Here is a 103,914-nt window from a genome sequence, read left to right as displayed (position 1 = left end):
TATCAAAAGCCCAAATCTGCCACTTGCCTAAGTTTATTTTTTTTTCCAGCCTTTTTTTTAAAGGTTCTGGATCTTAAGTATTTAAAATTCCCATCTCTCCCTCCCTCCCATGTGAAGTGCATTTTTGGATGTGGTGCCTTGCTCTTTTATTTTAAAGATATGTGAAGCTTCAACTTCAGAAGCTGTGAACAGCAATATCCATCTACCCTGAGATAACAAGAGACAAGACTTGATTAGCAGCAGATTAAATCCTCTTCCAAAATAGCTGTATGACACAAAATTTACATTCTAACATGGAAGCTTTAGATCAATACTTCCCTTTTCATAACATTAAGATCTACTTGCAACCTAAAACACAGAAATTGTTTTAACCTTCACTCTATTCCTTCAAAAACTTGTTTGACTCACTTTTCAGCTTGTTAAGTTACAGCAGACTCTTTCGTGTTTTATCCTGGTTACCTTCTCTAAAGAAGATACATCCAAAGTAACATTATATAGACTAATATAAGTTCCCCCCCCCCTGATTCTTTTAAAAATCAAAATTAGTCTCCACATCTGTAAATCTACATGATTGTTTTTCAGTCTGGCTGGTTTTAACAAGGTGGATTTACAGGTGCAAGAGGACAATTTTGATCTTTAAAGGAATCAGATATGATTTACTTTAGTTGATGTGTTAGTCACAATATCATCCTCTACCCTTTCCAAATTTCTTTCCTTGGAGAAAGGAGTTTCCACTGCCACTTATATTCTTACAAAGATACAAGTGGATTTTTTTTTCTTATTTGACCCTAAATTAAACTAAAATCCATAGAGGTTGGCTTACTATACACTGAAAACTAGTTTTCAGTAAAGGTCACATAATATGCTTTAACCATTTTCTTAAATGTTTTGTGCCTCACTCACTAAAACAATATGAAGTAACTTGTGCTGCATAGAAAATAGAGAATTCCCCCATTTCAAGGAGAGCCCCTAAACATAGCTTTTTAAAAGCCAAATTACAGTGATCTACATAAATGCAAAATATAAAGCGCTGCCAAATATTGAATGGGTTGCTTGATTTAGATGTATTTTGAGGCTAAACAAAAAAAAAAAACCCACCACCCTGATTTTAAGATTTGCCATAAAACACAAATTCCACTTGAAAATCCATTTTACATTGAAAGTAGCATTGTGCACAATTATTTGAGTGTTCGGATGTGGAAGATCACCAGGGCCTACAAGATCTCACATACTTCACCCCTATTTAGACATGCATCAGGACCTAATATTGTTTAGCAGGTTAAGGACTATGCGCCAAATTTAGGCACCAAAAAGAAATGCTAGCTCTCCCAGTTCCTAATTTTAGGCCAAGAGAAGTACTTCAAAGGGATTGTAAAATGTTTGTTAGAATGCTGTTTTGACTCTCAACCAGCCGCTTCTGATTACATTCTCAAAAAGTACCCCCTCCTCCCAAAAATTCTGACCATGGACCAGTAGTTAAAAACTTAATTCTTCAGAGGAAGAATTGATCTCAGGATTCTCTTTGTATCAAAACAAACCAAATTAGAAAGCAAAATCTTCAGAATGGACCAATTCAAGAAGCCAGTGAAGGAAGTGAACCAAAATCTAGAAGCTGTAGTTAATGGGCCAGTCAGGCCAATAACAAAGGGAAAAAGATAGTAGCGCTTGCCTGTTATTGATTACTGCAATTGCAGCAGCCATATCAATGGAGTAGAAAGAGTTCTTCCAAATTCATACAAAACCTATAAAGCTCTGAAAAGCATTGGTAAAATTGGAATGTGGTAGCAGAAAAAGAATTCCAATCTGACCATAAATACTGTACACTCTGCCAAGAGATAGGAAACGTGAGGTATGCTGCAAAAGAGTCATGGCCCTAAACTTGATGACAGTACCCAAAAATTGAAATCAGGACTCCTCAACTTCAACTTAAATCCAGTTTCAAGGCTCCTGATTATCCTTCTGACAGGTAAAGAAAAACTAAACTATGCAGCAGAGTTTAATATTCTGGTCTCTGACAAGCCCTTTTAAAAATCAGAAAGTATTGCACGGTGTCTGAAAGACACCTGGATAAAAAGTATTTAAGTAACTGCCTCTAAAAAGCAGAGAAGTTGCACTCAGCTCCAACATCTTCTACTAAGAACGTCTCTCTTTTCCCACTGCCCATGTCATCTTCAATGCAAATGGAGGGGAAAAAAAGAGAACCAACTAATATGGTTCTTCCTGCTATCATCAAAGCTACCTCAAGAACAGCTCTGATGACAAAAAGTCCTTCAGCAAACGAAAGAGTTGGGGATGGGGTGGAAATCTTCACTAGTACCGTTGATTATTTCTCCAATTATATCTCATTAGAGATCCAAGATTTGTTTTTAACCAAATTATGTTTGCCTATTGTAAACTGGAAGAATAGTTGAACTGCACAAGCTGATCTAAGAACCTCAAGTGGTGTGGAAACTCGTTACTTTAGACTCAGAAGTATACAAATCCTAGACAAGTTGATCCATGAATAACCAACCAATAGGAAATTACTGTATTAACCCCACAGGGGAAAAAAATGCAGCCTCTTTTAAATAAATCACATCCAGAAGATGTCCTTTCTTATGTACTTCAGCCCTTGTAGAAGATCTCGGACAATGAGAACCATGGCTCGCGCCTTATAAGTCACCCACTTCTCAGTCAGCAAATTTTCTGTGGAAGGGGTGAATCCAAACATGATGTGGTCATTCCTTTGGACAGGCATAGTTGGCAATCCAATGAAGATCAGCCACCACTCCCCAGTGAAGATAGAGTATACTGACCACCACCAGCACGTGCATAATCTGATGGCTGTTGAACCAATAGTCAAAACTGCCTGGCTTCCAGCGCTCAGGCACTCGTGAGATGTTGATGACGCCCCCAAGAAAGGCCAGACCGTCCATAATGAGGTATGAACGCAGAGAGGTGGGGTGGCCGGTGCCTAATCCCACCCACCGCAAATAGAAGAAGAAGAAGCGGAACAGAGCCTGCCAGGCAAAGGCTCGTAAGCGCCGGACACTGGAGCGAGCAGTCACTGCACAAAAGATACCATAGCTTGACAAGCCTGTGTAGGCCAGCAGGGCAATAGAACGAAGAAGTGGGGAGCAGGCCAGCGTGCAGTAGATGATTGGAAGAGCACCTGTGTGGAAAGAGACAGTCAGTCCACCAAGAAATTAAGGATAAAAACAGTAGCAATCAGCTTACATGGTCAATTCACTACGGGTAGTCTCCAACTACAACGGAGCCTCACTGCGGCATAAATCGAGGCATCGTGTGATCAGAGTCAGTTTTACAACCTTTTTTAAAAAAAACGATCATAAAAGGAGAAAAATGCAGATGTTCCAAGCGAACCACCTGGTCGTTACGTGAACCACCTGGTCATTAAGCAAATCCAGCATATCCAGTGGGCATTTTTTTGCTGGGAAATGGCAAAACTGTTGCAAATTGCGATCACCTGACTGCGGGACATTGCAACCAGTCACAAATGCTCGGTTGCAAGTGCCTGAAATGAGATCACATGACCTCAGAAGGGTGGGTGCAGTAGTCCTAACTTTGAGAATGGGTCATACCTTTTTTTGAAGTCTATTGTAAACAGTTGTTAAGGAAGGACTTCATGTAGCGCTCTTGAAATATTTCAGCTTCCTTCAGCTTCTCAGAACAAACAGTCTTGTATTTACAACAAGCCCCCTTTTCCCCAAATAATCTTTACAATGCAAGGATCATTCATTGAAAATGTGTTCTTCATTGTTTTAAATTCAGTTTCTTTTAAGTCAGCATGAGTATTTCCTTTCCAAGCATAACCGGAGCTGCTCAATTCCACAGCCTTTTTACCTCCACTTCGTTCTTGAGATTTTACCCAAGATGGCCTCTGCCATCACATAAAAAGATTGGCTCTTCAAGTACCCAAAGCCAACACAATTTGACTCATATACCCTCTACACAACCTGCTCCCAGCTCCAATACCACTTTCAGCCCTCCTGCGTTCTCAGTACGCATTGCAGTTTTGTCCCTTTTGTGTTCCTCCTATCCAGTAAGTCATCCATGGATAACAGGGGTGTGCTTGAACTCACCCAGAGTGTTGACCATGCATACCCCACACATATCAAGGGTGAGCAAGGTATGGTAAACAGCAGGGCCTCCCTCATGATTCATGAAGAGATGGTAAAGCACACTGCCCAGCTGTGGAAAAATGCAAGCCAAATAGTGCACGACTCCCAGCCATGATTGTGAAAGTCGAGCCCATGGAATGGTCAGCGGCATCACGAAGAGAAACCCCAGCAGAGGGATACCTGAAAGAAGAGGAAAGAAGGAACTGAGAGAGAGGAGGACTACATCCCTGCCTTTTTTCCAACCCTGTCAGCCTTTCCTGCATCTTATCCCAGGGCTTTTCAACCAGTGGTACGGGTACCACCTGTGGTACATTGGCACCTGGCAGGTGGTACGCGACCATCCTAGAAAAGTGGTAGCTGGGGAGGGGAATGAGCTGAACCGGTGGCAGCACCGCACAAGCCTGAGCGAGAGACGGCTGGAGCTGCAGGGCTGTCAGGGCTCAGCAGAAACGCCAGGATCAGTGCTTCTTCGGGGCTGTCAGGGCTCAGCGGAAGCGCCAGGATCAGCGCCAGGCTCCAACTGGAGCTCGGCGCTGATCCTGGCGCTTCTGCTGAGCCCAGAAGAAGCGCCGATCAGCTGGAATGTTGCAGCATCTCCAGGGTCTTGTGATTTACATTCAGATGCTTGGCAACTGATTCATATTTATGATGGTCACAGTGTCCCAGGGTCATGTGAAGTGACCAAAACCTGCTGCAACCACCCAGCAGACGGGGGGGAATAAAACCAAACACCTCCCACCTCCGCTGCCAATCCTCAACAGAAATGTTCACAACAATGAAAACCTCGGACATGAAGAAGAGCACGGCCGGGCGGGCAGGCAGGTGTCTTGCTCGGCTGTGGCTTGGGAGGCACTTTTTTCAGTGCCATTGTAACTTCGAACAGTCAAGTGAACTGTTGTAAGTCGAGGACTACCTGTACTTCATCACTTTTTTCCTTTTTTTTTTTTTGGTCATCAAGTTTTTGACACCTTGCTAGGCGACTGGTGGTAATCAGACATTGCCATATCCTAAAAGTGATACAATGGGTGAAAAGGTTGAAAAGCCCTGCCTTGTCCCAACCAAACATGTGTTTGTCCCAAGCAGCATCCTTTGTTGATCAGCTATCACAGACCAACGATGAAAGAACTTTCACGGACCCAGCATTTTTGTGTAGAGACACTCAACCTATGGGTCCTCTTTTTAAGAGATACATTTTTTCCTAAGCCTTCCACAGCTTGGTGGCTTCCTAATGTGTTGGGATTCCATACAAGTTGGGAATTCAGGGGGGTTGAAATCCCAACATATCTGAAAGATACAGGCTGGAGGAAGCTGGTTTATTGATTTCCTTTCGTTTAGTTCAGGTGAGGAAACTTTCAGCAGCACTCAAAAATGTCTGTGGAGACACACAGTCATTCCAGGTCATGGTTGTCCCAAGAAATGAAGAAACGTCTTGGATGAGAAGTGAAACGTCTTTCCAGAAAAAAAAAAAGTCCAGCTGCTTTTTGAAAAAGCACCTTTGGGAGAACACTCAAAGATACAGTATTAGCGGATGGGAGATTAAAGAAACGGCATCCTTGTCCCAGTCGCTAGAAAATGCTTACTGTGAATGATATTGAGGATTCCTCAGAAGAAAGCACAAAACCCAAAGAGAAAAGTTTAGAATTAAAAACTTGCAGATCTCTAAGTTTGTGATTTGCTCAATCTACGCTATTAGGTTCTCTGAGCGTTATATCCCTTTTTATGAAGTTTTGCATGATTTGGGGGGAGGGAGGGGAGACTATGAAGGTAGTCCTCTACTTATGACCACAATTGAGCCCAACATTTCTGCTGCTAACCAAGATAGTTGTTAAGTGAGTTGCTGCCCATTTTACAACCTCTCTTGCCACGGTTCTTAAGTGAATCAACACAGTTGTTAAAGTTAGAAATACGGTTGTAAACAGAATCTGCTTCCCCAGTGACTTTGCCTGTCAGAAAGTCACAAAAGGTGAACCATACGACCCCAGGTTACTGCAACTGTCATAAATACATGTCAGTTGGGGTGTGGTTGTGATGATGCAACCTATTATCATATATGGTGGACTTGTACAAAAGTTAAAGCTTTTTGGGTTAAAATTTGGTGGAACATGCAGAAGATATTTAAGAAAAAGATAAGGTTTTCTCCACAGTTATTTCTGTTGGGTATTATTACAGATTGCCTTGCCTATTTAACTTATATGCAGAGCACATCATGAGAAAGGCAGGGGTAGATGAATCAAAAGTTGGAATTAAGATTGCCGGAAGAAACATCAACAACCTAAGATATGCAGATGATACCACTCTAATGGCAGAAAGTGAAGAGGAACTAAAGAGCTTCTTGTTGCGAGTGAAGAAGGAGAGTGCAAAATGTGGGTTGAAACTAAACATTAAGAAAACCAAGATCATGACATCTGGCCCTCTCAATTCCTGGCAAATAGATGGGGAAGAAATGGAGGTAGTGACAGATTTTATTTTCCTGGGCTCCAAGATCACTGCAGATGGGGACTGTAGCCAAGAAATTAAAAGACGCTTGCTCCTTGGAAGGAAAGCCATGGGAAATCTAGACAGCACACTAAAAAGCAGAGACATCACCCTGTCAACAAAAGTGCGTATAGTCAAGGCTATGGTCTTCCCAGTTGCAATGTATGGCAGTGAAAGCTGGACCATAAGAAAGGCTGAGCGCCAAAGAATTGAAGCCTTTGAACTCTGGTGCTGGAGAAGACTCCTGCGAGTTCTTGGACTGCAAGGCGATCAAACCGGTCAGTCCTAGAGGAGATCAACCCTGACTGCTCTTTAGAAGGCCAGATCCTGAAGCTAAAACTCAAATACTTTGGCCACCTAATGAGAAGGAAGGACTCACTGGAGAAGAGCCTAATGCTGGGAAAGATTGAGGGCAAGAGAAGAAGGGAACGACAGAGAATGAGGTGTCTGGATGGAGTCACTGAAGCAGTAGGCGTGAGCTTAAATGGACTCCAGAAGATGGTAGAGGACAGGAAGGCCTGGAGAAACATTGTCCATAGGGTCGCGATGAGTCGGACACAACTTCGCAACTAACAACAACAACATTATTACAGATTGTACTGTTATAGATACTAAATTGATGTTGAATTTAACTATGGCCAGCAAGACTCTTGGTAGCGCAATACTGGAAGAAGGAGGAACTGCCTACTATAGAAGAGTGGACTTTAAAAGTTTCAAACCTGGCGGAAATGGCAAAGATTTCAGCATATTTGAAAGAATAATCACAACAGAGATATATTTTGGAATGGAGAAGATGGATCGATTATATTCATAATAAATATGGGACCAAAAAGTTTCATTTAGCATATGAATAAATATTAGTATTATACGATGTATTATTAGTTAGTTATTATTATTTAGTTATTTAGTTATGCTTAAGAGGAGTTAAAGTGCGATAGAATTTAAAGTGTTTTTTTTTAGTTAGTTAGCATATTTTAGCTTAAGTTGGTAAAAGTTAATACTCTGTATTCATCTCTGGGAAGTCGGGGGGGGAGGGAGGGGAAGTGGGGGGGAGGGGGAGTGAGTGAGTTTATGTTTTTAAAATGTATTATACAACTTTTCAATTAAAAAAAAAATTACATGTCAGTTGCCAAGCGTCCGAATTTTGATCAGGTGACCACAGGGATGCTGCAAAAGTTGTACATGAAAATAAGTTACCCTTTTTCAGTGCCACTGTAACTTGGAATGGTCACTCAAACAAATGGTTGTAAGTCGAGGACTTACCCTGTGCATTAGCTATCCAGATCTCCAGGTTCTGGCATTTAGTGGTTGCAGGGAAAGATCTCAAAAAGTGCTATCAGAATAGCAGATGCAGCCTACTTTCCTTTAAGCTCTCAGAGCAGAGAGAGATAAAAACGTTGCATTACTTCATGTCCCTCTGTACAGAATTTTACAGGACTTCCCCATTCTGAAACCATTTCCGTATATTCCTTCCTACAATCACCAAGTGCTGGGACCTGAATAGCTCCTAAAGTTAATGCACTGCACTAACTTGCCCCAAGATGCAAATGTCCACGAACTGAATTGCTGGTAGAGGATCTGAACTCTACAGAATAGCATCCTCCTATCGCAATAAGGACAGAACTGTCCCTATTGTGCTGTTTGCTGCCCAACGTAACTATTAAAACTCATATGGCATTCTTTGATAGATTTTTTCCTTCCAAAAAAAACAAAACCTCGCAGTTATGGGGAATCTTCACACTTGTTTGATACCAATTCATCATTCTCAAGGATTCCAGCCCTGATGATTCCTAAAAAATGATTCTGAGGGGAAAAATGGTACGCTATTGTTATAATCTGGAGTAGATTTTCTTTTCACGCCAAGTGCAATGAATTTCAACCATTTCTGACTTGCACATCCTGCTGTCTGTGCTTGACCTTATCCTTCTTTTGTTCTCCTCTCCTGTTTCCCCAGAGGTCGCAGCTTTACACAAACAGATTAGGTCTCCTTGAGCCCAATTACTGTGCTAATTTGAGGCTGCCTGAAGCCAGATCTCAATTAGGAAGATGATAAACACCCCCTTTGAAGTTCATTAAGGGCCAACCATTCTACTTGTGGCAGGCCCAAGAGAAGATTCTACAAGTGAGGGACTCAACAAGTAAAACTCAGGAGGCCTACCACTAGACTAGAGAGCGGTTGTTGTTGTTGTTAGTTGCGAAGTCGTGTCCGACCCATCGCGACCCTATGGACAATGTTCCTCCAGGCCTTCCTGTCCTCTACCATCTTCTGGAGTCCATTTAAGCTCACGCCTACTGCTTCTGTGACTCCATCCAGACACCTCATTCTCTGTCGTCCCCTTCTTCTATTGCCCTCAATCTTTCCCAGCATTAGGCTCTTCTCCAGTGAGTCCTTCCTTCTCATTAGGTGGCCAAAGTATTTGAGTTTTAGCTTCAGGATCTGGCCTTCTAAAGAGCAGTCAGGGTTGATCTCCTCTAGGACTGACCGGTTTGATCGCCTTGCAGACCAAGAACTCGCAGGAGTCTTCTCCAGCACCATAGTTCAAAGGCCTCAATTCTTTGGCGCTCAGCCTTTCTTATGGTCCAGCTTTCACTGCCATACATTGCAACTGGGAAGACCATAGCCTTGACTATACACACTTTTGTTGACAGGGTGATATCTCTGCTTTTTAGTGTGCTGTCTAGATTTGCCATGGCTTTCCTCCCCAAGAGCATGCGTCTTTTAATTTCTTGGCTACAGTCCCCATCTGCAGTGATCTTGGAACCCAGGAAAATAAAATCTGTCACTACCTCCATTTCTTCCACATCTATTTGCCAGGAATTGAGAGGGCCAGATGCCATGATCTTGGTTTTCTTAATGTTTAGTTTCAACCCAAGTTTTGCACTCTCCTTCTTCACTCGCAACAAGAAGCTCTTTAGTTCCTCTTCACTTTCTGCCATTAGAGTGGTATCATCTGCATATCTTAGGTTGTTGATGTTTCTTCCGGCAATCTTAATTCCAACTTTTGATTCATCTAGCCCTGCCTTTCTCATGATGTGCTCTGCATACAAGTTAAATAGGCAAGGCGACAGTATACAGCCTTGCCGGACTCCTTTCCCAATTTTAAACCAATCAGTGGTTCCGTGTCCAGTTCTCACTGTTGCTTCTTGGCCCGCATATAGGTTTCTCAAGAGACAAATAAGATGGTCTGGTATGCACATCTCTTTAAGGACTTGCCAGAGTTTGTTATGATCCACACAATCAAAGGCTTTAGCATAGTCAATGAAGCAGAAGTAGATGTTTTTCTGGAACTCTCTAGCTTTCTCCATGATCCAGTGTATGTTAGCAATTTGATCTTTAGTTCCTCTGCCTCTTCGAAATCCTGCCTGTACTTCTGGTAGTTCTCGATCCACATACTGCTGGAGTCTAGCTTGTAGAATTTTAAGCATAACTTTACTAGCATGTGAATTGAGTGCAATGGTGCGATAGTTTGAACATTCTTTGGCACTGCCTTTCTTTGGAATTGGAATGTAAACTGATCTTTTCCAATCCTGTGGCCACTGTTGAGTTTTCCAAATTTGCTGGCAAATTGAGTGTAGCACTTTTACTGCATCGTCTTTTAAGATTTTGAATAGCTCAGCTGGAATACTGTCACCTCTACTGGCTTTGTTGTTGCTCAGCTTTCCTAAGGCCCACTTCACTTCACATTCTAGGATGTCTGGCTCGAGGTCAGTGACCACCTCATTGTGATTATCAGGGATGTTAAGCTCATTCTTGTATAGTTCTTCTGTGTAATTTTGCCACCTCTTCTTAATCTCTTCTGCCTCTGTTAGGTCCCTGCCATTTTGGTCCTTTATCATGCCCATTTTTGCATGAAACGTTCCTTTCATCTCTCCAATTTTCTTGAAAAGATCTCTGGTCTTCCCTATTCTATTGTTTTCTTCTATTTCTTTGCATTGTTCATTTAAGAAGGCATTCTTATCTCTTCTAGCTATTCTTTGGAATTCTGCATTTAATTGAACATATCTTTTTTTTCTCCCTTGCCTTTCGCTTCCCTCCTTTCCTCAGCTATTTGCAAAGCTTCCTCAGACAGCCATTTTGCTTTCTTGCATTTCTTTTTCTTTGGGATGGTTTTGGTTGCTACCTGTTGTACAATGTTGCGAACCTCTGTCCATAGTTCTTCAGGCACTCTGTCTATCAGATCTAATTCCTTAAATCTATTTGTCACCTCTACTGTATATTCTTCAGGGATATGATTTAGTTCATACCTGAGTGGCCTAGTGCTTTTCCCTATTTTCTTCAGTTTAAGCCTAAAGTTTGCAACGAGAAGCTCGTGGTCTGAGCCACAGTCAGCTCTTGGTCTTGTTTTTACTGACTGTATAGAGCTTCTCCATCTTTGGCTGCAGAGCACATAGTCAATCTGATATCTGTGTTGACCATCTGGTGATGTCCATGTGTAGAGCCGTCTCTTGGGTTGTTGGAAAAGAGTGTTTGCTATGACCATCGTATTCTCTTGACAAAATTCTATCAGCCTGTGCCCTGCTTCATTTTGTACTCCAAGGCCAAATTTGCCTGTTATTCCGGTTATCTTTTGGCTTCCTACTTTAGCATTCCAATCCCCCATGATGATAAGGACATCATTTTTTGGTGTTAGTTCTATAAGGTGCTGTAGGGCTTCGTAGAACCGGTCAATTTCATCCTCTTCAGCACCGGTGGTTGGGGCATAGACTTGGACTACTGTGATATTGAATGGTTTGCCTTGGATTCGAACTGAGATCATTCTGTCATTTTAAGGATTGTATCCCAGTATTGTTTTTCCTACTTTTTTATTGACTATGAAGGCTACTCCATTTCTTCTGAGGGATTCTTGCCCGCAGTAGTATACCTGATGGTCATCTGAATTAAATTCACCCATTCCTGTCCATTTTAGTTCGCTGATTCCTAAGATGTCGATGTTTAGTCTTGTCATGTCTTGTTTGACCACGTCCAGCTTTCCTTGATTCATGGATCTTACATTCCACATTCCTATGGAGAAAAAATCTTTACAGCATCGGACTTTCCTTTCACCACCAGACATATCCACAGCTGAGCGTCCTTTCGGCTTTGGCCCAGTCGCTTCATTCTTTCTGGTGCTACTAGTACTAGCCCTCTGCTCTTCCCCAGTAGCATACTGGATGCCTTCCGACCTGAGGGGCTCATCTTCCAGCGTCATATCGTTTTGCCTTTTGGTACTGTCCATAGGGTTTTCATGGCAAAGATACTGGAGTGGGTTGCCATTTCCTTCTCCAGTGGATCACGTTTTGTCAGAACTCTCTGCTATGACCTTTCCGTCTTGGGTGGCCCTGCACGGCATAGCTCATAGCTTCATTGAATTACGCAAGCCCCTTCACCACGACAAGGCAGTAATCCATGAAGGGGAGAGAGCGGTAGGGTCACAAATTGGCTGGTAAGCAGAAAGCTTGTGGCCAAACTTAGTTTGCTAACAGGACTTCTGTGGCTTTAACAACAGTATAAAAACCAGTTCTAATTGGAGCCACTCCCCCACTTCCAAATTATTTTAATCCTTGCCAAAAAAAAAAGATGTACTTCTTTCAGCTTTTGTCCAACATATATCAAGAGCACTGGGCAGTAGTCAGGAGATTAAAAATGCAAAAAAGGGGTGGGAACTGATTTATTTAACTTACATGTTGCCCATCTCACCATAAGCAATTCTAGACAGCTTATAGTCATTCAATTAAAGTGCAGTATAAAACATTTTTTAAAAAAAATAATAGGGATCTTTAAATTTAAATTTAAAATTCAGTTAAAGTAAAATTGACCAGAATGGAGAGGGTGGGAGCAAAGGGAGGGAAAGAAGAGTATTTAGGAAGAAAAACCTGAGTCTCTTAAAACATCCCAAGAGTGCTACTTTCATCATGAGAAAGCTCACCAAGAACTGACAACCTTGGTAGATAGAGTAGGTTACTTTATCTTTGTAATGCAAAGAGAAAGCTCCACTTTTTAAAACTGACAAAAGTTCCATCCACAAAAGGAGAGGCAAAGTTTTATTCCAAACATTCCTCTAAGTTCAGCACTGTCTAAAACAGTGGTTCTCAACCTGTGGTCCGCAGACTTCTGGGCGGGGGGGGGGCTGCAGTGTCATCACAGGAGCTTAAAGAAATGTAATGATTTAACTCTTAAGTCTTGGGAATCTGTAGCCATGGTCTGTGGCCACAAAAGGTATGTAAAGAGGGTCCTGAGAAAGAAAAGGTTGAGAACCACTGGTCTAAAGTAACAATTCCCCAAATCTGGGCTCTCCTACAGCCCATAATACAAAGCAGCACATCTATGACTGTGACAATCAGAATTGTAGGCAACCATATCTTCCAGGTTAAGGAAAATTGACATAACTTTTCCTACCTGACCTTAACATTGGAACCTGAATATTTTAAGATCCAGTCCTTGACTTACAACAGTTCGTTTAGAGATCATTCAAAATTATAATGGCACTGAAAAAAAGTGACTTATCACCGTTTTTCACACTTAGGACCATTGCAGCATCCCCATGGCCACGGGATCAACATTCAGACGCTTGGCAACTGACTCATATTTATGATGCTTGCAGTGTCCCGGAGTCATGTGATCACCTTTTGCAACCTTCTGACAAGCAAAGTCAATGGGGAAGCCGCATTGACTTCACAATCGCGTTGCTATCTTAACAACCGCAGTGATTCATTTAACAACTGTCGCAAGAAAGGTCGTAAAATGGGGCAAAACTCACTTAACAAATGCCTCACTTAGCAACAGAAATGTTGGGCTCCACTGAGAGTCGTAAGTCATGGACTACCTGTATCTTCCTACCAAGCTATGGTTCCACTGTCTTATTTATTTATTTATTTATTTTTATTTTTATTACATTTATATCCCGCCCTTCTCCGAAGACTCAGGGAGGCTTACAAGCTTAGCAGTAGCCTTCATTCTATGTATATGCCTGCTTATTAGGGCTTTCACACACACACACCCCAAGCGGCATTATTACAAAGTCAGCTTAATTGCCCCCAACAATCTGGGTCCTCATTTTACCTACCTCGGAAGGATGGAAGGCTGAGTCAACCTTGAGCCTGGTGGGACTCGAGCCTGCACTAATTGCAGGCAGCTGGTGTTACTTAAGGAGGCATTAGCCCACTGCTCCACCAAGGCTCTTTTTAAGTCTTCAAGAATGTTCCCACTGAAAGGAAGGATTATGGGCTTGGAATCTAAAACTCTGCATTTAAGGATCAAAGAAATGGTGACGATGATGATATTAACCAAGCCACTGAAGTCAGTACAGTACCAGGTACTTCAATGAAGAGATACCTAAGTGTTTTTTTACCTTAGTTCTCACCGGTGCCTGGAAACTCCACCAGATGGGATGACAGCCTCAAGGACAACAGGGATGGTGTGTCAGCAGATAAACTGCAACTGTACATTTTGCTGACAGCAGAAATTTGGTACCCAAGCTCTAACTGTACAACAGCAAATGCCTCCAAAATGCAGCCAAACCAATTAAACAAGCTATGCAGCAACTTAGTTTCCTGAAGGAGGATGTTTTCACTTTAGAGGAAAAACATAACCAAGCTGCTGTCATTTCTCTCACATCCCCAGCCTCAGAGCACCAAGGAACCTGATTTCCAACCTCGGAGAAGAAAGGTAACAAAACCTGAACTAAAACATCCCAAAAGATGCCAAGAAACTTGAAAGCAGCTGAAAATTGGTTTTAAAAATTGGCTGGGGAAATTAGTTTTAGAAATTGGGGGAGACTGTGTGGGTAATAATACTTGAAATTGTATCTGAATGTCTTAACTACTACTACTACTACTACTACTACTACTACTACTACTACTACTAATAATAATAATAATAATAATAATAATAATAATAATAATAATAATAATAATGAAGAAGAAGAAGAAGAAGAAGAAGAAGAAGAAGAAGAAGAAGAAGAAGAAGAAGAAGAAGAAGAAGAAGAAGAAGAAGAAGAAGTTGGAAGGGACCTTGGAGGTCATCTAGTCCAACCCCCTACTCAGGCAGGAAACCCTATACCATTTCAGACAAATGGCTGGCCAGTCTCTTCTTAAAAACTTCCAGTGTTGGAGCATTCACCGCTTCTGGAGGCAGGTTGTTCCACTGGTTAATTGTTCTAACTGTCAGGAAGTTTCTCCTTAGTTCTAGGTTGCTTCTCTCCTTGACTAGTTTCCATCCATTGCTTCTTGTCCTGCTTTCAGGTGCTTTGGAGAATAGCTTGACTCCCTCTTCTTTGTGGCAGCCCCTGAGATATTGGAACACTGCTACCATGTCACCCCTCACCCTTCTCTTCATTAAACTACACATACCCAATTCCATCAACTGTTCCCTATATGTTTTAGCCTCCAGTCCCCCAATCATCTTTGTTGCTCTTCTCTGTACTCTTTCTAGAGTCTCGACATCATAGATTTAGGCTGAGAAGGCAAAAATCACTGCCCTTAAATGGGAAGGTTCTAGGTATTTACTGTAGTCTGGAATTCCAGTTCTGTACCAGACGTTGAAGAGGCAAGGATGCAAATCTACAGATAGCCATAAAACACAGTGGTGGTCTTGGGAAGTCATCGTGTACTTAGGCTTTCCTGCAGGATCTCTCTCTCTCTTGAGGGACACAAGGTATAAATAAATCTAACAACCTGAAGGACTGCACAGAATGTTAGAGGCTAGGTAGGAAGTAAGTGGCCTTCGACTCCAATCTCCAGGTTCAAGAAACAGCAGCTAACTGGAGGTTTCCAATTGTATCTTATCTTTCCAGTCAGTGCCTCTCTTGACATTTCTCTTTGCTCCTGCACACATCCTGAATTTGCTTGCTTCCCTCAAGGTTGCACCACAGATGGAATTCTGGACTCAAGAGGCATCATGGCAATATTGTTGTTGTTAGCTGAGAAATCGTGTCCGACCTATCGCGACCCTATGGACAACGTTCCTCCAGGCCTTCCTGTCCTCTACCATCTTCTGGAGTCCATTTAAGCTCATGCCTACTGCTTCTGTGACTCCATCCAGACACCTCATTCTCTGTCGTCCCCTTCTATTGCCCTCAATCTTTCCCAGCATTAGGCTCTTCTCCAGTGAGTCCTTCCTTCTCATTAGGTGGCCAAAGTATTTGAGTTTTAGCTTCAGGATCTGGCCTTCTAAAGAGCAGTCAGGGTTGATCTCCTCTAGGACTGACCGGTTTGATCGCCTTGCAGTCCAAGGGACTCGCAGGAGTCTTCTCCAACACCAGAGTTCAAAGGCCTCAATTCTTTAGCGCTCAGCCTTTCTTATGGTCCAACTTTCACTGCCATACATTGCAACCATAGCCTTGACTATACGCACTTTTGTTGACAGGGTGATGTCTCTGCTTTTTAGTGTGCTGTCTAGATTTGCCATGGCTTTCCTCCCGAGGAGCAGGCGTCTTTTAATTTCTTGGCTACAGTCCCCATCTGCAGTGATCTTGGAGCCCAGGAAAATAAAATCTGTCACTACCTCCATTTCTTCCACATCTATTTGCCAGGAATTGAGAGGGCCAGATGCCATGATCTTGGTTTTCTTAACATGGCAATATAGTACTAATCAATAATAGTGGTACTCCCCAAGCCGTACAGTCTTGGCCAAGGGAAAATACGCTGCACCATTGCTACCGTTTGAGATTCCCTAAAAGAAGCATTTGGGGGGGGAAAATTCCCCTGCTTTCCACCCACCGTCCCCCACTCTCATGAATCAATACACACTCCCTTTGCTCTTTACACCTAATCTTTTCCTGGCTACAAGACAAATCTCACTTATTACTGTGCGTTGTCATTTATACGCACATAAAACACATGCAGCACAGAGGAGCAGGCAGAGCAGGCTTGCTGAGGGGAATGGGGCATGCGTAAGTCATTAAAAAAATCCTTTAGGGGCTAAACAGAAAGCTAACCGCTCTCTCTTGAGCACTAGGAGAGAGAATAAAAATTCCATGCCCCCTCCAGCAAACTTGTAAGCAAAATTAGATATCCCACAGGTAAAGGAAAACAGTGGGGCTATGCCACAATATAGGCTGAATGCAGGCTGAGCAACTGAGGGTTATATGCAGGATACACAGGTCTCTGCTGCCAGCTGATAATGATCTAGATTCTGACTGAAGGAACAGCAGAAAGAAGAGACCACAGCGAAAGCAAGAATAAATGGGTTGTGTGTGAATGTAAATGCACGTGTACATATACAGTGCAGTATACATTATATACATATAATGCAAAAGGCATTATACAACACCAGCACTTTTGCGCTGAAACACCCAAAACACCTTTGCAAGAGTTCGTATTGGCTTCTCCTTGCCACCTACACAGTCAGCTGCTAAAGTGTAAACTGCTTAGATCAGAAACTACTATTTTGACATATCTGGGATAGGATGTGTCTACTTTCCCACAGGACCTGTGACACTGGGACCTCTGGTTGGAAAGAAGCAGGAAGGAGGGAGAGAGGAAGGACGAGAGAAAAGAGCTGAGCCTATAACAGGATCACCATTAACTATTTGGAAAGAAAGAGATAGGAAGATAAATAGCAGGTGGATAATTCTTTCATATGTTGGGAGTATTTCAAGATGAGCTCAGGAAAAGAGCACAGGGCTTAGTGTTAAGCCTTCCATGTGGTAGGACAAAGTTAAGAGTAATTATGGTTCCAAAGTCACAAAAGAATTGAGAATACCGTAATTGTCATAATTTGGGGTTCTCAAAAATTTATAGAGTCTTAACAATGTAAACTGATGAGCTGTTTCTGCAAGCTACAAAAAATGTGTGTGTGTGTGTGTGTGTGTGTGTGTGCGCGTGCGTGTGATGAAAAAGGATCTCCTGTCCTCAGTTTAATTATTAGTTTTTTTAAGGATATTGTGCAAAATCTACACTAAATAAATCTATCAATGGTTTTAGCTAAGCCCAGGCTGGTGTCCTCCAAAACCAGAATTCTCTTAATTTGTAAGGGAATTCCAATGAAACAGATCTGGAGCACCCTAAACAGCTTATTACACACCAGGGTCTTTGCACTTGGCTTCAAACAGGGATGGATGTCCTCCCCCTCCACTCTCCTCTTTCAGGCTGCTTCTGCCAATGCCTTGAAGATCCACTGTCTCAGACAAACTGCAGAATTTTGGCTAGACAGAGCAAGACAATTCAGAGTCAGCTTTTTGCAATCTCCTATTTCTGATGGCCAATGGGTAACTTTTCCCGAGAAGGCCTTCTCTGGGTAAGGTAAAGGTAAAGGTTCCCCCGCACATGTATGCTAGTCGTTTCCGACTCTAGGGGCCGGTGCTCATCTCCATTTCAAAGCCGAAGAGCCAGCGCTTGTCCAAGGACGTCTCCGTGGTCATGTGGCCAGCATGACTAGACGCCAAAGACGCACGGAACGCTGTTACCTTCCCACCATAGTGGTCCCTATTTTTCAACTTGCATTTTTACGTGCTTTCAAACTGCTAGGTTGGCAGAAGCTGGGACGAGTAACAGGCACTCACTCTGTTATTCGGCACTCGGGATTCGACCCGCCAAACTGCCGACCTTCTGATCAAAAAGGCTCAGTGTCCTAACCCACTGAGCCACCGTGTCCCTTCTCTGGGACAGCACCACAATTATGAAACTCCATTTGTAAGCATATTTGCCTGGCACAATCGCCTTTCAGATACCAGGTGCAGTTTATCCTGTTCTCTTCAGCCTTAAACAGCAATTAATATTGATCTTCTTCTCTTTTTTTTAGCTACTGTTGACCCATTTACTGTATTTGTTCTTGGAATGTATTATTTAATTTTCCAGGCTCAGTGAATCCATCTTATTCAATTGGGATGTTTTTCAAATGTTTGTGAGCCATCAAAAGGCAGATTTAAAATTTCTAAATAATAATGCATTCAGATTTTACCACTCCCATCGCCCATAAACTCCTGGCTGAATCCCAAGCCGACTGCCTCAATTCTCTATCTGTGAAAGGAGTGTCAAAACTTTCTTCACTACATAAAGGATTCAGAATTGCAGCAGACTGCAAGGGATGTATTGGTTCTCTCATCCTGTTTGGATAGAATCCCCAAGCCAAAAGGAAGGAAGGATGAACAATCTTCTTTTAGCCACGTGCAGCATTAAAGAGACGGGGAAGCCCAGGTCTGTGTCCTCTTCCTACCTCATGGCTACACAATGTCATTTAATTTCTCCAAGCATGGACTCACCAAATCATGAGGCCTCTGATTCCTGACTTCAAAAATCAACATGAGCTCACTGAAAAACTGACATGACGGGGTTAGTATGATAGAACAGGAATGGGGAACTATGGCCCTTTTATGACTTGTGGACTTCAACTCCTAGAATTCTTGAACCAACATGGCTGCCTCAGGAATTCTGGGAGTTGAAGTCCACAAGTCATAAAGGGGGCATAGTTTTCCACCTCTGCAATAGATGGATGTTTACTGCATCAGACCTTGCGCTCACCTGGCTCTATAGAAACTTTACACCAATCTTCCCAAATCTGGATGTCCCCCAGATGTGTGCATTTCAATTCCCAGAATTCTTAACAATGCTATGCTGCTTGTGGAATTCTGGGATGTAGCTCACTCATCCAAATGGAACCCGGATAAGCGATGCTGCTCTATTTTGACCAGAGATTTTGCAGCTCCAACCACAGCAGCAAAGGATTGATTCTGGGTATTTTAACCTGCAAAATACAGTATGCTTTGACACTTTGGGGTCTGGGTTTTCTGGAGAAGCTACCTGTTAAGGTGGTTACTGAGTATATTATGTAACTAACTTCAAAATATACAAGTCACATCATCTGGCACACAAACATACTGTATACCCTAGCCCATATCTGTGCCACGGTCCTTTGTTTTACAGCGCGAAACAAAAGAGTCAAGACCAGTAGTATCTATGACTCTTTGCTGTAGAGTCTGCAGCATATAGTATCTCCAATGGCTATCATATAGTATGAAGCCTATGGAAATTAGAATGATCTCTAGACAAGAGTAAAGAGATATGGAAAGTGCTGCCTCTTTGCTGTATCTGGCCGATGGGATTTTGCAGCTCAAATATGGTAATCATATCCTGCCCTTATCCTGTAGTATTGGACAAAGATTATGAAATATTTAAACAAGGTTTTTTCTCCAATTCAGAAGCAGGCCCTTCTATGTTTCTAAACATAATTCCTTCTCACCTCCCAGCAGGACTTCTCAATTCTACAAGAGATGAAAACTAAGCTAGACTGAACTGGAAAGAAAGCTCTCCATGGACAGATTAAACTTCTATATATTGAGCTGCACAACAAGCCAATTAGATGACTTGATAGCTGGAACAAGCAAAGTCCAGTGGTCATCTAGTCCAATCTGCTCTTTGGGGTAGATCTATAGTGCAGCATAGGAAAGAAAAGGAAAAAATCAAAATAAACCACAATGGTCTAAGAATAGCATGGCTTATTCTAACTGCCAGTAGCATTATAAAGCATCAAACAGAATCTACTCCTGCTCATGATATGATATTCTTTAATCAGAAATTACATTATGCATGGCACAGTGCTGGTCAAAATCAAGCAAAGGTCCCCCCACAAGCAATGGCTAATAGTTAGAACTAATAAAATCCCCACATGTAAAAGGCAGTGTAGCTTAGAGAATTGCCTAAGGACAAAGAACAGATGAGTAACATTTACATGTTCTACCTCTAAGCTTCTCAGAAGTTTCGGGTTAGTCATCACTAGAAAAAGAACGCTAGATCGGATCAATGCTTAGCTTAAGTCATGTTTTTACTCCACCCTTGATTCTTCCTTTTGCATTCTTGGGCCACAGCCCTAAGAAGTGCACTGACAAACCAACGCCAGGCATCTGGTACAGGCCGCTCCCTGGAGATCTCCACCCTTGTAACGCTAAAATAATCAATAGCAGCGTAAGACATTTTTCCTGGGAAGTGAGTATAGGCAAGCATGCAAACACACACACCTAGTTCCACTTGACTCAACAGCTTTCGTGGCTCAGGGATCTTATCTGAACCTTAGCTTTTTGCTGGAAGAATTAGATTTGCAAAAGAAGTTACTGCAATTAACTTGCTGTTACTGAATTTCTACCTTAGCATTGCCATTGCTTTCTCCCCTGCGCGCACGCGTGCACACACACCATTTTTTAGGATCATCTTCCCTAACTTGAGACCCTCCAGCTGTGAGGGGCTATAACTTCCAGAACTCTCAGCCTCCTTTTGGCCAAGCTGGCTGAAATTCTGAAATTTAGGCCATTCCCCAAGAAATCCGGAGATGCAAATTGTTTGTGAGGGATGGAATAATCTGGATAAAAAGATTGCACGTCCACCGTTATCCAGCATGCCTCAGAACTCCCCCTTCCCAGAATCCTTTGCAATATGCACAGATTCCTTAGCAGGCAGGCTGGCATTGCCTTGACAAAGAAAACAATGTAGAAGGAAGTCTTTCCATTTGGGAACTTGGACACTAATAATGCACTAAGCCAGGACAGGTTTTTTTTTCTTATTATAGGAAAGAAAACTAAATATCCGTCTTCTCTGTAAGACAATGATTCATTAAACAACGTGCACCAACACACCCATCCTCAGGGATATCTCCAGTGTTTCTCAACCTTAGCTGCTTTAAGAGGGGTGGACTTCAACTCCCAGAATTCCCCCAGTCAGCTGGCTGGGGGAATTCTGGGAGTTGAAGTCCACCTCTCTTAAAGCAGCTAAACACTGCCCAGGGTATTTTCTGAGAACTTTGGAAGTTGCTACATATATTGTTCAAAGTCATCTAGACAGCAAATGCTTACTGCTGTATTCTTACCAATGTAGACGCCATTCAACATGCTTAGGCAACTACAACTGCTCCTCTGTTCTCTTGTTCTTCCCTGCCCTCATTTGACATCCGCGGACTGAGAACAATGCCTTTTCTCATTATGATGCTCTTGCTGACCAGCCCAGGAACATCAAGGAAAAGCTTATTATTCAAGGACACTATTAGAGCAATTGATATGCCGTTTTTACAAAAGAGTGCAGGCTAACCAGCTTCCTACATTCTGGTTTGTTGAACATTTCCGATGACCAATGAAAATGATGAAAAATGCACTTTGGGATTGGTGGGGAAGGTAGCATGGACTCCATTGAAATGGGTCGATTTAAACAAAGTGTAAATAGGGGGGAAATGTTAACTCTGGAAGCTTTTTCAGGGAGGATTCAGCTTCAACCCACAGATTCTTTTAATATACACCATTTAGGTTTTAGATATGATAGGAGGAGAGCTGGTTAGTCTGTGGTGGCCATAAAATCAGGAGTTTGGTAGGATCTTTTCCAAACAATGCATTTTTAAATATGTGTTGCAGTTCACAAGAGCTGATACCTCTTAGTATATTCTGTTAGGTGGAAAAGGTCCTATCACACCCCTGATTTCTTTGACACAAGTAGACTGGAAGCTTTTGCAGCCCCAATCTTGTAAAATACCTAAGAGAAATTGTGGTGGCCCCAGAAGTCAAACATCTCTTAATCCATGAAAAATAACTCTCAATACATCAATTAACTCAACAAAAGAATGAACCCATACTATCCTTACAAAAATGGAGAACCTCTAAGCCAACGTTTCCCAAGGTGGCATTCTCCAAATCAGTGTTTCTCAACCTCAGCTGTGTGGACTTAAAATCCCAGAACTGAGCTCCACCCATCTTAAAACTGCTGAGGTTGAGAAACACTTTTTTTTGCTCCCAGTGATCTGGTAGGGTGAGGGGAACAAAGGAGCTCTAGTCTCCATGTTGGAAGGGAGCCATAATGGGGAAAGCTATTTCCACAAGAAAACAGTTTAAGAAAGGAAGCGTTCTGCTTCCTTCTTTCCCCACAATGAGCAACAATTAGCAGCAACTTTGCACAACTTTCCTGAGCACCTTGGTTGGTTAGGCATAAGAGGTCAGGAAGAGCTGCCCTCAATGGTTGACTTACCAGAACAGCTAGCAAAAGGAAATTTGCAAGGTCCTGAGACAATTTGTTCCAACTATGCTTATGCCCTTTTCACTCCTTTATTATTCCAGACTAATGTATTTGCCCACAGCGGAAACACAGTTCTTCTCATTTTCTCACAGGAAATAACGAAACAACAAAAAAAGGCATTAGTTTCCTACATAATCTTAGCCCACTGGCTGCTGTTTAAAGAAGACTGCAGAAGTTCAGTTCTTGGAGGCACCTGTCTTAATTTCTTTATTTCATGCTATTCATTGATTAGATTTTTGTCTAACAAATGTATCTAACTCCCTGCCTTTTTTCCCAAGGAATTTAGGGTAAGTACACACACATCCAATGTTTCTCACTACAGATTATGGAAAATAGGTTGGGCTGAGAGAACATGACAGATTTTAAGTGATTTGGGGAACTTTTGTCTTTGAAGAGGACAAATACCTAGTATCACAAGTCCAACAACTTAGGTACTGCCCTGTATAAATGTGATATATTGACAGTCTACCTCTTTTACATAACAAAAAGCAAAATCACATACACAGGATCCTCAAACAATTCCTAAAGGATGGTGGCTGCATCCATTAGGAAAATAGGTATTATTTCTTTACATGCTCAAGTTAAAAGCTAGATTTTGAAATTAGATCACAACTTTTGTAGTAAGAAGGGCCAAGTATTTGAAGATAAAATGAGAATTCATCTAAAAATAGCTTACACAAATCTTTTAACATACATTGATTTTATTTTTTTACAGAATTAGCTGTAGCCTTCTGCCTGCATGCTTTTCTTTATAACATTAGAACCTTTTTAAAAATGAAAGAATAAAACTTTGATTTTATGACATACTATTCCATTCAGTGTACTTTGGATGCAGCAAACAGAATCTGCTTCCTTAAACAATGTTGGTTCCTTAAACAATGGACAAAGTCCAGTGTTTGGTGAACATTCTACATAAAGTTGGGATGGGTGGGGAGGTTACATAAATTATATTAAAAATATGTATAATTTATGTAGTTATGTTGTTAAATATATTCAAACAGACACAGTCTTCCCAATTGGTTCATAATACAAAGGCCTTACGGTACAATATATATTTTTAGAACAGGCAGCAGCATTTCCTTGAACACAGCAAAGACTCCAGCACTTGATTAAGCCTTAGAATAAATTATATGTTGCAAATCATGGTTTTTCTTCAACAGTAAATTAATGCAATAGAATAACTAAAATACGAGCAAGGATATTCACATTTCAAATATCACCACAGCCAAGTATTCGCAACAGTTTCCATAAACATCAGGAATCTGGGGATTAAGCTAGTTTACAAAGATGTTATAACAATTAGTGAAACTTTCACAACTTCAATTCTCAAAAATTGCTTTAGATACTTATGCATATTTTTCTTCCAATCGACAGCCCAAAACAGATTTCCTTAATTTGTGAACCAACACAAATCTATGTTCAAGAGGATCCCTGCTTTTATTATCGCAACCTGGCAACAAGGATAGGAAAGGTACCAAAGCAGTGGTACAAACGATCCTGCTAGGTCTCTACTCAAATGAAGGAGCAGGAGTTCCAAATTACCGTACAGTAAACCTGCTTGATCAGTTTGAAGTAAATGAAATAAAACCTATTTCCATTTGTGTTCTTCCCCTGCCTCATATATTTTAATTGCAGTATTTTTGCTTACAACAGATTGCAAAGTGATGCAGACTATTGAATATATGTCATGTTTTGCAAAGTCAGAATTTTTCATTGGCAGTCTTTATTTATTTATTTCCGAGCATAGCTGGGCCAGGCCAAGTTCGCTTCAGTGTCATCAACATGTCACAAAATGATTCACATAGCTATGTATTAAGGGGGGGGGAATGATGAGGAGTAGTCACTTTTGTGGAGGTCTTTGTAAGGCTCTCAACCCTCAATGGAACATTTAGCCCGGTAGAATCAGGAAAAATATCAGAGAAACCAGGGCTTTCTTTGCTTCCTTGAACCTAGGCAAAATTCTAAAACAACCCATTCCTGTTCACTTTTTGATGAAAAATGGGCATATGGCAACCCTCTAAATACAACTAAGTACAATTCCTAGCAACAGTATCACTGATCAGAGTTTTGGTTTAGCAACATTTAAATGGTACAAGCTCCTTACTCAGGCTCTTTTGTCAGGGACCAAGACATGAGAGCCGATAATGAATCCACACAAGGATGTCAAGAGTTTGAACCCGAGGCCTTATAAGTGTACGAAGTGCAAGCTTAACCTTTCTCAGACATTTGCTCACTGAAACAATCCCAGGGAATCCAAATTAAAGGCTCTCATAGCATGGGAGAAGGCAGGGCACTGCTACAATTGAACAACTCAATGGCCATGCTTCCCGGCACAACTTTGTCCCAAGTCTGGCAAACTTGCCTTCTTTGCCATCTTGAGGAATCCCACACTTGGCAGCAAAGGGGGGGGGGGAGAGAGAGGGAAGGGAATAATCCAAAGTTGAAAAAGTCTAAAGAAAACCGTATGTGTCCGCAAAGAAGAGGCAGGTACTTCAAGGGGGGGGGGCAGGGTAGCTGGCGATGTGTGTCTGAGGATGCGATGTGTGTCTGAGGATGCGATGTGTGTCTGAGGATGCGGTGCTGGAAAGCTTAAGCCAGCAGGCTAGTGATTCCACCGTGGTGGGCTGCCAAATACTGTATAGTGGAGTTCCATATTTAACTGGGCTGAATTATAGATTTAGGAGGTGGGGGGGGCAAAAGCAGAAGCGGTTGGTCCCATGTCTTCTTTTAAAGCAGCGTTTCCCAACCTTAGGAACTTGAAGATGCGTGGACTTCAACTCCCAGAATTCCCCAGCCAGCATAGCTGGCTGGGGAATTCTGGGAGTTGAAGTCCACGCATCTTCAAGTTCCTAAGGTTGGGAAACGCTGTTTTAAAGGATGGGAAATAACATAGCCAGGCCCTGAAAGAGAGAGAGAGATCGGGATACTGGCTGTATATGGGATGGCCGGCGTCCGAAAATCCGTGCTGTCCCTTAATTTTCTCATCCTACGAAATACAGGAGCCACGTAAGGACACGGGACCGGCTGAAGCTGAGGGACAAGCGGTCGGGCAGGGAAACCTCCCGATGCCCCAAGGCAATTCCTGAGTTCTCCGGGAGGGCAGAAGCGGGGATGGCGGGCAGGGCAAGGGAGGGGACGGCCTTGCAGGGAGGGCGTGAAGCTCGGAGGGCAGGGGGAGCCCGGAAGCGGAGGGGAGAGAAGGTTAAGGGGGAAGCAAGCATGGTTGGGGTGGGGGTGGGTCGGAGGAGAATCTGCCGCATCTCACCGTGGGTATAGATGTTGCCCAGCTCGTTGTGCAAGTAGAAGAGGCTGCGGAGACAGCCGGAGCCGGAGCTGGCCGGCCGGTAGCCCGTTAGCACGAAGCGGTTGAATTGCAAGTGAGGGGGGGAGCTGGCCCAGTCCAGGAGCCGGGCTCCCCCCAGGAAAGCCATGGCCGGGCTCCCCCCCCAGGGTCAGCTACTAGCCGGCTTCTGCATCCTTCTTAGCTCGGCTTCCTCCTGCTTCTGCGGTTGCTGATGGGGCCGCTGCAGGGGGGTGGGGTGGGGGGGGGACTCCTCCTTGGGCTTTCCCCCCCCCGTCGCGCTCCTTTTCCCCTCCGCAGCCTGAGCTCAGGATTCTGCCCCGCCCACCCACCTCATTAGCATAATAGATGCGGGGTTTCGCCCGCCGCCTTTGCCCGCGCTTCTTCGCCCGGCGCCTCGCCCTGCCCTTCTCCATTGGCATTCTCTGATGCAAGCCCCGCCCACCCACCCCCGTCTCGTTTGCATAAATCTCTGCACCGCAGTTTCGCCTAAGCCTAAGGCCCAGTTGTCCGAACCCAGGAGTCTATGCCGTTGCGTAATACTATAGGATGTAGAGAGGCAAAACCACACCTATTCTATTTTTTGAGAGCCTATCAGCTGCCCAGGAGAAAAAGAAAAAAAAGAAAAAAAAACTACAGCGCTCTATTATTAGCATAACCAAAGGCCCTCTTCGCGTCGCTGCCCAAGCCTGGAGACACGCCCTCGGTCTCCGCCCAGGGAGGACTGTGATTGGGTAAGCGCGGCGCGCGCGGAACGAGGCCCGAGACAGCCAAAAGGCTGAAAGGTGTGTAAGGCTCTTTTTTTCTCGTGGGAACGCTCAGAACGGAGCTCCGGCACCTTTTTGGGATGGAACCTTGTAGGGTAGGCAAGGCGGGTTGTATGACATGTGTGAGTTCCGGCACCTTTTTCTTTTACAAAAAAAGCACTGGTTAACATCGTAGGATTCTAAATGGTAATTAATCGGAAAGTAAGGTAAAGGTAAATGTTCCCCCGCACATTCGTGCTAGTCGTTTCCGACTCTAGGGGCCAGTGATCATCTCCGTTTCAAAGCCAAAGAGCCAGCGCTTGTCCGAGGACGTCTCCGTGGTCATGTGGCTGGCATGACTAGATGCCAAAGGCGCATGGAACGCTGTTACCTTCCCACCGAAGTGGTCCCTATTTTTCTACTTGCATTTTTAACACGCTTTCGAACTGCTAGGTTGGCAGAAGCTGGGACAAGTAACAGACAATCACTCTGTTACGCAGCACTCGGGATTTGACCCGTCAAACTGCCGATCTTCTGATCGACAAGCTCAGCATCCTAACCCGCTGAGCCACCGTGTCGGAAAGTACTGTACAGTAATTAACCCTGGGCGCCTCAACGGCCCTACCTCTCCTTGGAGGACGACTATTCGATAGAGTCTTAATAATAATCTATGTTATATCATATTTTGACAATAAAGGTTCATTCATATTTCTATTGCAACGTAGAATGTGCAGAGAGTTCTCGACTTATGACCACAATTGGGTCCCAAATTTATGTTGCTAAGTGAGACATTTGTCAAGGGAGTTTTGCTCCAGTTTACGACCTTTCTTGCCACAGTTGTTAAGTGAAGGCCCTCCTCGCATCGCTGCCCAAGCATTGAGACACGCCACGCCCTCAGTCTCCGCCCAGGGAGGACTGTGATTGAGTAGTGCGGCGCGCGCGGAAGAAGGCCTGAGACAGCCAAAAGACACCGCCCAAAGGCTGAAAGGTGTGTAAGGTTAACACCATAGGATTCTAAATGGTAATTAATCGGAAAGTACTGTACAGTAATTAACCCTGGGCGCCTCAACGGCCCTACCTCTCCTTGGAAGACAACTATTCGATAGAGTCTTAATAATAATCTATTTTATATTATATTTTGACAATAAAGCTGCATTCATTCATATTTCTGTTACAACGTAGAATGTGCAGAAAGTTCTCGACTTATGACCACAATTGGGTCCCAGATTTATGTTGCTAAGTGAGACATTTGTCAAGGGAGTTTTGCTCCAGTTTACGACCTTTCTTGCCACAGTTGTTAAGTGAATCATTGCATGTTAAGTGAATCCGGCTTCCCCCATTCACTTTGCTTGTCAGAAATTTGCAAAAGCTGATCACATGACTCCAGGACTTGGCAACTGTCATAAATATGAACCAGTTGCCAAGCATCCGAATTTGGATCACATTATCTTGGGGATACTGCCATGTTCATAAGTGTGAAAAACAATCGAAGGTCACTTTTTTCTGTGCCATAGTAACTTTAAACAGTCACTAAACAAATTGTTGTAAGTCAAGGACTACCTGTACAATATTACAATATAGGAGGTCCATTATTATTATTAAACCAGGACTCCTGCCTTGGGCAGCGGATTGGACTAGAAGACCTCCAAGGTCCTTTCCAGCCCTATGATTCTATGACTACTCTTCTTCGTCTTTGTGTTATAAGATGCATTTAATTTTTAAATTATTTGTAGAAGACTTTTCCTCCAGTATGTCTGTGGAGATTCTCAGTCATCCAGGTCAAACTGGTGGCCCACTGGCCGGTTGCGTCACATGCAGGCCACCCCAGCTCTGCAAAAGCAAAAAACATCATGATACATAATGATATGTCGTGTGACGCGATCGAGTTTGACACCCGTGATCCAGGTCATGGGTGCTTTTTCAAGAGGCAACTGAATGTCTTCAGCTCTGACTGGATGGTGGGGAGTTTTTCTCCCGTAGATTATCCCCAAACTCATTTTAAAATAATTCCACAAAAAAGCCAATTGAAGACTACAAAAGCATTGTTCAGGTTTCCAAATTGCTCATCATAAATAAAAATCTGATGAAACCGCTTTGAAGTTTGAAGCCAGCAGACTGTTTTGGGACTGAGTGATTCTATAAGACTTCTTCAATAAGGGTTAATAGAATTTCCCCCCTTATTTAGGAGGTTTATTCGTGCTTTTAAAAATACCAATGCAATGTTACAGGCATGCAGTTTTCTTCACAGCTAGACAGAATTGGTCTGATAAGGTTTTCTTTTAAGAAGACCAATACACAGGCCTGGAATTCCAAATCCTAACCAGATCTGAACTTGCTTAAGCTATCAAATTCAGAAAAGGTCAGGCCTCAATAATACTCCCAACAGCCCTATATAGTAGTCTAACCACATATCATTTTCCTCAAATTGCTGACTCCTTGACAGTGATTTATCTGAGATCAGAGTGGGTGTCTAGCAGAAATAGACTTTGGACAAGAAACACCTAATTTGTAAACTGTTGTCCCATTGTGGAAGGAGAGAATTCAAATCATATTCTGTAGAAGATTCTCCTTATATAAAAGAAAGATACAAAATTAATGCAGCTTATGGAATTGCACTCCTTAACTTATTTTTGATTGGTAATAATTTTTGAAACAAGGTCTGGGTTCTTTCTCCATTCACCCACAAAATGCCCATGTTTATGAGAAACTGACTATATTACTCCTATTCATGTGAAAAAGTTGGATTTCTTTATTCTTGATTGTGACAGTTTTGAATCTTGTCAAATGAAGGGTACACTATCCCAGTCATATATCTGGGCCAACGTACAGTATCTGCTCAGTTATGTCTTAGCATCTAACCCAAATACACAAGTAATGGGGCTTGCATCACAATGTTACAACGTATATAATTTGTCCCCTATTTCACTCCTCATCCCCCATAGATTTTTTTATACTAAGTAGTACACACAAAGGGAAATAAATAAAAGTGTACAAAGTGTAGTTGATAATCCTCAACTTAAGATTGCAAAGGGGATAGGAAAATTCATTATTAAATAGGAGTCATTAAATGAGGTGTCACATGATCACTTCCAATTTTACAGCCTTTTTTTGGGACATGTCCATTAAGCAAATCACTGTGGTCATTAAGTGAGACACCACGAGCGCAACTTGCAACCTTCCCTGCTGATTTCCCAATTGACTTTGCTTGTTGGAAGCTGGCTAGGAAGATCACGAATGGTGATAATGTGACTGCAGGATGCCGTGACAGTCGTAAGTGTGAGGATTGGTCATAGGTCTTTTTTTTCAGTGCTGTCGTGGCTGCGAACAATCACTAAATCACTAAATGAATAGACATGAAGTGGGGTTTACTTATAACATTTCAATTAAAAACAAACATGAACATCAAATGTGATTGCCTACAATCAAACTTGGGTCCTCAGGCCCACTGAAATAAAATAGGATTTGGGGTCTTTCTAAATGCAAAGTGGGTCGAGAAAAAGTGTACTTCAGATACAACCTGTTCCAAGGTGTTGGATCTGTTACTGTGGAAGTCTAAGGTAACTAACAGAAGACCATCCCTTTAATATATTCACTGCCTTTAGCATTCAATTAATACAATATATGCATTTCTGGAACATCTGGTATATCACATTGATGCAAGCTGTACGTGTATACAATGGAATTGAGGGATTGGCAGGATATGAAGCTTGCTATACCAGAATTTGTTGGTTTTGCAAGCCATTCCCAGTCAACTAAGTCAACTCTTTTTCTGTACTGATCACATCAAATGGGGTTTGCCAACTCTTTTCAGAAACTTGCTAGATACCATAGGAGACAGGGATGCAGAGGGAGCATCAGCTTCTCTATTCCCTGGCTGAAGGTCAAAGGCGGCCAAATGTCTCTTCCCTCGATGCACACAGAATAATGTTTTTCTGAAGCTTGCAGAGCTGCTGGGTTCTTCACCTGATTGTGTTACACCATCACCAGAATGCTGGTATCAGCAAGATGACTCTTTTCCTTGTGTATGGTAGATTCTATCGTCCTCCAGGAGAGAAGACAATTTTCATTTCAGTAGGAACATTTTTAAAAGATTTACTCTTGTATACAAGGCTCGCTTCTGAACATGAACCTGTTTCCTTAAATAAACCAATCTGTACTTTCAGATCAGACCCATATCCAGATACACAATTAATTTTAATGGCTACCTGCTTTATTATGTTTTCCTTAATATACATGCGGCACAATGATTTCATAATAAGTTAAATAATTAAACAAATTTCAATTATATACAAAAGGATGACAAGAGGAGTTGGCCTGATACAAGTTTCGGATATGGATTTAATTCATTGAAAGGACAACACCAAATATATTTGAACGTAGACTCTGCAGTTAATATTTCTAAAGTAAGGCCCTGGGGATTCAGTAAACCTTTAAAAAAATGGAGAAAGAATGGGGCGTTAACCTAGGTCTCCTTTTGTGGAAAAGAATCTCATTCCATCAAGGGTTTGATATTTAAAACTGTCCAATGGGCTGCTATCCACACTTCCTAGAATACCATTTCAGCATCCTTCCAGGAAATTGGAAATGGTGCCTTGTAATCATTTCCAGTTGCCACAAAATGATTCTAAGACTGAGAGCTAACCAACACTGGGTGGGGCCCGTCTAGAGACAAATCTGCCAGCCCTTCTTTTACTATGCTGCCCTAGGCACTTGACGTAGTTGCCAATTGTTGAGGGAAAGCACTTTACCAATGTTCAGAGGCACTCTTTATGGTTTCACATACTTGAGGGCTGAGCCCACAGCTCCTGGAGTCATAGTCTTAGGTTTAGATTTAGTCTTGGCGACAGCACAACTATAACTCAAAATATATAAGGGATTTGAGATTGTCTTTAGGCAAAGAAGCACACTGTTCTCTTTCAGTCTTAAAAAATGTCTGGACTCATCTTTTTACAAGTCATTGAAGTTTCAAAGGTTGGGCTCTTGTTCCTATTATTGACAAAATGGCACATATGTAAACATGGCTGAAGATCCTTAAATTAAAATGATTGGAACTGAAAAATTCTGTACATTCTGTTCCTGAAGAATTACACATTACACACACACATGCACAGAAAGCACACACACACACACACACACACACACACACACACACACACACACACACAGATTTTCTCTAATTAACACTGTTCCCTTCCTGGGACACACAAAGGATGCCCTTTCAAACAATTCCTTTACATCACTCTTTCCCAAACCTGATAGTCTCTAGAAATCCTAGGATTGTATTTCCTAGTTTCCCTTAATCTTTGTTTACAGGTATGGCTATTAAATTATCAACTAATTCTATAATAATATATTTTTGTAACTGTTGTGTTGGTCTGATTTGTACTAAACCTTGGGAAAAGCATATAACAACAAGGACCTCAGTTGGAGGGCAAAGACTGGGAAAGTCTAGAGGGGATATTGTTTTTTGAGTTAATAGCTGGAGCAGATTCTACACAAACAGTCTGAAACTCCATTCTCAGCTGCAGAATTACAAGAGCTAATGGATCACACTCCAAAAAACTGGCCTTCATAGAGGTTGAAAGAATAAGGTCTTCTCTTGCTGTCTTCTAAAGATAATACATTATTAAAAAAAACCTGATAGGTTACGTTGGGTTTACAAACCTGGCAGCTTTAAGATATGTGGGTTTCAACTCCCAGAATCCCCTAGGCAGCATGGGAGTTGAAGTCAATTCATCTTAAAAGTTTCCAGCTTTGAAACACACTGCATTAAATCAATGGCATAGTTGCCCTGGATTCTGTTTCACATTGTGGCTAACCAGATGCTATTGGGTACTACAAACAGTAGGAGGTTACTCTGTCCCCTTCTTTTAAACAATTCTGGGCTGGCAACCATTATGACTAGGGAAGGAATACTGAAAGAATTTGGCACAAGGATCTGCTAACAGCCTCATCATCAACAGTGTGGTCTATAATTCAGTAAAACAACACACTATTTGTATGCAGCAGATTCTGTCCCATTAGTTAGGATTTACTATGTGACATGATGAACTCATAGAAGAAAACAATAGAATAGGGAGGACCAGAGATCTTTTCAAGAAAATTGGAGAGATGAAGGGAACGTTTAATGCAAAAATGGGCATGATAAAGGACCAAAATGGCAGGGACCTAACAGAGGCAGAAGAGATTAAGAAGAGGTGGCAAAATTACACAGAAGAACTATACAAGAATGAGCTTAATGTCCCAGATAATCACAATGAGTTGGTCACTGACCTCGAGCCAGACATCCTAGAATGTGAAGTGAAGTGGGCCTTAGAAAAGCTGAGCAACAACAAAGCTAGTGGAGGTGACAGTATTCCAGCTGAGCTATTCAAAATCTTAAAAGACAGTGCAGTAAAAGTGCTACACTCAATTTGCCAGCAAATTTGGAAAACTCAACAGTGGCCACAGGATTGGAAAAGATCAGTTTACATTCCAATTCCAAAGAAAGGCAGTGCCAAAGAATGTTCAAACTATCGCACCATTGCACTCATTTCTCATGCTAGTAAAGTCATGCTTAAAATCCTACAAGCTAGACTTCAGCAGTATGTGGATCGAGAACTACCAGAAGTACAGGCAGGATTTCGAAGAGGCAGAGGAACTAGAGATCAAATTGCCAACATACGCTGGATCATGGAGAAAGCTAGGGAGTTCCAGAAAAACATCTACTTCTGCTTCATTGACTATGCTAAAGCCTTTGATTGTGTGGATCATAACAAACTGTGGCAAGTTCTTAAAGAGATGGGAGTACCAGACCATCTTATTTGTCTCTTGAGAAACCTATATGCGGGTCAAGAAGCCACAGTGAGAACTGGACACGGAACCACTGATTGGTTCAAAATTGGGAAAGGAGTCCGGCAAGGCTGTATACTGTCACCCTGCCTATTTAACTTATATGCAGAGCACATCATGAGAAAGGCAGGGCTAGATGAATCAAAAGTTGGAATTAAGATTGCCGGAAGAAATATCAACAACCTAAGATACGCAGATGATACCACTCTAATGGCAGAAAGTGAAGAAGAACTAAAGAGCCTCTTGTTGCGGGTGAAGAAGGAGAGTGCAAAACTTGGGTTGAAACTTAACATTAAGAAAACCAAGATCATGGCATCTGGCCCTCTCAATTCCTGGCAAATAGATGGGGAAGAAATGGAGGTAGTGACAGATTTTATTTTCCTGGGCTCCAAGATCACTGCAGATGGGGACTGTAGCCAAGAAATTAAAAGACGCTTGCTCCTGGGGAGGAAAGCCATGGCAAATCTAGACAGCACACTAAAAAGCAGAGACATCACCGTGTCAACAAAAGTGCGTATAGTCAAGGCTATGGTCTTCCCAGTTGCAATGTATGGCAGTGAAAGTTGGACCATAAGAAAGGCTGAGCGCCAAAGAATTGAGGCCTTTGAACTATGGTGCTGGAGAAGACTCCTGCGAGTCCCTTGGACTGCAAGGCGATCAAACCGGTCAGTCCTAGAGGAGATAAACCCTGACTGCTCTTTAGAAGGCCAGATCCTGAAGCTAAAACTCAAATACTTTGGCCACCTAATGAGAAGGAAGGACTCACTGGAGAAGAGCCTAATGCTGGGAAAGATCGAGGGCAATAGAAGAAGGGGACGACAGAGAATGAGGTGGCTGGATGGAGTCACTGAAGCTGTAGGCGTGAGCTTAAATGGACTCCAGAAGATGGTAGAGGACAGGAAGGCCTGGAGGAACATTGTCCATAGGGTCGCGATGGGTCGGACACGACTTCGCAGCTAACAACAACAACATGATGAACTCTGATATTTCCTCTATCAGTTCAGCTTCACTGCATGTACTCATGTTCTGCTATTGGTGATTATCCATTCTGCCTAATTTTATACAGTTATTGCCTGTCTTGCTCACCTTTTCCTCCTCATGAAATTTATCCCAACATTGTAAAAAAAAAACCCAAAACACTTATTTGGGAATTGCTCAAAGCTCCTAAGATTTTGGTTGCTACCCTATATTCTGTACCCTTTTTTAAAAAAAAAAAGAACAGCATGGATGCATACCCATCCAAGACTTGGCTACAGCTGCAGGGCTCATGGGGCCTTAGGGACAGCCCCACCACACCTCACCCCAAACACACTGCAGGTCCAGTAGGAAACCAGGAATCTGAAACAGGATCACCGAAAGCAAAGGTAAATACCAATGTTCCTCACTTTCTTCCAGAACCTGTCCTTTTATTCAAGATCCCTTGGTTCCCCACTGCTAATGACAAAACACTCAGAGAAGTGAGTCATGTTCAATGAAAAATGGACAATCCAGTGTATCTCCTACCCAGTCCAGGAAAGCAGAAAATCTATCAAGCTCTGAATCACAGCCCAACAGAGCTGATGACACAGAAGCATCCTTGCCAATACGAAAATAATTTAATGAAGGCTTAGAGTTCCAAAATCTATCCTGTACCTGTGGAACACAGGACAGCTAGTTTTCCTCCTTCTTTGGTGTGTCTACAAAATTCCCCGAAGCCAAGTAAATAATGTTTCCATGGGTGGGTCTCGAAGTCTTCAGGGTGTTTGCAGCTAAATGCCTCACCAATGTTACGGCCAATATGAGAACCGGTTTTCCCTAGTCAGTGTCCAGAAATTCATCAAGCTTTCTATATCCAGGCGTCCGTTCCTTCCAAAGTTTTTCCCCCTTCCATCAGTTATAAGGAACAGGTGTGTTGTCACAGACTTACATTTTCCCATAATGCCACAGGAATATTTCTGGCATGATGGGGATTTCTACCAGTCCTCTTTGTCCAACAGGAACTTTTTACAAAATTCCAGGGCCATAAAGGCTGCTTTGAGATTAAATTAGGCTGACATGTCTTCCGCAAGGAGACATGGCAAAGAGAGTCTCCGTTCCCTCAGGCTTTTCCTGCCTCAAAGAAAGCTGTGATGTGGGGAATATTGTTACGGAGCCTTGCTACAAAGTGACCTTTGGCTTTCTGGAATGTGGTTCTCAGCCTAAAAGCTTTGACTTCCACTATATCATAAAGCCACTGCCGCACGTTCTTGAGTGGCTAAACACTGTAAGGCCCCAGTCTTTTTGTCCCTGATGAACCGAGGAAGGTATGCTTTAACTGTCTGGCAGTGAAAGCCACAAACTGCAGGATCTGAGCTCCTCAGATGGTGGAGATGAGAGATTTGAGAGAGGACTGATTGGTGGAAGAAAGGTTCTCATAGCTGTGGCAGAGGCACGAGCAATCAGAGGAGGTCTCGTCGTCTCCTCCGGCAACTCCACCCCCATTGTGCAGGGGACGGTGATGGGGGGCCCCACGAGTCGTGCAGATCACCACACGGGTATGTCGGTAGGCTACAGCCCAGGCCTCACCCCCAAGACACTGGCAGCGGTTCCGTGGCCCTTTGAAGGAGAATGGGACTAGAGAATTCCCCGTCTTCTTTTGTACAAAAAGGCAGGTCCTGGAAAAGAGGGAGAAATAGGTGACATGGCCAGCTAACTCTGACAGCAAAGACATCAGCAGTAGCCACGCAATCATGCCCAACGCCCCTCACTGTACTTGGCAAGAGCACAATCGTGCTCTGGCAACATCGGTTTTCATCACCTTCCCAGGTGGTTGGTGATACACGTAGATTTGTTTAACAACTATCTTGTTTAGCAACCATTCACGGTTGCGATGGTGATGAAGAAAATAATTTTGGCACCAGCCTTTGCACTTTTTGACCTTTGCAGCTCTTAAAAGCCAAGAAGCGCTGAAGTAAGAGTATAAGCACAGTCATAATTTCAGAGACCACTTCGCTTAACAACTGAATTGTGGGTTCCATTTGTGGTAGCTAAATAAGGACTACCTGTGTCTTTCTAAATTGCCTTTAGCTGTCTTTTTCCCTATAAACCAAAATGATTCTACCATGCCTTCAAAATGTGTAAAAATGATAGTTTTGTGTCATCCATTATCTTGGAGATAAGGTCAACTGACGTGTTGCTGATGTGACTGGAGAGTTTTGAGAGATGATGGTGTGCCCCCTCCCTTCTGATCATTTGTCATCCTTCATCTCAGCCTTTAATGCCTAAGTCTTCTTCATTAATGCTTAGTTCCTTGAACTAAGTGAGTTTGGCTATAACTTAGGGGAGAGGCGATGTCACCTGTTGGGTCATCTCAGGGGTAGGTGGGTCTTCCTTTATTCAACACAAGCCAAAGAGTGACAGTGAGAACAATTGTGGTGACAGTGAGAACAATTAATCAATGGAACAACTTGCTTCGAGAGGTTATGGATACTACAACACTGGAGGTTTTTAAGAAGAGATTGGACAACCATTTCTCTGGAATGGCTTGAGCAGGGGGTTGGACTAGAAGACCTCCAAGGTCCCTTTCAACACTGTTATTCTGTTAAGGGAGACCCAACTTAGAATTTAGGAGAAATTTCCTGACACTTGAGAACAATTAACAAATGGAAATTGCCTCCAGAAGTTGTGGGGGCTCGAACACTGGAGGCTTTTAAGAAGAGATTGGATAACCATTTGATTGAAATGGTATAGGGCAGGGGTAGGCAACCTCGGCTCTTTTATGACTCATGGACTTCAACTCCCAGAATTCCTGAGCCAGCATGGCTGGCTCAGGAATTCTGGGAGTTGAAGTCCATGAGTCATAAAAGAGCCGAGGTTGCCTACCCCTGGTGTAGGGTCTCCTGCCTGAGCAGGGGTTTGGACTAGAAGACCCCCAAGGTTCCTTCCAACTTTGTTATTCTGAACTTCTTTCAGACCCATTACTTCCTGGAACCCTATCTGTGGCTGACTTCAAAAATGGAGAACAGAGGAGAGCCAGCTTCCAGTATTTTCTAGGAAAAAAGAAGGTGGGGATATGTTTATCCCTCCCTGTTTTAGCTGTATTTTGAAACTTGCCTTTATTTTAGCATACAGAAGTCTTGTTTTTTTTTTCTTCATGCAGAAAAGAAGGAAGGAGGCTGAACTGGGCTTCTGGTGCTTATTTGCTAGTTTAAACTGCATTTGTCAATTTTAATCATTCTCTTCTCTTCTGGAAATTGCTCCACCAATTAGTCTGTCAGATCTTTTCTCTATGGGACATCGCTACCTGCGGTTTCGTCCCTGAGACTAGTTTTGTCCTGATGTCTTTCACTCATTCATTCATTCATTCGTTCATTTATTTTACATTAGTTTAATTTGGGAGTGGGGCAGAAGTACCAGCCTACAGAAGACAAGCCAAATCTTACACACAGCTTCTGCAGTGCAGAGCCAAAAGAGGCAAGATGGCCTCACAGTAGCACTTAGCAATAGCACTTAGACTTATATGCCGCTTCATAGTGCTTTGTAGCTCTCTCTAAGTGGTTTACAGAGTCAGTATATTGCCCCCATTTTATCAACCTCGGAAGGATGAGTCAACCTTGAGCCAGTCAGGATTGAACTCCTGGTTGTGAGGTGAATTAGCCTGCAATACTGCATTCTGCGCCACCAAAGCTCCTCACAATCAAAGCTTCCCCACTTTCATACATTCATCAATGCCACATATGTGTACAATGGGATGGAGTTCGATTGCATGGCTGCACCCACCATCTTTTGCTAGATGATTTCCCAGTCCCCCAGTCACATATTCAAATGGAGTATTTGAATAGTATTTGTGAATGAGGCAATTGCCTGCAGCAATTGCCTCTTTCACAAATCAAAACAAGGCCATTCAGCAGTGGCTTTGGACAGATGCAACCAAGACAGTACGGTAGCAAAAATAGTTGAGGGAATGGCCCTGGGGGGACAGTAAACGTTGGCCAACATTTACTGCCTCCTCAGGGCCATTCACTTAATTACTTTTCCCTCAGGGAAAAAACAGGTGGGCAGCACTTGAACCCAGCAATGGGAAAAGGTCCTAGAACTATATTGGTTGCCCATCATTAGAGGCATAGGATTCAAACTTTAACATAGGCCTCCTCATAGTACTTGGAACTACCATTTCCATCAGGCCAATCAAGGACAATATCTACCAGGATGAGGAGGATAATGGACCCAATTCATATGAATCTAAATTAAATCAGTGAAACCAATTATTTCCACATTCCTGCTGTAGTTGATAAAGCATGCTTCCAAACTGAGGATTCCAAATTCCGTCAATCAAGTACATCATGCAGTTACAGATAGTCCTCGACATATAACCATTTGTTTAGTGACCATTCGAGGTTATAATGGCACTGGGGGGAAAAGTGATGTGACCATTTTTCACACTTATTATGACCGTTGCAGCATCCCCATGGTCATGTGATCAGAATCCGTGCACTTGGCAACTAGTATGTATGTACAGCTGCATTGTCTAGGATGGGGGTCACTTGATCACCACTGTAGCCTATCCCAGCCAGCTTTGGATAAGCAAAGTCAATGGGGAGGGAGAGCCAGATTTGCTTAATGACTGTAGGATTCACTGGCAAAAATAGTCCATAAAATGGGGCAAAACTCACTTAAAACTGCCTGGCTTAGCAACAGAAATTTTGGCTCAATTGTGGTTGTAACTTGAGGACTACCTGGTACTTAGTCCTTTACTCCTTAGCAAGGCTTTTATTGCATTTTGTTTGTTTTAGGTAGGCACAATCAGAGGTGAGAAAATATTTGAAGACTACAGATAAAAAAAGCAACAATGTCTACATGTCTACAATTCCATGAACGAGGCAAAATGGTTGTGCCACTAAAACGCTCGTTCTGGAAACACTACATTTGGGCTTATTATTACTATAGCGACAGTATCAGTCAGATTCCACAGTAACTTTCATGAATATATATCACACAAATACATTTCCCAGAGTGACTAATGGGGCAAAATCGAGTGTACTTGCTGACTTTTGGTACCTGCACATTATTATTTTAGAACATAGTGCAGCGTAGTACTTAATCTTGCTTTTAAAAATGCAATATGGAATATGTGGCCCTTCAAATGTTGCTGAGCGACACCCATAAGCACTGGCCACGCTGTCTGAGTATTAGGAATTGTAGTTCAGCAGTACCTGGGGCGGGGTGTCACTGATGCACTACCCCCTTTCTTTCATCTGTATGAAACAACTTTCTTGATGGACAGTGGCATCTATAAGCAAACTTTGGACTCCTAAATTTTCCTATACACTTGATCACACATTTGTGATCACAAAAATGGGCCTTCACCATCCCCGAAGATGCCCCTGTTGCTAACAGATATTTTGTACTGTTCTCTCTCTTTCTTCTCTATGAACGACTCAATTGACTAGTCCTTACTTATTCCTTTAATGATCATTCAGAGTTACGGGTGCTGACTTATGACTGGTCCTCACTCTTACGATTGTCACAGTGTCTCCACGGTGACATGATCTCAATGTCTTGCGGAAGAACAGGGTAGAACAACGGCTAATGACCCTCTTTTACCGGTCTACTATAGAGAGCGTCCTCTCGTATTGTATTGTGGTTTGGTGTGCTGGTCTGACAGCCGCAGATAGGAAAGTATTACAGAGGGTGGTGAGCACAGCACAAGACATTGTGGGCTGTCCCCTGACACCACTGGATGACATCGCCAGGGCTTGCTGCCTTGGAAGAGTGAGGAAAGTTCTCAGGGAGGACTCACACCCTGGTCGGTATCTCTTTACTCTCCTACCATCAGGTAGGAAATAATTTTATAAACTTTATGTATGCTTGACTTGCGAGGCCAGTGTGTTGTGAAATTAGCTCACATGGTGTAATAAGATGGAGGGTTTGTTGTCACTGTGAGTTGGGGGGGGCACAAAGGGAGGCTCAGCCAATCTCAATATATACATGGTTGTACTTTGACAATAAAGGTTCATTCATTCATGATCACAATGTAAGAGGGCTTGCAACAGGCATATATTTACAAAGGCCGCAGCATCCCGGTCTCATGGGGGTTGCCGTTTGCAACCTTCCCAGGGAGCTTCAGATAAGCAAAGTCAGTAAAGGAAGTCATATTTGCTTAATGACCTTGTGATTCACTTAACAACCGCAGCAAAAAGGTCATAAAATCAGGCACAACTCACTTAACAACCATCTCACTTAATGACAAAAGTTCTGGTTGGAGTTGTGGTCGTAAGTCGAGGACTACCTACATTGCTTGTCTGTGCTTGATGACAACTTTTGTTTCATGGGGCTCAGGGAGTTTGCCTGCACCCACGCAGCCTCCACACCCCTTCTTTTCAATCTCTGGGCCTTAACTTATTCCCCCCCCCAAAATCTATTGTCTTTTATTCTGCAAAACAGGAAGGGAAGCCACCACTCCTTGTTCCCAGCAGGGATTCCTGGGCTTCCATTCCTCCAAGAAATTGGAACAAGAAATTACACAACATCTCCCAGTCAGCTTGAACCTACCTCTTGCGCAAATGGTATGAGACAATGACGATGGCTAAGATGAAGGTCCCTGTGGCCGTATACATCACCCAAGCTGTGTCACAAAAGAACAGAAGAAATCAATGGGTGTTCAACAAATGAGGAACCATTAATCAAACAGCCTGCTAAACAGCACAGCCTTCTTCAACCTGGTGCCCTCCAAAGGTGTTGGAATTCCAGGGCCCTAATTGCCTGCCACTAACAAAAATTAAGGGACGCGGTGGCTCAGTGGGTTAGGACGCTGAGCTTGTCGATCAGATGGTGGGCAGTTTGGCGGGTCGAATCCCGAGTGCCGCGTAACAGAGTGAGTGCCTGTTACTCGTCCCAGCTTCTGCCAACCTAGCAGTTCGAAAGCACATAAAAAGGCAAGTAGAAAAATAGGGACCACTACGGTGGGAAGGTAACAGCATTTCGTGCGCCTTTGGCATCTAGTCATGCCGGCCACATGACCACGGAGACGTCCTTGGAGAAGCGCTGGCTCTTCGGCTTTGAAACAGAGACGAGCACCGGCCCCTAGAGTTGGAAACGACTAGCACACATGTGCAGGGGAACCTTTACCTTTACCTAACAAAAATTAAGAAGCGATCACACAGCTCAAGCCAGGTTCAATTTGGCCTAACTGGGACGGCTTTAAAACCCCCATCAGCCTATCTGTAATTGCAAAGCCTCTGCCACTAGGTGGTGCCATATTTAATATACTGAATAATACCAACGTCTTCCAGATGGGGTGGGTAATGCAGAGCAGCAAAGCAACCTCATTGCTCTGGAGGAGACAGAAGGCTAGGAGATGGTAACTAATTACGGTATATAAAATTCCAGACAGCCTGATGAGCAAGAAGTCAGTGTTCTTAAGAACATGGTACACACCTCAGAAGTGGAGATACTTGCCATGAACCTTAGGGTGATCCCAGTGGTGGGATTCAAATATGTGAACAGCCGGTTCTCTGTGAATGCCACTTCTGGAAGTCCATTCTGGGCCTGGGCAACAAAAAATCAGCTACCGGTTCTGCCGAACTGGTGCGAACCGGATGAATCCCACCGCTGGGTGACCCTGTATACTTCTGTGTATGGTATGTATAATACACACATACACACAGGTTTGCATGAACAGAAGCCAACAAGCAACCTAGCCAGCCCCTTCTATTGACAGCATGCATTCCATTCTTCTTTGACTGCGTCATGGAAGTTTATGCCACGCTGAGAAATTTTGGCTTCGGCTTGGTGTGCTCTTCTTAGTCCCTCTGGCTCAACAGACAGATATGAAACTGGCAGAGCGACACTTAGTAAAGCTGAAGTCAGCTAAGGCAGAGGCTGAACAGAAGCCGAAAAGGGAGTTTTCCAAGCCATTCTTCCCATTCCCATAAGGGCAGCAGAAAAAGATGTGCCAAATAAGCATATATCTACCATATTGCTAGCTTTGCATTCTGCGTGCATCACCGTACCCTGGTTTCTTTGCACAGAGTTCTGATTTATCTTGCTTTTGTTATTTTTCCCATTCATTAGAGTCAAAGTCTTGTCCTAAATAAGGGGTTGTCTGCTAGGATCCCGGATGTGTTCATTCGCCCAATTTGGAATACAAAGAGACTGACATAAAGTACATAATATGTATATAAAGTATATATACGGTATGTATATAAAGTACAAAGAGAGCCAGTTTGGTCCAGTGGTTAAAGCACAAGGCTAGAAAGTGGGAAATCGTGACTTTCCCTTTAGCCATGAAAGCCAGTTGGGTAACTTTGGGCGTGTCACTCTCTCTCACCCCAACCCACCTCACAAGGTTGTTGTTGGGGGGGGAAAGGAGGAAGGTGTGTTGAATATGTTTGCCGCCCTGAGCTATATGTAAAAATAAATAAAGGCAGAATAGAAATAAAAGAAAAGAAAAATCAGAATAAAAGGAAGCGATAACGTCTAGTACAATCTTTCTGAATCTTCGCAACTTGAAGTTGTGTAGAATTCAGCTCCCAGAACTGGGGCTGGGGAGTTCTGGGTGTTGAAGTCCACACATTTTCAAGTTGCCAAGGATGAGAAACTAACTGTTGTGGTGGTCCATTGCAAGACTGTGGTGCCCCAGGTTCATCCTTCCACAAGTTGACCAGACGGTCTCGGAATTATGAGAGTTGCTGTGCTAGCACATCTGGAGAGAGGCCACATTAGGAAAAGCTGAGTTGCACATCAACCTGTTTCTTCTCCATAATACTATATTAACCTGTTTACAATGACTACATCCTTTTTTTGTTTGTTTATCCTGCATCTCATTTTACAGAGCGCTAGATATTTGGAATTAAGATTGCCGGAAGAAATATCAGCAACGTAAGATATGCAGATGAAACCACTCTAATGGCAGAAAGTGAAGAAGAACTAAAGAGCCTCTTGTTGCGAGTGAAGAAGGAGAGTGCAAAACTTGGGTTGAAACTTAACATTAAGAAAACCAAGATCATGGCATCTGGCCCTCTCAATTCCTGGCAAATAGATGGGGAAGAAATGGAGGTAGTGACAGATTTTATTTTCCTGGGCTCCAAGATCACTGAAGATGGGGACTGTAGCCAAGAAATTAAAAGACGCTTGCTCCTGGGGAGGAAAGCCATGGCAAATCTAGACAGCACACTAAAAAGCAGAGACATCACCCTGTCAACAAAAGTGCGTATAGTCAAGGCTATGGTCTTCCCAGTTGCAATGTATGGCAGTGAAAGTTGGACCATAAGAAAGGCTGAGCGCCAAAGAATTGAAGCCTTTGAACTCTGGTGCTGGAGAAGACTCCTGCGAGTCCCTTGGACTGCAAGGCCATCAAACCGGTCAGTCCTAGAGGAGATCAACCCTGACTGCTCTTTAGAAGGCCAGATCCTGAAGCTAAAACTCAAATACTTTGGCCACCTAATGAGAAGGAAGGACTCACTGGAGAAGAACCTAATGCTGGGAAAGATTGAGGGCAATAGAAGAAGGGGATGACAGAGAATGAGGTGGCTGGATGGAGTCACTGAAGCAGTAGGCATGAGCTTAAATGGACTCCAGAAGATGGTAGACGACAGGAAGGCCTGGAGGAACATTGTCCATGGGGTCGCGATGGGTCGGACACGACTTTGCAGCTAACAACAACAACAACAAAGATATTTAAATACACAATTACGTATTTCCTTTTAAATATTCCTTTACAGGCAGTCGTTGACTTATGACCGTAAGGAAGCTACCTATCACAGTCATAAGTCGTGACGGTCATAAAAAGGATCTGTCACAAAACTGACCCGATTTTATGACCTTTTTTTTTTTGCTGTAGTCATTGAGCAAGCACCGGGGTTCATTTAGTGAACCAATAGTTCAGCATAGGTACAGTTTGGCCAAAAATCAAAGGTAAATGCTGGGGTTTGGCAAAACTATTGTAAATCACAGTTGTACAATCATGGGACGCTGCAAACACCATAAATGCAGCCTGGTTGCTGACCACACAAAGTCGGGTCACATGACCATGGGGAGGGCAATTGTCAGAACTTTGAATCTGGGTCATAAGTAGCCCTCCCCTCTGGTATCTATTGTAACTTCAAACAGTTGCTAAGCAACCGGTCCTAAGTTGAGGACTACCTAAGTGAACTCATTTCGAAAAATGCACATTCCAAATGTGTGGCGATGAGGGAATGGCTTCAATTCATAATCGGCAGAAGGAGGAACAGTTTGCACAGAAATGTGAAAAGATCCCATTCCTCAAATGTTCCTCTTATCCATTTGAAAAATATGTTTTAGATACTTTTGGAATATGCTTTAGTGCACCCCAGTGTGTTTCTGTTTCTTTAAGCCAGGAACTATTTATGGGAAAGAGAAATTCTGCAAAGAATAAATGGGGGGGGGGCTGCTAGATCTGCTTTCCATCCATCTCCATTCCAAATTATTACCCTTGAAAATATCCAAATGGATATACCCAGAACAGTTGCTGGAATTAGGTATGCCTAGTTTAATGAAGGACTGCGGATGACGTGATAGCAGTGTTCCAATGTCTCAGGGCTTGCCACAAAGAAGAAGGAGTCAAGCTATTCTCCAAAAGCGCCTGAAAGCAGGACAAGAAGCAATGGATGGAAACTAGTCAAGGAGAGAAGCAACCTAGAACTAAGGAGGAACTTCCTGGCAGTTAGAACAATTAATCAGTTGTGAATGCTCCAACACTGGAAGTTTTTAAAAAGAGATTAGACAGCCATTTGTCTGAAATGATATAGGGTTTCCTGCCTGAGCTGGGGGTGTTGCACTAGAAGACCCCCAAGGTCCCTTCCAGGTCTGATAATTCTGTTATTCAAACTTCATCACTGTGGGGAAAAATGCTGAAAGACTGCTCTGCTTAGAACAGTATTTCTCAGTCTCAGCAACCTGAAAATTATAGACTTCAACTCCCAGAATTCTCCAGCCAGTGCTGTTGTCTGGGGAATTCTGGACATTGAAGTCCACAAATCCTCAAGTTGCTGAGATTGAACAACACTGATTTAGAAGATGGATAGGATGTATTAATCAGTATTCAGTAAAGGGGGGGGGTTAATATGTATACATGTGTTGCGGGGGGGTTTTCTATTCTTTTTTGTGCGCTTTTTAAATAACTTTATTGTATTTTTTTGTCCTTTTTAGATTTTTTTTTAAAAAAAATGTATTTTATCTTGCTTTTGAATAAAAATAAAATTATGACAGGAAGAAGATGGATAGGCAACATTTTTAGCTCTGGATGACCCTTAAAATTTCTTTCTGCTCCTGAAGGATAGGGGAGGTATATATAACCACACCTATATACCATTACCAAAGATGGGATTGAAATCCCTTTTCCAAGTCTGGAAGGCTTTAAAAATGCAAAAAAAAAAGTGGATTAAACCTTCGTATGCCTCATCTATTATGCATATTTTGGGAGCAAAATCAGGCAGGGGGAAATTTTAAGCTCTGTGATTTGGGGATTCTCCTAAAAACAATGAGTCTGAGGATGCATACCAACCAGTGGTACATACAGTTGGCTCACCCTAGATTCAGAAGAAATAGATAGGAAAAAGAATTAAGTACATTTCATCTTGCAAATGTATTCTCTAACTTCGAATTGCACTCTTTGAAATATTATAAATTTAATGGCACCCTGGTTTCCTTGGTAGGCATAACCAGAACGGCTCCAAGGCCTCCTTGGTCCAGTGCAAAACTACAGTGTCAAAGAATCTGTTTTGCCTAAAGCCAGTCAAGCTATAACACAAGGGTCTTCAAACTTGGCCCTTTTATGACTTGTGGAGTTCAACTCCCAGAATTCCACAGACACCCTATTGCAGGGGTCTTCAGACTTGGCCCTTTTATGACTTGTGGACTTCAACTCCCAGAATTCCTCAGCCAGCGTGCCTGGCTGAGGAATTCTGGGAGTTGAAGTCCACAAGTCATAAAAGGGCCAAGTCTGAAGATCCCTGCTATAACATATAACAGCTTCATAGGATAATATGCCCCCTCCCCCGCAGTTTGATCCTTTACCTCCTACCCCAATGGCAGAGTCATTGCCACTGTAGGTCCAGGTTGAGTTCAACCAATCAGAAGAGGTAGGGGCCAGACGGGATCCATCACCTGGAAGGGTCCGCAAGTTGACCGAGGAAGCTTTCAGGCCTGGAAGGAAATCAGAATCATGAAGGATTTTACAGTGGATTTTCAGCTTAACTTCTCATCAAAATCTCAGGCTTTCCTGATATGTTAAACAGTAACACCAACCTCACCAGTTTTCCTACATTGATTTGACATGAACATAGTACAGTGATTCTGAATGTAATCCTGGCCTAGTGAGAACATTAATTTATTATTGAAGTTTAGCCTGTCTGTCTGTGTGCGTGTGTGCGCGTAGCCATGATGAGAGCTGTAGTAAGGGCAAGTTGCACAGATACAATAAATGCAACAAATGCATCTCATTAGCATCTCCTTTGAACCCTTAGAGTCTTCCCCATACAGAGATTTCAATTAGTGGAAGTTGTGGAGCATTGCTTTAGAGAAAGGTTAGATAAAATACAAGAATTTAAATCAGCCAAACAAGCAAAAACTTCATTGCAAAAGGAGCCAGGTCAAGGTGTCTTTAAAATTTTGAGAAGCTCAACAGCAAAATGTCCATCTGACCTTTTCTTCTCAATGCAAAATATATCAATTTAGCTTCTCCTCCCCTTTGAAATTAGTGACTCTATAAATGTGAATATGTACAGTTACATCTTAACACTACCAGAACAAAACGTACTGATCCAATCAATCATTTCAAAGACCGAACCGTACCTTGTGAAAGCCTGAGACAATTGTGGCCCCCAGGCTTGCAAAATCAGCTCTGGCCATCTCTGTTAAAAAGAACCCTGGTGTCACAGACAGATTACCGATCTGGGACTACAGAAAGATTTGAAGAGATGTCGAGAGAGATTGACCTACAATTAACCCTTGGGGGATATTACAAAAAAAAATAATTAAATGTAAAAAAGAAATGTAATTAAAAAATTTTGGAACCTTACAAAAAAGATGTCGAGAGTTTGAAAAAAGTGCAGAGAACAGCCTCCAGGATGATTAAAGGCCTGGAGACTAAAACACATGAAGAACAGTTGCAGGAACTGGGTAGGGGCTAGTTTAAAGAAAAGAAGGACTAGGGCAGGGGTCAGCAACCTGAAACAGTGAAAGAGCCACTCGGAACCGGTTCCCTCACAAAAGGAAAAACTGGGGGCCGCAAAAAATATGTGCACATGCACGTACATGCGCGCATGCGCAGAACAGGGTTTGACTGAAGAGTGGAGCCAAGGCGAGATATGCACCTACCCTGCATATTTGAATTGATTGGTTGAACTTTTTTAGTCCCACTTTTTTTTTTTGGACTGCACATGGCAGAGGACCGGGAGCCGCAGGAGACGGCTGAAAGAGCCGCATGCGGCTCCGGAGCCGCGGGTTGCAGACCTGTGGACTAGGGTGACATGATAGCAGTATTCCAGTATTTGAGAGGCTGCCACAAAGAAGAGTGGGTCAACTTATTTTCTAAAGCACCAGAAAGCAAGACAAGAAACAATGGATGGAAACTAATCAAGGAGAGAAGCAACCTGGAATTAAGGAGAAACATCCTAACAGTGAGAACAATTAACCAGAGGAACAGCTTGCCTTCAAAAGTTGTGGGTGCTTCATCACTGGAGGCTTTTAAGAAGAGATTGGGCAGGGTCTCCTTCTTGAGCAGTGGGTTGGATAGAAGACCTCCAAAGTCCCTTCCAGCTCTATTATTGATTGATTGATTGATTGATTGATTGATTGATTGACTGACTGACTGATTGATTGATTGATTGATTGATATGGGAAGAAGCCTTTTTTCATATTCAAGGAGTATGGCCAGATAGCAATGTTTGGGTAATAAATTTATGGAGTTTCTCCAGGAATCCTGAAAGATGTTCCAAGACGGAACCATCTGTACTCCTAACACATGTGGATCTAGGATCTACTAATTAGAGCTCAGGGTGCAAGGGTAAGATGTCACCAGTACAAGTGTTTATCCACCGCCTTGCAGGTCAAAGGCATCTGTGGTTACATTGCCCCAAAAGTTGACTTCATTCATCTTGCTAAGATGGTCTCCCCTGTCCCCCTCTGTAAGCAGGGCCGCTTGGGAGAAAGAAGGGGAGGGGGAACGAGAAAGCACTCCTATGGAACATCGTCATATAACTTTCCTATAACATTTTAGTCAGGTGACAGCATCATCCGGGAAGCCAAAGTTCAGTGCTTACCTCGATACAAGACGGCAAAGCCTTGGGCTTGCAGGAACTGGTCTGACTGGAAGAAGAGGGAAAGACAGTCCGTGGGGAACAGCAGAGGTGCGCCTGGCCTTCGGCGCCCATCAAACTGGGCCAGTAAGAGATTGCTGTGTCCATCCCGGACCTCCAGGCGGTCGTTTGGATCACGCACGTCAAAGATCCGGAAGCTGAGCTCTATAGAATCACAACCTGCAGGGTAAAGGATCCAGCTGCAGTTGCTGTTGGCCTCATAGTCATCTGGGAATTGCGGAGAGTAGATCACTCCAGAGAGATCACTGAAGTTCCCCTGACAGGCCCCCATGGAGACTGGAATGGGAAGGGAAAAATCAGAACAGAACTGCAATCGATATTAAAGGAAAAGCCTCTGATGAACCGAGGTTACGAAATTTAGATATTTTTAAATTTAAAAAAATGATCACATGCTGAAATACAAAGAAGCACAAGGTCAACATAATGGCTATTCAATTACAAAAACTCCGTTTTGTTGTTTAATGATGAAAATAAACTAAATGTAACTGCACAGAAAATAAAAAGAGTTAATTTAAATAGATCCAAAATGCATGTAATATCCATTTCATATTGGTATGAGATTATTTCAGTCCTCAAGTTTTATCATTAAATCTAGACCATATAGAGACATATTGCTTCAGTTTCTTATTTTTGGAATAAAAAGATTTCAAAAATAGATAACAGATATTCCTTAATATCAGGAAGATACGCTTTATTCAAATTATATAAGATCATCCCCTTTACCAAGATTTAGGGTATATAGCCAAACCTCTTCGTAAAAGACCAAATTCCCTGTTTTAGGAATATAATATCTCATTTACATTCTATTTCTTTCCAGAATGATGTTAAAAAATATTTATAATGCCAGTACAAAAAAAATCTAATGTCCAATCTTTTTAAAACTTTACCTGAGAAGTCCAGTAGATATAAAATATAATGCATTCTACTGAATTTCTTAAGTTCTTCAAAATAATAAGTATGTTTACAGGTTTTTTTTAAAAAAAGGTGCACCCTTTGATTTTTCCAAAATTGGATATTTCAATTCTTCATTCCACAGTACAGATATGTAATTAAAGTTAGTCTTCCTTTTATTTTTTTTAAATCCCATATAAAATTGAATTGTTTGGATCACTTTAAGTGCTGCATCTCTTAAGCATCTCAAGACTCCAGATACTTCTAAGCCTGCTAAAAACGTCTGGCTTGTGCTATTTTGTCAGTACATGTTTCAAAGATACATACTTGCCAAACAGATGTTATGGGTAAATCATATTCAGAACACAATCTCTCAGAATATTTAAAACAACTACTAAAATTCCACTGACTTAAGGAGTTTATCCTTTGTTTGGCCCAGACATTCAAAAAGAAGATCGTCGTCTTCTTCATTTTCAAACTTGGATAATTCAACATTAGTTTCTTAAGTGAGTCTGCATCGAACCATAAACACTTTCTGACCTTCCAAATACGTTTAGAGAGAAATCCACATAACGATTTAACATAATTTGTCATTTCAGACAATATCTCTTAAACTAATTAATATTAAAGGATTTTGAGCAACCCAAAATGTCTAATTAGATTAGAAGCAGGAAGACCCAAAGTTGATTCTACCATCTTCCATAAAAACTCACAGGTGACTCTCTTTCACACAATCTTTGGTTAATTCCTGGCAAATAGATGTGGAAGAAATGGAGGTAGTGACAGATTTTATTTGCCTGGGCTCCAAGATCACTGCAGATGGGGACTGTAGCCAAGAAATTAAAAGACGCTTGCTGCTTGGGAGGAAAGCCATGGTAAATCTAGACAGCACACTAAAAAGCAGAGATATCATCCTGTCAACAAAAGTGCGTATAGTCAAGGCTATGGTCTTCCCAGTTGCAATCTTCCCAGTTGCAATGTATGGCAGTGAAAGTTGGACCATAAAAAAGGCTGAGCGCCAAAGAATTGAGGCCTTTGAACTGTGGTGCTGGAGAAGACTCCTGCAAGTCCCTTGGACTGCAAGGCAATCAAACCGGTCAGTCCTAGAGGAGATCAACCCTGACTGCTCTTTAGAAGGCCAGATCCTGAAGCTAAAACTCAGATACTTTGGCCACCTAATGAGAAGGAAGGACTCACTGGAGAAGAGCCTAATGCTGGGAAAGATTGAGGGCAATAGAAGAAGGGGATGACAGAGAATGAGATGGCTGGATGGAGTCACTGAGGCAGTAGGCGTGAGCTTAAATGGACTCCAGAAGATGGTAGAGGACAGGAAAGCCTGGAGGAACATTGTCCATAGGGTCGCAATGGGTCGGACACAACTTCGCAGCTAACAAGAACAACAACAAATGGAGGTTCAATGGAATCTTCTTCTGGACCTTGAGCTTCTGGAGAAAAAGTGAACTAGCCTCTTGGCCCTTTCTGCTTGATCTACTGGAGAGCACAGAACTTTACTCAGCAATTTTTTCTTTTTTGATTGAAGAAATAGTCTCTTTTTTTTTAGTAAATAGAGGTTTGTTTGTAGACAGTTAATCCTCACTTACCAACAGTAATTGGAATTGGAAACTATTGCTAAGTGACACAGCTGTATAGTGCAACATCATATGACCACACTAACTTATGACAACATCTCTGGCAGTCCCAGTTGCTGTTATTAGATGAGTCGGTCAGTCCCAGTTGCTGCTGTTTGATGAATCTTGCAAAGGTTACAATGCCCTATGGTCACATAATCAGCATTTGAGACCTGCTGGCTTCCCCATTGACTTTGCTCATCGGAGGTTGACAGTGAAGGTCACAAATAGCAATCATGTGACTGAAGTGCTGTGACATTGTAATTGCGAGCTGGTCCTCCTCATTCAGCACCATCATAATTCTGAATGGTTGAACGAATGTTTTAAAACAAGAACTACTTATTATCGTATCTTGACTTCTTGTCAGTAAACTTTTATTGTTTTATCTCTTGTGAAATTGGTCTATTGAGGGTGAAGGTTCGTTCTCTGAGCTTGTGGGTGGGTTTCTGAACATTTCATTACCAGGCTAGGTAACAACTTCAGCAGGGCTTCAGGTGTGGGTGTGTCAGTGAGGGTCTGGGATGGGTCTTGTGATGGGTCAGGTGTAAGTCATCAGTGTGGCAGCCTCTGAGATATTGGAACACTGCTATCATGTCTCCCCTCACCCTTCGGTTCATTAAACTACACATACCCAATTCCAGCAACTGTTCCCTATATGTTTTAGCCTCCAGTCCCCCAATCATCTTTGTTGCTCTTCTCTGTACTCTTTCTAGAGTCTCTACATCTTTTTTACATCGTGGTCACCAAAACTGGATGCAGTATTCCAGGTGTGGCCTTACCAAGGCATTGTAAAGTGGTATTAGTACTTCACATGATCTTGATTCTATCCCTCTGTTAATGCAGCCTAGCACTGCGTTGGCTTTTTTGGCAGCTGCAGCACACTGCTGGCTCATATTTAAGTGATTGTCCACTAGGACTCCTAGATCCCTCTCACAGTAACTACTATTGAGCAAGGTACCACCTATACTATGCCTGTGCATTTGGTTTTTCCTGCCTAAATGTAGAACCTTACTTTTTTCACCATTGAATTTCTGTTTGTTAGATAGATTTGTTAGATTTGACACCCAAGCTACAGATATTTGCCACTATTGAAATTTGGTCTATTTTTCAAAAGGAGGAAATAAATCCTTTCAAGGTAGATCAGACTAGGAAACCCACATCACGTAGGCTAAGGCACACCTTTATTGTAAGGTTACAGTAACAGAAACTTGCAACTCTGAATACATCTCCTCCCTCCTTTTATCTTCTTGAGAATTAGGGAGAGGTTTGTCTGAGAAATTTATTCACACTACATTTGTGCTCTGGACTGAGACTTCTTTTATCTGGCTGTGGCCTTGGTAGCAGCTTTTCCTCCTATCCCTCAAGGTCACTCTCTCTTCCCCTTATGGCCAGCAAGTTGCATTATGGAATTTATTTTTTTCCCCTGATTGCCATTGCAGCAAGATAAAATAGGTGATGAGAATCCCCTTTCAGACACATAATAGGACTGTGAAGTTATCCATTAGGTATTGCTTGGAAAGCAGTGAGAATTGCCCAACCACTATAAGTAGCAAGAGGCGAGGACAGGATATGTGTATCCCAGGAGAGAAGACTTGAGATCTCCAGCCTTCCATATTACTGCTAAAAGGTAAAGGTAAAGGTTCCCCCCGCATGCGGGCTAGTCGTTTCCGACTCTAGGGGCCGGTGCTCATCTCCGTTTCAAAGCCGAAGAGCCAGCGCTTGTCCGAGGACGTCTCCGTGGTCATGTGGCCGACATGACTAGATGTCAAAGGCACACGGAACACTGTTAACCTTCCCACTGTAGTGGTCCCTATTTTTCTACTTGCATTTTTTACGTGCTTTCGAACTGCTAGGTTGGCAGAAGCTGGGACGAGTAACAGGCGCTCACTCTGTTACACGGCCCTCGGGATTTGACCCGCCAAACTGCCAACCTTGTGATTGACAAGCTCAGCGTCCTAACCCACTGAGCCACCACGTCCCTTTCTGTGAAGTTATCCATTAGGTGTTGCTTGGAAAGCAGTGAGAATTGCCCAGCCACTATAAGTAGCAAGAGGCGAGGACAGGATATGCATATCCCAGGAGAGAAGACACGAGATCTCCAGCCTTCCATATTACACTGCTACACCTCTCTTGATAGCCAGTTGAGTTCTCATAAAAATGGAGAAAGGGGTTCCCCCCATTTTTAAATTTACCCCACCTCCCGCTAGTGTATAACCAATATTCTTACCCTGACATATCCTTATTATTATTATTTATTAGATTTCTACCCAATTTCACTCACACACAATTCCAGGAAAAGGTGTTCACAACAAACGCTATGTGCACATCCACGTATGCTACAAATTCAGCGTAGACTTTTAAACCTGGATTGCTGCATAGCCTTAATGATTATAGAGGGCTGGTGAAAGCTGAATGCCTAAGCAACTTGCCTGAGGCTGAGCAGTAAGTGCTTGGCTGAACTTAGATCTGAATCGAGCTTGTCAACAACTACAGTACTACATCCCACATCATAACGCTAAAGGCAATTAATAGGGAGTATTAAGCATTGCATCCAACTACCATGGAGTTGTTATAACCTGGCCAGAGTTAAGACCCACCTACATGAACAGTTGGATCTTTTCCTACACAAGCAATATACTTACATCTTGCAGCTGGCTCAGATTTAACAATTATGCTTCATAAGCTCATCCATTTCTGTGTGCAACCTCTGAGATAAGAGGGAGGTGGAACCCACAACTGCAGCTGTTTTGAGGAATCATATGCATAAAATAGTACTCTGCATAGTTAAGCAGCTCACTTTGATGGGATGTACAAGTGCTTGATTAAACTATCTCAATTATAGAGAACTTCCGCAGAGCACCAATTCTACTTCCCAATCCTACCCTCCCACCCCCATTAAATTTGGAAAGACACCCGAGATTGCTGGCCTTCCCTGGAAAACTGAGGACAGGCAAGAATATCATAAGCCAATCCCTCAAGTTAACCAAAAAGCGAGCACAAAAAATACCATTTATTCTTGACCTGTGCCCTGAGCTACAGCAGTTCCGGGAGCCACAAACTCCCCTTTGCCTCTGACCCAAATTGAAAGTGGGGGGGGGACCCAAATTTCTAAACCCACCTCCATGTTTTCCATACAGTGTGTGCTTTTGTTGTTGGGCATTGTGTAAAAACATCCCTAAACTACCGGTATTAGGGGAAGCTCCTTTTATATGTGTAATGTATTGGGCTTGTTTTACTTGAACTGTACCACGTGTCTTTTAAGGCTGTTTGAGATTGCTTAATCAGGGAGTTGGGTAACGGTCGCTGGCTCCTCAGACAAGCAGTCTCCAGGACCACCATTGGTTGGCTCTAGGGCGGCAATAGGCTCCTTCAAACCTAGTGGCCGCCGCCTAGTGGCCAGCAGTATAAATAGCTGCGTAGAAGCCTTGGTTAACAGTTCAGTTCCTGCATTCAATAAAGCATGTTCCTGCCTGAACTCTCTCGCCTTGTCTCCTGCTTGCTGCAAAGAACCCAGTACACAACAATATGCATTTTTCCCCCTGCATATATGAATTCTCAAAGTCAGCATAATATTGTTGGGTGATGCCTGCCCTTCTGTGGAAACTTCTTAAAGAAGGTGGAGAAATGTTGCGGGGTAGTTTTGAGCTATGGTGAAACTTGCTAGGAGAATTAAGATTGGGTTCGCTGATAAGGTTGTGAAATCCATTAGATGGAGGTTTCTCAACCAGGAGGACACATAGCGATGGTGGCATGCAGAAGTAGTCAACATGGGATGCAATCCTCCTCCCCAAGTTGAGAAACAGTCTGACAAGAAAAAGGGGAGGATACCGAAAAAAGAGCAACAACATCCAGGCTCTAGTTAAGTGTGATGCTAACAGTCCTGAAAATTCAGGACTAGATCAGCCTCCGAATGGTTTGGGCTAGGGAAAAAGATCAAATACAGGCAGTCCTTGACTTATATTACAGTGGAGCCTTGAATTTCCATCAGAAAAGAGGCAGTCATACGGGAGAAGGACAGTAGATAAGTTTAATAAATAATAATGATATGATACCACCATCCTGCTTCTGTCAATCTGACCCCTCTTGCTGCTCCTTCCAGATGCTGCCTCAAACCAGGTTCTCTGATAGCTGGGATTTAATACACAAAGGATGCTAATATGAGGGCGGCTATCCTAGAGCCAGATTGGCGTGGTGGTCAAGGCATCAGGAGAGAAACTGGGAGACCATGAGTTTTAGTCTCACCTTAAACACAACTCCAACTAGCTGGTCAGACCAGTCACTTTCAGCCCTAGGAAGAAGGCAATGGCAAATCACTTCTGAAAAACCTTGCCAAGAAAACTGTAGGGACTTGTCCAGGCAGTCGCTGAGAATCAAACACGGTTGAATGGAAGAAAAAAAACATCCTAGCAAATGCCAGGTGAAGAAGCAACTTTTCATGTGCCGAAAAACAGTCCAGCCAAACCTCCATTGAGCTCCAGCACTGCAAATCAGTTGTGGGAACACATTGCCATGATGCCAATTGCTGGACTGGCATGACTGCTATATGCCTGAAGGGCTCCAGAGTTGGCTGTCAGTGGATTTGGGAGGCGGAAAAGACGTTAATTGGACTCTAGGTTAGGTTAGGAAGACACTCGGGTACTGGGTGTATAGAGCAGTGTTTCTCAACCTTGGCAACTTTTAGATGTGGTGGACTTCAACTCCCAGAATTCCTCAGCCAACATGCTCGGTCAGAGCCACCTAGAACTTACAAATGTTCGTAAGGAGCAGGGATTCCCAGGTGCACAAAAAGCTCCCAGGCAGTTGACTTGTTAAATTCAGGGGCTGGCAGAACAAGATAAAACATGGCTAAATATCCGCAGCCATTGCAAAGAAGGCACAACTATTTTGTCTGACTGTGGAGAAGCTGGACATGGGTATGTTCTCATCCCTCTTGATCCCTTTGGGCCTCTTTTTAATCCCCCGTGTAGTCACAGGTATATCTGTGTGAAAATCAGAACGCTGTCAGAGATTATGAGGTGGTCAGAGATGATGACGTTAAAGAAAATCTACTCTTCTTTAACGATGTCACCTCAGAATTGGCCATCAATTGCTCCTCTGTCTAGTTGCATGGGTGACAACTGTCCAGGAGGAGCTAATTTAATTTAATTTAATTTAATTCTAATCAAATCTGGAACTGTTTAAGAGCTAAATGTGAAATAGCTGGATCATTTTAAGCTACCTTTCCTATTTATATAGTAAACAACTCCTGAGTCCCCAATGAGCTGCCAAAGGGATTGACCAAATGATATGTAATTCTCCCTCCCCCAATATTTATGCCAATATATGCCAGCTCTTGAGACCGACCTTCAAATATGATACAGGTATTCCTTGAATTACAACCATTCAAAGTAATAATGGCACTGAAAAAAGTGACTTATGACCAGTCCTTGCATATGTAACATCCAGCATCTCTACAGTCATGTGATCAGAATTCAGGTGCTTGGCAACTGGCGTGTATCCATGATGGTTGCACTAACCTGAGGTCATGTATTTATTTATTTATTTATTTTATTACATTTATATACCGCCCTTTCCCGAGGGACTCAGGGCGGTTTACAGGGTAATTAAAAACCAAGAATACAAAAGTTAAAAACCAAATTTAAAAAAGATTAAATTTATCCCTGTATAAATAAAACCCCAATTAAAATAAATTTCTCCTCAGCCTGGGCCAGAGAGCTCGAAGAGCCAGGTCTTCAGGCCCCGGCGGAATGAACGGAGGTCGGGGGCAGTCCTCAGCTCCACTGGCAGCTGGTTCCAAAGGGCAGGCGCCCCCACTGAGAAGGCCCTATCCCTGGGTGTTACCCGCCGGCAATCTCTTACCGGTGGCACCCTGAGAAGACCCTCCCTGTGGGAGCGCACTGGACGAAGGGAGCTTGATGCCGGCAGCAGGTGTTCCCTCAGATATCCCGGACCCAAGCCATTTAGGGCTTTATAGGTCATCACCAGCACCTTGTAATTGCCATTTGTGACTTTCCCAACTGAAATGAAAAGCCAATGGGGCGAGCTGGATTAATTTAAAAAACTGTTGTGCTTTGCTTACAACCATGGCAAAAATGGTCGTAAAATCAAGTGCGTCTCACGTAACAACTGCCTTGCTTAGCAATAGAAATTCTGGTCCCAGTGGTGGTTTTAAATCAAAGGCTATTTACACTAGTGTTTTCAGTTGCTTAATTTGATGAACCATGCAAAGAAGGCTCCAATTGTCCTCTTAATTTTTTTTTCATCAAAACTGTTCCTCCCACCCTTCTGGCTAGTTGGGGTTTTTGTTTGTTGGTGGGTTTTTTGATAAAAAATGTGTATGTAACACATGATATTTCAAAGCAGTACTATTGATATCTGAGGGAACACCTGCTGCCGGCCTCAAGCTCCCTTCGTCCTGTGCACTGCCACAGGGAGGGTCTTCTCAGGGTACCGCCGGTAAAAGATTGCCGGCAGATAACACCCAGGGGGAGGGCCTTCTCTGTGGGTGCACCTGCCCTCTGGAATCAGCTGCCCGTAGAGTTTAGGACTGCCCCTGAGCTTCGCTCATTCCGCCGGGACCTGAAGACTTGGCTCTTTGAGCTTTCTGGCCTGGACTGAGAGTATTAATTGGGGTTTTAAATTGGATTTTAATTGGGGTTTTATATTTATTCAAGGTTTAAATGTAATTATTTTAACTGTTTTTAATTTTTGTAATGTTGTATTGTTATTTTGATAAAACCTCGTGAACCGCCCTGAGTCCTACGGGAGAAGGGCGGTATATAAGTCTAATAAAGATAAAGATTTTACTTTTAGGATATTTTGGGGTAAAGTAGAGTCAATTTCAAATGTCTTAGTCTAGTTAGCATAGTAAAACTTACAAAGACATATGAAATTGACTGGACTAGGGTGAGGGTATAAAACTGACAGCAGAATAAGCGAAGGACTCTGAAAGTGATAGATAGTAGCGCTCCTAATCATTCGGCCTCTAGAAGATACAACCAGAAGAACTTTTTTTCCCTTTCCTTTTGAATTAAAATAAAATTATTATATTTTTTTTATTTTTTATTTTAATCCCATTTATATCCCGCCCTTCTCCGAAGATTCAGGGCGGCTTACAATCTAAACACAAATCAAATGTGCTTAGCAATTACATTTAAAGGAACAAAGAACAATTCAAAAGAGAAAAACAGATTTAAAAGGCCAAACTGGAATTTGCAATTACAGAGCTATTAGTCATAAAAAACACACAAACTTTTCTTTTTCTTTTTTTTTTTTTGCACCTCCCACTTCTCCCACAATTGCTCAGTGTGCATCTCACGCACATATTCTAAACAAAGCTAACACTGCCTTGTTGTGTTTGTCATGTGCCTTCTAAGTTGCAATTGTATTATGGAAAACTGCCAGTGCACGGCCTCACACGTGAAAGGAGATCCTATATAGATCCCGGCTTCTTTATGGTTGTTAAAAAGTAATTAAAATGGAAATAATACTAAGTTGCAAACAGACTTTGTCAAGAGTCAAAATCAGGAAGGAAAAGTGCCCAGCTGCATCTTAAATAAACAAGAAGGCAAAGCAAAGTTCTTGAAAACTAACACTAGTTAAAATAAATAACTGCATTCCAGATGCTGAGAACATAAAACTAGCAGGATGGGAGCAAATACCATCCTTCTCTCCTATACCCAAAAATGTGCAAGAGCTGGTTCCTAAAATGGCCTTCCTATTCGTATAATAAGGGTTATGGCACTTGCAAATGAAACTTGCAAATATTTATTACTCTCTATGGCAAAATAGGGGCGCGGTGGCTCAGTGGATTAGGATGCTGAGCTTGTCAATCAGAAGGTCGGCAGTTTGGTGGGTCAAATCCCGAGTGCCGCGTAACAGAGTGAGCGCCTGTTATTCGTCCCAGCTTCTGCCAACCTAGCAGTTCGAAAGCACGTAAAAATGCAAGTAGAAAAATAGGGACCACTACGGTGGGAAGGTAACAGCGTTCCGTACGCCTTTGGCGTCTAGTCATGCCGGCCACATGACCACGGAGACGTCCTCGAACAAGCGCTGGCTCTTCGGCTTTGAAACGGAGATGAGCACCGGCCCCTAGAGTCGGAAACGACTAGCACGCATGTGCGGGGGAACCTTAACCTTTACCTTTATGGCAAAATATGAACTCAAGCACATCGCTGCATTGTTAACACTGGAAGTTTTCTAATCCCAGGTATAAAAGCTGTTATGCTGCAGCATCGGTTGCCACAAGAGAAAACACATTTTACCCAGAAGAGTCTGCAGGATGGGAGGCTGTCATCTTAAATGATGAGAGCAAAGTTGCACCTTCTACGAAGCAAGCTCATCTCCTTTTGCATGTGTGCGCAAGGTCACTCAGGGCACAAGAAAGAGTTCATCATGATAGCGTGACAGTGTTTTTGTCATATATATTTTTTTCACACTGCCTAGCCCTCTTGCCTCAGATGCCTCTGAATCTATGAATGTCTCTTCTCGGGATTCCATCCCGCTCAATTTCAATGGAACTTTATCCTCTTCTCTATAGTCACCGATTTACCCCCTCCAAATGTAAGCAGCGTTTTCATGCCAGTGTCCAACTTAAACCTTCTCTTATGCCAATGTGACGGATTCACCAAGGATTTCACCTTCCATCCTGTCAGCTGACTGGCACTTCCTCCAACTGACCAACGAAAGAGACCGAGATAAGGCAGCAAGCTGGGCAATCTTCTACCTTCCTTGTTTCCTTTCTCACATTTTCATTTTCACGAGAAGAATTTTAAAAAACAAAAACAATCCTTTTCCAGCCCTTGCGTGGTGCAACTATAGAATGGTGGCAAGGGAAGAAGAGAGAAATTCCAGCATTTAGGAAGTGAAACAAGGAGAAATGTTTTCTCTGGAGCAGGAAATGAGCCAGCAGTTAATTGGATCACTTTTCAAAGCCTCACAGAGAGTTCACAGGGAGGGGCAATGACAATCTCAGACCTTAACCTACTGTCTAGGTCAACATGGCCTCAGAACGTGCATAGAACAGGGTTTCTCAACCTTGCAGTTTGAAGATTCAGTTCTTCAACTCCCAAATCCTGGCTGGGGAATTCTGGAAGTCTAAATCTGTACATTTTCAAGCTGCTGAGAAATACTGTTATAAACAATATGAAACTTCTGAAAAACCCCTAGTATGCCACTTAGGGCAGAGTTCCCCCAATTTTTCCCGCTCTGTGAATCGGTGGAGGGGAGGGGATGGTGCCACACAGGCGGTGGGCAAGCACGTACACACAACTCCATTTGCACGAGCAGTGGGCAAGCCTGCCCACTGCTACCAGCAAATGGAGCGCACATGCACACATTCACCCACTGCTCAAACAATGTACGTGCGCGCTCACCTGCCACTTCTGTGGCTCAGTTCCAAATGGCTCAAGGCCTGGTCGTGGGCCAGAGACCAGGGGTTGTGGACCCCTGACTTAGGGTAACTTGGATTCCAAATCCTTGATTAAAAAGATAACTTGCCTTTGTCTTTCTAAAAGTGCATTGGAAGTTATTTCTAAACCCCATCAACTTCACTGGATGGCCTTCCAACGTGTAATATGCAGAGGGAAGAAGTTTCACCTATAGGCATTTAGCTGTAGCAGGTACATCTTTGCCAAAGATATGCATCCAATTCTCACACTTACCATTGTATATGCCGATCCGGCCATCTCCTCCACACAGTTCACTGGACTTGCCAAAGCAGACTTGATCACATTCCACAGCACTCACTTGCTGGCTGTGCCGGATATCCCCTTCATGGCCACAGAAACAGGCATAACCAGCTTCTACTCCAGCAAACTTCCAAAAAGGCAGAAGAAAATAAGTGAAGATTTAAGATGGACCCATCTCTTTAACTGCATTGCTATGGCAAGAAGATGAAACATGAAACAAGGAAACAAGGATAGGACAAGCAATTGTCTTGAAGGAAATTCAAGACTTCCTAGGATATGCTCGTAGACTGAAAGCCATGCTTGATTTAATCAGGGTTTACTGAATAAGCCAAATTGGTTGGGTTCACTCAATCTGCTAGACCATATTGAAGGTACTTACCTTTAAAGCCCTACATGGCTTAGGCCCGGGATACTTGCAGGACCATCTGCTGCCGGGAACGACTTCCCATCGCCCAGTGCGCTCACACGGAGAAGGCCTCCTCAGGGTACCGTCAGCTAGACAATGTCAGCTGGCGACCCCCAGGGGGAGGGCCTTCTCTGTGGGAGCGCCAGCCCTGTGGAACCAGCTCCCCCCTGAGCTTCGGATGGCCCAAGATCTCCAGTCCTTTTGCCGCGCCCTCAAAACACTCCTTTTCCACCAGGCTGACCTGGACTGACAGGGATTTTAATTATGTTTTTAATTTTTAACTTTAATTTTTAACTTATTTTAATTTTAATTTATTCTACAGGGCCATTAATTTATTTTTTCTTTTAACTTCTGTATTATTGTATGTTATTGTTGTTAGCCGCCCTGAATCCTTCGGGAGATAGGGCGGCATATAAATCCAAATAAATAAATAAATAAATAAATAAATAAATAAATAAATAAATAAATAAATAAATCATGGTTTACAGACCATAAAGATTGTATTTGCATGGTAAACTGTTGAGCTAGTTGTCCACCTTAAAGCCAGAAGAAATGGTTTACTTTCTATGGAGCAATTACGCAGAGTAATACCAGCAGATTTATGTTTCCATAAAATAAAAGGGCTGGAAGATATGGAAGATTATAGGAAAAGAGCCAAAATTACCTACAAGAGCCCCAAATTTTTGCTATTTCCAAATGAGAAAGCTTAAACAGATGACATAATCAAGTAACCAGACTGTATAATGCTTTCCCAGATATTAAAAAAAAATAGACGAATCTTCAAATTCAGTATCTCCAGAACAGAAGCCTAACCATGAGGGCAGCCGTCTGAACCAAGTGTGACAAATGGGTAACAACTGTGCATTTGTTGCGCTAATAAAAACTGATAGCCTGGAACGACAAAACAAATGCTGTTTGATGGCTGAGCTCTGTTTCACAGGATGCCAAGAATTGGGCTGATGGGATGAAAATAGAGAAGGGGGATAACATGTGTCTACTCTATTCCCATCAGTTGTCAGAGAACCGATGAAAGGGTTCTCAATCAATCCAATCAATCCAAATAAGGGGAAAAAGTAGATCAGTGAAGGCACATGCCCAGAGCGAGTGAAGAAAATCAAGATTCAGGCCTTTCGTGTAAGCTAGCTCTGCCTTACTCTGAGGTCATCATTTGATTTGCTGTTTAGATGTTGTACCTTGAATTACAAGTGAAGGGTGGAGAGCTGGTCCCCCGCAAAGTGCTGATGGTGCTGTGATCAGCAAACAAATCAAGTAGGAAAGCTTTTTTATGGCGTGGAGATAGGCACTATTGCCCATCAAATCAAGCAGCAGCTGCTCAAGGCCCAATAGTTAAGATCAGTTCAGAAAAGTTGGCAAAACAACACTCCCTATATCAATATTAAATAGAGATCTCTTTATTAACAACCATGGATCAGTGGCCAGCAAGACCTCTATAGCTGTCTTAACAGTTTTTCTTGAAATATGAGAGATGAGCTATCTTGGTTACCCATTAATAGGGGGGGGGGAAAAGAATTGTCATAGCTGTTCTTAATGGGAACTGTAGTTTAATGGGACACTAAGAGATCAAATGAAAAAGAGGTTGAAATTACAAATGGAGCTCTACCGGATATTTTTATTCAGGGAATGACAGCTTTTTGGTTCCCAGACAGAGAAATAGTCACTAAACTTGGTTGGGTTCCAAATTTCTTTATTCCTCGACAATAATAAATCAATACATAAATTCATCAGTTCTGTATTCAGAACCCCCTAATGGTCTCCAATGCCATACTGGCTAAATTTGTTAGCTGTGCCAGAGCACTGCTTTGTATCTCTTTGAACCAGCCTACATCCTTATACAGGGGTCTTCAAACTTGGCCCTTTTATGACTTGTGGACTTCAACTCCCAGAATTACTCAGCCAGCATTCTGGGAATTGAAGTCCACAAGTCATAAAACGGCCAGGTTTGAAGACTCCTGTCCTTATATATACCAATCTTAAAGGTCTTTAAATCAGCCTTCTCAAGCTTTGCAGACCAAGTCTGGTTAGGAAAGACAAATCTAAAAGCATACTGTATTGGAAACAGTGTCAGGATTCTATGTTTAAATTAAAAGAGCTGCATCACACAACTCCAGTGTGGCAGATTAGAAAGAATGAAATCCTTTTCACTGGCGCTTTTCTCCTAGGCTGGAGAGGAGAATAAGTGGGAACTGGGTGGAATCACTCCCTGGCTTTTATTTATTATTTTATATTATTCTAAAAATAATATAGTTTAGTTTTTCTCAACTAATGTCATCTAATTGTATCTGGACTATTTAAGAACTCAGTTCCTGGATTCTTAAACCACCCCAGATTTTCTAGCCAGTCTGTTATCCGGGAATTCTGGGAGATGTAGTTCTAACACACCTAGACAAACCCAGGTTGGGAGGGCCGTTTGAAGCAACCTCTTCAATGGACTGTGAATGCCTCCTGAGCTGCTGTACCTTATAGCCTCGCTTGCGGCAGAAACTGAGGCAAACTTGCACTGTGAGCTTGGTGGAGGTGCCACTGCTCCCACTTAGTGTTGGGGGAGTACCAGAGTCCAAGAAGCAGCCAACATAGCCAGGCACTGAAAAAAAAAACAATGGAGGATGAGGGTAGAAATTTTGAATGTTTATACAGAAAGGTATCACAACGCTACACAACTGTAGGACTTTACAAGCAGTCTTCATTTACCAACCACAATTGGGACTTGCAACACAGTCACTAAGCCAAAAAAAGCCATGTGACTGCGCTGGACCTTTGATGTCAATTCTGCTTCCGTCATTACACAAATCACCATGGTCAGTAAGTGAAACATCACATGACTGCGACTTGGGGTTTCACTTTCGCATTCTCCATCAATTGTGCTTGTTTGAAGCTGATTGTGAAGCTCACAAACGGCAATCACTTAACCATGGGACACTGTACGGCTGAAAACGTAAACTTTGGTTGCAAAGCTGTTTTTCTTTTTCAAGCAGTCACTAAACAAGGCAGTCAATAAGTGATGACTACTTGTGATACAAACTGACCGTATGCAGCCAGATGTGGGGAATTCTGGGAGTTGTAGTCTACCCATCATTAAGTTGCCAAGGTTGAGAAACACCGCCACATTGTTTTGAGTGAAAGGCATCAGAGGCAGTTGTCTCAAAATTGTTGCTCTTCAGGTACAACAGATTTAATACCACCTTACACTTTCTCTGAAGTGTTTTCCGCTATAAGAGCTGTTCATGTTTTTCTGTATTTTTCTGAGGCTTGAAAATTGCATTCCAATACATCTCTTCTTGATGTATTGGGTTTACAGTACATTCCTGTTGAAACTGAGAAGGGTGCTACAGCGTTATTTTGTTTCTTTGACTTCAGAGTTGCCCTGGCTGCCCAAACCTCAAAATCTGAAAAGGGACAGTAGAAAGGGACACCCCTAGACTGGATTTTCATCTAAAACTCTTGGTCTCCCATAATAAAGGCAAACCACAACACTCCATCTATAAGAATTGCATTTAAATGTTCTTCTCCTTTGAAATAAATTTCAAAGCAAGCAAATCTTTCTTCTGAGCTGGTGATTGATCAGAATGGGATTTGCTTGTCAGTTTGAAGGAGAACAGTTAGGACCACAGTGTCAGAGAACTGTAAGAATGGGACTTCTATAATTTCTACCCATTCTGGCCTTTATAGGACACCCATTTGGGAAAAGCTGGGTTAGAGACTCCAGACAGAACCAGCAAGCAATTGAGAAAAGGATGTTCAACTTCTGAGAAGGTCCACCAATTATTAACTTTCCTACAGAGTGGACCAAACTTTGAGGGGTCCTTGGTGCTCTCTGAGCTTGCTTTTTTCTTGCAGACGTTTCATTACCCTATCTAGTAACATCGTCCAGGCTAGTAAGGACCGCTGATTGCTGTCAGTTTATATAAATCTTAAAGGTCTTTAAATCAGCCTTCTCAAGCACTCAAGCACTCCTTACTAGCACGGATGATGTTACCTAGTCAGGGTAATGAAATGTCTGCAAGGAAACAAGCAAGCTCAGAGCACCAAGGACCCCTCATTTCAACCCTTAGCTACACATATTCTCCATCACTGGGACCAATTTTATTTTATTTTATTCTTTTGCTAAACTCTGGCTGATTCCCCCAACTTCAATGCAAGGTCCAACACTTACTGTGGCAGGTTGGGATGTCACAATACTTCCAGTAGATCCCTTCTTCGTTCTCTGAGATGTAGCACCAAGGCTGTACATCACCGTCTGGATTTCGGCAGTAATTGTGACTGCCGAGCCCCCACTCGCCATTGGGATACTTGGCCGTGTTGTAGGCATGTTCTCGTGTCTGGTTCCAGTAGAGGCAAGGCTTCCCAGCGGATCCAGGCGCAGTTCTGTTCTGCAGTCCCCGATAATCAGCTCCATTCACCATAAAACATTCAGATAATTCTGGGGAGTAATCAGAGGGAAGAGAAATGGTAGGAGGCAGGTTTCTCCACGTTTTCTCCTGCATCTTTTAATTTTCTATATGGGGGTGGTGATGGTTGTTATCGTGCATTTCCTCCCCATTCACTAAAGAACAAAGTCACACATGGCTATTTTGAGACAAATCATCAACTCTTGATGATGGCGTTGGATGTTCTTCCAACTTCTCAGACCCAACTCTTAGCAAAGTCAGCCAAGCAACGCCTTTTCTTCACACCTAAGACATATTTGATTGCTACTTTATGATGAAACGTGTTTGGTCACTTCCAACCCAAGACCTATCTCTGATCAACAATCCCCCTTTCCTTTTCTCTCTTGACAACCACAGCAATTCTCTCTGTATCATATGCATCTGATAAACTGAACTGCGATGCACAAAAACTATAGATATCTGCCTTTGAAGTGGCATAAGAGTCTGTTTCGATTTTGCCGCAGAAGAGTAACACAGCTATCCCCCGGGAAGCTATTATATACAAACAAAGTTGTCCTCACAACAACCCAGAGAGCTTGGTTAAACTGAGCTATAGTAACCAGCCCAAGGTCATCTAAGGGACTTATGGTAGCCTGCCAGGAAAACAATCCACAGTTCCTCATGGATGAAGAACTTGTGGCTCTCCTGGTATTGCTGAAAGTGTAACTTCCAGACATTGGCCATAGCTGCTGGGAGTGCTGGGAGTTATAGTTCAGCAACATCCTGGTGAGACACATATATACACACACACAAATATACGTACGGATACAAATTGCATAATCAAGAAAATAAAGGGTTTGCAATTTTAAAAAACCTAAGCCTTCTGGAGTAGTGAATTTGTATTTGGTCGGATTTTAGTGGCTTGTCCACACAACAAAGCTTCAGACAGTTAAAATATAGCAAATTCACATACAAGTTACTAAGCTTGGTTATTTTAACCTCTTGTCAATTTTTGTAAGTTGGTGTGTTGGGTGAATTTAACTTTTTTGGTTAACGCATGATTCAGTGCATTGTGCAAACCAGGAAAATGAATTCAGGTTAAGTTGTGTGAATGCAGCCAATGCCCTTAATTGTACTCAGGTTGTCAGTGAGCGTTGCAATTATAATCAGGAAATCCCACTGAATGTTTTTTTTTTCTTAGAGAGGGATAACAATGACATTGATAAAACTGACACAGTGGGAAAGTAAATCTTGTTTAGCTACTGTTCTCATTTAGTGATAGCCATGGACCTGACCCAGATTATTCAGGGTCCGACTCACGAGGGGGGAAACACGCCCGACTTTATTTTCATCTCTGGGCAGTGGCTTAATGGTCTGGGTGGGGTTACTCCAACATCTCAACCCCTTTCATGGACAGACCATTATCTCCTGCGGCTGAGCCTCCGTCATGCCACTCCCCGCTGCTGGGAGGCGGAACCGACCAGGTGGTTCCGCCCCAGGCGCCTGATGGACCCAGATAGGTTCCAGACGGTGCTTGGATTTATTCCTTCCTCCCTTTCCCACAGCCCGGTCAAGACCTTAGTTGATGCCTGGCAATGGGTGACTTCGGAGGCTCTCGACCGTGTTGTGCCTTTGCGGCCTCTGACCCGGCGCAGATCCCGGCTCGCTCCTTGGTTTTCCATGGACCTGCGGGAGATGAAGCGCCGGAGAAGGGGCCTAGAGAGCATTTGGAGGTCCACTCGGTCCGAGTCTGACCGGACACAGTTAAGATCCTTTTCTAGATCTTATCTTGTGGCAATGGAGGTGGCGAAGCATGCTCACTTCGCCACCCTCATTGCATCCGCAGATAACCGCCCGGTTTAGGGTGACCCGTTCCCTTTTAAATCAGGGGACGGGAGAGGACCCCTTGCAGGGATGGGCCGAGGAGTTTAGTGAGTATCTGGTGGATAAAATCGCTCAGATTCTTGCTGGCTTGGACTCCGACTGGGCAGTATCTGACGAGGGGGAAACGACGGGTTTGGCCGATAATATCTGGGAGGAGTTTGATCCTGTGACTCCGGATGAATTCAGCCCTTGATTTCTCATTGGTGAAGGAAACTCCCTCTGTTTCTTCACAGAAAGAGCTTCTGTCAAAACCAGTTATAATTTCAGGGCAGAAAATTTGAAAATAATAATAATAATAATTGTGCTTCTCTTTTACCCATAATCTAGGGAATTCGCTTTGGTCAGAAAATTGAAGGAAGTTTGAAGAGCTGCAGCTGGAGAAGAGACCTTGAGGTCTTCTGGGAAGTTCACAGGAGACCTCCAGCTGCCCCTTCTTTCTTTCCCCTCCCAATCCTGAAATGTGGAGCTGGAAAAACATCAGAGCAAGCCATGACAAGACAAGCTTGGAAGAAGAGGGACTCCTCTCAAGGCTGCCTCCAGGGTGGGGGCCAAAAAAAATGAGATTAGAGATGCTAAATGTGTAATCAGTTAAAGCATGCAAGAGCTTTGAAGATTCAAAGGGAAATGGCGGAGGGTGTCCTGTGAGATTTGGCTGGAGGCAAGTGAAACACAGGAGACCCTTTTAGATCGCACATTTGGGAAGAGGAGGGATTGGAGGAGGATCAAAGAGTTCAAAGACACATTTAATCGGCCATGCCAAGACAGTCAAGTGCAGGCAGAACACAAAGAAAGAGTATGGGGGACAATGAGATGGCACAGCCTCTGCTAAACCTCTGACCTCTACCGAGGTCAAAGAATGAGTCTTTCTAAACCAAGGATGAACAATATTTGGGGGGGGGGAAATGAGTCATGTTTGGTCTTTTGAGTAGAGTGACCGGTGGGGATAGATTCCCCAAAGATGGCAGAGACTATATAATGAACTGGGCAAAGCCCAATTGGGTTGAAATGGAATTGATTTATTTACATGCAGATGATAGGATTATTCCTATGTATTTAATTTTCCTGTTTAGGCTTATCATTTGTCTTTTATTTGTTGATTGGTTTCATCTCCATTCTCATGCTCCTAAACAGATTTGGAGTAGCTTACCTCAAAACCTAATTAATTATATTAAAAGAAATATACAATCAACCAAGAACTCGAGATTCAAGTGTTTACAACTACAGGTAGTCCTTGACTTACGACCACTGCAGGAACCAGAAAATTTGTTAAAATAGTGCAGTCATTAAGTGAGACGTCATACGCCCACATCTGATTTTAACTTTTTTGTTATGGTCATTAAGCTAGACATCGCTTGCCTGCAGCTTCTGTCTTTTGCTGAGGGCTTCCCCACTAACTTTGCTTGTCCAAGACCGGCTGGGAAAGTCACTTTTTTCAGCATGGTCGTAACTTCAAACAGTTGCTAAACAAATGGTTGTAAGTTGTAAGAACTAATTAATTTAGAAATTGTAGAAGGCCTCCAAGTATTTCAACCAAGGCTTTTAGGAGTCTTGCCCCACTGTGGAGAGCCATCCAGTTCATCTGCAATATCAAGACTTAATCGTCCCAGAAATCCCATTTTTACAGTGTTTTCTCCTTACGTCATAAATGCTAATCCCGGGGGAAAATCTTGTTTCTTTAGGCCAGTAGTTCTCAACCAGCATGTTGGCTGGGGAATTCTGGGAACTGAAATCCACACATTTTAAAAAGGGCCAAGTTTGAGAATTTTTACTCGAGGCAGCCGATTGAAGTGGTTGAAATGTGAAACGAAGGAAGGAATGCACCACATCAGATTGCAAGTTACTGTGTCATTTCTAAGTGTTTCTGCATTGAAAACAAAAACGAAACACACAAAACCTACACTCCCGTTCGCCCAAGTAAAAACTGACATATCAAGGAAAAAAGTTCTAGCCCAGCCCAGCCCTGGCTTTGCTTGCATTCTTTCAAAGTCATACAAGCATGTTCCTCGCCGCATTCATATGTCTCTACATACAAAGAACCTTCACATATCAGTTCAGTCATCCAGAGTCTGAAGTACAAATATTGGAATTCTGCCACTTATTTCCACTACATTTTTAGTCAAAGAAAATAGCGTGCTGGATCTGAAGAGATGCCCATGAGAGATCGTGCCCAGTGGCTCCTGCCATTCTGAAGACTGCCCTGGCATTGAACAGTCCCGCAAGGGGTGCAAAGGGAGAATGTAGGCATAGTACGACACGTCAAGGAAGCAAAAGGATCATAGCCAGCCACAAGTTTAATGAAGAGAAGGGTGAGGGGTGACATGATAGCAGTGTTCCAATATCTCAGGGGCTGCCACAAAGAAGAGGGAGTCAAGCTATTCTCCAAAGCACCTGAAAGCAGGACAAGAAGCAACAGATGGAAACTAGTCAAGGAGAGAAGCAACCTAGAACTAAGGAGAAACTTCCTGACAGAACAATTAACCAGTGGAACCACCTGCCTCCAGAAGTGGTGAATGCTCCAACACTGGAAGTTTTTAAGAAGAGACTGGCCAGCCATTTGTCTGAAATGGTATAGGGTTTCCTGCCTGAGCAGGGGGTTGGACTAGATGACCTCCAAGGTCCCTTCCAACTACTTCTTCTCCTTCTCCTTCTCCTTCTCCTTCTTCTTATTATTATTGGCAATTTGCACAACCGTGTATATCTGCTTAAAAAGTAAGGACAAAAACAGGCATAGAAATACATCTGTGCTACTTGGCTTTGCACAAAGTAGGTTGCAGAAGTGGCAGAAGGCCATTTTCCTTGCAGAATCCAATCTGGGCTGTAGTTCTCCCTCCCTTCCTCTCTCCCCCCCACTTTTTAAAAAAAAAATCTGGAAAAATGGCAGAGATTCAGCAAGTGGTCCTTCAGGCTAAATAATGCTGAATGCCGGGTGGTAGAACTCACAAGGGTGAACAAAAGCTGCATTTTGGGCTGGCAAGGAGATCAGACAAACAGCGGCTCCCCCTCGCCCTGACCAAGAACTTGAGAGGGCTGGCTCCTAGCCTGCCTCGTTTTATCCCAGACATAGTAATGTCCTTCCACAGCTGGGAATAACCTATGACTTGTTTTCTCGTCACTTGCCTCCTGCCATCCACCCACCCTCACAGTCCAAACCTCTCCTGGTGTAACCAGATGCCTTTCCAACCTAGCAGACATGAGCCCCAGGGGGACAGGACCCACCTGTTGTTGGAGATGGAAATAGCTGAGAACATAATAAACAGGTGGTCGATATAAAGCAAAAGGACCAGACTAGGAAGGGGAGGGTAGCAAAGTGAGCTCTTCATGGGAGGATGTGGAAGCCCACAGAGGCCGGAGACTGGATGTCTAGCAGGTGGTGGGTGTTGGCAGCTGGTCCTTTAGAAGATGCTTAGGACCAGTGGAGTGCTATCTGGGGGGCACGAATGTGAGATGGCCCCGGGGAGGTGAGGGGGGGGAATAAAAATCAGGGGTGAGGCATTAGACAAATGGTACAGGAGGCCTTGGTGTTACCGCACTGTTGAATTACTGAAGAAATGCGACATGAATGTAATGGAACGCATACAGGCGGGCCGGGAGGCTCATAGCTCTGTTTCAACAAACGTGGGATTAGCTATTTTGGTACCATTGTGGAAAGCTTCCTCCTGTTGGGGTTGCAGCTGTCGAAAGACCAACAGGCTGTGGAGAACGGACGAGGAATAGGACAGGCAAGAATGTCAAACATGTCTGTAATGCCTTTCTTTAAAAAGAAATCAAGGGTATATTCACACCTTTATGTTGCATCTCTGGGGCTTGCATCTGTGTTCCGGATACTCTGGAGATCCTTGGATACTTACCAGGCCCCTTTAGTGAGAGTAGCAATCATATTAGATCAGCTGCTTTGGGTGTTGTCCCCCAAATTCAGGTCTTAGCCTGGCGCCATAGCCGATGAAGACTATTAGACACAAGGTGCAGGATTGATTTCCCTTTACTGAAGCGCTTCAGCAAAAGGGGTCCCAGCCTGCAAAATGCCAGGACCCAGAACAAAGGATTTAACAACTTTTATACAGGTTTTTAAAGGTGGGATAGAGAAACATTGTCTAATAGGTTTTTTAAAAAATTATCTAAAGGGTCGTCTATTGGCTCCATGCCATTCCTACTTCTAAACCTTAACTAATAAATGGTTCAAAAGTTATCTAGCAAGTATTCTACTCGCTCTACTTCAACCCTATTCCTAAAAGTTAACTAATAGGCATCCTAGAAGACTTTTAGCAAGTGTTCTATTGGCTGGTCTTAACCCTATTCCTTATCTTAGCAATATGTCTTGTATGATATGCCTGTCAGTCAGCTCTTGTTTTCTACATTGAAAGGGGTCCCACTTGTCCACACTCCCTCTTCCTTTATCTTTGTTATGTAGGCTTTGCAAATACCACATCTTCTCCCTTCCGAGTTCATGCCATAACCTTGCATTTTTACAGCAAAGGTCCCTACAGCAAATGGCCCATCATTCAAGACAGCTGCTTCACCCCCACAGGATCTTCTCCTTCCCCATGAAGCAGGCTCAGGGAGGAACTGGGGTGTTCTGGGGCCAAGCCAGACTGAACAGGGCCATCATTCACATGTTCACAAAGTGGCCAAGCATAAAGGGAGCTGTTCTGTTCCAGCCTACGACCGGCCCTGTTTGTGTATCAGGGACAACCCCTTTTTCCTTTTTACAGTCAATAGGCTGGAAAAACCTAACCCAAATTTATTTACAGTTTGTTTGAAGCAATAGAATAAATGAATCAAAATATCAAACAAGAGTTAAACAGAAGTAACAAGAACAGACCAGGACTCTCTCAGAATGTCTTCAAACGGTTGCCTTCAGCAACCAGCCCCGCCCACGCCTTCCCCTTTTATTATCAGTCCCAAGGCATGGCTTCTCACTGCCTTCTCCTCCTCTCACTGAGTTGCCTCATTGATTTTCTCTGCTCTGCTCTGCTGGATTGCCTTTTGCTTCTAGCATCTCTGAACAGATTCAGCTTTGACTCATCTAAGTCCGACACCTCGCACTCACACAGCTGGGCCTCATGAGGAACATGACTGGAGGGGCCAGGCTGAGAGTCCTGCAGTGCATCAGAACCTCCCTCCGACACCAAAGGCTCTCCAAACCCCTCCTCCTCCTCCTCAGATTCATCAGACTCAGCTGCTGGGAGCACAGGCTGACACTGAATCACAACAGGAGCACATTAGAGAAGCACCATTGCTTTGGACTTCAGTCTATCTATCTCCATTTTTCTAGCCACAGCATTCTCCTTTCAGTTCAAACATAGCCAAAGTGAGCTGGAAATGGAACGGAGAAACACTGTGATGGACTAAAGAGGTAGCAAAGCCCAGAAACCCTGAAGGGCTTGGCCTTCCCCTTCTTCATCACCATTTCTATAGTTAAGTAAAACTATCTACACTCTCTGTTCCTCATGTTACATGTTAACGGACAAAATTGCAAAGGGATCTGGGTTCATTGCTAGGGCCACATCCAGTTCGGCCTTCAGGGCCCATGGGTCAACAATGGTGCTTTCAAACAAATCTTCAGGGCAGCCTTCCTGATTCACTCAAAAGTTCTATGGCAAGCAGCACATATTCAGCCTTCTCATCTGTGGGAGATATGGAACAATTTGAGCCCTGAGAAATGTGAGAGAATAAAAATTGAAATGCAAACAAACCAAAGTGACGCACTTCTTGATGCTTCATGTACAAATGAGAAAACTAAAAGACTCAAGTGAGAGGTGGTTAAGGAAAAAACAAGAGTATGAGGAAGAAAGGAGGAACAGGGGGAAAAATCTTACATGGCCAAAGATTTCCTTCTCAGTTTTCTAGCTAGTCATTTATAACTCTTCCAGGATATCCCACCTCGTTCCTATTTACACCTAATTTTCCATCTCCATCCAGTTCTGCATCCAGTTCTGGTCACCAAGATGTAGAAAAGATGCGGAGAAGAACAACCAAGATGATTAGGGGACTGGAGGCTAAAACAGATAAGGAACAGTTGCTGGAATTTGGCATGTCTAGTTTAATGAAGAAAAGGACGAGGGGTGACATGATAGCAGTGTCCCAATATCTCAGGGGCTGCCACAAAGAAGAGAGAGTCAGGCTATTCTCTTGAGGGCAGGACAAAAAGCAACGGATGGAAACTAATGAAGGAGAGAAGCAACTTAGAACTAAGGAGAAATTTCCTGACAGTGAGAACAATTAATCAGTGGAACAACCTGCCTCCAGAAGTTGGGAATGCTCCAACACCGGGAGTTTTTAAGAAGAGACTGGACAGCCATTTGTCTGAAGTGGTATAGGGTTTCCTGTCTGAGCAGGGGGTTGGACTAGAAGACCTCCAAGGTCCCTTCCAACTCTATCATTATTGTTATTGTTGTCATCCCCACCTCCCAAAATATCAGTATAAATCAGACTTTTCAGAAAAAGGAGCTCCTCTTAGTTTTTGTTGCTTTAACTGTGTGATAAGTGTTAAGAAACCTCTGCATATACTTAACTAAGTATATATAAGTACTTATATATAAGAACTGATGGCAGGTGGACCAAGGCAGTCCTAGAATGGATCCCACTTGATAAAAAGCATCCAGGAAAGAGACCTAAAAACAAGATGGATTGACGACATCAGCAAGTATGGAAGGCCCAATTGGCAACAGAAAACTCAGGACCGTATAGGTTGGAAACATGCGGAAGAGGCCTTCATCCTGCAGTGGATAGACAATGGCTAAATGGTGATGATGATAATGATGATGATGATATAAGTACTTATACTCACTCACACAAATATCATCTGTCAGAATAAGCTGCAGTTGAACATTTGCCATAATGTCACTACTGATAAATCGGTGCTACCGTGTCTCTGTTCACTGACATTAAGTGGTATTTTTCTAAACATTTCAGGAAGGTAATTCCTGCTGCATAGCTTTGAAACCATTACCAAGGGATCCACAAAAGCATAGGACAGATAAAAAAAAAGGGGGATGATTTGAATTTCTAGCACATGCCATTTACATGCATGTTATTGGCAGCATATAATATCTGGGCTGCTATACCTCAGGCAGCCATAAAATGAAGATCACTTTTCAAAAATTGCTTTTTCCTTGTATTGTTTTTTTCACCAGCCAGATGCCCTTTTTGCTTGCAGCCGACACAATGCAGCATGAATGCAAAATCATTTACTGCTGCAAATTAAATAAATATGCCAAGCAGCAGTGTTCCGCAATCTAATGCTCCTCAGCAGTGTTAAAAAATAAAATAAAATCTAGCATCCCATCATCCTGTCCTATTTTAGGAATACGGGGAAGAGATTAACCAATTAAAGTGAGAAGCTAAAGAAAAACATGACCTGTTTAAACAGGGAATGGGCAAGCTCCATAAACATTCAGTTCAAACATTTTGTTGTTAGTTCCGAAGTCATGTCCGACCCATCGCGACCCCATGGACAACGTTCCTCCAGGCCTTCCTGTCCTCTACCATCTTCTGGAGTCCATTTAGGCTCACGCCTACTGCTTCAGTGACTCCATCCAACCACTTCATTCTCTATCGTCCCATTCTTCTCTTGCCCTCAACCTTTCCCAGCATTAGGCTCTTCTCCAGTGAGTCCTTCCTTCTCATTAGGTGGCCAAAGTATTTGAGTTTCAACTTCAGGATCTGGCCTTCTAAAGAGCAGTCAGGGTTGATCTCCTCTCGGACTGACCGGTTTGATCGTCTTGCAGTCCAAGAGGTAAAACACTTTAAAAAGACAGTCAAGAAGAGAATTGAGAAGCAGGGGAGAGATTTGGCAAGTAAGTCCTTTGAAGGAGGAAAAGTAAGAGCTCGGCACATTGAATCCTAAGAAGAGAAGATTCAGCACAAAGCACGACAAGGGTCTTAAATACCTGAAGGATTGTCACATATAAGTTCCTGCTTGTAATTCGGAGACCTGGACTGGAAGCCATGGGTAGAAAAAAGAAAAATGCCAGGAAATGGTGTGCTTCTGGCTAACTTCTTAGAAGTCATTTCCTAACGATTCTGAGCTATTCTCAATCTCCTTGGCGTTTTCTTCTGCTGTATTGTCTGGGGCTGATGTCATACTGTAGTACAGCACATCTGGAGGGCAAAAAGTTCAGAAGCTGCTGTCTTCAGCACTAAGGTCCCTTCCAGCTTTGGAACTCTATTCGTTTACCCTTTTCAACATTTCACAAAAAAAAAAAAGACCCAGAAACCCACCAGCACGATGCACTGATCAGAGGAGATCCAGGCACATTTCCATGCTCAGCTATATCGCACACCAAATGACCTTGTGCTAATTACTCTCTCTCTCTCTCAGACTGACTTGCCTGCCAGAAGAATTGGGGGGGGGGGGCAGGGGAGGCAGAGGCAGGGAGGGGAATCCCATATGCTGCTTTGAACTTCTCTGAGAAAAGGTGGGATAGAAACAGAACTCAGTTCTCCTACCAGGAACTGATGCTCGAACACATCTGTTACACATTGCTGAATTCTCTATCCTGCCTGGTCTTCATTTAGCTTGCAATGCTGTATTCTGTCCTCCCCTGATTTAAACAAAGTGCACTTTTTTTCTCTCTCTTCAGTTGAGGAGTTCCTTGAAAAACCTAATTCAGGGTAGGCCTTCCCATCAACCGTATTTGCAGGGCAGGGGTTACACCTTCCCTCGTGTTTGTGCATTTGTATGTGGAAACAAATACATACAGCCCCTTGCTGAGACCTAATTTGAAGCTGACTGAAGGAGGAAACTGAATTTGGGAAGACTGACAGCTCAACCTACTGCATGCATGGGAAGGAAGAATAGACGCAGCTCTGGCGTCAGAATAATGGGTTTGACAAGCATAGGAACGTCTCCGGTTTACTTGTGAGAAACTGAAAGGCGTGCGCTTTTGATACAAGCCCTTTGGCTTAAGCCTTTTGGCAGGAGTTCTTGCTCGTAAATTAATAAATTGTGGCTTAGCCAAAATCCACACAACAGCATAATGAAATGACTAGGGTTATTCCTACGGCAAGATGTGACAATGCCGCTAATTCAGATAACTCTTTAATTTTGGAGCACGGATTATGTATTAAGGTCACGCCTCTGCGTTCTACATTCTTAACTACTCGGCATTCCACAAAACTGGAAAATTACCTTGTTGTTTTCTTTTGTGTTACCTCTTCCTGAGTCTCGTCTTTGAACAGGTTTCCAAAATGAAATTCAGCAGCTAATTAAGGCAACTAGATTTTCAATGTCAGTGAGAATTGCAGAGGCATTATTAAAAGATCGTACCCCAGGAAATAAAGAAAAAAAATATCAAAATACGTAGGGACATTCTGAAAATTGTCTGGAACAAAAAAAGGAAACAAACGGGTTTAACTGCCTCTGTGATCTAGTGCCCCCTTACGGAGCCCGAAGCTTTAAAACTGGCTTTTTTTTTTTTTTTTTTGCTCTGTTCAGAACAGAAAAACACAAAGTAGCTACTTTGAAAGAGACTAACTGGCATTTCCTGTTACAAAAGAAATAGAAAGAAATTATAATTGATTCAGGCAAAACAACAAAGAGAAAATGGAGTATTTCATGATCTGCAACCATCAGAGTTGTCAACAACCCCACCTTTGCTAACTGCACCAAAGGGCAGAGGGTTCAACCAGTAAATCTTTCACGATCCACTACAGCTTCAGTGCAGGTATTCATATTTCATCTGCTGAATTGCTGTTTCACCCTGAACATGTCAGCGTAAGAGCATAAGCAGCAGAGGAGGTTTCAGAAAATGTTGGATCACATGATCACACGATAGGTAAATTCTGGGTAAATTAAATGCGGTCCTCCAAACCCCCCCCCATTCCCTTATCCGTATTATTCCTAATCCCACCCTTCCTCCAAGAACAAGCTGAATGGTCTTCTTTCATTACTCCCCATCATTTTCTTTTAACAACGGATTAAGAGAGCCTCAAAAAGAATGAATGGACGGTCCCAAGTCATTTAGTGGATGCGCTTTCAGATTTAATCCAGTCAATGAAAAAGCTGTGGTGGTTGCACTCACATGACATGCTAAACTGAACAGTGAGACTAATGGGTGGAGGAATAGTGATGGGGAGGGGGGGCAAAATAAAAGTGGGTTAGTGAGAAGAGCCCAAAACAAGCAATGGGTGGGGCCAGTTAGTGGAGTTTGCAAAACTGGAAGACTGAATCTCACTTCTCTTCTTTGTGTCACCCTATCCTTCCCACTGCCGTTCTGATTTTGGCATCTCTCTTTGGCTATCTCTGTGCATCTCACGACACACATGTCCCTATCCAAGTGACATCTAAACACTCTGAAGGAGGCCCAAAATGGGAAGAAGAAAAATGGAAGAGTTGTTCATCTTCCCGGATGAGTTTTTCCCTTCCTCAACAATCTTAGAAGCCCTAATCTGGACTTCTCTGAACAATGGCACCTGTCAAGCATACCTGTGCATGGATCAGCCGTATCACCCAAGAGTTTCCACACCACTTGTCCATGAAAGAGATAGAGAACAAAGAGTTCCCAGACAGAGGAATAAATAGTGAGGTAGGATGACTTCAGGAAAGTATTACATTAAAGGCACTGAAGGACAGCCAAGATACGTTTGGGAAGGGGGAGAATATTGGCAGCCCTAGTAACTGTCAGATCTCAGGGATTAATATCCAGCTCTATGATATAAGTCCTTGCTTGGCTGGGAAAGTAGCCAGACATCTTTCCCTCTCTTGGGGAGATACAATGAAAGGAGGTGTGGAATAGAAATGTCTTCTTCCTGCATACCTGCACAGCATTTATTATTTGGTCTTCAGCCCAGAACATATCTGCTATCAGGGCTTTTTTTCTCATAGAACGCTCAGAATGGAGTGCCGGCACCTTTTTTGGATGGAACCTTGTAGGATAGGCAAGGTGGGTTGTATGACATCTGTGAGTTCCGGCACCTTTTTCTTTTACAAAAAAAGCACTGTCTACTATATTGGCTGGGTTGTGAATATATGAAGCGGTCCCTCACGTGGAGAACAAGTGGTCCTGTGAGGCTGAAGTAGTCTGCTCTGCCGGAAGGCCACCTCTGGAGGATAAAACAGGGATGCTTCCCTTCACCTGCTATAATTGGATTTTTCCAATGGAATCCAGCCTCTAGCATGCCAAGCAGGTACTTTTAAGAAGCTGCCAGGATCCCTTCCCAAAGGGAGGCTCACTCTTGGAAAATGTGTGCAGGAAGGAACGCCATCGAATAGGTACAAAAACTAGATTTAGCGCAATCGGCAGGGATGACAATCCTGGCTAGGTCCTTTCAACACCAGGGGTCAGAGTTCCCACTTCAATGGCAGAGTGGTGGTGATTTGTTTTATTTATTTACATCCTGCCTTTGTTATTTTTTTATAAATAACTCAAGGTGGCGAACATACCTAATCCTTCTTCCTTCTCCTGTTTTCTCCAAAACAACAGCAACACTGAGGTGGGTTGGGCTGAGAGAGTATGACTGGCCAAAAGTTCAGTCTCCTGGTTTTTAGCCCGGAGCCTGAACCGCTACATCAAGCTGACTTTAGTGATGATGGATACAAACACACCTTTCACTAGACTCTTCCTCCCATGTAATTACTTTAATTAATCCACAATACCTCTGGAACTCTCTACAGTTCCTTGCATCCAATTCCAGCTTTCTCCAATCCCCCCCCCCGAGGATTTAAAACTACAATCCCATCATCCCAAGCTGGTATGTCAATCCCTTGAGACTAATGGGAACGGTAATAATACAACATATCCCAAAAGGGACCAGCCTGTGTACAGCAGTCCTGACTAAACCTGAGAAGATGGAGCTGTTTCCCCAGCGCTTCCCTTTCCGTTCTTCCTTGGCTCTCTCCACTTTTTCCTTTCTTACACCCCCCCCCCCCTTGGGGGCAGCATCCAGTCCCTTCATTCTTCTTCAGCGCTGGGAGGGCTGAAAACAAAAGTCTGACATCCCAATTGGACACATCAAGATCACAAACTCCCCAGTGTCTCCTTGCTGAGGGAAGCCTATGACACCCATGTATAATTGATAGCAAACAATTCCCATTGCTCCTCTTACAGCCAGCCCGCTGAGCCTTGCCATACCTCATCTAACCATCTTTGCAAATAACTGAAAGAGGGGTCAGCTTGTTTGAAGGAGAGAAAAAAGGAAGATCCGAAAAAGCTGCTATCATTTCAGGGGCCTGGGGAGTGTTGTTGGGGTGTAGGTGAGGCTCATCCCCGCTCCTGTCCTGCCATCACAATTTTTTCTCAAAAAGAGACCAGACCAGCACTCTCCAGTCACTTGGGATTCCCATTGGACAGGTATCCTAGACTCCAGTCAAACACATCTGGAGGGGCAGAGGATGCTTTGGCTCAGAAGGACTGCAATGGGGGGTGAAGGGGAAGAGAGAGAGAGAGAGTGAAGGATCTCTGCCAAGGCTATTCTCCTCCCATCCTACTACAATCTGAGCTGCCGTTTGTGGTCCTGCAGCTGTCTGGTCTGCCAGGGTGAGGGAGAAATTGGTGGGGCTCATCTGTCTGCACGGGCAGGACAGGTGGTCCAGATGGGGTGCTTCTGAGGCCGAGGGCTCCTCGGGCCAAGCAGAGGCACCAAATGAGGGAGGCAGAAGGGTCCTCCCAGGCCAAAGGCAGAGGAAGCGTCTACCAACACCGCTTGAGTGGCTCTCCTCCTCCTCTTCCCAATCTCTGCTGCGTCTGCGCTGAGGGCTACGGCTGTGCTTCCAGCTGCCACTTTCTGCATCTCAACAACCTCTTGTGTGGCTCACACCCTCACGACAACCTCCAGAGGCACAGGTGGAACGAGTAGATGCCATGTTCATACAACACTTTGGTTCCGGCATGATCCCATTTTGGAGGCTTGTACTGTATTAGCCCAGCAAGGTTCCCACAACCCTGTAAGCCATGGACAGACAAAACCAAGCTCAAAAACTAAACCAGCCGGGCACATTTACAAAAGCAGCAGGTGATGTGTGAATGCTGCCTGCACCTGAAGCGGAGGGTATGTTTGCTCAGCTCTCCATCCAACCTGGTACTCCGTCTTGTGATCTATAACTCCCATGAGGTTGCTGGGGGGGGGGTTGCATACAGAGGGTCCAAATAGGTGATGGCCACTGTGATGAGCATAGTAGTCTGAATTGCTTGGGCAACACTGGTTCAGCAAAGCAGAAATGGCCAAGCCACTGAACAGCATGGATTCTTGTGGTCTCTCTTTGTCCCACTTCTCAGATTTTAAGTCCTGCGTCTTATGCACCCCATTCCCAACCTTGTCCTCCCCGCTCACTTACCTGCTTTCTGCAGAGTCCACGAGCGTTGAAGGAGCACCAGCAGGAAACCAACTACTTCCCAGGGCATCTCTGGACAGTGTCGCTCACCCTTGCTCTGGGCATTAAGGCTGCCCCACAGCTGGAGGGAACCGCCAGGATCCCAACTTGACAGCTAGAGCTGCAACGGGGTCTCTGAACTGTCAAGGTGCCGGCCAGGAGCTTTACGGATCAAGGGGTCAGCTGGATCAGTGGGCAACGTTTCCGCTTGCCATGGTGACGGAAACCTGCTTTCGCTGTCCAGGGTGATTCTGTCGTGGGAACTCTGCTGCTTCTCCTCCCGGTTTCCAAAGGGTAGTAGCGCGTCGGAGGCTGCCTTCTCCCGGTTTGAAGGAGCACCAGCCGAGGCGCATCTGGAGTCTTTACTCGGGAGTCAGGAACCTACTAGGCGCCTTCCCCTCCCAAACTCGGCCACCGATCGGGGCTTGCCGTTCCGGGAAGACATTGGGGATTACTCCGGGTCGGAGATCATCTTGGCGGCGGGACCGAAGACGCGCCTGGGAAGACGGGATTGCGCCTCGCCCTTCTCGGCTTCGCTCCCAAACTTCAGATCTCGAAGGGGCTGGATCGCCTGCCAGAAGCGGGATGCTTAGGGATCGCTCCCTAGTCTCTGGTCTCTCCGCCTCTCTTGGCTCCCGACCAACCTGCTCCCCTCGGGAATGAATCCGGATCTCTCCGGATCTCTCTCTTCCCCCCCCACACACACACGCACTCCTCTTCCGACCGGTCGGCAGGTCAAGCCCCGTCCCCGCCAGGTGTCATCCTCAGGTGAGGTGGCCTTCGATCCCTCGAGGAATCTGGCTCGGCGTCTTACTGGACGGTGGCGTCCGGAGCAATCCACCCAGCAGCAGCCGCCGCCGCCGATCCCCCGAAGGACCCAATCCGAGGGAAGTCGCACCCTGGGCGCTTGTTTACCTCGGTCGGGTGACGCGGCTCAAGCAGCCCGAGTTGGGGGATCGCCTCGGCTGGCCGAGGGAAGAAGAAGAGATCGGCTCCTACAAGAGCCGTCCGAAAGCGAGAGAGGACCACCACCTGTCGCAGCCCGGCGCGCTCCGGCTTCGACGGCGCCTGGCCGGACGGCTTCTCCTTCTCCGACGGCTGCAGCTGCCGCTCCCGTCGCCGCCGCCGCCGCGCTCCGTTTCCCCCAGCCCGCTCCCCTGGCAGCCGGAGGCAGAAGGGAAGGCGGCTGCCATCCCCACCCCACCCCACTCCCAGCAGATCTCCCCGCCCTGGCCGGCGGCCGCCCCTGGGACGTCCCATCTCGGAGAGGGAGGGCCGACGGAGGAGGAGGAGGAGGAGGAGGGAAGCGGCTCTTCGGCGGCGTCGGCTTCGCAAGCCGAGCCGCTCGCCTTTCCTCAGCTTTGGCGCGCCGCCTGGAAATCCGAGACGGGGCGGGGCGAGGGGGCGGAGCCGAGGAGGGAGGAGGGAGGCGGCGGTTCGTCAAGGCGAAAGCGGGAGGGTTGAGGGGACGCGGGCGTGGGGCGGTGGGAAGTTGCTGGAGGGCCAGAATGGCAGCGGGCTTGGCCTATGGCAGGGGTAAGCAAGCTCGGCTCTTTTATGACTCATGGACTTCAACTCCCAGAATTCCTGAGCCAGCTTCGCTGGCTCAGGAATTCTGGGAGTTGAAGTCCATGAGTCATAAAAGAGCCGAGCTTGCCTACCCCTGGCCTATGGGATTCCCAGGCCGCCCGGCCAGCTTTTGTTCCAACACCCGCCTTGCGTCAGCAAGAGAAAGCCATCCAGATGAAGCTCGCCGATGAGATACCAAACGATCACCTAGCTAGCCCCAGGGATAGGCAACCTCGGCTCTTTTGTGACTCGTGACTCCCAGAGTTCCTGAGCCAGCCATGCTGAGGGGAAAGGGAGAGGTTTCCAAGCTGAGCCATGCTGGCTCAGGAATTCTGGGAGTTGAAGTCCACGAGTCATAAAAGAGCCGAGCTTGCCTACCCCTGGCCTATGGGATCCCCAGGCCGCCCGGCCAGCTTTTGTTCCAACACCCGCCTTGCGTCAGCAAGAGAAAGCCATCCAGATGAAGCTCGCCGATGAGATACCAAACGATCACCTAGCTAGCCCCAGGGATAGGCAACCTCGGCTCTTTTGTGACTCGTGACTCCCAGAGTTCCTGAGCCAGCCATGCTGAGGGGAAAGGGAGAGGTTTCCAAGCTGAGCCATGCTGGCTCAGGAATTCTGGGAGTTGAAGTCCACGAGTCATAAAAGAGCCGAGCTTTCCTACCCCTGGCCTATGGGATCCCCAGGCCGCCCGGGCAGCTTTTGTTCCAACACCCGCCTTGCGTCAGCAAGAGAAAGCCATCCAGATGAAGCTCGCCGATGAGATACCAAACGATCACCTAGCTAGCCCCAGGGATAGGCAACCTCGGCTCTTTTGTGACTCGTGACTCCCAGAGTTCCTGAGCCAGCCATGCTGAGGGGAAAGGGAGAGGTTTCCAAGCTGAGCCATGCTGGCTCAGGAATTCTGGGAGTTGAAGTCCACGAGTCATAAAAGAGCCGAGCTTGCCTACCCCTGGCCTATGGGATCCCCAGGCCGCCCGGGCAGCTTTTGTTCCAACACCCGCCTTGCGTCAGCAAGAGAAAGCCATCCAGATGAAGATCACCGATGAGATACCAAACGATCGGCTAGCTAACCCCAGGGATAGGCAACCTCGGCTCTTTTGTGACTCGTGGGCTTCGACTCCCAGAATTCCTGAGCCAGCCGTGCTGAGGGGAAAGGGAGAGGTTTCCATGCTGGCTCAGGAATTCTGGGAGTTGAAGTCCATGAGTCATAAAAGAGCCGAGCTTGCCTACCCCTGGCCTATGGGATCCCCAGGCCGCCCGGCCAGCTTTTGTTCCAACACCCGCCTTGCGTCAGCAAAAGAAAGCCATCCAGATGAAGCTCACCGATGAGATACCAAACAATCACCTAGCTAGCCCCAGGGATAGGCAACCTCGGCTCTTTTGTGACTCGTGACTCCCAGAGTTCCTGAGCCAGCCATGCTGAGGGGAAAGGGAGAGGTTTCCAAGCTGAGCCATGCTGGCTCAGGAATTCTGGGAGTTGAAGTCCACGAGTCATAAAAGAGCCAAGCTTGCCTACCCCTGGCCTATGGGATCCCCAGGCCGCCCGGGCAGCTTTTGTTCCAACACCTGCCTTGCGTCAGCAAGAGAAAGCCATCCAGATGAAGCTCAACGATGAGATACCAAACGATCACCTAGCTAGCCCCAGGGATAGGCAACCTCGGCTCTTTTGTGACTCGTGACTCCCAGAGTTCCTGAGCCAGCCATGCTGAGGGGAAAGGGAGAGGTTTCCAAGCTGAGCCATGCTGGCTCAGGAATTCTGGGAGCTGAAGTCCACGAGTCATAAAAGAGCCGAGGTTGCCTACCTCTGACCTAGCCCAAGGGGTAGGCAACCTTGGCTCTTTTGTGACTCGTGGACTTCGACTCCCAGAATTCCTAAGCCAGCCATGCTGAGGGGAAAGGGAGAGGTTTCCAAGCTGAGCCATGCTGGCTCAGGAATTCTGGGAGTTGAAGTCCACGAGTCATAAAAGAGCCGAGGTTGCCCACCCCTGACCTAGCCCAAGGGGTAGGCAACCTTGGCTCTTTTGTGACTCGTGGACTTCGACTCCCAGAATTCCTAAGCCAGCCATGCTGAGGGGAAAGGGAGAGGTTTCCATGCTGAGCCATGCTGGCTCGGGAATTCTGGGAGCTGAAGTCCACGAGTCATAAAAGAGCCGAGGTTGCCTACCTCTGACCTAGCCCAAGGGGTAGGCAACCTCGGCTCTTTTGGGACTCATGGACTTCAACTCCCAGAATGCCTGAGCCAGCCATGCTGAGGGGAAAGGGAGAGGTTTCCAAGCTGAGCCATGCTGGCTCAGGAATTCTGGGAGTTGAAGTCCACAAGGAATAATAATAATAATAATAATAATAATAATAATAATAATAATAATAATAATAATAATAATAATAATGATGATGATGATGATGATGATGATGATGATGATGATGAAAAAGTTGGAAGTGACCTTGGAGGTCATCTAGTCCAACCCCCTGCTCAGGCAGGCAACCCTATACCATTTCAGGCAAATGGCTGTCCAGTCTCTTCTTAAAAACCTCCAGTGTTGGAGCATTCACCACTTCTGGAGGCAGGTTGTTCCACTGGTTAATTGTTCTAACTGTCAGGAAGTTTCTCCTTTAGTTCTAGGTTGCTTCTCTCCTTGACTAGTTTCCATCCGTTGCTTCTTGTCCTGCTTTCAGGTGCTTTGGAGAATAGCTTGGCTCCCTCTTCTTTGTGGCAGCCCCTGAGATATTGGAACACTGCTATCATGTCACCCCTCACCCTTCTCTTCGTTAAACTTCATAAAAGAGCCAAGGTTGCCTACCTCTGACCTAGGAAGAAAAAAAATAAAATAACACCACGAATACTACAGAAGGAGTTCATTGAACAACAGAATCAATGAATCAACTCTTTTAGCAAAGATGGACCGCGTTTTTTTTTAAAAAACCAAACAAACAAACAAACCGTAATTTTAAAAAGTGCTCTGGCAATCTTCCCAGAAGCAAAGCGGGTGGGTGGATGGATATGCATTCATCTGCCGGAATGCCGTTTCTCATAAACTGGGTCAGTGGGCATCTACAAAACAAGATTGTCTGCTGTAGTCAATAACAGACAAGGTCATAGAATATGGGCAATCAGTCAGATAACCGGGATCAACCATAGAAACTTTTGCAGGTTAATAAATTAAAACTGTCCGAAAAGCGAATGGCACCTAGCAGAGAGATTTCAGTGACAAGAATGTAATCGAAGTATAGCCCTACGTATAGCTAGCTCACCGCGGTAGTCCAGTCATGGTGGATAAAATATGGACAAATGTGGGGAGAAAACATTTACCGCTGATGCACTCCACTTAATTGCACAAGCATTCCATTCCCTTCTACCGCTGCCACTCAAAGTCTGGAAGCCAAGTGGAGCAAAGAAGCATTTCCAAGAAACCTGTAGCTCTTTCTAGAACAATTTGAAATCTAAACCTGGGCCAAGCTATCTCTTCATCGATAAGCAGCTCCAAATTAGCTCTGCTTGTTTGGACTTATTCAGCCCAAAACTGAGACAGCCCAAGTGATGGTCCAAGATCTCAACTACTTCCTCAGGGTGATCAACACGTGAATGACACTCCAAATCTCACCTAGTGGTTTCAAGTCCGTGTCACAAAAACCAGGGAAAATGCTTCTCAGATTTTACATGGCCCAAAGGTCATTTTGGACCCTACTTTGAAAGGGAGAAAGAGCTAAGATTAGGGGCTATCCAAAAGGATGTCGGAACATCTACACAATGTTTCCATGGCTCAAAAGCTTGCTAGAAACTCGCAGAAACAGCCTGATCTCACTGTTTATTAATATAAGTAGAAATGCTGCCTGTACATAATTCAAATGCTTTTCTTTTATTACAGTGATTTGTACGTCACCTAATTCACTAGATTGATGGGTATTATTAAATCAAATATTTTGGCAATAAAAAGAGGTTCCAGACATGAATCTAGGGTGAATTTATATGGTACCCTGCTTCATCTCTTTGCAGTAAATTTGGAAAAAAAAATATGAAAACATTCCAAAGTGGAAGAGTTAATGGTTAGAGCAGCCTTCCCCAAAATTGCCTCTCCCTCCAGGTGTAGCAGATACGTCTCCTTTCATCTCCACCTAAATTGCTCTCTCGATAATTCTCAATTGATCGAAATGCATTTCTGACTCCCGGTTATTTAGCAAAAAAAAAAAAAAAAACAGGATCAAATTCCAGTGGCGTAGTGTGGGGGGTGCAGGGGGGGCCGGCTGCAACATCTGGGGGGGCGCGCTCGCACTCGCAGCCTGGCTCACTCACTCTCTCTCACTGCAGTGCTGGCTGTGCGAATCCGATCCGAGCCGCCGGGTCGCCGCCCACTGTGGAGGGGGGGTTGCCAGGCGTGCGGTGCGGTGCGGAGAGAGAGCAAGGGACTATCTGGGGGAGGGACAGTGCAGCGGCCGCCCAGCGCAGCGCTGAGCGCGGGAGAAAACCACACCAGACCAGACCAGGCAGCAGCAAGAAGAAGCTGGGGTTAGGGGGCGCAAATTACTTGCCTTGCCCCGGGTGCTGACAACCCACGCTACGCCACTGTCAAATTCTGTTCCCCCTCAGAACAATGTTGCTGAGATGTAAAAAAAAAACAATCAGTAGTGGGGGTTCGTGAAAAAGGACTGTTATTTCAGCACTAAACTACAGTCAGAGGTACTTCTGCTTCTTGATTCCCTCCATTCCGATTCATCTCCTAAGCCACTGTTTGTCACCTAACCCTCCAAGTGATGGATTTGGAGGTTCTGGCAAAGACAGCTAATTCAGAAAACCTAAGTCTGCCCATCCCTGGGTTGAAGAAAGTTGGCACTGCAACATTCAATTGGTTTAAGAAACTGGTTTAGCTACTGTCCAAGAGGATCCGTCTTTGGTTATGGGAGGAGAGGTGTTACCTCCCGTTGATAGGGCGCACAACTTAGGCGTCCTCCTGGATACACGACTCAGTTTTGAAGATCATATAGGATTTGTGGCCAGGGGGGCATTTGCCCAGGTTCGCCTTGTGCGCCAGTTGCGCCCCTATCTGGACCTTGATGCTCTACGTACGATCACTCATGCACTCGTTACCTCCCGTATAGATTACTGCAATGCTCTCTACATGGGGCTGCCCTTGAAGACCACCCGGAGGCTCCAGCTGGTGCAGAATGCGGCCGCACGGGTTGTGATGGGAGCATCCCGATACTCCCATATTACACCCCTCCTGCATGAGCTACACTGGTTACCGCTTGTCCTCCGGGTGAGATTTAAGGTGCTGGTTCTTACCTATAAAGCCCTACATGGCTTAGGCCCAGGATATTTGCAGGACCATCTGCTGCCAGAAACAACCTCCCATCACCCGGTGCGCTCACACAGGGAGGGCCTCCTCAGGGTGCCGTCGGAATATTTTATCATTTTATCATTGGGGCTTGTTAGTTTAATCTTCTTTAACAGTTGCATTATTGTGTTTTATTGTTAGCCGCTCTGAGTCCTTCGGGAGATAGGGCGGCATATAAGTCCCAAAAATAAATAAATAAATAAATACTGTGGATTTCCTTCAAAGACTCTTGGGAACCGTAATGGGGCTGAAAAGCAATTTGCTCATATTAAAAACACTTTTGAAGTCATAAAATGCCCAGGATTATTTGTTGGGAAGGTCACAAGAACCAAGTTGTCTCAAAGCATATAATAGTATAGACGTTGGGCATCACAGTCATCCTTGAAGTTTTCTCTGGAAGGCTTGTCATTCTCAAATGTCTTGTATAATTCGAATGAGCCCTAGGCAATGTATCCGATGGCAGTGATGACCAGGAATTATGGAAATCATCATCTAACACTTCTAAAGAGTGCTGGACTAGACAAACTCAAGAGTTGGTCATTCCCATTCCTTGGTAGAGCCAGCTTGTTCAATTGCAAAACTAAGTGGTTCTGCCCTAGGCACCTGATGGACCCTGAGAGGTTCCAGACGGAGCTTGGGACATTTCCTGCTTCCCTTGCCCACGACTCTGCTGAGGCCCTAGTGGCGGCCTGGGAGAGGGCGGCTGCTGGGGCCTTGGATCGAGTTGTGCCTTTGAGGCCTCTGACCCGTCGCAGATCCCGGGTGTCCCCCTGGTTTACCGAGGGACTCCGAGAGATGAAGCGCCGGAAAAGACGCCTAGAGAGCTGTTGGAGGTCCAGCAGATCCGAATCTGATCGAACACAGCTAAGAACTTATCTTAAGTCTTACCTAGTGGCGATGGAAGCGGCAAAGCGTGTTTACTTTTCTGTTCTCATTGCGTCTGCAGATAACCGCCTAGCCGCTTTGTTTAGAGTGACCCGCTCACTGCTTAATCAGCGACCGAGGGATGACCCCTTGCAAGGTAGGGCTGAGGAATTTGTACAGTATCTGCAGGACAAAATCGCTCAGATCTGGACTGGTTTGGACTCCGACTGGGAGGAATCCGGCAGAGTGGAGAGGGCAGGTCTTGGTTATACCATTTGGGGTGAGTTTGACCCTGTGTCTTTGGATGATGTGGACAGGATTATGCATAGACTGAGCGCTACAACCTGTTTATTGGACCCATGTCCCTCCTGGCTAGTTTTGGCTGCTGGGGAGGTGACAGGGGGCTGGCTCCAGGCAGTTGTCAACGCTTCATTGACAGGGTGTCTTCCCCTCCGCCTTAAAAGAGGTGGTGGTGAGGCCCCTTCTCAAGAAGCCTGCCCTTCGCTTTGTAGCGAAGGTTGTTCAGAATGTTGTGGCGCATCAGCTTCCGCATTTCCTGGATGAAGCGGACTATCTGGACCCGTACCAGTCCGGTTTCAGACCCGGTTACAGCACGGAAATGGCATTGGTTGCACTGGTAGATGATCTCTGGCGGGCCCGGGACAGGGGCTGTTCCTCTGTCCTGGTCCTACTTGACCTCTCAGCGGCTTTTGATACCATCGACCATGGTATCTTGCTGTGACAGCTCGAGGGGTTGGGAGTGGGAGGCGCTGTTTTACGGTGGTTCTCCTCCTACCTCTCGGGCCTTTCGCAGTTTGTATTGTCAGGGGGGCAGAGATCCACCCCGAGGCCCCTTTCTTGTGGGGTGCCTCAGGGGTCGGTTCTCTCCCCCCTCCTGTTTAATATCTATATAAAGCCGCTGGGTGAGATCATCCGTGGCTTTGGGGTGAGGTATCACCAATATGCGGATGATACCCAGTTGTTTATCTCCACCCCGAGCCAACCCAGTGATGCCCTTGACGTGATGTCCCGGTGCCTGGAGGCGGTGCGGGTCTGGATGGGAAGGAACAGGCTCAGGCTGAACCCCTCCAAGACCGAGTGGCTGTGGATACCGGCATCTCGCATTGTCCAACATGTTCCATCTCTTTTGATGGGGGGAGAGCTATTGCCCCCCTCAGTAAGGGCCCGCAACTTGAGTGTCCTTCTGGATTCACGGCTTAACCTGGAAGATCATCTAACCGCCGTGACCAGAGGGGCCTTTGCAGAGGTTCGCCTGGTGCGCCAGTTGCGCCCCTTTTTGGACTGAGATGCCCTATGCATGGTCACCCACACCCTTGTCACTTCTTGCCTGGATTACTGCAATGCTCTCTACATGGGGCTGCCCTTGAAGTGCACCCGGAGGCTTCAGCTGGGGCAAAATGCGGCTGCACGGGTGCTTATGGGAGTATCTCGATACTCCCATGTTACACCTCTCCTGCGCGAGCTGCAATGGCTTCCAGTTGCCCTCCGGGTGCGATTCAAGGTTCTGGTAATTACCTTTAAAGCCCTACATGGCTTAGGCCCGGGGTACTTGCGAGACCACCTGCTGCCAATATCAACCTCCCATCGCCCAGTTCGCTCCCACAGAGTCGGCCTCCTCAGGGTTCCGTCGGCCAGGCAATGCCGGGTGGCGACCCCCAGGGGGAGAGCCTTCTCTGTGGGCGCACCGACCCTCTGGAATGAACTGCCTCTGGAGCTGTGGACGGCCCCTGACCTTTGATCCTTCCGCCATGACCTGAAGACATGGTTGTTCCAACAAGCGGACCTGGACTGACCATGGTTTTTAATTTGGTTTTTATTGTGTTAAATTGTCCCATTATTTCTTATATTCATTGTTTAATTCTTTTTTAATTTTTGTATTTTATGTCTCTTAATTTTTATTGTTGTGAGCCGCCCTGAGTCCTTAGGGAGAAGGGTGGCATATACATTTAATAAATCCTAATCCTAACCCTATCTGTGGGTTTGACCCGATTACAAAAGGGAGCTAACAGAATCCTGCTCTGCCAGAGAGCATTTAGGAATTTGGGTAGATTAATGCTGAGAAATCATGCTAGGGATTAAGTCAGGGACAAGATTTTCTGTAGAGCTACGGTAGGTCTACAGCTGGGAGTTGGAATTCTGGGAGTTGAAGTCCGCACATCTTAACACTGCCTGAGAGTATCACATCGTGTCACATCTTAACACTGCCTGAGAGAGGTTTTTTGTTCTACTCTTGACTCTCAAAGAGGGAGTACTAGTGACCTTTCCACATCTGAAGGGACCAGTAGTGACCCTAACCTACATAAAATTTGGTCAATGTGGTAAGATAGGGGTGCAGAGATAAGAAGGGCATTGTTCCAGATGGGGTTTCCTGGGAAGGCTAAGAGTGGAGGAACAATGAGATGAAACTAAGCAGCCTTGGCAGGGAAGGATGCCAGGATTAGCAAGGTCTGGGTGGAAGGGACAAAAGAGTGTCAGGACGGGTTCTTGTGGATTGGCGTTGTGGCTTATCAATCCCAAAACACCACACCTTTTTTCTTCTCCTCCTTTTCATCTGCCTTTTTCTTTCAGGTTCAAAGCTATCAAGGGGGAGGGGGCGGGGGGGAAGCAATTTTGTGGGGATCAAGGGGGGATTAGGTGTGATGTGGCTTGCTTTGGTGTCTCTTGGCAGCTCCCAGGGCTGGCTGAGGGGGGTTTCCGTGCGGGGAGGAGAAGAAGCCTGCTAAGATTTGGGGCCTGCAGAAACCTGCTCCCTTTGAAGGGGGCTTGGAATCCCCCCCCAGGCTTGGAGAAGGGGGGCAGGGAGTGGTCCCAGGTGGTAAGCTGAAATAGCGGTGCATATTGGGGAGGGGGATGAGAAGGAGGCCGTGGAGGCATCAATCATACCTCAACTACAAAAGCTTCTGTGAACACTCAAGCATAGAAGAATCCAGACTTTGAAATGCAACCAAGTCCCTCAAATGCTGAGGCAAGCTCCAAAATGTTCCCCTTGCAACCAGACACACATTCCTTGCCAGTAGCACAACACGCAGGTAGCCATATGGAAAGGTGTACAAGTGCATACAGGCACTCGAAAGGCAGGGGTGGGTGGAGGGGAGCGAGAGCGAGAGAGCAAAGAGATAAGTCTGTGACCCTGGAAGGTTTGAAGGGCTGCAACTCCCACTCTCTTCCCCACCAGCCAGCCTGGCTGGGACTGGTGGGAGTGGGAGAGTTATAGCGTATGGAGTCTGGCAGATGCCTAGCATCTCTTTGAACAGTCAGCCATTTCTCTGGAGCTGGACAGATGGGAAGAGCTTACCTCAGATGATTAACGATGAGTGCATTCCCTTCATTATTAAATAATCTCTTGCCAACTAACTTAAACTTACAGTATCTTTAAGGCCCGGATCGGACACGACTTCGCAGCTAACAACAATCTTTAAGGCCAGAAAACTGGGTTCCCCAAGATGGTTGTAAGACACATCGGAGCCCCAGTACAGGTCTGTGATGAGGCCTCCACACAGATGAAGGCCCCACACAGTTGCCCCAAACCAGGGGTAGACAACCTCGGCTCTTTTATGACTCATGGACTTCAACTCCCAGAATTCCTGAGCCAGCCAAGCTGGCTCAGGAATTCTGGGAATTGAAGTCCATGAGTCATAAAAGAGCCGAGGTTGCCTACCCCTGCCCCAAACCATCTCTCAGGGGGGAGGCCTTCCTTTACTCTGAAGGTCACAGTAAAAGATCCAGGGACAGCTTGGAGTGGTCCTGTCTTTCTCAGGCATTTTATATTTAATAAGAAGTACAGGTAATCCTCAACTTACAACCACAAATCGCCCAAAATTTCTTTTGGCAAGCGAAACAGTAAGTTTTGCAACCTCTCTTGCCACAGTTGTTAAGTGAATCACTGCAATTGTTAAGTTAGTGACACCGTTGTTAAGTGAATCTAGCTTCCCCATTGACTTGGCTTGTCAGAAGGTCACAAAAGGGGATCACGTGACCCCCAGACACTGCAACCGTCACAAACGTGAGTCAGTTGCCAAGCGTCAGAATTTTGATCATGTGACCATGGGGATGCTGCAAGGCTCGCAAGTGTGAAAAATGGTCATAAGTCACTTTTTTTAGGGCCATTATAACTTTGAATGGTCACTAAATGAACTGTTGTAAGTCAAGGGCTACCTGTACTAGGCCAAGAAGCATTTAGTTCACCCATTAAAGTGCTTTGTAACTTGCCACAGTCTTCCACATACTAAGCTTTTTATGCTTCCTGTGCCATTTTATTGCACCCTTTGTTTTAGATTCTTGATTTTTTTATGCAGATAGTCCTCAAGTCACAGTCAAAGTTGAGGGCAGAATTTCTATGGCTAAGCACGGTGATTGTTTAAATGAGTCCTGCCTGATTTTATGATCTTTTATCCATGGTTATTGAAAGAATCACTGCAGTTGCTAAGTAAATCACGTGGTTGTTAAGCGAATCCTGCTTCTTCTATTGACTTTGCTTGTTGGAAACCGGCTGGAAAAGTCACAAATTCCAAGTCACTCCAACCGTTGCATGACAGTTGCCAATTTTGATCACCTGACCCGTGGGGATGCTGTGATGGTCATAAGTGCAAGAACCTGTTGGAAATCACTTTTTTAAAGTGCTATTATAACTTCAAACAGTCACTAAATGGAGGGCTTTAAGACAAAGACTACCTGTATATTTTTCATTTTAAATTCCTATGTTTTTTTTGTATCTTCTAGTTTTTCATCATAATTTTTATAGATTTAGATTTTTACTGTTGATGTCTCCTTTATAGTTTTTTCATGTCTGTACACCACCATTCTTATGGTGGCCTATGGCCCCCTTCCTTATGCTGCTGGCCTATGGCCGTAATAAAGATTTGATTTTGAGAGATTCTAACCTCAGTCCTTACAAAGCGCTTGAACAGGCAACAGGGAACATTTCCCCCAGCTGCAATGTCAAGGCATCAGGATAGGATAGGGTAGGGTAGGGTAGGGTGGAGTGGAGTGGAGTGGAGTGGAATGGAATGGAATGGAATGGAATGGAATGGAATGGAATGGAATGGAATGGAATGGAATGGAATGGAATTTGTCTCCAGTGCATAAGCTCTTAGAATGTATTCAAAACAACAAAGTAATAATAATCATATATCAAAGTAATAATAATCATAATAAGAGAAGCTGGTAGACCTTCCATCTGGATGCTGCTGAGGAGCAAGCAACCCCACCAGATCTGAGTCCTGGATCCCGTTTGCAAGAGTGGCCTCGAGCATTGCAGAATGCATGTCTTCCGCTGCATTGAGTAAGCGCAGCCTGGCATAGCGAGCTGCTGAGATTTCCATCGGAATAGCGCTGGAAGGCACCTTGGAGGTCTTCCCCCTGCTCAGACAGGAGATCCTATACCATTTCAGACAAGTGACTGTCCAGTCTCTTCTTAAAAACCTCTAGTAATGAAGCACCCACAACATCTGAAGGCAAGCTGTTCCACTGGTTAATTGTCCTCACTGCTGGGAATTTTCTCCTTAATTCCAGGTTGCTTCTCTCCTTGATTAGTTTCCATCCATTGTTTCTTGTCCTGCCCTCTGGTGCTTTGGAAAATAAGTTGATCCCCTCCTCTTCGTGGCAGCTCCTCAAATATTGGAATGCTGCTATCATGTCCCCCCCTAGTCCTTCTTTTCTCTAGACTAGCCAAACCCAAATCCTGTAACCCTTCTTCATATGAGCTTGGTCCTGATGTTTCTTGGTAACCTGTAGTTGCTGCACCCAAAGCCTACACACAATCTCTCCAGATGGTTAGCCAATGAACTGCTTCTTCATCTGTCAATACACAGTTCAGCCTTCTCGGAATCTGAGTGGATGCTGCTTCCTATCAGATGTAACCACTGGTCCATTTAGTCCAGAGTTTTTTTTAAAGTGTGGTCTAAGAACCCAAGGGGGCGGGGAATGTCCCTCAAGACCTTTTCAGGGCTCTGCAAAATCAAAATTATTTGCCAGATATTGAAGTTGTTTGCAAAAAAATTATATGCCACTAGAGTCACCTCAGGGACGCGGTGGCTCAGTGGGTTAAGACGCTGAGCTTGTCGATCAGAAGGTCGGCAGTTTGGCGGGTCGAATCCCAAGTGCCGCGTAACAGAGTGAGCGCCTGTTACTCGTCCCAGCTTCTGCCAACCTAGCAGTTCGAAAGCACGTAAAAATGCAAGTAGAAAAATAGGGACCACTCTGGTGGGAAGGTAACAGCGTTCCGTGCGCCTTTGGCGTCTAGTCATGCCGGCCACATGACCACGGAGACGTCCTCGGACAAGCGCTGGCTCTTCGGCTTTGAAACGGAGATGAGCACCGGCCCCTAGAGTCGGAAACGACTAGCACGCATGTGCGGGGGAACCTTTACCTTTACCTTTTTTAGAGTCACCTCATTGGTGAGGTGGCAGCTTAAAAATTTAATCAATAAATGAAATAAAAAGTAATAAAATAAATAAATGAATAAAATAAGAACCTCACATTTTCATTGATAGTTTTGATTTGTTTAAAAAATATAGGGATTTTTTTATGAAAAATGTTTTATGTTAATTTCTAATGTGGGCCTCATTGAGTGATGATAAATCATCTTGGGCTGCATATAAAATATACAATATAGTTAATGTATATAAATATTGCAAAAAAAAAATCACATAATGTTAAACCTGTACGATCTTGTAGGGGCCACATTACTAGCTGTCCAGAGTCACATATGGCCCATGTGCCACAAGTTGGACATGCCTGATCCAATAGGTTTAATATTGTTGTTTTAATATGATTTAGTAAATAAAAATTCTACAAATGCATCCATTTTAATTGTTAAATATTGATAAATATAACCTATGCAAACAAAAACTCTTTTGGAATTCTCCATATTTTTTAAAAAGTGGGAACAAGTCCCAAAAGCAAAAAAAAAAATAAAAATAAGAAAGACTGTCTGGTCTAATCGGCAGTGGCTGACCAGGTTTTTTGAGTAGAAGAATTTCTCAGGACCTCCTACTCAAGTTTCTTATTATTGGCCCAAACTTCAGGACATCTGCATGAAAACACATGGGCTTATCCTGAAATTATAGTCCCTATTCTAATCATTTGATTTTGATTTTGATTTTTTTTAAAAAAAGCAGACGTTCCTAGCCGTATGTTTGCTTTGTAGGGCTCTGAAAAATGATGGAACAAGGCTTCTTGAAATCTGGATGGCCTCCACCACTAATAATTAGCAATAGATTTCAAAGCTAGGTTTGTAGGAATGTGGGCTGAACACTTGAATGGAGAGCCAGCCAGCCAGCCAGCCAACAACCAACCAATTTAAATGTTCAAGTTGTCCAAAATGGAATTCTGTTCTCAAATTTCTCTTCTTCCCGATCATGAAACCTGTGATCATAGCTTCCCCTTCATCTTTTGTGTCCCTTCCAACAATCAGCATCTTGGAAGTCGAGCTGGGTATGTGGGAAAGGAGGGCTGACGGCAGCCTATTTCGGTAGGAGGTGGGGGGAGAGGAAAAGACAGATTTTTGTGCACAAAAATTGAGCAAGGGTTTTCCCACACTTTGCCAAACCACTGGAAAGTTAGCCCTCAAGTATCCAAGGATCATTTTTCCTGTTATGAGTGAGGGACCTGGAGCAAGAGACTCACAGGAGACAAGCTTGGTTTCTCATCTTTAACATATGATTCCTGCAGAATAGTTCACAATTGCCTCAGGGCCCAGCGTGCAGGAAATTTCACGTCACCCTTAAGGCTCGTACAACAGTGGTCGGCAACTGGATTCTGCTGGCATCCACTTGACGGGATGGATGGCAAGAAGCAGAGCCCCTTCCTTCTCCTTCCTCTCACTTGCTGACTTTAGAATAACTCTGAGCTGGCTCAGATTAAGAGTCCCAAATTGGCCCTGCAAAAATCCAAATCAGCCTTTCAGAAGATTGGCTGGAGGTTTTTGTTGTGTTTCGTTTTTTAAAGGAAAAACATAACAAGCTACTTTGAACAATAAGCCCAGCAAAGACTTCAGTGGGTTCGTGGGTATCTGGTTTGTCCTATCCCAGAGGTAGGCAACCTTGGCTCTTTTATGACTCATGGACTTCAACTCCCAGAATTCCTGAGTCAGCATAGCTGACTCAGGAATTCTGGGAGTTGAAGTCCATGAGTCATAAAAGAGCCAAGGTTGCCTCTTAAAGGCTGTTTCAGCAATGAATCCCATCAGTTAATTACACACTGACAGAGTTCTCATGGTATCCTAGATGCGACTAAATAGAGCTGGTAGTTAGTGGTTCTCTGAGTTGTGGGAATCCAGAAAATATCTTAGCACATTGTCTGAAGCAGACCACCATATTAAATGGCTTGTTTGGTAGGGAGAGGGAGAAAAACAACATGTTTATGTGAGCTCAACCATTTTGTGTCTTGACTGGATTTAAGTTTGGAATCTATCCAGTAAGTGTGGAAAGATTGTCCTATAAAGACTGACATTAATGCAATAGCCTATGGGCTATAAAGGTGGGGCCATGGGTGACCGGAGGTTGAGGGGAGCAAGTTAAAAAAAAGAAGTCAAAATGGCACTTGCAACTGTGTGACTGAAGCCACACAGCTTTTTATGCGCACATAAAAAAGGAACAGGGCTCAGTTGCAATGTTGAGGCTGCCATTTTGAGGGTTTTTTTTCCTGCAGATGTCTCTGGGTGGCACGTGTGTGTATGTGTGTGTGCACATATGTTTGTGAGTGGGAGAGAGTGTTAGATGTGGGCAAAAGGCCCCAAATGATACATTTTATTTTACCCTTCCTCATAAAGTTAGAATTTGGGGTCATCCAGTCAAATAGTTTGGCAGGAAACTTAGGACAGACAAAAGAAAAACGAAAAAGAAAAAAAAAACCCCACAGAACGCATCATTAATCTGTGGAATTTGTTACCACAGGATGTGGTGGTGGTCACTAGTTTGGAGGCCTTTAAAAGGGAATGAGACAAATCCACAGAGGCAAACTACATGATAACTATATATTTTCCTTGTGATTCAGATTCAATACCCCTCCAAACGTTGAGGAGAGAATTGTAAACTTTTTACCAAAAAGTTGTGGCCTAAGGATAGATAATATATGCCTTGCATATGGAAGGCCTCTAACCATCTGCAGACAGGGAAAGCTCTGAAAAAGCTTTGGCTGTGCTCCCACAACAAACTCCACGCTGCCAGTTTATGTCTCAGGGTTGTATGAATCCATCCAGTGGTGACTTTATGGTTCACTGTCTTCTGTAAACCATTGGCTGAACTGTGTGCTAACTTTCAAATATTGCGTGAACACAACCAAGATATAAGTGGGCTTTCTCATGCTAGTGCCCTACAGATCTGTCAAGATAATACTAAATTTTCAGGATAGCTGGAACTCGGACAGTTGAAGCCCCAAATCACATTGAGGGCACCAGATTGGGGAAGAGTGTTGGGAGCATAACTGAATGGAAATGTAATTAGGTTCTGTGGCTGTGCTGGCATAAAATGCTAACTAATCCAGGAGGAGATGGATTTTTGATCATCCCAGGCCTTCTTGGCCTAAAACGGGTAGTCCTTGACTTACAACAGTTCATTTAGTGACTATTCAAAGTTATAATGCCACCGAAAAAAGTGACTTATGACCAGGGCTTTTTTTCTCATAGAACGCTCAGAACAGAGTTCCGGCACCTTTTTTGGATGGAACCTTGTAGGGTAGGCAAGGTGGTTTGTATGACATGTGTGAGTTCCGGCACCTTTTTCTTTTACAAAAAAAAAGCACTGCTTATGACCACTTTTCACACTTACAACCATTGCAGCATCCCCATGGTCATGTGATCAAAATTCAGCCACTTGGCAACTGTCTCATATTTATGACGGTTGCAGTGTTCCTGGGTCATGTGATCCCCTTTTGCGACCTTCTGACAAGCAAAGTCAATGGGGAAGCTAGATTCACTTAACAACGGTGTTACTAACTTAACAACCGCAGTGATTCATGTAACAACTGTGGCATGAAAGGTCATAAATGGGACAAAATTCACTTAACTGTCTCAATTAGCAACAGAAACGTTGGAGTCATAAGTCAACTGGAGTCGTAAATCGAGGATTACCTGTACACAGTTGGAAGAAGCCAACAGGGCCCACCTGGACTGTAGGATTTCAGCTGCCATCTGCTCCAGCCAGCCTGGTCAATGTCAAACAACTGTGGGAACTGCAGATCAAAACATCTCCAGCCTTATCTTGTGAGCTGGGAAGTAGAGTTATTCTGGGCTAGCCTTTGTGAAACCCAAGCACAGGGCAATTCCATGCAAGATTGTTTCCTAACCCATGTGGGAGACAGAACATTGCCATGAGGAAGTTCCCTCTTAATCAAACAGGTGGTTCCGGAGGGGAGGACAAGTGTGGGGTGTGGAGCGGGTGGCAATTTCTGCCTCTTCCTGTCCATTAATTAAGGATTAAGAAGAATGCAAATCAAATGGTGACAGTGTGACAGGCCTCGTCTTCATCTGGCCTCCAGCTGCAAGAACCGGCCTCAAAAATCTCCATTTCCCACCCACTCAATGCCACATCCCTTTTCTTTTAATTTGGCCCTGATGAGTCCCAGAACTGATGCTGCAGCAGAGGACACCTCCTTCCTTTCCCACTGCTGAAGGCCACCCCTGGACTAGAGTGCAATGTGGAAATTGAAGAAAAACTAAAGCTAGAACTGCTCAAAAACAGTAATGGTAATTCCAGTGTCTCTGTATGTATCAGTCTTCTCTAGCCTGGCACCCTCTAATTATGTTGGGACTGCAACTCCCAGAATTCCACAGCTGGTAGATTGCCTGGCATGATGGAACACACCGCATGCCAGCTGTGGAATTCTGGATGTTGCAGTCCCAACACCTGGTGGGCATCAGATTGGGCAAGGCTTCCTATATTTATGAATAGCTATGGAGATTCTCAGTCATCCAGGTCATGATCATCTCAAAGGTGCTTTTTCAAAAGGCAACTGGGCTTTGTTTTCCTTGAAGACATTTTGCTTCTCATCCAAGAAGCTATTTATAGGATGTATTTATGATGACACAAAAGTTATGGGTGGCGCAAAGAGCCACGGAAAGATACATGCTTGGCATTACAAGACAAGATAGAAAGACCTGCACATGGATTAGAGAACAAATAAAAGCATATGATATCATCAAGAGAGTAAAAGAATTGAAATGGAAATGGGATGGTCATATAGCAAGAACTGATGGCAGGTGGGCCAAAGCAGTCATAGAATGGATCCCACTTGATAAAAGGCGTCTGTGAAAGAGACCTAAAACAAGATGGATCGACGACATCAGCAAGTATGGCAGGCCCAATTGGCAAAAAAAGTTCAGGTTGGAAACACGCGGAAGAGGCCTTTGTCCTGCAGTGGCTAGACAATGGTTAAAATTATGATTTCGCCACAGACCATTATACATGTTTTTAGGCTACTCAACAAGTAACTATAGTCCACTTGCCATAAAGCAGTAGGTCATTGCCAGCATTTCTCTTTTCACCCAAACTGGCAACCTAACATAGCATGTCATATTCAGCCATTCAGAAGAGAAAGAGAAAGTGGAGAAGAAAGTCAGATACACATCGTGTTGTCCTTCACATCAGTTTCTAAGCAGGAATGTTTCGCTTGAATGGTGACGAGCTGTCGTTTGCCACAGAATCCTTAGACATGCAGAGTTCTTTTGCTAGTCTCAACGTGCCAAATGCACACACAGGTGTACAGACACATCCCAAACACCAGGATTACGGCCTTTCCATCCTTTGGCTCTATTGTCCCCAGAACTAGTGTTCGGGCCCTCCTAAGTGGCTTTCAAGGATCTTTCAATACAGATAGTCCTCGACTTACAACAGTTTGTTTAGTGACCATTCAAAGTTACAACAGCAGTGAAAAAGGTGACTTATGACCATTTTTTTTACCTTTACAAGCATTGCAGCATCCCCAAGGTCATGTGATTTACATTCGGACGCTTGGCAAGCGGTACATATTTATGACGGTTGCAGCGTCCCGGGGTCATGTGATCCCCTTTCGCAACCTGCTGACACGCAAAGTCAACAGGGAAGCCAGATTCACTTCACAACCCTGTTACTAACTGAACCACTGCAGTGGTTCACTAAGCAAACGTGGAAAGAAAAGTCGTTAAAATGGGGCAAAACTCACTTGACCAATGCCTGCCTTAGCAACATAAATTTTGGGCTCAAATGTGGTCGTATGTTGAGGACTCCCTCTACCTTTTTGGCAATGTGATAGCAGAGCCTTTCTGAAATCTTCAGCTGAAAAAAAAAATCCGGGATGATCCGAAGCAGAGACTTTGCGAATGGCCCGTTTAATTGCACTGGGACACAGAAGGCCCTCTTTCCAACTTTGGGATCCCTCTGCCCCATGGGAGGCTCTGCTGCTCCCTCCTTACCCACCTCCTCTCCAGTGCCCCCCCCTCCCCAGCTTCCGAGTAACCCAATCCTCCGAGCCCATCAGCTAGGAATGGCTTTCTTCCCGCCACCCCCTCTGCGCTCAGATCTGCCTCCAGCTGCACCTGGCAAATGTTGAGCCTGCTCTGATCCGGCTCCTGTTTGAAGCAGGGTGCCTGAGATTCCAGGCGTGCTGCCTTTTGTTCCTCTCATCCTATAGTCTACCAGGCGCGGCTATTTCTGTCTCCTGCTCTTGGCATCCAGCTACCAAAGGGAATGGCAACACATGTGTTAAGAGGAGGGAATGGATGCTTGCGGATAGGTCAGGGGTGACTGGAGGAGGGGGGAAGCACAACAGGAGAGGGGGTGGGTGGGAGATACTGCACAGTTGAGACCCCCCCCTTGGAGCAGTTCTCCAAAGAGCCACCGGGGGGAGCCAGAGGGCATGCCTAGGCCTCTGTCACCATAGTGTTCTTGTATGACAGTGCGCCATTGAGCCAACGGTACCCCTGTGACTGGCGGGTCCTCAGAAACGGGGTGGATGGGAGCGAGACAAACCTTCAGTCCAACCTTCTTTCATTTCATGAACACTTGCAAGCAGTTCACAATTTAAGTGGTAATTAAGGACGCTAACAGGGTAATTCAGTTCAGCCCTTTCCCGATGTTAGAAAGATGAGCTTGATAAGTTTCACGTCGCCTATTAAAGTACAGGGAGTCCTCGACCTACGACCACAACTGAGCCCAACATTTCTGTAGTTAAGTGAAAATTTGTGGAGTGAGTTTTGCCCCTTCCTACAACATTTCTTGCCGCAGTTATTAAGTGAACCACTGCAGTGGAGAAGTTAGTACCCCGATTGTTAAGTGAATCTGGTTTCCCCATTGACTTTGCTTGTCAGAAGGTTGCAAAAGGTGATCAGGTGACCCCGGGATGCTGCAACGGGCATAAGGATGAACCAGTCGCCAAGCATCCGAATTTTGATCACATGATCACGAGGATGCTGCAAACTGTGAAAATGGTCATAACTCACTTTTTTCAGTGCCGTTATAACTCTGAAAGTCACTAAATGAACTGTAGTAAGTCAAGGACTACCTGTAACCTGTCAGATCTTTGCAATGGAGCTTGATCCAAGAAGCAGCTGCTGCTTTTCTGTCTTTTTGCTATGAAGACCTCTGAGTTCAACTTCTAATGCAGCAAATGTTGTCTCAGGACATGCAACTTAACTTTACTGTATTTACTGGCATGCATTTTACCGGTTTCATGTGCTTTATTTCAATCTGTAAGCCACTCTTGTTGCTTTTGATTAGAATTTTTTTGGATTGGTGACTGTAATAAACGATCTGTAGCTTTGAGGTCCTTGGAGCTTTGGATGTGGCCACCAGGCTCCAGATTCTACACATCTGCTATGTAAAAATGTTGCTTCACACCCCAGGCCTATAACTCCTCTGCCTTGGCCTCATGCATATCCCTCTGGGCCCTATCACCATGTATGGATGGGCTTCAAAGCAACATACTTTGTCTTGTCTTTTCAGTGCAGTCACATCCATATAGGTACAAGCACAAGTACCTCTGCAGAGCAGAGGTGTGTGGGGGGGAATAGTTAGTCCACAGGTTGAGGAATGTACATATATTACAAAATCCTCCAGATACAGTAACATAACCAGATGTTCATCAAACATCCGCATGTGTCACTCACAGAGAGGTGGGAGATAGCAAACCTTGTCAAGCATGCCCGTCTCTCTGCCAGTGTACCAGTGGCACGGAGCAGGGGCAATTGGTGAGTCACAATGGAGACATCTGCTTGTTTGGTGTTTCTTGCAGTTGGGCAAATTTGTGGGTGCCCCATCAGTAAACAGAATTATGCATCCTCATGCATAATTCCTAATTAAGTGTTAGGAATGGGCATACTGATTGATAAAGTGATAAGAGTTGTCCTTTTTCAAGCTTTGTTTGATCCCACTGAGATCAATGTCATCCAGCAGCTCAATTGATGCTTACAGACCACCTCACTATTGCCCATTAGCGGTACATTTGTAACTAGTATCCACTGGTACGCTGTTCCTGAATGTGGCAGTTCCATTTTAACTTTTGCTGGCCTTTATTATTACTAATGCTAACATTCAGCAATTAACTATGGGCTTTGTGCTATATTTAGCACATAAACAGGCTTCAGGGAGTTTTAAAGGAGACATAAAAGTCAAGATTTGGCACTATATTAATGTGGTGAATAATGAATGAATGAATAAAATAATCAATAAAAGTATAATGACTAACACATGTGAGAGCAGCAATAGTAATTTATTGAAAATGGACAGTAGTTGTGTGTCTGTGAGAGAAACTTAATATGTTCGTGTGCGATATAATATATGTATTTGCAAAAGAACAGAAGCTTTTGTGCTGGAGGCAATTCAGGCAGCTGTTGAAATTCGTAGAGGAGGGAGGACCGGTTTGGAAAAAGCAACTGAGTGTGTTTGTGTGTGTGTGTGTAAGAGAGAGAGAGAGAGAGAGAGAGAGAGAGAGAGAGAATATACTGTATGTTGTAAAACTTGAGTGAGGCATCAACATCTTTCTCTTTAATACTTCCACTTTGTTCACAGCAGTACATGCTTTTTTAAAGAAAATGTAAACCAGGATGGGTAGAGATAAATAAGGAAAGTTTGGGGACACAACACTAACAATTTTGCCTGAAGCAAAGCTTTGTCAACATTTTGTGTGTATGTTTTGAATGCAACTTCGTATCCGTAAGTGGGTTGCATTCTCCGTAATATGGAGTGTGGGTGTGCCAATGCTATTAAAGAACACACCAGGGCGGTCTGTATAT

At 44.2% G+C, this 103,914-nt stretch overlaps 2 protein-coding genes across 6 annotated transcripts; both read right to left on the bottom strand.

Moving 5' to 3' along the window:
- Positions 1 to 1,621: 1,621 nt before the first annotated feature.
- On the bottom strand, positions 1,622 to 25,990 carry PAQR4 (progestin and adipoQ receptor family member 4; the record flags this gene model as incomplete). Of its 3 annotated transcripts, none has more annotated exons than XM_083376909.1 (3): positions 1,622 to 3,151; positions 4,083 to 4,183; positions 25,815 to 25,990. In XM_083376909.1, 3 exons carry the CDS (start codon positions 25,988 to 25,990, stop codon positions 2,718 to 2,720), a joined length of 711 nt encoding a protein of 236 aa, XP_083233035.1. In that variant the 3' UTR covers positions 1,622 to 2,717. The 3 variants fall into 3 exon arrangements, with proteins under 3 accessions (XP_083233035.1, XP_083233034.1, XP_083233036.1); XM_083376908.1 differs by having other exon boundaries at positions 4,083 to 4,301; positions 25,825 to 25,990; XM_083376910.1 differs by lacking the exon at positions 4,083 to 4,183 and having other exon boundaries at positions 25,825 to 25,990.
- A 3,858-nt stretch (positions 25,991 to 29,848) lies between these two features.
- Positions 29,849 to 82,077, bottom strand: KREMEN2 (kringle containing transmembrane protein 2). Of its 3 annotated transcripts, XM_083376897.1 has the most exons (10): positions 81,841 to 82,064; positions 80,890 to 81,496; positions 65,519 to 65,785; positions 63,825 to 63,949; positions 60,915 to 61,068; positions 48,677 to 49,009; positions 46,431 to 46,559; positions 40,947 to 41,019; positions 34,399 to 36,070; positions 29,849 to 32,640 (listed from the first exon to the last, which is right to left on the bottom strand). In XM_083376897.1, the coding sequence occupies exons 2-9, from the start codon at positions 80,954 to 80,956 to the stop codon at positions 35,773 to 35,775; spliced, it is 1,446 nt and encodes a 481-aa protein (XP_083233023.1). In that variant the 5' UTR covers positions 80,957 to 81,496; positions 81,841 to 82,064; the 3' UTR covers positions 29,849 to 32,640; positions 34,399 to 35,772. The 3 variants fall into 3 exon arrangements, with proteins under 3 accessions (XP_083233023.1, XP_083233022.1, XP_083233024.1); XM_083376896.1 differs by having other exon boundaries at positions 80,890 to 82,077; XM_083376898.1 differs by lacking the exon at positions 46,431 to 46,559 and having other exon boundaries at positions 80,890 to 82,077.
- Between the last annotated feature and the right edge of the window lie 21,837 nt (positions 82,078 to 103,914).

This window comes from Vipera ursinii (assembly GCF_947247035.1).
Source record: "Vipera ursinii genome assembly, chromosome: Z".
Classification (NCBI taxonomy): Eukaryota; Metazoa; Chordata; class Lepidosauria; order Squamata; family Viperidae; genus Vipera; species Vipera ursinii.
Note: the sequence above shows the minus strand (reverse complement) of the source record. Positions and strands in the feature narration are given on the sequence as shown.

Excerpts from the sequence above, each read along its gene's own strand:
- KREMEN2 (XM_083376896.1), bottom strand. The coding sequence starts at position 80,956 with ATGCCCTGGGAAGTAGTTGGTTTCCTGCTGGTGCTCCTTCAACGCTCG. Across the intron at positions 46,560-48,676 it reads CTTTGCCGTCTTGTATCGAG|GCCTGAAAGCTTCCTCGGTC; the intron begins GTAAGCACTGAA and ends ATTTCCTTCCAG. Across the intron at positions 41,020-46,430 it reads CTCTGCCATTGGGGTAGGAG|CTTGGGTGATGTATACGGCC; the intron begins GTAAAGGATCAA and ends TTTGTGACACAG.